The sequence below is a fragment of the Cyclospora cayetanensis genome, unplaced genomic scaffold (assembly GCF_002999335.1).
Source record: "Cyclospora cayetanensis isolate NF1_C8 unplaced genomic scaffold, CcayRef3 CcayRef3_contig_137, whole genome shotgun sequence".
NCBI lineage: Eukaryota > Apicomplexa > Conoidasida > Eucoccidiorida > Eimeriidae > Cyclospora > Cyclospora cayetanensis.
The window spans coordinates 1-109,142 of record NW_020312078.1 but is presented as its reverse complement, the minus strand read 5'-3'; the positions used below and the strand labels follow the sequence as shown (position 1 = coordinate 109,142).

At 53.2% G+C, this 109,142-nt stretch overlaps 11 protein-coding genes across 11 annotated transcripts; 5 read left to right on the top strand and 6 right to left on the bottom strand.

Moving 5' to 3' along the window:
• Positions 1-828: 828 nt before the first annotated feature.
• On the top strand, positions 829-7,062 carry LOC34622218 (116 kDa U5 small nuclear ribonucleoprotein component; the record flags this gene model as incomplete). The annotated part of the gene is made up of 12 exons (XM_026336596.1): positions 829-997; positions 1,705-1,832; positions 2,080-2,137; positions 2,697-2,818; positions 3,255-3,394; positions 3,925-4,010; positions 4,957-5,057; positions 5,643-5,776; positions 5,980-6,096; positions 6,278-6,385; positions 6,506-6,665; positions 6,976-7,062. Coding segments are annotated over 12 exons (1,410 nt in total), but the record flags the coding sequence as incomplete, so codon positions are not given.
• Positions 7,063-8,787: 1,725 nt separating this feature from the next.
• On the top strand, positions 8,788-17,755 carry LOC34622219 (UPF0746 protein DDB_G0281095). The gene is made up of 6 exons (XM_026336595.1): positions 8,788-8,828; positions 9,547-9,577; positions 10,015-10,143; positions 10,229-10,338; positions 11,720-11,762; positions 17,435-17,755. The coding sequence occupies exons 1-6, from the start codon at positions 8,788-8,790 to the stop codon at positions 17,753-17,755; spliced, it is 675 nt and encodes a 224-aa protein (XP_026192380.1).
• Positions 17,756-18,438: 683 nt separating this feature from the next.
• On the top strand, positions 18,439-24,605 carry LOC113147136 (AF4/FMR2 family member 4-like). Its single transcript, XM_026336593.1, has 6 exons — positions 18,439-18,494; positions 22,434-22,538; positions 23,278-23,601; positions 23,739-23,850; positions 24,030-24,411; positions 24,502-24,605. Exons 1-6 carry the CDS (start codon positions 18,439-18,441, stop codon positions 24,603-24,605), a joined length of 1,083 nt encoding a protein of 360 aa, XP_026192378.1.
• Positions 24,606-24,965: 360 nt separating this feature from the next.
• LOC34621552 (DNA topoisomerase 3-beta-1) lies at positions 24,966-40,585 on the bottom strand. The gene is made up of 27 exons (XM_026336592.1): positions 40,434-40,585; positions 39,745-39,849; positions 38,587-38,758; positions 38,378-38,539; positions 38,071-38,122; positions 37,708-37,736; positions 37,476-37,520; positions 36,807-37,019; positions 36,506-36,552; positions 36,113-36,230; positions 35,486-35,608; positions 34,862-34,968; positions 33,688-33,823; positions 33,188-33,334; positions 32,317-32,652; positions 31,068-31,202; positions 30,493-30,625; positions 29,802-29,878; positions 28,776-28,830; positions 28,106-28,230; positions 27,676-27,802; positions 27,093-27,176; positions 26,664-26,698; positions 26,241-26,304; positions 25,887-25,969; positions 25,565-25,632; positions 24,966-25,080 (listed from the first exon to the last, which is right to left on the bottom strand). The coding sequence occupies exons 1-27, from the start codon at positions 40,583-40,585 to the stop codon at positions 24,966-24,968; spliced, it is 3,045 nt and encodes a 1,014-aa protein (XP_026192377.1).
• A 25-nt stretch (positions 40,586-40,610) lies between these two features.
• Positions 40,611-43,962, bottom strand: LOC34621554 (oxygen-dependent coproporphyrinogen-III oxidase). Its single transcript, XM_026336591.1, has 4 exons — positions 43,780-43,962; positions 42,145-43,239; positions 41,112-41,234; positions 40,611-40,883 (listed from the first exon to the last, which is right to left on the bottom strand). Exons 1-4 carry the CDS (start codon positions 43,960-43,962, stop codon positions 40,611-40,613), a joined length of 1,674 nt encoding a protein of 557 aa, XP_026192376.1.
• Positions 43,963-45,325: 1,363 nt separating this feature from the next.
• LOC34621803 (mucin-19) lies at positions 45,326-58,139 on the bottom strand. Its single transcript, XM_026336590.1, has 20 exons — positions 57,851-58,139; positions 57,453-57,575; positions 57,252-57,348; positions 56,815-57,173; positions 55,525-56,147; positions 54,232-54,321; positions 53,566-53,677; positions 53,197-53,285; positions 52,823-52,895; positions 52,440-52,695; positions 50,988-51,661; positions 50,548-50,831; positions 50,045-50,511; positions 49,247-49,888; positions 49,041-49,165; positions 48,876-48,893; positions 48,420-48,673; positions 46,532-48,322; positions 45,823-46,272; positions 45,326-45,598 (listed from the first exon to the last, which is right to left on the bottom strand). Exons 1-20 carry the CDS (start codon positions 58,137-58,139, stop codon positions 45,326-45,328), a joined length of 7,089 nt encoding a protein of 2,362 aa, XP_026192375.1.
• Positions 58,140-58,951: 812 nt separating this feature from the next.
• Positions 58,952-61,763, top strand: LOC34621804 (GRB10-interacting GYF protein 2). The gene is made up of 6 exons (XM_026336589.1): positions 58,952-59,044; positions 59,098-59,168; positions 59,248-59,763; positions 59,827-60,977; positions 61,338-61,454; positions 61,687-61,763. Exons 1-6 carry the CDS (start codon positions 58,952-58,954, stop codon positions 61,761-61,763), a joined length of 2,025 nt encoding a protein of 674 aa, XP_026192374.1.
• A 3,791-nt stretch (positions 61,764-65,554) lies between these two features.
• Positions 65,555-75,444, top strand: LOC34620337. The gene is made up of 16 exons (XM_026336588.1): positions 65,555-66,298; positions 66,473-66,675; positions 66,967-67,282; positions 67,436-67,579; positions 67,688-68,148; positions 68,268-68,532; positions 69,145-69,334; positions 69,582-69,632; positions 70,236-70,377; positions 71,042-71,061; positions 72,018-72,246; positions 72,923-73,109; positions 73,365-73,417; positions 73,960-74,044; positions 74,277-74,352; positions 75,176-75,444. Exons 1-16 carry the CDS (start codon positions 65,555-65,557, stop codon positions 75,442-75,444), a joined length of 3,435 nt encoding a protein of 1,144 aa, XP_026192373.1.
• A 74-nt stretch (positions 75,445-75,518) lies between these two features.
• Positions 75,519-90,993, bottom strand: LOC34620335. Its single transcript, XM_026336587.1, has 15 exons — positions 90,979-90,993; positions 90,399-90,471; positions 89,519-89,758; positions 89,008-89,096; positions 88,638-88,735; positions 88,131-88,349; positions 87,102-87,216; positions 86,675-86,798; positions 85,870-86,304; positions 84,313-85,060; positions 83,152-83,555; positions 79,964-80,110; positions 76,175-76,306; positions 75,947-76,076; positions 75,519-75,876 (listed from the first exon to the last, which is right to left on the bottom strand). The coding sequence occupies exons 1-15, from the start codon at positions 90,991-90,993 to the stop codon at positions 75,519-75,521; spliced, it is 3,327 nt and encodes a 1,108-aa protein (XP_026192372.1).
• A 2,990-nt stretch (positions 90,994-93,983) lies between these two features.
• On the bottom strand, positions 93,984-103,611 carry LOC113147135. Its single transcript, XM_026336586.1, has 6 exons — positions 103,545-103,611; positions 103,420-103,490; positions 96,657-96,856; positions 94,916-95,480; positions 94,142-94,861; positions 93,984-94,061 (listed from the first exon to the last, which is right to left on the bottom strand). Exons 1-6 carry the CDS (start codon positions 103,609-103,611, stop codon positions 93,984-93,986), a joined length of 1,701 nt encoding a protein of 566 aa, XP_026192371.1.
• Positions 103,612-103,744: 133 nt separating this feature from the next.
• On the bottom strand, positions 103,745-108,599 carry LOC34620334. Its single transcript, XM_026336585.1, is given in 8 exon segments — positions 103,745-103,837; positions 103,881-104,078; positions 104,203-104,356; positions 104,807-105,174; positions 105,304-105,475; positions 105,621-106,037; positions 107,211-107,533; positions 108,513-108,599. Coding segments are annotated over 8 exon segments (1,812 nt in total).
• Positions 108,600-109,142: the final 543 nt, after the last annotated feature.

Below are 109,142 nucleotides of genomic sequence, written 5' to 3'. Positions count from 1 at the left end.
GCCTTCTCTGTGTCTGTTGTGAGTGCTCGTCTTTTCTTTGTCTCTCATGAGTGATCGCCTTCTCTGTATCTCTCATGAGTGATCGCGTTCTCTTTGTCTCTTATGAATGCATGCCTTCTCTGTATTTCTCATGAGTCCTTGTCTTCTCTGTATCTCTCATGAGTGATCGCCTTCTCTGTATTTCTCATGAGTCCTCGTCTTCTCTGTGTCTCTCATGAATGCATGCCTTCTCTGTGTCTGTTGTGAGTGCTCGTCTTTTCTTTGTCTCTCATGAGTGATCGCCTTCTCTGTATCTCTCATGAGTGATCGCGTTCTCTTTGTCTCTTATGAATGCATGCCTTCTCTGTATTTTTCATGAGTCCTTGTCTTCTCTGTATCTCTCATGAGTGATCGCCTTCTCTGTATTTCTCATGAGTCCTCGTCTTCTCTTTGTCTCTCATGAATGCATGCCTTCTCTGTATTTCTCATGAGTCCTCGTCTTCTCTGTATCTCTCATGAGTGATCGCGTTCTCTTTGTCTCCTATGAATGCATGCCTTCTCTGTATTTCTCATGAGTCCTTGTCTTCTCTGCATCTCTCATGAGTGATCGCCTTTTCTGTATTTCTCATGAGTGCTTGTCCTCTCTTTGTCTCTCATGAGTCCTTTCCCTGCTCGTCTTCCCCGACTGTCTGTTCATCTGGATCGCACGGGGAGCGGCCCTACCTTCTTTTGCGCTGCTTTTCTCCCCTGCCGACTTGGCGGTGACAGGGGCAAAACGCGTCGTACAACTCTGCGCTCCCCGTTTCTCCGCAATTCTCTCATTCTGACCCCCGTTTTCCCCCTCCTTAGTACAGTCGTTCTCAAGCGCCGTGCTTCCTCTTCTGCGACGTGTGGCTGCTTCAGGTTCTTGGAGAGGCCTTCTCGCTCGACGATGATGAGGATCAGCTCGTCAGAGAAGTTGTCCACTTGTGGATTCCCATGGGACGCTACAGGGTCGAGGTGGACTGTGTTCCGGCAGGTGCCTAATGCTACACGGATTGTAATCGATTGAGGCTTCTTAAAGCCATCTCCAGCCCACTCGAGCCACTCGTCCGATCTTGCGTTCTGCCTTTGTCGGCGATTAAAGTGATGGAACCTCTAAATAGATAGTCTACCACTTTGGCGTCCTCGAGAGGTTCTCGGGAGTTTCTATCTGCATGCTCTTCAGATAGCACGCGTACTCTGCATAGCGCAATTCGCTCGCCCTGGCCTCCGCCTGTGCATGTGGCTTCCCCTTTTCGTTCGCTGGCGTGTGTTTCCCCCGTTTCTCTGCCTCTGCATGCACCGCGTGGAGGAGCGCAGAACTGTATGCATACGCTGGTATTGTCACCCGCTGCTCCCGGGTGCATGTGTGTGTATATGGTGTGTGTACGTGTATGTTTGTGTGTGTAAATGTGTGTGTGTTTGTATGTGTATATGGTGTGTTTGTGTGTGTAAATGTGTGTGTGTTTGTATTTGTATAGGGTGTATATATGTGTGTTTGTCTATGTATATGGTGTATGTATGTGTGTTTGTATTTGTGTGTATGTGTGTTTGTGTATGTGTGTTTGTGTATGTGTGTGTGTATGTGTGTGTGTATGTGTGTGTGTGTGTGTATGCATAGGGTGTATGTATGTGTGTGTTTGTGTATGTGTGTTTGTATTTGTGTGTTTGTGTGTTTGTATTTGTGTGTGCGTCTGTGCCCAGGCAGCTGGGTGTTGTTGGGGGGATGCGATCTCTCCGTGAAGAAGACAGCCACCATCACCTCCTTAGAACATCAGGAAGAAGTCGAGATCTTTAGACCCCTTCTTTTCCAGGCCGCCCCAGTCCTCAAGGTAGCCTGTGAGCCGCTGCAACCGAGCGAGCTGCCGAAGATGATTGAGGTAAGACGCAACTTTTTGTGAAGGGGAAGGAAGCGCGGGAACGCCGATACACACCACGCACAGTCTCTTCTTGAAATCTAGCTATGCGCCATCAGTCAGCTCTCACAGGTTGCTGTAGGTGGCCTCCTCTGTGCGTTTCTAGGTATCTATCCAAACATTTTTCTGTGTGTCTCTGTGCGCATGCACCTGCACGCCTCAGGGGCTCAGGCGAATCGACAAGGCCTACCCAATTGCCCAAACGAAAGTGGAGGAGTCAGGTGCGATGCTGCTCTTTGTCGCTCATGCGGTGGATATACACCGCATGATTCTTGACACCGCCGGTAGCCTTTCAGTGCTGCATCGGCCAGTCGTGCCACGCGCTCCTGTTTGCGTCTTTCTATAGAGGTCTCTTTTGCATGCATTTTAGGAGCATTACTGGCAGAGTTGGTTGTGTGCATGCGGCGCGTTTGCCTCTCGAGATATCCATAGACCCCCTCCCCCTTCCGTCCTTCCCCCGAGGAGATGATGGGAGGGAGGGGGTCTATGGAGTCAGATACAGCGGAGTAACTGGTCTTTTTGTGCCTTCCGTTGCTTTTTGCCGAGTCGGGAGTGTGTGTCTTCTTGTGTGCTTGTATCAGCTTGCTTTTGTGCCGTGCGATCTGTCTTTCCTTTCATGGGTGTGGATGTGCATGCACTGGTGTCGTGGTTTATGCGGACTGACTAGCCGCCATGTGTCGTGTTACCGCGCGACTCTGTAGTGGAGTTTCGCGCGCCTTCTGTCCGCCTTTATGTCGCGGCGAATGCCACCGCATTGGTTCTGCTGGCGTGTGTGGACAGGGGAGCACGTCATTTGCGGGACTGGTGAACTGTACCTTGACTGTCTGCTGCACGATCTTCGCGTGTTGTACGGCAACATGGAGGTCAAAGTCAGCGATCCGGTGGTCAGATTCTGCGAAACGGTGCGCATAGGCGTGCGACGCTTGTTTTTTTTTTCGTTTTAAAAATGCCACACAGTGTATGGACGGTAGAACGTGCTGGGGGCAGGCAGGGCCTAGCGCTGCCTGTTCAGGATTTGGTGGGGGAAGGAAGGCAAAGCCGTTTGCATGTTCCGTGGTGGCTTCTCCGCGCTTGCCAAGTGGATCGAGATTTCTTGTCGAGTTGCGTCAGAAAGAACCGCTGTCACCGTGATGTGATGGCAGTTCGTGTCTCTGCTCTCTCTCGTGCGCGCTGAGGTTGTTGTGGGGGCACGCCTGTCGGCACAGTTTCACGTCTAGAAGCCGCGACTGCCTGCCTCTCTCTCTTGCGTCGATGGGGGTGTAAACACCAGGCTTTCCAACCGCCGCTGACGTGTTTCTGCGTTGTTGTGGGCTTCCTCTCATCGATCGCTGGTTGCAGGTCGTGGAAACGAGTGCGCTGAAGTGTTTTGCCGAGTCTCCCAATAAGCGCAACAAGCTCTTCATGATTGCAGAGCCGCTTGAGAAGAGAATCGCCGATGATTTGGAGAAGGGGCTCATCAGCGATAAATGGGATCAAAGGCAAGCCACATGCCCTCTCTTGCTTCTGCGAAGGGCTAGAACCTGTCTCTTTGCTTTTGCGGAGGACAGCTCTTGCGCTCCGAGGGTGTGGTCGTCGGAGGGAGCCGGGAGCCTCCAACACACGAGCCGCGTTGTTGGCAAGAGCTCGTGTTGGGCGGCATGCGCAAGTATTCGTGAAAGAGAGCTGGGGAGCAGGCTGCGGAGGCAATCGCGAGGGACTGCTGGTGGCTGTTGCGTAGCAGGCGTTCACTGACTGCTGAGCCCTTTCATACCACGAAATAGATGCATGCAGAACACATACACATGTTCGCGTGTTCCCCCACGTGGGAGGCCAAACGAGCTTTATACGCGTGGCGTTTGATCGCAGCTGCATCTTTTATAAGACCTCTCCGTGCCGCGCTTGAGTAACGGATGGTGGTGCAGGCTTGCACCAGCAAGCATGCAGACATCGCATTCACCCCCCAAACCCTCTGTGCGTGTGTGTTGATACTTGCGCGTATGTGTATGTGTATGTGTGTTCTTCTCCTAAGGACCCTCGGCGAGCACTTCTCTACGCAATACGGATGGGATTTGCTGGCTGCGCGTTCAATTTGGGCTTTCGGGCCTGCGGCAAGGGGTGAGGCTCAACAGCTAAGAGTCATTTCTCTAGAAATTTGCATCTCTTAAGTAGAAGAAATTTGCATTCCTTAAGTAGAAATTTGCATGCCTTAAGTAGAAGAAATTTGCATCCCTTGAGTAGAAGAAATTTGCATCCCTTAAGTAGAAGAAATTTGCATGCCTTAAGTAGAAATTTGCATCCCTTAAGTAGAAGAAATTTGCATGCCTTAAGTAGAAGAAATTTGCATGCCTTAAGTAGCAGAAATTTGCATCCCTTGAGTAGAAGAAATTTGCATCTCTTAAGTAGAAGAAATTTGCATCCCTTAAGTAGAAGAAATTTGCATGCCTTAAGTAGAATTTTTTGCATCCCTTGAGTAGAAGAAATTTACATTCCTTAAGTAGAAGAAATTTGCATACCTTAAGTAGAAGAAATTTGCATGCCTTAAGTAGAAGAAATTTGCATCCCTTGAGTAGAAGAAATTTGCATTCCTTAAGTAGAAGAAATTTGCATGCCTTAATTAGAAATTTGCATCCCTCAAGTAGAAGAAATTTGCATTCCTTAAGTAGAAGAAATTTGCATACCTTAAGTAGAAGAAATTTGCATGCCTTAAGTAGAAGAAATTTGCATGCCTTAAGTAGAAGAAATTTGCATTCCTTAAGTAGAAATTTGCATGCCTTAAGTAGAAGAAATTTGCATGCCTTAAGTAGAAGAAATTTGCATGCCTTGAAGCTGGCTTTAGATTGACCACTAGAGAAAAAGTCCTCCGGAACGCTCACGGGTATTTTGCTTAGATGTGCTCTGAGTTTTCCTACAAAAACGTAGAACTTCGACATGCAGGCACCCCTCCGGGCACGCTGTCTCCGGAGTCGTGTAGAATAGCCTTGCAGCTATGCTCTCTGAAATGAGGCTTTTTGTCCGGTTAAACGGCTCTTGAGTCATGGGGCCTTCGTTTTGTCTCATTCAGGCTCTTGCGTGTTGTTGGGCGAAGTTTTTAATCCGGAGTTTCAGCGCCTTGTCACTCAGCAAAAAGGGGCCTTACTGCCGTTCAAGGAGAGCGTCATTCAGGTGTGCATGCGCATGCGCTTTTCTCAAGTGCCGCACTCACAGAACTGAGAGACGCAGGGCCTGCAGCAGGGGAAAGGGAGGGAGGGAAGGAGGGAGGACCGGAAGAGGCATGCAAAAACAATGCTGTGCCAAGGAAATATGTCATGGCGAAAAGGCGATTTCGTAGGGGTTATTGCCAAGTGTGTGTTGTACCTGTTCCTTACTGTGTGTTAAAGGGGTGGGGATGGGGGGCAGGCCTGTCGGGGTTGCAAAGAAGGCAGGAGAAAGCTGAATTCACATCTATCGAGGTTACTTCGTGCTGCGTGGATGTGTGTGTCGGCGTCATCGGAATCTAATATCCGCATCTTATGTCTCTTTTTCTCTTTGCTAGTGTTCTTTGGCCCTGATCACGCGGTGCACCGTGTTTTTAGGTCGGTGGTGGTGGTGGCGTGGGTGCCGTTGTGTCGTGCCTGGGCTCTCCATGAGCGCAGGCAGCATCCATTATTCGACCATCTCCTGCCAAGCCGCTTCCTCGTCGTCTGTGCCGCCTCTGCATGCACATGCTCGGCGGCTTGGCTGTCTGTGCCTTGCTGCTTTTTCCTCTAGGGCTTCCAATGGGCAACAAGGGAAGGCCCACTCATAGAGGAAAATGTGAAGGGGGTTCGATTTAAGCTCGTAGATGCAGAAATCGCCAAGGATCCGGTTCATAGAGGAGGCGGGCAGATCATCCCCAGCGCGAGGTGCTCCTAGCTATCCCTCCTTTGCTCCCTGGTGTTATCGCTCCACTCTTGCGAGCTTCGGGCCTTTGCGCGCGAGTCTTTTTCTGCCTTTCTTGTTTGATTTGCTTCACCTCTCTTCCTGCCGCATGTGCATGCGGTCGTTCGGCGCGTAAGCTTCTGAGGATGGTCGGGATGCGTGTGCGAGGCGGCGTGCTGCTGCGTAGGAGGGTGGCATATTCCGCCTTGCTGCTGGCGACACCTCGGCTGCTGGAGCCCATCATGTTTTCCGAGATCCAATGCCCTGCGGATTGCGTATCCGCGATTTATACCGTGTTGGCTAGGTACGCTTGCAAGCGCTCTCTCGCCCCTTGCTGTGCGCGCAGACAGCAAGGCTGCTGCTGCTGCTGCTGCTGCTGCATCGTGCTTTTACTGGGATTCCTCTGTGGCGCCTCCTTGCACGTACTTCGTGCTGCTGCTGCGTGTTTTTGCGCATGGGGGCATCTGCTGCTGCTGCTGCTGCAGACGGCGTGGCAATGTTGCCAGAGACATGCCCAAACCTGGCACTCCACTGTACATTGTGCATGCGTATCTCCCTGCCATTGAGTCTTTCGGCTTCGAGACAGATCTGAGGTGAGTTCTGATGTCGGCAGCCTTGCAGGAGCAACATGCGCACCCACTGGAGCCCGTAAAAGGCATCAAATCACTATTCGCGTGAGCTTGTGCTGATTGATGGGTGGCATCTCGCTGCAGGACACATACGAGTGGGCAAGCCATGTGTCTGACAGTATTCGACAATTGGGCAATCGTTCCCGGCGATCCTCTTGACAAGCAGATTGTATTTAAGCCGCTTGAACCCGCGCCGGCTCCTCATCTCGCCCGAGAATTCCTCCTAAAGACCAGGAGGCGCAAGGTATCTGTACTGTGTCGCTGCTGCAAAAAGGCATGCCGTGTGTGTGGGTGCTGCGGCGTGCGCAGTTGTGCCTTGACAGTGCAACTGATGGCTATATATATGTATATGTATCTGCGAAATCTATGCGTATACAAGTGCTCCCTTGTGCCTCTGTCTCTGTAGCCCTTTACGGTAGTATGTGCTTGCATGACGGGTACGGTTGGGGATATGTTCTGTGTGAAGTTGTTGCTTGCATGCTTGCGACATTTGCATGGATGGTGTATGGACCAGGGTGAATGGCGTGCGTGGGATGTGGTTTGGCTTCTTTCAGGGTTTGAGCGAAGACGTGTCAATTCACAAGTTCTTCGACGACCCAATGCTCCTGAGCATCGCCAATAACCTTCAACAGTTCTTGTAAATCCTCTCTCTTGAAGATCCACCGTTCCCCTACCGTAGTAACAGCTGCAATCAGCGCTGATGCTCCGTCTATTACTGGTGCGGGAGGAACGTCACAGCAGCAGACCGTTTCTGCTTGTCGGGTTACATCTCTGTGTAGCTGGGTAGGAGAGAGGGGCAGTGCCAGGGAACGAGGCTCCCGAAGGAAGGGGTGTGTAATCTGCGTAAAATTTGGCTGTTCATGCGAACATGTGCTTCCCATTGCGTGACGTAGCATAGTTGTGTGGAGTGAATGATGCATTTGGGAGTAGTTTGCATATCTATGCATCGAGCAGCCGCACCGCATGAGCGGTGGAAGAGGCAAAAAACAGCCCACGGGAGCACACCGCAGGCCTGCTGAAGGGGGTGGGAGTGTTAATGTTGTCCAGGAGACGGATGGCGCTTCGAAACGTGGTACTTGGCAGCAAACTTGACTGTCAGTTCTTTGACGGGAAGGGCAAAAACTAACCCATCACCTCGTTCGGTGTGTACTTCTATGACTAGACACCTTACCACACATAGATCATCTAGAGAGGAATCTGAACACCAATCTCGTTTGCTCTCCCGACCAGTAGCCTTAAGAGAGCCTTATTCCCTATAGTATCCTCTAGAGAACGTCTTGCCTTGATACCATGCACATGGAGCACACCTACAATTCGGGGTGGCCGCTGGCTACTGCCTTCAACCGCCGGATATCTGGGGTGATCTAACTGCCAGAGGCAGCTGGGGAATCCGTGAAGAAAGAATTATAAATCAAGAAAGCATTAATTTTGCTTGGTTGTATATTAGAACAGCAGATTAGCTGCCCTCCAGGGGGGAGGTGGAATCTCCCCCACCGCCGATGGTGGCACTTCGGCTACACTGCTGTCGGGTGAAGGAGAGAGTCTTCCGCGGAATGAGCTGCTTTCTGCCTGCCTCTTTGTTACGCTTCGACAGAGGATAACGCTCACCACAGTGCTTCACCGTAACATTTGCGCCGACTCCTACGAGAAGCCGAGAAGTGGCAAGAAACACCCTACTTGTGGTGGGTGTTGCGGTCGGTGGGGCTGCAGCAGGGGGCCCAGCAGCAGCAGCTGCAGCAGCAGCAGACGAAGCAGCGGCAAACTCGTTTCTTTTGGCGTTTGTCTTATTGTCTAATTGCTTGCGTCTCATGTTTAGGGAGCACCTGCCCCTCCTTCCCCTGCGCCTCCCACTGCTAAGGCGCGGGGAAGACACCGCAGCTCACGCAGATCAGCAGACCAACCACCTGTGGCTGTTGTTACGGCGGGAATCTCTGAAGGGCTTGCCGCTCAGACTGCTTCGCAGTATAGAAACTGTGACTGCCGTCTCCACGTGCCCTTCCGCGCCGACAGCTGCAGCTGGCTGCTGCTCTTACTGCAGCCAGCTGCAATAAGGGCAACAGCCAGCTGCAGTAAGAGCAGCCGTCATCTGCATTACAATGTTCCCGATCACCGATGTCTCCTCCTGGCTTTGGCCTCTTGCTTGCTGACTCAGGCAGTGGCGGCGGCAGCAAGCACAGCAAGACAAGCAGCAGCAGCAGCAGCAGCAGCAAGACAAGCAGCAGCAGCAGCAGCAAGACAAGCAGCAGCAGCAGCAGCAGCAGCAGCAGCAAGACAAGCAGCATTACGGCCGTGCACAGACAGAGGAGCTCAAGCCCTGGCATCGACCCTTGGGCTGTCTCGCCACGACTCAAGAGGACAGGCACGCAATGCAGCAGCAGCAGCAGCAGCAGCAGCAGCAGCAGCAGCGGTCCTCGACGCAGTTCTTGCCATGCAGATAGGCAGATCAGCAGCAGCGGCAGTTGCTCCCAGAGCCGCTTCGTAAAAAACCCCAATGCACAGCGTCCGTACAGTGGCGCCAACTGCAGAAGCAGCTGGAGCGAGTGCCACAGCAGCGGCAGCAGCAGCAGCCGTGCGTGGGAAGTTGCATGCAGCAGTGGCTGGGATGCAGGATCGAGCTGGTTGGAGAGATGCAGCCGAGTTGCAGCAGTTTGCCGCTATCCAGCAGCGCCGCAGCAGCAACAGCAGGCCCAGCAAGGATGGAGGCAGCAGCAGCACTTGCATGCACCGCAGCATTCACAGCAGTACCAACATAAGCGCCACAGTTGGCAGCAGCAGCAGCAGTATGCTCCTCATCAGCAGTGGCAGCAGGGATGGTCACAACAACCTCCGACTCCGCACTGGCATTCCATTTGGCAGCAACAGACTCCGAGTTGTTGGAAACAGCAGCAGCGGCAACAACAGCAGCAACAGGCCTCTTTTACGGAGCAGCAGCTGCACGACGAGCAGCAGAGGCGGCAGCAGTCTTGGCTGTACAGACAGACGCACGCCGACTGGGAGCAGCAGCAGCCCCAGCAGCCTCAGCAGCCTCAGCTACCGTTGCAACAGGATGCTCAGCATACTACTCCTGCAGCCTTAGAGTCTTCACCGCCGATATCTAGATACACCTCTGTCAGCACGCAGCAGAGACAGCAGCAAGTCATGCAGCCATTCACTCCCGTTGTTGAATCGCCTTTTGCTGCAGGGCACTCAGAGCAGAGCAGCAGCAGTCGATCTTTTGGAGGAGAAGGCATTCGAGTCAGCAGTGGGCATGCTGTTGCTGCTGCTCCCGTCGCAAACCACACACAGGAGCAGCAAGCGATCGTGGATTGGCTGCTGCAGGGAAGATCCAGCGACTCCCCAGTGTCGCACCAGCAGCAACACACACAGCAGCTGTTGCAGCAAACGTATGCATCGTCACCCCTCACTGAAGCCTCGCAACACTTCAAAGCGATGACGCCTGCGCTGCAGCAGCAGCAGGAGCAAGAACAGATATGCTTGACTCCCTATGACTTTGTTTCATCCGTGAGCCTTGGCGAAGAGCCGCAGAGATCCTACCACCACTTCCAACAGGATCTCCACAGACAACAAGCAGCACACCAGCAGCAGCCGCAGCAGCAGCAACAACAAAGACACCAGCAGCAGCGACTGCAGCAGCAGCAACAACAAAGGCACCAGCAGCAGCCGCAGCAGCAGCAACAACAAAGACACCAGCAGCAGCCGCAGCAGCAGCAACAGGACCAAAGGCGCGTGAGTGCCTCTTTCCGTCATTCTTCTGGTGTACAGACAGCTCAGCGCGTACGTGTTGCAGCACAGTCGGTCATTCAGAAGGTGCAGCAGCAGCAGCAACAGCAGCAACAACGGCAACAAGAGCAGCAACAGCAACAGCAGCAACAAGAGCAGCAACAGCAACAGCAGCAACAAGAGCAGCAGCAACAACAGTACCACCACCAACAATACCACCACCAACAGCAACAACAACAATACCACCACCAGCAATACCACCACCAACAACACCAACAACAGCAACAGCAACAACAGCAACAGCAACCCCACCACCACCACCAACAACAGCAACAACAACCCCACCACCACCAACAACAACAGCAACAAGAGCATCAGGAGAAAGAACACGTGCCGCCGACAAAAGAAGAAGGACCAGTGCGACGTCTTGGTGTTGTGTGGCTGCAAGGGCTGCTGCAGCTGCACAATCCCCCGCTGAATAGACACTTGAAACCAGTGTCTGCAAAGGCTGCAGCCTGTGAAGCTGCTGCTGCTGCTGCGATCGCTACTGCACCGACAGTTGGAGGCTCCCCGACAGCTAACTGTGCATCTGTCAGCCATGCCACTGCTGCAGTCGCTCGCGCAACCGCAGCTGTATCGCAAGACACCGCTGTAGCCAAGAAGATATTGGCAAGGGCAAAGCCTCCCATAGCAGCAATGCATGCAGAAGCTGCAGCAGGAGTTCGTGCAGAAGCTGCAGCAGCAGTTCGTGCAGCAACTCCTGCCGTTGCAGCTGCAGCCGCCATCGCCTCTGCTGTACCCTCAGGGCAGCGCAGATCTTCGCCGCACTCAGCTCGTTGCATGTCTTCTGCAAAGAGCATAGCAAACACGGCTGTTGAGGCTGCTGATTGCACACCAACGTCGAAGACTGTCAGCGACACTGCTCTCGCAACACCTCGAAAGAGCCCTGCTGCCCGTGCATCTTGCAGCAACCTACACAGCAGCCACGAATGCAGCGAGAAAAGCGAAACAAGGCATAAAAGCAGCAGCACTGGTAGCAGCAGAAGGCATAAAAGCAGCAGCTCTAGTAGCAGCAGAAGGCATAAAAGCAGCAGCACTGGTAGCAGCAGAAGGCATAAAAGCAGCAGCACTGGTAGCAGCAGAAGGCATAAAAGCACTTCTCATGGCAGCAGAAGGCATAAAAGCGAATTTCATAGCATCAGGCATAAAAGCAGAAGCAGCAGCGACCGACATGGAGGCAGCAGCACCGGCAGCAGCAGCAGCAAGCGCCGCAACAAGTGCAGCAGCCGGAGCAGCAAGGATCGACATGGAGGCAGCAGCAGCAGGAGCAGGAAGGATCGACATGGCAGCAGCAGCAGATATGATGGCAAGTCTCTGTCTGCGTCATCTTCCTTAGAACGCAAGCAACGTATTGTGGAGGGCAAACAAGAGACTGCAGCCTCTCGGTGTCTTGACGATGGAGTAAAAGCGGCAGAACCCCCTGCTGCATTGTCTGCTGCTACTCCCAGTGCAACGGAGCATCATGGTGTGGGGAGAAGTCCACTTTTGGAAGTGCAGTCATCGCTGAGCGAGGGGCAGGTGCCAGAGCAGCAGGAGAAGCAGCAACGAAGCCTTGTCAAGCGTCTCGATGACACGCTTCGTGGCAGGGGGGCAAAGAGCCTAGAGCGATCAGAAGGAGTAGAGACAGACGAAGCGCAGGCAGCAGCATTGGAGTATCTTGTTTCCCAGCAGAGAAATGCCGAGGAAGGGCTGCTGCTGCAGCAACAGCAGCAGCAACAGCAGCAGCAACAGCAGCAGCAACACGTGCAGCAACAACGGCAGCAACACGTGCAGCAACAACGGCAGCAGCATCTGGAGCAGGCACCGAGGGATAAGGACGAAACAGCAGAGGCGTCAGAAAGGCATCAGGAGGATCCGCAAGAAGTTGCCAGTTCAGAAGAAAAGCCGCAGACGAAAATTTCTCAGGACGAGGTGCATGTACAGCAGCAGCACGCGCACTTGGCAGAGCTCCTCTGCTCGCAGGAGATGTTGCACAAGATGGAGCAGCAGGCAGTGCAATGCGAGCTACAGCCGTCTGCTAAGGGAGTCGTTGCAACGGCAGTCCAGACTATCCGGTGCCTCACTGTCGATAGCTCGAAGCTGACTTCTTGCAACGGCGAATCGAACATGAGCGAATCTGCGGCTGCTGCTGTTGCAGAGAATCCTCCAGAGTCAGAAGCAGGCTGCCCAGCAGGAGCTTCTGAGCCGCTTGCTGCTTCCTTAGAGGGCACTGCCGCGATGAGCGAGGAGATGGGAAAGGAGGCACTCTCTTCGGCAGTCGTCAGCAACAGCGCAGAAACGCTGCAGCAGCAGCTGCTGCTGCTGCATGCGGGCGACACGGAAGCGCCCAACAGCTGCAGCCACATCCACGAAGGACGATCGACTGCTGCAGACGAGGCAGAAAACGCAACATGCAGAGTGAACGAGGCTGAGCAGCAGCAGCAGCAGCCGCAGGAACTGGCGTGCCTTGCTGCGTCTGCTCCTCAGCACTCAGAGTGCGGGCAGCCGACACCAGACACCCTTCTGAGCAGCAGCAGTAGCAGAAGCAGCAGCAGCAGCAGCAGCAGCACAGTGGACTTCTTCCAGCCCCTTGAAACTCCGGCTGACAGCGGCGCTATTGTTGGTGTTGCTGGCGACAGCGAACGAGGGAGATGGAGGAAGAGCATCCGCGACAAGAGTGTGGATGCAGCAGCTGCAGAAGAGGAGCTCCCTCCTGGAGCTGAGCTGCCGCCTCGGAAGAGGATTCGCGGCAGTAATATGAAGGCAGCCTCTTCTGCAGAAGCGGCAGACATGCATGCTGTAGGTCCTATACGCATCTCCCGTGCTGCGTGCGCTGCTGCGTCTCTGAAGTCGAGCACGTCTTCTGCTTCCGTCGCTGCTGCGCCGCCTTCTGCAGAGAAGCGGGTAAAACTTCTGCGCAGCAGCGGGAGCAGTGCTGGACTGCGTGGAGATGATGCATGCGTCGGGAGCAGGCGGGCAGCTAGCAAGTTCTCGCGCTTTGTCGCGTCTCTTGACCAGCAGCAGTCTACGCAGCAGCAGCAGTCTACGCAGCAGCAGCAGTCTACGCAGCAGCAGCAGTCTACGCAGCAGCAGCAGTCTATGCAGCAGCCGCAGTCTATGCAGCAGTCTATGCAGTCTACGCAGCAGCAGCAGTCCATGCAGCAGCAGCTGCACGCTGCTCCCCCTCATGAGACACGGAAGCTGCGCTGTCACGCTGCGCGATCGCAGCAGAACGCGATTCTCCGAGGAGGCATAGCGTCATCAAGAGGGGGGGAGGCTGCTGCCTTCTCCCCCTGCTACTCCAGTGCAGCAGGGGGAGCAGCTGCAGCAACGCCTACGCACAGTGGCGGAGGCTTCCCCCCCCCCGCGGAGTCTCTGCTGGTGTTGCGGAGACGTCGTGACGCAGTTCCTCTTCCGCAGCTGCAGCCTCCCTGTGAGGCATTCCTGCGTGCAGCCTCTGGTCTACAGCAGCAGCAGAAAAAGCTCTTGCAGACACCTGGGAATCAGCAGCATCGTGGGCAGCAGCAGCAGTCTATGCAGCAGCAGCAGCAGTCTATGCAGCAGCAGCAGCTCCGCCTGGAGTGGTGGATGGGCTTGGGGTGGTTGAAGGCGACCAGCACAAGGCTTGGTCAAGGCACCTTCGGCAGCGTCTACGAAGCGGAGTGGAGTCGAGATACACAGCAGGAGCAGCAGCAGGAGCTACAGCAGCAGGAGCTGCAGCAGCAGCAGGAGCAGCTCCAGCAGCAGCAGCAGCAGGTGCAGCAGAAAACAGCGTCTCCTGCCGAACGGAGAGCTTCAAGGAACAAGCGAGCAGCAGCACCAGCAGTCGCTCCTTCAGCGCGTAAAACGAAGAGCAGCCACCTACCCAGCAGCAGCAGCCATTGTGCGACATGCAGCAGCAGCAGCAGCAGCCTTAAAGGCGACTGCTGCTGCACCTCGGTATCCTTGTTCCCCTTAGCCCTCAAGGAATACAAGACAATGTCGGCTGCTCCTTTCCAGTTTCTTCGGGAGGAGGCCTTTATGAAGCACTTTAATCCACACGTCATTAAACCCATTGCTACAAGAAGCTATAGAGAGCAGCAGCAGCATCAGCAGCAGTCCCCTGGCTTGCATTCGACGACTCGCGTATTCCAACTTCTGATGCCGAGAGCTCTAGGGGATCTCCAAGTGATGCTGAGGCGGCTCATCATAAGACGAGCAAAGGCAAAGGTTGTGCTTGCCTGGTATGACGCGCAGCAACAGCAGCAAAAGCAGCAACAGCAGCAAAAGCAGCAAAAGCAGCAAAAGCAGCCGGAGGGTGGGCAAGCGAGCAGCGGCTCGACTCTAGGTGGCATTTGCACATTGACGGGGAGACGTGCAGCTGCAGCAAGAGAACCGGCACAAGACGCTTCTTTTGCAGAGGACGACGCTTCTGGCACGACTAGCAGCACCAAGGGAAGCCTCCTCCCCCACACGAAAAGCTGCCAGAAACGTCTTCCAAGCTCCGAGTCGATATGGAAAGCTTACGGCGTAGTAGGACCCTGTGGACTGACGGAGTTCGAAGTCAAATTTATTGCCGCGCAGCTCTTGGCAGGCGGTGCCTTTCTCCATTTTTGCTGCTCGGTAGGTGGGGTTCCCTGGATGGCTAGCAGGATGGCTAGCAGGATGTGTGTGCTTTTAGCGGCAAAAGACGCAGCTGAGAGGAAGGTTTGCGGGTTCTTGCCGCGCCGGTGCCACGCGCAGTTTCTGACTGCTGCGGAGCCGCTCATTTTCGGGAAAATAATCTCGAGAAGAGGAGAGGAATGCGTGTGTGGTGGCTGGCGTGCACTTCGTTTGCAGGCAGAGGTGATACGAGTGGTCGACGTCAAACTCTCCAATATCCTCGTCTTTGCGGAGGAAGCCGATGCAGCACGGCCTTTAAAGTGGCTGATTTGCCTTGCAGACTTTGGTTCCGCAATTATTGGCAATCCTCAGGATCATCTGAAGTGAGAGTTTTGCGATTTGTTTTCAAGGTGTTCAGAGGGCTGGTGGGGAGCGAGATGAGGTGGTTCTGGTGTGTAAATGCGTTGCTTCGCGTCTGTCTGGGCTTACACCTCGCGACGGGGGCGATGGGTGCCTGCTGCGGCTCAGCTGCATGCGCGAGTGCCTCGGGGGGGTGGTTGTAATGGGGGATGGTGACGGTGCTGCTGCTGCTGCAGAGCGTCAACTCCGTGGAAGGGAGGCCAAGAAGAGAAGCGCGCTGTATGGGAGCAACAGGTACTTCTTGCAGGGGTTGGCGCAAATCGTTTTCTTAGCGACAAGTTATGGCACTGCATTGCGAGGAGACACCCTTCCTCCTTTGCTGCTACCTGCTGCTGCTGCTGCTACCTGCTGCTACCTGCTGTCTGTCTGCGCATCCCTCCGCGCTCTCAAGGCGTTCTCAGCCCTTTGTGCTCTGGCTGCCTTGGCTGCCTTGGCTTGCTGCTTCAGGTTCGTCAGCAACTGGTGTCTCTGAATCAGGGAACGCTATACTCGAATCCCCCTGAGGCGTTGCGCGTAGACGAGCGTGGTATCTTGCGGAAGCAGCAAGATCCCGATCGAGTTGGTGCTGCATGCGGCAAGAGGCTTCTGCTAAGGCCTGCCGCGGGATCAGCAGCAGCAGCAGCAGCTGCTGCTGCTGCTGCTGGGGAGCAGCAGCAGCAGCAGCAGCAGACAGCTGGCACGGGGAAAGCGCCGTCAGCTCGGAGGGCAGACGCAGCAACGGAGGTGGTGAGTCGTACGCATTCATCAGCCTCTTCCGTCCAAAAAGCCGCTCAAGCGCCTCCCGCTTCCGATGGATACTGCCACAAGAACAGAGCAAAGCCTCAAGGCAACAGTGGCTTCCATAGGCCAAGCTGCTGCAGCGGTACTGCTGCACGCGCGAAAGCTCCCTGCAGCAGCAACACCACGAGGAGCAGCAACAGCAGCAGCAGCAGCAGCAGCAGCAGCAGCAGACCGCGAATCTGCGGCAGCAAGACTGCCGATGCGACAGCTCGCCTGAGAGCCCAGCTCAGCGACGTATGGAGCTTCGGAGTTGCTCTTTGCGAACTTGTGAAAGGAGGAGGCTGCTGCTGCCCCTCCAGCGCAGGGAGCAGCAGCAAGCGCAGAGCTTGCTGCTGCCAAACACCTGAGGGGTCTCTTCGGTTTATTGAGGAAGAGACGCAGGCTCGTCGCATTCTCGCCGAGCTGCGTTCCCCTGCTGAGGCAGTGAGTACAGCTGCCTCAGCAGGCAATGCAGTTCGACCGGCAGCAGCGTCTCAAACTGTCGAGGCGGCTACCAACGAGACCTCTAAAGCTGCGATAAAGCCTTCAACGGCGAGGCAGGCGAAGACTTCCCGCGCTGAAGTAGCCTGTCGCAGCAGACATGCGTCTCGCAGAGGCGCGCCACGCCGCTCAGCAGCTTCTGCGTGTGGAGGAAAGCGGAAATTGCTTGCAGCAGCAGCAGAAGAAGAGGAGTCGGCAGCGGCGGTTCTACACACGTCGGAGCCACGCGATGCAGGAGGGGGCGAGGCAAGTCCTCTGGTGCAACAGAAAGAAAAAAGACAAACCTCTCCAATCGACGCAGTAGGAGGAGCAGAGGCAGCAGAGGCAGGAGCGGGGACGGGAAAGCGTGTAGGCGCAGACGGTGACGCTGCATGCAGCCGGCACCATAACAAGCTGACCCTTCCTCCCTGCATAATGAAGTGGCTAGCACAAGACGAAACGTATAGTCTCTTCTGGTGTGCAGTCCATGAGATCCTTGCACACATTGGGCTTGGTCTATTCCAGCTGCCGAAGCAGGAGTCGCAGGAGCAGCTGTCAAAGCAGGAGTCGCAAGAGCTGCTGTCGAAGCAGAAGTCGCAAGAGCAGCTGTCGAAGCAGGAGTCGCAAGAGCTGCTGTCGAAGCAGGAGTCGCAAGAGCTGCTGTCGAAGCAGGAGTCGCAAGAGCTGCTGTCAAAGCAGGAGTCGCAAGAGCTGCTGTCAAAGCAGGAGTCGCAAGAGCAGCAACAGCCGCAACAGCCATTGGAAGAAGAGAGCAGAGGGACGGAGAGTGCGGGAGAAAGAGCACTGCAAAGCTCAGGGAGCTGTTGGACTAAGTGGCCTCATCAGCAGCACGTGCAGGCTCAGCAGCAGCAACAAGAAGAGCAGCAGCAGCAACAAGAAGAGCAGCAGGAGCACCAACAACAAGAAGAGCACCAACGGCAAAAAGAGCAGCAGCAGCACCAACAACAGCAACAAGAAGAGCAGCAGCAGCACCAACAACAGCAACAGGAAGAGCAGCAGCAGCAACAACAACAGCAGCAAAAAGAGCAGCAGCAGCAACAACAGCAGCAACAAAAAGAGCAGCAGCAGGCGGACTTGGCGCAGCAGTCGGATATTGAAGAGGAGCCAGTGTGGCGGCATCTGCGAGCGGCGCATGCAGAGCAGCAAGAGCAGCACTTTTCTGCCCTTGAGGCTGTGTGGGGCCCCCGTTGGGGCTTTAAGGGGGGTGCAGGGGTTTCTGGGGCTTTGTTTCAAGGCGACACGAATTACCTTCGAAGACTTGTGCTAAGTTTGCTGCTCATCAAGCAGGTGCACAAGACTTGCTCCGGGGGGTGAGTTGTTTGCAGCTGCGAATCCTTTCTTGCGTCGAGCGCGTGCTGCTGCTAGAAGGGGAAGGGTTGTGCTCGGGCAGAAAGCAGGCTCAAGCAGGAGGCGGATCGTGCATGCATGCAGTGCATGCGTGCACTGCATGCATGCATGCGTGCATGCGTGTGGCGTGTCGACGGGTGGGATTCTGCTGTGGACTGGCGGGTGTCTTGTGCTACAGCGCGAAGGCGTGTGCAGCTGCCTTGGAGAGGCAGCAGCTGCAGCAGCAGTACAGCCGCTGCAGCGGCTATTTCTGGTGTCTGCTTTCCCACCTGCTAGCCTTCGAGCCGCATCAGCGTCTGCTGCTGCCAGAAGCCTTAGGTCACCCCTGGTTTGCTCCTGAGGCTGCGCAGCAGCAGCAGCAGCAGCAGCAGCAGGGAGCCGCTGCAGAGGGTGAGGGGGGGGGGAGATCTGGCCATGCGACTGCCGCAGCAGCAGCGGCAGTGGCGGCAGCTGCGGAAGAGCTGAAAGTCACAGAGACTCCTGTCGTCGAGGAAGGCGTGTTGCCTCGCAGGTGCAGCAGCAGCAGCAGCTCCAACATATTTGAGCTGATCGACGCTTTGCCGGGGTATCTCCGCTTCCACATGGCAGCGGAGCACGACGGCAGCAGACCTTTGCGTCTTCGCTACAATGCCCCTCCGCGAGGTCCACTAATGCAGCAGCAGCAGCAGCAGCAGCAGCAGCAGCAGCAGCGGCAGCAGCAGCAGCAGCTGGCGAAGCACCCGAACATGTCTCCTTTTGCGGCCCTTCGAGGATCGCCTCCGGCAGTCGCTGCACACTCGCCGTCACAAGGAGCAGCGGAAACTGCGGAGGAAGCCGTGTTTCCAGAAGAAAGTCGAAGCGCAGCAGAGGCTTCCCCAGCCTGCCTCTTGTCTCCCCCCCCCAACATGCTCTATGGCACTGTGCAGCGCAAGCCGCACGCCTGGTTCTGTGGGGCTCTTTTTGGCATGCAGCAGCAGCAGCAGAGGCTGTCGCTGCAGGTGTGCAGGGAGGAGAAGCGGCGGGAGAGTGGCGAGTCAGCTTATGAGGCAGGAAAGGAGAATTGCAGAGACTCGCAGCGGAGCGACGCTGCAGCAGCGACGACTGCGCAGCAGCAGGAGGAAGAGGGACTGCTGAGGAACGAGGCAGAGCCTAACCGCTGTGTTGGACATGGCAGCAGCAGTGACACCAGCAGTTGCAGCAGCAGCAGCAGCAGCAGCAGCAGCAGTGACAGCACCACTGATTGTAAAAGGATCTGCCACCACGAAGACGTTGCGCCTTGGGAAACAGTTGGCATCTCGCCTCAAGTCTTGGCTGTGGCTCAGCAGGAGGCTTTGGTGCTGCAACAGGTAGAGGAGACGATTTGCTGCTCCCCTGGCATAGTGCTGAGGCTGCTGCTGGCGATCAAGCAGCAGAGACACCTGACGTGGAGCGACTGCTGCTCGTCTGCTGCTGCCCACTATGTTGGGAGACTGCTGCTGCGCTGGAGAGCTGTCAAGCGCAAGCGCAGCAAGGAAGCCGCCGCTGCTGCGGAGAGGAGACAGCCCTCCTCTCCGCAGCAGCGGCGAGATCAAGGCAGTCTCGGCAGCAATCCTCGCAGTCTGCGCATCACCAGCAGCAACACAACGAAGCACCCCTTGTCTGCAGGTGAGGCTGGCGGTCCAGCTACCGCGCGCGAGAACAGACGCGGCAGCACTGCTCTGGAGGCTGATTCTGTTGCGCCACGAGCGGCAGGAAAGAGACAACGCGTTGACATCCCCCCCCCATGAGCCTCACAGCTACGAGAAAACGTCTCCCCGTGTTTCTTCGCGCCGTAAAAGCAGCTTTTTCTGAGGCTTTGCACCATCACCTACCCCACGGCACCGGTCTCTTTTCCGAGATACCCCTCAACAGCTACTACTACTGCTGCTACTACTACCTCTTGCCGCAAAAACCCTTTGTATTTGCCGCGGAGCTTCATTTGAAGAGCATGTGTGTCTTTTGCTGGGCTGCACTTCGGCTGCTTTGCGGCTTTCTTTGTCACCCCCTGTGTACCTGAAGGGGCCCCTCGGCTCGGCTCTATCTCTAGATATATATAGGCACATAGATAATTAGCTACTGCACTCTAAATATATGTACAGAGGGTCAAGATATCCCTCATTCAATGCCTGCTAGCGCTAGCTCGCCTTCAGACGGCGTGTGCCGTCTTGCAGACAGGCACTGCATTCCCCGGCGGCAGGAAGCCCAGTAAAATAGCCTCATTAGCACAAGCGTCCCCAGCGGCAGGAAGCGCAATTGCAGGAGCTGTCTCCGCTCAGCAACTATGAGCGTGCTGCTGCTGCTGCCTTAGCTGTAGATTTACTGCCGCATGGCAGCAAAAAAGTGGCGCATGCGCTGGTCGCTGAAGGCGAGCGCCGGTTGCTGCGACGTCCACCGCAACGGCGCAGCGAACGTCACAGCGGCACTGACTTTCATCTGCATGCAACGCGTTGCAGCAAGAGAATCGCAGCAGCAACGATGCCAACAATTAGGTACTTGCGTGTTGCCCGTAAGTATTCCTGGCGTCTAACGGCTGAAGTCGCCTCGCGGTGTCGCGCTGCTGTTGCGGTTGCTGAGGCAGCCGCTGCAGCGGCTGATGCTGTTGCTGCTGCCGTCTCCTGACACAAGGCCAAGTTCGCTGAAAGCAGCTCGCAAAGCGACTCTGCCTGGTGGCATGCGGATTCAATGGCGGCAAGCTCCTTGTCCGTTGTTGCACTTGTCGCTGGCGTGGCGCTAGCTGCGCAGGCAGAGGCGTCGCTGGGATCCTTCTGCCAGGGCTGTTGAGTACGCGGCAGTGTTTCCGCGCGCATGCAGCCCCAACTTCTGCTGCCCGTCGAGCTGTAGCTGACTGGGTGAGGTGCGGCTTCAGACGGCGTCGCAGGCGTTCCAGGCTGCTCCGGATGCCTCAAGGAGCCACCCGGTTGGACAGGAAGTCTGCTGTACGGACAGCTGTGATCGGCGCGCGCTTGAACCTGTGGCGATTCGCAAGCAGCGTGCTGGGAATTTCGCGAGGGTTGGGTGCAATGCGCCACTTCTTCGCTGTCGGGGATACACCAGGCAGCTTGCAGCAACGAGCTGCTTCCAGGAAGCGCCTTCTGCTGGGGTTGCTGTAGCGAAGAGAGCCTTAAGGGCGGCGGTGTCACAAGACGAGAAGGTCGTAGCAGCTTTTCTTGCACATGTTCTCTTAGCCGCACCGCAACTAACGGGCTGCTGCTGTGTCTGCTGTGTGTCTCTTGCTGCGCTTCACGGTGATATTGCTGCAACTGGTGCAGAAAAGATTCAGCGGCTCCAAGGGGTGCCGCTGCATGCGTCACTGCGGTGTACATCCACGTGGATGCCCAGGGGTCGAGGGTGTCTGCTGCTCCCCCTTCAGGCCCCTCTGGAATGCTGCTGCCTTTGCTGCTGTTGCATGCAGCAGCAGCAGCGGAGAGCACCGAGAGCCGCAAAGCATCCCCGTATGCCCAGTGCTCGACGCAGGCTTGGAGAAGAGGGGCAGTATGACCTTCCTTCTGCGATGGGAGTCACCAACCCATACAACCACATGGCAAGGGAGTTGCAGCAACGCAACTTACCTACGGGCAGGAGAAGCTGCAAGTGCTCAGAATCGTCCCCAATCGATAAAACGCATGCGTCTGCGGCTCTCTCCAGCAGCAGAATCACGTACTGTGCGCAGATGGCATTCCACCCAACCTTCGCTTTCCCCGCATGCAACACCCTCATGAACAGCGCTTTATCAACGGCATACGAATTCTCCGCAACCTAGCCTTGTCAGGAGGCCTACCCGTTTCAGCGTTCTTGCCGCAGCAAGAGCAGCGGTGTCTGCATCGGAAGCAGCGTCAGTAGACAGTTGAGGGGCACTTGCACGGAGCCACACATATGCGCCGCACGGCCCTCCAACGGAAATTACACAGGCATGCACTACAGCAGCACTCTCCATCCCCTCCCTGGAATCTTAGAATCATCACTCGGAGCCTAGCGTGCTCCCGTCATCCAAGAAAAAGCAGTTTCATCCCCTCCGGAAACGCCCAATCGCACACTACGGACAAAGGCTGCCCCTTCAGCAGTCCACGAGTTACCCTCATTCGCAAAACTTCTCCAGCCCTTCATTTCTATCCTTGTACATCCGCCCTTATGCAGCGTTAGACGTCGCACGAATGCTGCTGCTTCCTTCCTTCATCGGCGGGGAGGGGCCCCTCTGGGCAGGGGGGGCCCCTCTCCCTCTACGGGATTCCCTAGCCGGCAACAGCAGCTCTTGAGCAACTCAGGAGAGAAGCAGGCGCATATTTTCTTGCATCTTCCAATGCGGAGAGGGGAGCACGACATATATATATATATGCGCATTTGATGGTGACGCTGCTGGAAACCCTTTGCCCCCCGCTGCGCGGAAGCTCTCGCCGGCATCACCGTTCGCTGCAGCAGCTACTTTTCACTCGCTCCGACTGGCGTGGAAGTCAGTTTGCTTGTTTTTTCCGTTGATGCTGTCTTAGAAGCTGCAGCGGGCGGCATCGGAGGGCGACGGAAGGTGCTGTCAGCGGCATGAGGCCAGTCCTCGTCACCAGTGATGAGGCTACCCACAGAAATCCCCCCCCCGATCAGCGCAAACCAGCAGAATGGCGCACACGATGAAGCAGCAACTGCAGCAGGAGCGCAGGCAGCAGCTGCATCAGCAGGTCGAAACTATAGGCCGCAGCAGAGCTCAACAGAAGAAGCATCTCCAACTGAAGGCATCCCTATTCTCTCCCTTCACTGCACCATGGTATGCATCTTGCTACCTCTTGCTGCTGCTGGTGGCTATTTGTAGTTCTTCTGCTGCTCTAGTCCTGCTGTTTTTCCGCATTTGCCGCTGCGGCGAAGGCATCCGTTCCCTCACAGTCGGGATGGTGCTCTATAGGGGGTTGCTGTTTGCTGCTCGGAAGTTTGGAGCCGTGATAGCGTTCTGCTGCTGGCAGCAAGAACCGTTACGGCTAGGCGGACAGCGATGCGTGTGGTGTTGTTGCTGTTGCGTGTGGTGGTTGTGCTGTTTTCGTGGATGCACAGGGTGTACTGCTCTGGGGAAGCAGCTGAGGAAATCGTAGCGCTCCTTGAGACGTAAGGCTTTATTGCGTTCATTTTTTGCGTAATCGGGGTGCACACACACGCACACACATGTGAGGCAGCCTTCTACGCCTGTCCGTGTGGATGGCGTTCTACAGTGGCTTGTCACGCTCGCGTCCTTTGCTCGCAAAATTATGCCCTAATGTTGCTTTTAGAAGGTTTATGCCGTGTGTCTTGCTGTGCTGGTGTGAGGCTCTCTTCTTCCTCTCCAAGGCTGCATGCTCTCTCGTGTTAGACATCCGTCTGAATGTATATCCCTCATCGAATGCCTAAGGATTGCCAATCCACCATCTGCGGCGCTGCAGTTAGCGCGACGGCACCCCAGTCGCAAGTCCGTGACTCAGCTTCTCTCGTTGCGCATGCGCTTGTGATATGGTGTGAACTTCTTCCCGTGGCTGCAGCCTCTTCTCTGCTGCGAGGGCAGCCGGGTTGGGAGTGCACGATGTGGCTGCAATCGGTTTCAATTCGTGTGCCTCACGTCTGGAACGACACGCTGCCACTGGAATGCACGGTCGGCTGCGACTTGCAGAAGCGGCCTCTCCTGCTGCTGCTGAAAGCGCAAGCGCAAGCGCAAGCGACACGCCTGAGCGTGCAGCAGCCGACAACGTGTCGGTGTGCAGACGTGCTGCTGCAACGGGCAGAGCCGCAGAAAGGGAGTCAATACATGCGCTGATATGCTTCTGTTCTGCCCCTGCCGAGGGAGGAGGCTTAAGGGCTTTCGGCTTGCAGCAGTTGCTTGTGCTTGCGTCTCTCCTGCAGCTTCCGGCAGTCCTCATTCGCAACAAGACGTAAGTTGGCTCGCCTTGCCTTGCCTTGCTGCTGCCGTGGAAGCGCAGGGGGTGCGGCGATTGTGGCGTTACAGCGGTTGTTGCTGTTGCGATCGTGGCGCACGAGTTCGTTTACGTGTGGCTGCTGCAGCTGCCGCAGGATGGCAACTTCCCTGTCTACAAGGCTCTTGTGGTGTGTCTCTTTGTGCCTCTCTGCACGGAGTGTCTGCAGGTTGGAGGAGAAGGCGACTGCAGCTGTCGGCCTCCCGACGGTCATGGCCATCGGGGTGTACGTACAGCAGCAGTGCGGCAGCAGCAGCTGCTGCTGCAGGGCCCCGGCTGCTGCTGCTGCCGCCGTATCACTGGCTGCAACGGAGGCTGCGCAGCACGCAGCTGCTGACAGCAGCCCCCCCCAGCCCGCAGTGCAACAGGAAGCAGCGAGTGCTTCGGCGACTCAGCAACCTTCGACGGCACCGACAGATGCTACTGACACTGCTGCAAGCCGCCACAGCAACGAGACCCCCCCTCCGCATCTGCAGCAGCAGGAAGTTCGCCAGCAGCAGCAGCAACAAGAAGAGCAGCAGCAGCGTCAGGAAGTTCGCCAGCAGCAGCAAGCGCTGGTTAGCGCGGTGATGCATCATGGCCCCCCTCAACGACTGCCTTGTATGTGGCTGCCACGCGAAGAGCTGAACAAGCAGCTGCAACAGGCGCTGCAACTGCTGCCGCCTCGAGTTTTGGCGTTTGCAGTTGCCTGCAGGCCAAAGGAGAGCAAGGCTGGCACAAACAGACGGCAGCGCAGAGCCTCTCGGAAAAGCAGCCGCAGGCTGCAGAGACAGCGACAGTCGGCTGCAGCTGTAGAAGCTGCTGCGGCTGGAGTACACGAGGCCTCTGCCGAAGCTGGCTCGACAATGCCAGACGTTGCCGAAGTCATTGCGTCTCCTGGTGCCTCAGTTTCGGCTTGACGCAGAGCTGCGTGTCAGCGAGGTAGCGCTGCAAAAGGCCTCTGCGGCAGCCGCGTTTTGCACGCGGAGCACTCGGGCTGACGCACCGAGGTTGACTACTGACAGGCGACGCTTTGCACTCAAGTGTACATACACCGGGCTACGGTGCAGAGGAGGCCAAGCTGCACGTGCCCCCCGCTGGCTGCGCGCTGCAGTATGCTCTGCATTGCTTAATGTGCATTTGCGCCTACTAGGGGTGGCTTAAGCATGATCGTTGCGTTGCAGTTGCGGCGAGACGAGGGTGGTGCCCATGAGGGGTCAACTCGACTTTTACACTGCTAAGGAGGAGCAGGGGGCAGGGGAGAAACACGGCTAGCTGCACTAGAACCTGTCGAAGGAGAGTTTAGGATCTACTGGTGCCTTGCGGGCTCCTCGGAAGCCTCGCCGTCCTCGTCCTCTAAAGCCCCCCCTTCTCTGTCTCGCGAGATTCCCCAGCCTGTGCATGCGTTGCAAGACGCACACCCACCAACAGGAGAGTATGCGGCGTACAGCGCATGTATCACGATAGGCCAAAAAGGATCGCCAGTGAACCAGAGATGCTTCCCCTTCATGTGCGCTACACACACTGCGTGCCGCTGCAACTGCCAGATTAACCGCTGCATGGACGTGCAAGGAAGAACGCACTGGCAAAGAAACGTGGTCTGTCGACCACAACTCCCCTCCCCCCGTGCCCCCAACACAGTTGGCAGCACTCACTACATCACGGGGTAGGAAAATTACAAGGGAAACCTAGGAAACTTTCGGCTGCTCTAGACGGCCACCCCCTAGCCAGCCGGATGTACGTATATATGTATATGTATATAGATGTACAGCGGACTCTACGCGACTTGACTGTATTTATTTACATGTACGCAAGCCTATTTGTGCATGGAGAGCGCGAAAGAGAGTGAATTGCAGCGAGAGCGAGAACAGAGACTTGCCTGCTAGACACGAATTCGTTGAGCACGGGGTCGCATACCACGCAGCCTTTGCGTTCTGTAGATCCGTCCTGCAGAGGCAAGAGCAACAAACGCAGCGGCAGGAGGGAGCACTCCCACGTGCAGTGCGTCAAGTCAAACAGGCCCAATCGCAGTTCTGCAGCCGCGGGGGCGAAGACTTGCAAAGCAGCCGCAACATGGGCTCCACTGTACCGACAGCGGCTTAACGGTCAGCGACTCAGGAGCAGGCGCAGCCTCCCGCCTCTTTCTCAGCATTTGCGCTTTCAACAAAAGCAAGGGCACTGTTGGTGGTTGGAAGAAGCACCTTGAGAGGACTGGTCTTGGAAAAAACAACATCGAGCTTCATGCTCCCGCATTCTGCGCATTCGTCGTCTGTCACTGCCACCTCTGCATGCATGGCAACAAACACAGAGGCCGTTGCAGCTTGAATCCGAAGCCCTCCGCTACTCGTATGGAGAGGCTGAGCATTCGACATGCCCGCATGCAGTGCAAAATCAGAATGCCTTAGACTCCTTCCCCCCCTCTCCTTTTCATGCATGCATCCCTGCTCTCGAGCTCTCTCTCCGCCTCGCGAAGCAGCTCGTTTATCCCCCCTGCTGTTGCCTCCTCTCGTATTTGTTGCTGCTCCTGATAAAGCAGTCCCAAGGTTACTGCGTACTGAAGGCTCCTTCGAAGAGGAGAAGCTCATATCTGCAAATAGTGCAGTCCAGTCGCCATCTTGGCTGTGCAAACACACGACACCACGCAAGCGACGAAGTGCATGCTTTCCTCTCGCTCTGCCTGCTAGAGACTTGTGCGCCCTCGTCGCCTCCTTTAACGCCTCTTCGTCCAGCCGCGAAGATCGTAGGAGGCCGCTCTCCATTCCCGCCTTCCACCGCACCGGCAGACAGTCTCTGGTGGTGGCTAATTGGACGATGCACAGATGCATCCTTGGGGTCAGAGTGATGCTTCGCCGACGGCGTCAAGCACCAAGAGATGTCAATGCGCCAGTCTACACGGTGTGTGGCGCTCGCAGCAGCGCTTAGCAGGAACGCAATGACTATTTATGCCAAAAATTCTAATCTTTCGATCGCGCCCGTACCGCAGACACCGGATTGAGATAGAGCAAGCCATCACCTGCGGCATAAAGCACACGTCAGAGCGCGTGAAAAGGGGGCAGAGGATCATGATTCCTCCACCAGTCGATTGCCAGAACTGCAAAGCAAAGACTGCGGCGACAACTGCTGCACGGCAGAAAGCAGCCTCTTATAATGACCGACCCAATATATGCCAAAGGCATGATTTTACAAAGTTTAAACAGAGCAGACCAAACGACACATGCGAAAAAAGACGGTGCTAGACGGTATTCCTTCACCCCCTCTCCCGCATACAAAAGCTCTCATCCACTCGTTCACGCAGATGAAGGAAAGAGAGTGAAAGAGAGAGAGAGAAGGCAGAGAGCGAACGCCACGCTCGAGCCTACAGACGCACAACATCAGACATATAGGCATGCTGTTTCTCCGAAACGTACAATTTTCTTGAGGGCAGCGCATGACGCCAGCTCGGTTGATTGAATGGCGGCAGGAGGGATGACGACAGTCCATGCAGCTCATGACTTCTGAAGAAGGCGCCCTCCGCATTTGCACACACAACAAGCCGCTAGCAGGGTGGCTTCGAGGCGCCTTGCCTGCATCTCCGTGCTAAATCGCGAACGGAAAATCTCTGACGGGCACCTGACGGCGAGAGCACGTCTTGCAGGGAAGGAGGAAGAGGAAGGGGGGAGATTAGTGCAGCCTCGGGGAGAGCCTCAGGGAACAACAAGGAGCACGAGAGGAGGCTGGAGTGGCAATCAAGAAAGCCTTTGTATGGGAGGCAGCGTGTCGCGCCTTAACGACGGAGGAAGGGCAAGAAGATGCACGACAGACACGAGGAGGAAGGCAGCAGAGTCGGAGGCTATGAAGGCTAAGAAGCAACAGAATAAACCACGCGGGGGCATGACGCAAGAGCAGAAAGACCAACACACAGACAGGCTTATATTGCCTGGAATACTGCGGCGAGTGATTTTTCCCCCTTTTGCTGCAAACGCCATCTAGAGGGCACACTGCGAGCCGCACGGGTGCCAGGAGTGTCGAAGGGAGGATCGTTGTAGCAGAGGGGGCAGAAGGGGAAGGCTTTGCCTCCTGGATTGACTGAAAGCAGCAGCTCGTAGCCGTCCAGCGGGCACTTGAGCTCCTTGTAGAGCTGTGCATCACACGAACGCATCGAGAGGGTGGAGGCGGCGAAAAGGCACACAGCAAGCTTCATTTCTATGCAGCACGCATGCACCTGCCTGCGAGAATACGCGAGCACGTCACTCCCCTTGAAGCCGACCGACCTCTCTAGCCACCAGTAACGCAAGTCAACGCAAGTGCGTGGAAACTTCTCAATTTCTAGAGGCGAAAACATCCCACGTCATGCCCCCTTCTTCCCCGATTCGTGAGCAGCCGCACGCCAGCGTCTCGCCTCGTCGGAAGCTGCACGCGTGGCTGTTTCACGTCAACACACCTTAATGGCACCAGTCTGTGGGACGTCTAGAGTAACGTCGCAGGTTCTGCAATACAGCCGAAAGGGGCGTCTCGCAATGAAGTTCAAGTAGCGACCACAACGGCCGCATCGGGAGAGGGGGTTGCCTGCGAAGAGAGTGGGGGAGGCAGCAAAACAGCGAGATATGTGCATAAAAGGAACCGCAGCCTTGGGGAGCAAGAGGAGTGGACGGCAAGCGTCGCGTGTGAAGAACACAGACATACATGTCCACACGACGCGCCTCTCGAGAGACAGCGGTAAGGAACATAGCTAGCTAGCTAGCTAGCTAGCTAACTAAGGAGCACGATGCTTGGACAGGCTTCGAGAAAGAAGATTTGAACGTGCGGTGCGTTGTCGATACAGACGAGGGAAGGCAAGGGCATGACAGTATCGCAGCCTCCGCTGAACCTCCTCAGCCCCCTCTATCGGGAGTCGACAGGGAGGCGTTTTTGTCTCCGTAGAGTGTCAAGTAACGGGAATGTTAGAGGTAAGAGACTAGCGGTGCAGCAAAAAGTTTCATTCGAAAAAGTACACGCCAAACCTTACCATGCATAAACAGTAGTCGGGATCATTAGGAATTCTACGTGTTGGCATGAGGTTAAAACGTTGTGTTTCCCTTTAAACTCTTGAGATTATCCCCAACAGGCCTTACCTGTGGCTGAAAGTGCAGTAAATGTCACGCCAAAGAGCGCATCCATCCTTTCAATCTGGGAACAAATGGATACACTCCAAGCTTGAGACAAGAATTTAGGGTGCGTCGCAACGACAGAGGGAGACAAGGGGATTCAAAGATAGCAAATATATGTAGACCGTCGTCAGCAGTGATGACGCCGCAACTCCCGTAAAGCACCGAACAAACGGTTGCAAAAGATACAATTCACAACATCCGCAGAATGCTGGGAAGAGCGAGAGAGACAGAAAGAGAGAGACAGAGACAGAAAGAGACATAGAGAGAGAGAGAGAGACAGAGAGAGACAGAGACAGAGAAAGAAAGACAGAGACAGAGAAAGAAAGACAGAGACAGAGAGAGAGACAGAGGAAAAAACAGAGAAAGACGGAAAAATACAGACAGAAATACAGAGAGAAATACAGAGAGAAAGACAGAGAGAGAAAGACAGAGAGAGAAATACAGAGAGAAACACAGGCATACAGATAAAGCTGGAGAAGGACAGAGAAAGACAGAGAGATAGGGAGAGGAGGAGAGAGCAACAGACAGAGCGAGGTGGAGCAGTGCTGTGCGCAGCGGCTGTAGGTGGCATTTCACGGCTCGACATCCCGTGTCAGAAGAAGAATATGCGCAGGCAGTGAAAGAGAAAAGCGGGCAGCAAATGTGTCTTCCCCCTCCCCTCCTGGCAAGGTAGCTAGAGGGAAGATGCGGAACCATGTGAAGATAGCATCATGGATCAGAAGGGAAGCAGGCAGCCTGCAGGGGGGCGTCAGTCATGGAGGAATGTGAGACACAGTGGGGTATTCTCGCCGAAGGTGCAGGCACAGCGCGCGTCTATTATCCGAAAGGTCTAACGAGAGTAGAAGGTGTCTCGAAATTTCTAGAAAAAAGCGGGGAGAAGGGGGAAGATTGCAGAGAGTCACAGTGGCAGGGGAGGGAGGAGGGTGGGGGTACACTGCGGAAGTGCAAGTGTGTTGCCGCAGAGCGACGGAGTGCTCGATCGGTTGGCACCTTGTTTACAAAATAGGCGAACTTGGCTTTGAAGATGTTGAGTGAATGAAGGACCACTGCCTCGCGGGGAGCCTTCCCTGAGGTGGAAGGAGATGAGCACAGCACAGACTGGAGAAGGGGGTGGAAAGAGGTTGCAGCAGACAAAGAAGGGTAAAGAGAGAGAAAGAGGCTGCAGCAGGCAGAGAAGGGTAGAGAGAGAGAGAGAGGCTGCAGCAGGCAGAGAAGGGTAAAGAATGAGAGAGAGAGGCTGCAGCAGGCAGAGAAGGGTAGAGAATGAGAGAGAGAGGCTGCAGCAGGCAGAGAAGGGTAAAGAATGAGAGAGAGAGGCTGCAGCAGGCAGAGAAGGGTAAAGAATGAGAGAAAGAGGCTGCAGCAGGCAGAGAAGGGTAAAGAATGAGAGAGAGAGGCTGCAGCAGGCAGAGAAGGGTAAAGAGTGAGGGAGAGAGAGAGAGGCTGCAGCAGGATCTGAAGGTGAAAGCGATCGGGGAGCAGAAGTATTCCCCCCGATCGCTTTCAGCGCGTGGAAAAGGAGGAAAAATGAAGGCAGTGGCAAAACGCGCCGCTTTCGGGGTACGGTATGAAAGTGGGAAATAATAGGGTTTATACGCGAGCACGCATCCTTGTTTGTTCCGTGATGTGACTAATACAGGGAGGAGCTGTCTCGGAAGTTGATACATATATATATATATACCCTTCGCAATGACATCTACGAGCTGCTCGATGGAAGCTCTCACGAAAGGCAGCACAAGTTCAGCGTCGATCGCCATGAGTCCGTGGATGAGGCAAATGCCAAGTTTGGTAGGCTCAAGTCGTCTGCCCGAAGTCTGCACACGTGCCAGTCGCAAGAATGTGGAGGAAAAACGAAAGGCAACGATTCTCAGAGGACCGTGAAGCGGAAGCGTCAAGGCTTCAAAAAGAGCAGTTAGGAAGCACAGATGCAACGGCGAGAGCGGCAGCTCGCTTGTAGGGAGGAAGAAGGAGATGCACATGCACGTTGACGTTCACGGGGATGCAGCGAGCGAAGAGGCCAGATAAAAAGACATTAAGGGGTGCAACACAGAGTAAAGGCAGGAGCGGGAGGTGTCTGAACAGCCGAGAAAGGGTCGTGGCTGTGCGCGAGGTGCACAGAGAGGAGCCAGGGAATGAGAATGCTCGCGAGACGTGGTGACGATATAGTGGCGAGAAGTTGGAGTATTAAGGAAGGGTGGAATAATAGCGCTGGTAGGCAGCAGGAAGAGAGCCAATCTTTGTGTGCTTCATACGCACGAGAGACACATAATTCCGTTCACAAATGTTGTTGATATGCGTTGCCATGGAGGCGTCTGTGCCAATGCGATGCTTCTCGAGGAGACTCAAGAGGTCAGACTCGGAGAGGTAAGACGGCGGGGATGTCATGCGATCCTGAGAGGCAGCCAAAGCACGTGATATGCAGCAGCCGTCATATGTGAGGTGTGAGTGTTTGTATGTGTTTATATGTGTGTCTGTGTTTATGTGTGTGTGTATTTGTGTATGCCATTGTGTGTGTATCTGTGTGTGAGTATTTGTGTATGCAATTATGTGTGTGTGTTTATGTGTGTGAGTATTTGTGTGTGAGTATTTGTGTGTGTGTATTTGTGCATGCAATTGTTTGTGTGTGTATATGTGTATGCAATTATGTGTGTATGTGTGTGTGGATTTGTGCATGCAGTTGTGTGTGTATATGTGTGTGTGCAGGGTGTAAGTACAGCCCCTTCCCAGAAGGCGCCAGGCACACAGCATGCCAGCGCTAGCCATACAGCGAGAGGCTAGGACTGGAAGGGAGGGAAGGCAAGCCGAACAGCACATATATCTACATATATCTACATCTACATGTATACATTATATATGGCGAGAAGCACCGCATGCGACAGCCACAGCAGCCGCCATGGGAGGGGGTGGAATTACGCGGGAAAACGCAGGAACCCCTACGCAGCAAAGGCTGACAAAGAAAAGAGGAAACCAGGCGGATGTTCGCATGCATGGAAAAAAAGCCCCAATTTCCCCATGCATGCGGACATCTCGCAGGTCTCCGCACGAGGTTCCTGTGGGGTGGTAACACAGAAGGCACGCGCGCGGGGGATCGTGCAATTTGGTGGGAAGAGAAGCCTTCCGCATTTGAGGAAAACAGGATAGGGGGAGGCGACAAGAAACTAAGAAGCGCTTTCGGTTAGGCACGCTGTATGTACGCGGATGGCAGAGTGTCTGTGTATGTGTGTGTCTGTATGTGTGTGTGTGTCTGTGTATGTGTGTGTCTGTGTGTGTCTGTGTCTGTGTGCGTCTGTGTGTGTGTCTGTGTATGTGTGCGTCTGCGTGTGTGTCTGTATGTATCTGTGTGTGTCTGCGTGTGTGTGTGTCTGTCTGTATGTCTGTGTGTCGCAACGTTGGCGACTGTTGCCAGGAAGGGCACGGCTGCTTTGCGTTGAGGGGTGGGCTTGGAAAGCGGCGTGGCTCTCGTGAAGCCTCCCTCGTGCAGGATCAGAACAAAGCCTCAACGTACAACGATGGAGACTCCTTGAACCAGCAATTCATCGCCAGGCTTGAGGTTTGGAAGGGTCGTGTCTCTCAGCTCGCTCTCTCGAAGGACAGCAGTGAAGCCTGGATCGATGCAGACGCGCGCCGAGGTGGTGAAACTTTCGCCATTGATGGCGAGAGTAAGCGTTTGCTTCTTGAATTTGCAGTTTCCGGAGACTGTCGCCAAGAAGGTCCTCGCGACGAGCTCGTACATGCGCCATGCATCACCCCCCCCGATTTCGTTCTCAGTGACACTGCGGACGGGGGTGATCGGGGGATGGTCACCAGCGTCCATGCCAGAGCGTGGCTTGGCAATTCCGCGCTGCGAAGAGGAGGCAGAAGGGAGCAGACAGAGAAGGAGAGAGGGAGGGATATGGAGGAGAAAGGAGACGACGCTATAGGAGAGTGTGCCTCGAGGAAAGCATTTTTCCTCCTCCGGAGACACCAACGAGAAGACGCACGACAGCGCGGGAGTACAGGGGGAAAAAAAACGAGAGCGAATTGTGAGTGGTGAGGACAGACCATGTGAGCACACGCGGAAACAGATGCCGGCGGGAGAGAGAGAGAAAAAAAAAATTCAAGGAGCCTCAGCCGCAGGCACACAGGCGCGATTGTTGCAGGCACAAGCATCACGAGAGATTAGAGTGTGGAAGGCTGCCGGCAGAAGGCAGATGGCAAAAGCAGAAGCAGCTGCCCGCAATTTCGGCTGCGTCTCCTCGACTACAGCGCCAGCAAGCAGAACGCTGCGGAGACAACCCCACGAGAGTACTTTTTCACGACAGCGCGCGTGCGAACCAGCACGGCAAATCACAGCGGCTTGATCAGAAGGAGTCACGGGAAACGCGGCTTTGTCTTACGGCAAGGATCTGCTGCGCATGCATGCCCCAATATGCATTCGTCGTCTGCGCTTGCACGGCACCTTGAAGGTCGAAGGAGGGTGGGTAACAACAAGTCTCAGTTCGCGGGTATGTAATATACCCCCCAAGATAGAGGCGCTCTGCGATCTGTCGGAAACGGCACAGCGAGCCGCAGGCTTTGTGTGGCAGTCAGCGCAGACACTGGTCGGCGAAGGGCAGATCCGAGCTGGCAAACAAAGGAACACGCGAGGGAGGAGACGAGGAAAGCCGCGAGGCGGCGGTAGCCTCAAGCCAAAGGCGCCATACAGGCGTTCACGCCACACGGCTTGTGCTGCGCGGTACAGGTTGCTACGCGAAAACAGCGGCAGCAGCATGTGCTGCTGTTGCTGCTTCGTGTTGCAGCGAAAGGAAGCAGACACACAGCCGGGCAGACTCCGACAGCTGCAGGAGCTGAACGTGCAGCTGAAGACACACGTCAAGGCAGCCTCACAAAGGCATACCTGCATCGCGTGGTGTGGACCAATGCCAAGACGCTGACTCGCTGCCTTCAGGAGAGAGACGGTGTTCAGAGCTTGCGGCATTGCGAGAACCTCCTCCGATTGCTTGGCTGCTGTCACGACTGCCACACGTCCACAGCTCACCTGCATGACACAGGAGATGAAAGGAACTGCACAAGTGCAGAGAGGCGGCAAACGAGCAAAAGGGAAACGAGGATAATACGCAGAGCCACACACTCGGTACCAGCTACTGCGCAGCAGCGCAAGCCTCTGATTGATCGACAGACACACAACAGGGGCACGCACCGAAAACTTGGCATTCATGGAGGCGTCAAATTCCTCTTGTGCAAATAACATGCACATCCGACGCGGAAACACATGTGCAGCGCGAAGGACGACAGACACCGACGGACAGACAGACAGCGCGGCAGATATACATACACATTCACATACATGGCATGCAGATACAAATAGATGACATGCAGATACAAATACGTACATACGTACATGCGCACAGACATGCAGAGATACAAAACATACATACATACAGATACACAACACATACAGAGATACAACTGCACATACATGCAGATACACAACACATACAGAGATACAAATACACATGCCTGCACATATACAGATACAAAAATACACACATACAGGTACACAACACATACAGACATGCACACAAACATAGGGATACAAATACAAATACATGCACATATACCGATACAAATACAAATACATGCACATACACCGATACAAATGCACATACATGCACATATACAGATACAAAAAAACACATACCCGCACATATACAGATACAAAAATGCACATACATGCCCATATACAGATACGATAGTAGTACACATACAGATACACAAACACGCAAATACATACATACAGATGCACAAACTACACACATTTATACATACAGCTGAGCAGAGGTGGATTGTGGCAAGAAAATCACAGCAGGTGTACTGTGTAGGCAGCCAGGCAATGAGGGTGTCTGTAGCGGCAGTAGAAAGGCTCAGGCATGCAGGGATCTATGGAGAGAAGAATGAGTGGGAGATACGTCTGGAGAGGGCAGTGAAAGGTCAAGCAAACGGTAGCTGTGAGGCATAAGCGATGGCAATCCCTGCATGTGGCCTCTTCCCAGGGGGACGTTTTTGAGGACTACCGTACAATTGCGTGAAACGTTTGAGCAACAACCCGATCAAACACTTGACCTCTTGCCCATTCCAAGGAGAGCTCTTGTTCACCAACGCGCACCAGCGGCTTGATCTGCATGCGCACCAAGGCGGGCAGGCAGTCATGCACGCATGGAGGTGAGTTCGTTCAGGAGAGCGTGCGGAAGGGCAGCGTTGGGAAGAGGCAGTAAGAACAGCATGAGAAGTCGAAAAAAAGCACGTGCACGCAAATCGGGCGTGTGGCCGCCGTCTGTTGAACACTGTAGCGCCGCTGCTGGTGCTGCATGCGCAGAAATTGAGGCATTTTTGTGGAAGAAGCGGCGCTAAAAAAGGGACGCAAAGCGTTCTTCAGGGGCAGGAAGCAGCTCCAGTTCGCACGGGGGGAGGGGTGGTTGTTGTTGTGGTTGTGGTTGTGGTTGTGGTTGTGGTTGTGGTTGTGGTTGTGGTTGTGGTTGTGGTTGTGGTTGGGGTTGTGGTTGTGGTTGTGGTTGTGGTTGTGGTTGTGGTTGTGGTTGTGGTTGTGGTTGTGGTTGTGGTTGTGGTTGTGGTGTTTGTGGTGGTGGTGTTTGTGGTGGTGGTGGTGTGGCAGGCAGTAACAGCGGCTGACACACCTGATAGTACTCTTCAGGTTTGAATGCTTGAATGGCATCGCTTCTCTGGACACACAATTGGAGTGTCGGTGTCTGACAGGGTCCATACGAAATGAGAGAGGAATCGAGGTCTCCGTATTTTCCCTGCGGAAAAGCAGCATGCGAAGAGAACACGAAAAAGCACTTGGGTGCAATAATTCATGCGGCGGAGAGGGCTGGTGGAGAGGGAAGGAGGATCAAGAGCTATATATACATCCAAGAGCCACAGAGAGACACGCAGAGACTCGGAGGCTGTGTGCCGAGGCAAGAGGCGAAAAGCGGTGCGGCAAAGCTGTCTCAAGCTCCAGACAGGCAAGAAGCGCAGCGCGCATCCGCGAAAAACGTCAAAATCACCGACGTGGCCGCATAGACAGCGCCTCAGTTCATCAAAAAAACACCCCCCCCCGCATCCGTGCGTGCGTTTTTCACACAGAAACGCCAGAGCAACGGGCTGTAGGACACTGGTCGGCTACTACATACACTGCAAAGGCGAGCTGCCTCGGCCGTAGAGGGTGCGTCTGAGAGAAACGCGGCTATATAGATTTATGCAAGGAGGCAGCAACGAAACACAATCGCGACATGCGCTCAGGAATAGGCGGAAAAAGACACCTGAAAGTGTTTCGTCTGAAAGCGCGTGAAGGCCACGCCGATCTTGAGATCTAATTCTTGTCGAGCGTCCACCGCGTCGCTCTCGTCTTTGTTCGGAGTGCCTAGTGACTTAAGGGCTCTAAGGCACAGAAAAGAGGGAGGGAGAAGGGGAAGGCGGGGTAGGGGAAGGGCGGAGGCAGATTAGGAGGAGCATGATCATGCAGAGTGAACACGCAAAGCTTTCTTATCAAGGTGCCTGCAGACTGGCAGTGCAGGAGGGAGGCCACACACCACACCACCCATGCGCGAGAAAAACAGGGGGAACAACACATTGAGAGGGGGCGAAGAAGGATGCCAGGAGTTGTCTAGACTAGTCCGTAGCAAACACCGCAAAGAATTCAGACCAATACACACCTTTGAACATCTGCAGGCGCTAGAGCGGAGAAGTGCGCCCTCCATATCTGCAGCAATAGCAGCAATAGCAACAGCAACAATAGCAACAGCAACAATAGCAGCAAAAAGAGCCTCGAAATTCGCAGCAGAGCACGCGGCAAAGAAAAAGACGCACGTCAACACCGCCACAAGCAACAAACTCCCTCTCTCCACAATACAGACAGATCCAGCAGAATCACAACACCCCTCCCGAGCAAATCGTTAGAGCGCGTGCCCCCACCAGCCGCATCCAGCGCAACGCCAGCATCTCAAAGCTACCGACCTGTTGCTTGCCAATGTTCTTGACGAGGCACGACTTCACAATATTGATGACTTCAAAGCATATATTCTCTCCCTCTCTGTCACAATCCAGCCACAATACGAGGTGCGCGCAGCCTTTCGCCTCCTCCTGCAGGTGCCGCGGCAAGCGATGCTTTGGCTGCGCTTCCGTCTTCACCACGGGGGCGTCAAACAGCTCCAAAGGATCAACGCGTTGCTGCGCGAAAAAGCCACAAAGTGCAGCATAAGCACACATAGGCTCGCTGGCTCCAAGGCCTACACTGCGCTGATGCATTCTTCTCCCCCTCCCCCCCCCTCCCCCATTCCTTCTGCCCAGAAACACACAGCTCTCCGGCAAAGACAGCCTGCTCAGAGAAGAGAGAAAGAGGTGAGAGCACTCAGAAAACGAGGTGAGAAACCTCCTAGCCATCTACGCGGATACGCCTTGCCCGCATACGTTTCGCAGCCTTGTAGCGTGTTGAACAAGGCTAGCTAAAGCTGTTATGGGCAGGCCCTTTTCCCCGAATAAACGCCTTGTCTACCACGCCTCTACTAAGGGGTGGAAGCGGAGGTTGCATGCGGCATTTTTCTCGCGGTTACACGTCAACTGGGGATGCGCGGGTGTCTGGCTATCGGAGAGCACCGCTAGAGGCGCAAAAGCCTCCAAACTTACCCAGTCATTGAACGCTGGAGGAAATTCTGTTTGGTAAATGTGGCCCTGCGGCAAAGAGAAAGCGGAAAAAGCGGCAGCGAAAACACAAACATGCAGATAAACAGGCAGGGAGGGAGGACGTCGTGGCACTCAGTCGTCTGCAGCTTCGGCTGCTGCTCTCTGGCAGCGGAAAGCGTGTCGCTGGTAAGAAGCGGGGAGCTGCTTTTCAGGGGCAAATGCGCAGAATACGCACTGCAGTGGACGTAACCTTGAAGAGAACCGCTGCAGCCGCGAAAGGCGCGCATACACATACAAACGCATGCACATACACGAAAAGTAGGCGGCTGTACGGGGAGAGAAGCGCTTCCGCATCAAGCGCAGCAAAGCAGCACTCCCTTAGCGAGGGGACGATTGCAGCATCATTAAGACGCAGCCAGTATCAGGCGTAGAAGCACGCAGCAGAACAACACCATGAGCAGCGGCCATAAGATCGGTGGGAAAGCGCCACATTCGGATGCACCAGCACAGGCTCAGGAGAAAATACGCATACGAACAACGGCCTGCCTGCATCTACCATGAGTGCAACAGTAGCAGCTGCAATTCTACAGCCCCCCACGTTCGCCCGCGAAGTTTCCCCGAAATTCCCAAACACTCGTTACGGGCGATATCTGCAACAAACACCACCAAAAAGGCGCTCCTGAGGATGTAAAATGTTCGAGGAGGATATGCGTCCTTGCTGCAAGAGGAGAGCATCCGTTCAGAACTGTCGGCAACATCATTCGATGCAGCGGAGACAGCACAAAACGCTGCTACTGGAGCTGCAGGGGGGTCGCAACAGCAGCTTTTAAGGCATCCATGGCAGCGATAAGCACAGCAGCAGCAACACGAGCAGTGCCAGCCGCAAAGATGTGTCGAGGACACACTCCTTTCCTTTTCGTGTAGTTGTTGTTGGACAAGATGCTCGCCAGCGTCTCCGCAATGGAAGGCTTCTCTGCCACCATTAAAACGGCAAGTTCGCCGCCTTTAGGTGCCATCTCTGTGCTGCTGCTGCTGTGACTGCTGCTCTTCAGAGTGTTGCTACTGCCCTTCACAGGGAGGGTTGCTGCCTCTCTCGCCAACCCAGCCCACGCGCATGGTCAGTCTGCACTCCTGGAAGTGCAGCGGCAGTGGTGGATGCAGCAGGAAGAGGAGTTGCGCTCGGATAATGTTGAGGAGGAAGACTGCCTTCTGGGGTTCTTCCTGCTATTGCGGCCAGGCCTTGCCTGGAATCACAAAGACTACACGCTTCCGCGTTTTCACCAAGACTTTTCATGAAAACACAGCACACTGAGACAGTACAATCATGAAATCAGTGTTGGGCAGTCCGGCACGCGCACATTCCTCATGAGGGACCCCCCGCTTCGGCGGCTTCTACTGGGGGTTCAAGAGGCACAGCTGACGGGCAGAACCGGTAGAAATTCAGCGTTTTAATGGAGTCTTCGCGGGCGTTTTACTAATTTGTGGCGCGTTCTTTGTTCCTTTTTCGTTCATTAGTTGTTCGCCGAAAAACTAAGGGCCCCTCAACTAGCTGCACCCCGTGTTGTGCCGCCGATACTCGTACAGGCGCACTGTTTGCACAACACAAATACGTGAGGCAGCAGTGTCATGGCTTCCTACTCCTAGAGCCCGTCCAGCATGCAGGAATGCTGCAAGCGGGGGTGTTCTTGCCCCTCTCACCCCGTGGATTCTTCTTTGTAGAGGCTGCTTAGGCACCCCATGTACGGCGCTTAGGCTCCTTGACCCTGGCATTTCAGAAACTCATAGAAAGCGCTTCCCTTCAAAACATGAACCACCAAAGGACAAACTTGGCAAAGGCCTAGCCAGTGATTTTCCTGTCTGTGCACTGCCACGTAGGTGTCTTGGCGCGTGCGTGCGCCATGCATTCCTTGTTAGCTCGAGTACACGTGCATTTGCATGGCGAGTAGCCCGCAGCTGGAGCTGTCGATAGCTAGAGCTAGTCAGCGAGCTGACAGAATGGCAGACAGGGGTCACTTCCATTTCTCCGTTCCCAAGTCAATGGCTTAGCAACTCTGCCCCTCAGCCCTCACCGGACTCGATCGGCTCCGCATGATTACACAGGGGTACCAAAAGCTCTCACCCTTGCTTGCATGGCAGGCCACAAAAACACCGACCCTCCACGTGACCCCTGAACGCGTAACCAGCTTCCAACAGGTTGCAGCAGCGCTGCAGAGTCACAAGCTGTTGCCTCTGTTGGCACTAAAAGATCCGTTTGCTTTGAAAGAGCGCATACTTGCTGGCACTTGAAACCGTTCTTGCTTTATCGCGCTCTTCCTCTATAGACGCAGCAGAGGTCGCCGGTAGCAGGCTGAGCCACTCTTCGGCATCTCCCACTACACTGGTTATGTTGAAATAACAATTATGCACGGAACTGACAAATTGATTTGTCTGTTGGTATAGCTGGTGATTTTGAAATGAGTGTTAGTTCCATTCAAGAAGACGCGATCTTCAGCGCGTGGGGGCTAAATACCGTATTCAAGTAGCACACAAGCACATGCTTGGAGTGCATAGAGGGTGCACTAATGTGGGTGACAGGAAAACGGAAGGCGAGCGTTCTAGGATGACGCCTTCCTCAACCTTCGATTAAATTCGTCTCGAGTCCGGGATTAAGAGGCATCAGAGAAGATGCAAATTCTTTTGCAAATACGACACTCAATAACTGCCTGTCAAGGTTTTACTAAGCTTGGAGAAATATGTATATATATATCTACATATATATATATATATCCATCTGAAAATATTTAGAGGAGTAGAACGCCTCCTGTTGCTCTCCTCTCACGCATCCTCCTACAATTCAGTATTCCTGACCTGTAGTTGCCCTGCGCTCGTTTGGATTCCTTATTGAGTCGTTTCACTGACTTCGCGCGATCTCTATATCCATCACCTCTTTCTGGTTTCCCATGCCTCCGTTTCTTGGTTTGCTATGCAACCGAGCGACGGACCGCGTTTTTCTGTTCCCCCACCGCGCCGACGTTGGGCTCCCACCCCTGGCGCCCTCCTCTCTCCACTTTATCGTAATTCCACGTCCTTCTGTCTCCATCCGACTTTCCACCAACCCCATAAACACCGTGCATGCGTTGACATGACAGAAAAACTGCTTTAAACGTTGATAGGGCTGCCAACGCTTCCGAGTGCGGAGTGCGTCGTGTTGAACGGTTGAACAACTCCTACATGAGAAGTACACACAGAAAACTCTCGGCAAGCAAAGCCTATGCAGTGAGGACAGCACAGAACACTGCTCGCTGAGAACGCAACAGCAGGAGCAACAAGATGAGCATCAGCTTCTGCACCTCCTAGGCTTGCTGCTGCTCTGGCTCCAGTTCCTGTTTCCGTGCCACGCAGCGGGCGACACCACGTCTGAGAGTCGGTGGCCTCTCAGATTGGCGCGTTGAGAGCTGACACGTCGACGCCACTGTGATTATAAGTATACATATATATATATATATATATATATTTATGAGGCCTTCGTAGAAAAGATACCCTACTCGTCTTCATAAAATTGCAAAGCGTTTCTCAGAAGAAGTTTACCCTTCCCCTGCCCGCGCGCTCCTCAGAGTTCCCGAGAAGAGAGGCCCAGCGTTACAGCTAGCATCTGTGTACCTGCGCACACCCTCTATGCATGCACAGCCGCTTGCGCATAGTATAGCAGAGCATGCACGCACTTAACGTTCCGCCTTCGAGTATCGCGTATTTGCAGCACTCGGCAGTAACTGTGGTGTCCTCCTAGACAAAAGGCTTTGCGAATGCTTCGCGTATTCCTTGCTAAATATGCTTGGTCTAGGAGGATGGTATCTAGGTTTTTGCCATCCCGCTACAGCCACAACAACCGTGATGGCAAGGTCTATGAGATCTACAGATTTCGGCTACGCGCTAACCAGTGCCCTGCAAAACTAAGGCCTACTTGTCAATTTCGTTAAACGCCATGCACTGTTGCACAACACCAAACTGTGTTTCTGCTTCTGCGCTTTAGGATGTACGGCTCGAAAACAGCCCTTGCATGGGGGATGCCGATACATACAGACACCTTTGAGCACACCGTCAAAAGGATAAAAAAGCAAGAGGAAAGACACCCACATGCGAAGGAAGCTCTGGTTGCCCATCTGTGCTTCGACGTCCAGCTGTTTGTAGAGGCACCACTTGAAGATCTTCGAAAGACCTGAGAGATTTCCTAAAGAGAGCTTGCTCTCGACCGCGAAAAGCGGCGTACAAATTAATTGAGCACCGAGGACGGAGAAAACGGGAGACACGCGTAGACCCCTTTTGCAGGAACGAAATTCCCCGATGCAAAACATATCCGCAACGTGTGCAAGAATGGGAATGAGAAGAGCACTTCAGCAGCAACACGCGCCTCCGCTGGTGCATAGAGCCAAGGGTAGAGCGCTCCGCAAGGCGGCTACGTAAGCCCGCATGCATGCGCGTGCACGCCTTCACGCGTCGCGCTGGTCGTAGGATATGCCGCGAACCAGTCCCAAGCCAAACGCCACGGAACGCGCTCAGTCAGACAAAGAATGCATTCGCACAGCTGCGCAGGCGCAATAACAATGCGCAATGCGAGCATGCACGTACTGCAACCTGTACTTCGAGAAATACGTGGGGCAAAAGAAAGTCGGTTTGGTATTTAGTTCTCAGGCGCTCTATCGGGCTCCAGCGGCACTTCGAAACCATCTAAATGCATGCGGTCAAAGGCCACCCAGTCTTTGGCTTTCCTAAAAAGCTCCAAGCTCTCCGCCTCTCGGCTGCCTGGCTCCGGCTCTGCGCCATACTCCCAGCGCGCGAGGAGAGGCAGCGACACGAGAATACTGTCTGATCTGCTGCCCGGAAGGGAAAAGCCGAATTTCGTGCCCCTATCGTACACCAGATTGAATTCCACATACCGCCCCCTGCGCAGGAGCTGCCAGCGGCGTTCAGCCTCCGTGAAGGGAGACTGGCACCGCTTTTCGACGATAGGGAGGTACAGCGGGGCGAACGCGTTTAGAGCCTCACAGCAGAACGCCTTGATGTCGTGCATGCGCGTCATCCCCTCGTTCAAATCGTCGAAAAAGATGCCCCCCACGCCGCGCGCCTCCCGCCTGTGCGCAAGGCGGAAGTAATAGTCACACCACACCTTGAATCGGGGATAGTAGGCCACGTCGAACCGATCGCACACCGCTTTGAGCGCCGCATGAAAAGCCACACAGTCCTCCTCGATCACGTAGGCGGGCGACAAATCGACCCCCCCCCCGAACCACCACAGGATGCTCTTCCCGCTCCTGAACAACTGAAACATGCGGAAATTCGCGTGCGACGTAGGCGCCATGGGATTATCCGGATGTATCACCAACGACAGTCCTGCTGCAAAAAAGGTGAAGGGAGACTCCGCAGTCTCCTCCCCCGCAGCTGCAGGGTGCTCCGCCAAATCCTCGTCCTCCAGAACCCCCTCCAGGAGGTTCCTTCGCCCCCTCACACACATGTTCTTGACTGCCGAGAGAGGCAGACGGCCTTGCACGGAGCTTACGTTCACGCCAGCCTTCCCAAACACGACTCCATCTTGCAGCACGCGACTCACCCCCCCCCCCTGGTTAGGACCACGTTCCCACCGCGTGCTTTGAAACGTTTTTGCTCGTGCAGAACCAGAGCCAATCTTCGCCTCCAGAGCCTCGACACCCCTGCAGATTGCGTCCTGAGCTTCGAACAAGGACGCAACCCACGCCTCGCGGAAAGGCGCGTCAGGATGCGTTTTCGTATCGGCCTGAAGGCAACAGAGCGCAGAAGGGAGAAGGGGAAGGGGAGGCGTAGGTAGGCACGCGGCACACGCGTTCTACTGATCGCTTCCCCTTACTACAAAACACTGGCGAAAAGGCTGAACGGCCGGAAACCCGCCTCGAAACGCCAGCGCTGTACGTGACGTGCAAGCGGAAGTAGCAAAAGGAAAGAACTGCGCACGCAGAAGCGGATACTTTTCCGCACAAGGAGCAGATGCATATGGCTATGTATACAGAGGCGCGCGTCGCACAGCGTGCACTGCACGCATGGAGCGCAGTCTTGGCGCAAAAGAAGGGAGTGCATGGCTTCCCCACTCCCCTCCCCGCCTTGAGAGAGGCCCTCATGCGGCTTTGCACCCCAGTACAAACACACTCAGCTCTACTAGCAGGAAGCAGAAGGCAGCAAGAGGCTCCTGTGCAGTTCTTCCCGCTGCCTTGTCGGGGTGGAGCATGGAAGGTCACACAACGGGCACTGGGCAGGACCGCAGAGAAGAGAGCAACATGGAGCGCTGCCTCGATGTCGGCGCGTGGGAAGGCGCACAAAATGGAGAGCTAGATCGAATGGTAATGCCCGTACCGCGTCCGTCATTTGAATTTAATGGCCTTCGAGCTGCTTGAAGAGTCAACGAATCCTGCAAAACTGAGTGAACGGGTTCGTGCAATCCTTGGAGAGCACGACGACGTTTGCGCTCAACACCCTGGAATAGCATATCGCACGAAGACACCAAGTATTGACGCAAGGAACGCTTTGACAAGCGTTAACCTGGCCGTTCAGGTCTAGCGTCTGACCTCGAAAACAAGGAAATCCTCACGAACACACCTCGACCCCACGGCACGGGCTTTTAGCTGAGACACTCGAGACGGCTTGATGAGCTACAGTCTCCCCAAACTATCTGGATCCGGGGTAAAAGGGGCCTATTGAAGCAAGAAAGGGGATAAAGGACGACCCACGCACGTTCGAAACGCTTCATACCATTGACCATGTGGAGTTCGAATCGGGCTGGACAGACACCTAAAAGCCTAGGCCCACACGGAAGCAGCGGATTACGCGCAGTTTTTTTCAGTGTTTTGTTCACACACATACACAACAATGTCGCAGCTGCATTTAAAAATACTTTTGCCTGAATTCCCGGCTCTACGAACAATTTTACAAGAGATCGCACGGACTAGTGGATGCTGTCGCACCTCCGCCCACATCATGCGCGCATCAGGGAGAAGAGAACGGAAAGGGAGCTGGTGGCAGCTCCGCAGAGAACCCGTCTTTGCAAGTCTTGTCGCATTTCTGTCAATAAAGCTAGGAACAACTTTGGGCGGGGGAGAGGGAACGAGTTTTTACGCCGTTTTTTGCGGGGGATCTAGACTTCCTCCAGATTTGAATCAGATACATGTTCCGAAGGGAGGGATGCTTGCTCTATTGGGGCAGAGCAAGCCTCTCGAATGGGGTAATTGAACACGCACAAATAGCTAGTTCGACCACTCCCAATGGTTCAAGGGTTTGCCTTTGAGGGTTGGGATAGCGCAGTAGACGCGTATACTCGCAAAAGTGATCTTCCCTCGGGGGGCTGTTAACGCTGGGCGACCTAGGGAGGCGCATAGCGCTTAGATCTCGTTTCTTGACGCTCCCTTGCGCATTCAGCTAGCTAGCTCCTAATAGCAAAACCACGACTGGCTGTGCGTATGTGCACCCGTAGTGGCCATTAGCTGGACGGTGCAGTTGGCACATGCGATTTTTTGGTTGCAAATAGACGCTTACATGGTTTCGAGAACCCGAGACGCGAAACTTTCGGCACCCCATGACTGGGTGTACTCCGAACGCAGCACAAACAACCAGCAACATAGGGTGGCTCTTAAGATGCCCCATTAGCCTACGTGTGCCAGCTCGTTACACGTGATCGCGAGATCCCAGAAAATTTCCTATGCTGGAAGGCTCGCACGAGAAACTGCGCTGGTCAGAGTGCAGCGGCATAGGACCAGCCATCTGCTACAGCGTTCGTCATGCGTCTTTTTTGTATCCCCGTGTTCTCGAGGGCTAGGCTGGCAATACGGCGTGCGGCCGTGTGCTGGGAAGCGAACTCAGAAAATATCCATCAGAGCGCCTGCTGCATCTCCCTCCCCATTGAAATCTACATTATCTGCCTCGCCCCCTAAGTCAGCTCCAAGCGCAGCCTCAGCCTCGCCCTCTAAAGTCAGACTCCTCAGCAGTGCGTCCCTGTAGCGGCAGTGCAGCATATGTGCATGCTCCTCCTCCAGCCGCTCGACGGAGGCAGCGACTTGCCTGATTTGCTCCCGAAGAGCAGCGAGAAGAGATTCAGCTTTTCGCACCTTGCGCGCTTCCTCCTGCGCCGCCTTAGAGAACGACATACGCATGCACTCGCCCCATGCAGTTACGAGAGAAGTCGGAGCCCAACTCCTGACCAACCCGTATGGAGAAACTCTTTTGAAAAATCGCATGCATGCGCCCCCTCCAAGTGGCGCTGTGCAGGAGGCAGGGGCTTTGAATCGGAGAGATGGTCTCCCCATACACCGCGTTCCTAGGAAGGCACCGAAAGCTACAAGTGCGTTCCCCCTACCTCGAGTAGACTCTTAGCCTCTTCTTCGTTCCCGCCCGAGACTTTGCTGATTTCCGCAGTAGCCGCCAAGGCGTCAGACACCGCTGCCGCGATCGCTGCAGCGTCAGCGCCTGCTGCTGTCCATACACGCCAATCCACAGCAGGAAGAGCAGTGCCGCGTATTTCCCCTAAGGCTGCTGCTTGTAGTCTCTCAGCTCCAGAAACAACACGTCGGAGTTCATCCGCGGCAGACACGTCCAGCAGCGAAGATGCGCAAGCCTGCAGCAACTGCTGCTCGCGCTGCCGCAGGAGGCACAGCCACGGAGAGAGCAGCTGAACCTCCGTGGCAACAAACATTTCCACGAGGGCAGACAGCTGAGCAACCTGCTGCAGCTCCGACAGCCGCAACAACAACTGCTGCATCCATCTTTCGAAATCTCTGCAGGAGCCGAGATGCAACGCACACAATATCTGCGGAAACAAAACAGACACACCCGCTGTCTCCTTGGCATCTGCAACCAGCCACTACACACTTGGCCTTCCGTCAGCCTTCCACTTCTGAAACGAAGAGACAAAGTCTCTGCCAACTTAGTGATACACCCGCCTGTTGGGCAGCCGTCTGCATGCCTCACAGCCTTCCTCACGTTTGCGCGGGAAAGGGCGGTATTAGAGCGCAGCAACAGCAAATAGCCAATGGCGGCACTCGACTTCCTAGGATTTCGGTGCTTACCTGGTGGTGCAGGTGCTGTACGGATTGCCGTGTCGAAGAGCAACTCTGTGCCCTCTGCAGCGACAGAATCGGCTCCTGCGGCTGTTGTTGTTGGAGGAGAGGGTGCTGCTGCTGCCGTGACTGCTGCTGCTGCCGTGGGCTGTTTGCAGCCGCAGTCTCTGTCAGAAAGCCTTGTTCTGATGGCTTCAGAAAACTTCCCTTCGCGTAATAGCGGCGAATGAGGCTCAAACCCCTGGCGCGACGGAGGGCAGAAACGCTATTGGGTGTCAAGCCCAAAGAGGCGAGCAGGAAGCGATGCGCAAGCTTAATCAGGAAGCTCTTGCTGCTGCTGCTGCTGCTGCTGCTGCTGTTGCTCCAAAAGCTGTTGCAGCAGGCATCTTGCAGAGCTGGAATCCGACGTTGAATCCTCTCTAAGAGGCTTTCTTCCGCTTCGTCACTGCGCACCGTGGTTCGTTCGTCAACCCTGCATCCAGTGCTGCCGCTGCTGCTGCCACTGTTCGCTTCTTCCGCAGATGTGCGCGTGTCGGAGGGTGTCGCCGCAGCAGCCACGCCGTCTTCTCCCCCAGGCGCCGCCAGCTGCTGTCTGTGCTGCTGCTCTAAATTTTCCCAGGAAATGAGGGAAAAGAAATCCGACGTCGCGAAGTCTAGGTCGTCAATCCGCCTAAAGGGTTCAGCCGCATACGGGAGAGTGTCTGTACACTGGGTGCTGCTGCAGCAGGGGCGAAGGCGACATGCGAAGATTCTTCCGGATTGCATGGCTATCAGCAGGATCAAGAAGGCTGGTGCAGCAGCCGAGGGAGTCAGACGATGCAGCAGCGCTGAAAGCCTCCCTTGATCCCCTTCCCCAACGGCAGCTGCTGCGCTGTCTGCCGAGGCGTCGACTTCTGCTGCAGCAGCCTCAGCCGCCGTCTGGCCGCATGCATGCGCTGCTGCTCGCGAGCCAGTTGCTCCTGGGGAAGCAAAGAGCTGCTGCAGCGATCCTCTGCCGCGAAGCAGCTCTACCCAGATCACCGCGTCTGTGGTGTCTTGCCTCGCGTTCTGAGGCTTCCCCCGCATGCAGCCGCCGCACAAACTTCGCAGGGGTACCACAAATTGAGGCATCCACGACGCATCCCACGCTGCAGCAGCGGTGACATCAAGGAGCTGCTGCTGCTGCCCTTGCTGCTGCCCTTGCTGCCGCCCTTGCTGCTGCACTTGCTGCTGCACTTGCTGCTGCACTTGCTGCATTTCTCCCTGAGGATGCGGAGGCAGGAGAGAGCCTAAGGAGAGGCCAAAGAGCTCCGCGTGAGTTGTCAGCAGCAGCAGCAGCAGCGGCGCTCGCGAGGTCGACTGTCTCGACAGCCCAGTGTGCTCCTCCTTTTGCCGCTGGGAAGCATTATCGCGGAGGAGCGTAAATGCCATTGCTGAGATTCTGCAGTTGCGCAATCCTCCTCCAAGCGTCGGGAGGGAAAGAGGCAACCCAGAGGACAAACACACGAGATGCAGCAGCTGCTCCCCTTGCATGCAACCGCTGTCATTCTCACCGCGTCTGCTGCGATCTCTGCGCGACACAGCGACTGCTACTACCCCTGCATCTGCATTCACAGACATGAGCGACACATCAGTCCCAGCGCCAAGGCTGTACGTCCACAGCACCTGCAGCGCACATGCAGACGCCACCCACGGCAGAGCGCACACTCCCCCCACAGGTGTCGCGCAGATCAGACATTTCGCAGCAGCAGCTGCTGCGAAAAATGCAGCCTCGAAATCGAACGGCAAGCAAGCGACGCAGACGTCTGCACGCTGTGCTCCCTACAGTTTCTTCCTCTGCAGTTTCCAAAACGTCGATGCGTGATTCGAAGTTCGCCCTGGCTTCGTCGAGGCTGCTGCTGCTGCTGCTGCTGCTACTGCTGCTGCTGCTGCTGCTACTGCTGCTACTGCTGCTGCTGCTGCTGCTGCTGCTGCTGCTACTGCTGCTGCTGCTGCTGCTGCTGCTTCTGTCCTTGCTCCTGCCTTTACCCAAGCAACACACAACGCAGGGTGCCTCATTGCCGGAGCACCAGCCCTTGTCTGCGACGCCTTCCGAAGTTTCAGCATCCCCAATACGACGTCTCTTCGCATCACACGCCTTCCTGTTAAGCGCGCAAATCCGCCTCTCCTCTCCTTAAAAACACAAAAAAATACACACATACACTTATACACTTGCAGCCGCAGCAGTGAAGAAACGCTGTCGAGAGAAGACGCACCAGAGAAGCTGCGGCATATCACCACCATTTGCAGCAGCGTGTGTGTGCATAACCTGCGTTTTTTGCGCAGACTATCATGCAGCTCGTGCTGCAGTTCTGCCCGCAGCAGCCACACGCACCATTGACTGTAAATGCGACTGTGAGACGATCCAGCAGGGGAGGAAAAGGCAGGAGCTCCGTGAGAGGACGCCTTGCTGGAGACGCTTCCTCCTGCTGCTGCTGCTGCTGCTGCTGCTGCTGCTGCTGCTTTCCTGGCGTTGAGGCATGTGGAAAGCACAGTGCACCCTCCTCTTGCACAGCAGCTGGAGATTTCGCTGGAGCGCCTTGTTTACTACCACCTGCCCTTCGAGGACTGAAGGCAGCAGCACCAGCCGAGATAGCTGCTGCTGCTGCTGTCTTAGAAGGCTTCCTCACGCAACGAGCACCGCAAGACGACGAGACGGCGTCATCTTCCGTCTCTCCGCCCCCCATTGAAGAACGCTGCGACTGCGGCTGCTTTCCAGCGGCAGCGCTGTTTTCCCCCCGCTTCAGCCCTTCTTGCTGCTTGTTTTGCTCAGGCTGCAGCTGCTGCTGCTGCTGCCTCCCCTTCTGAGTCTTAGCCTCTGCAGTCACAGTTCCTGCCTTCGTCACTCTGCTGCTCTGCTGTTGCTGCTGGATGCGCGGGGAAGCTGCTTCCTTGTCTGCGTCCGTTTCCTCCGCTGTGCTGCTGCTGCCGCTAGAATCCGCTGCTGCTGCAGCAATTGCAGCCTGCTCTGCGACTTCTGCGGCTTCGTCCTCCTCAGCTTCCTCTCGCTCGAGCCGCTGCAAAAGCAGCAACAGCCGCTCGTGCCTCGAAGCGAAAGGGTTCCACTCCTCCCAAGGCACCTTCGGATCGTCGAACGCGGCTGCAGCACCAGTGCCAGAAGCAGCCGTCTGCAGCTCCTCCTCTTCTGCTTCGCTGTCATCTGCCTCCGAACCCTCGAAAGATGCCGCAGAACCACCCCGTCCTCTCTCTCCCTCTCTTCCACTGCCGTCATCTCCGCCGCTGCCGCTGCTTGCTTTGCTGCTGCCGCTAGCAGTCCCTCCGTTGTTTGTGCGCGAACTGCTGCTAGCAGACTCCCCGCTGCTACTCCCGCCGCTTCCAACGGGCTTGCTGCCTTCCCCGCTGCTTGAAGGGGCAGCAGCAACAGCAGCAACAGCAGCAGCAGCAGTGGCACCCGCAGGGGAGAAGCGGTGCTCCCTAGGCGGGTGCGTGGTGACTTGCCGTCGCTGCTGCTGCTGCTGCTCAGAGGGCTCGAGAGGCTGTCGCTGCGCTGCTGCCGCCGCAGCGGAAGGAGCGTCGTTGCGCAGTCTGCTGCAGTCCCCTGCCTTCCACGCAGCGACAGATGCAGCAACCCTCCGCAACACCTGCTGCTGCTGCTCGAAGAGATTCGCTGCTCCATGGATCCCTTTGCCATCGCGGGAGAAGGTCCGCAAGGCAGCACAGGAAGCAGACGAAAAAGCAGCAGGAGCAGCAGCACAAGAAGCAGCACAAGAAGAAGAGGCAGCCACTACCTTTCGCGGATCTCGCAACGCCATGCGAGCAGTCAGACGCGAAGGATGCCAAGCAGCGGCTGCAGCGGCAGCAGCTGCCAGCGAAGCAGGCGAAAAAAAGATGATTGCATTCGCATCTGACAAGGCACTGCGTTGTCTGTAGACGGCAGTCACGTCAGGGGCAGTCATTGCAAAGGCGAGTGTGGTAGTAGTGGTGGTACTGGGAGTGGCAGTGTTGTGGCTGCTGCTGTCAGAAGGGGGGCTGCTGCTGCTGTTTGCAGGGCTGCCGTTGCTGCTAGGTTCGAGGCTATTCTGCTGTTCACTCTGACGTCGTCGTTCTACGGCAGGAGCAGCGTCCTCCTTCGAGGTAGGCGCTGGTGTCTCCGCAGCGGCAGCAGCAGCAGTGGGAGGTGTGGCTTCCGTGCGACTGCTGCACAGAGCTGTCATTCTCGAAAACACTTCGATGAGGCTCCGTGTTTTTCCTGTTTGCATCGCTTGACGCTGTGCTGCAGCAAAGGCGGTAGCAGCAGGAGCGCCAGGGGAGTCAAAGAGACCTCCTGGCACTGGAGAAACGTTCTCTGCAGACGATGATGATGCTGATGCTGATGATGATGATGATGAAAATGATGATGATGATGATGATGATGATGAAAATGATGATGATAATGATGATGATGATGATGATAATGATGATGATGCTGCCTCGCTGACACGTGTACCCTCTGCGACTGCTGTTCCCCCTGCACTTGCGTTTTTGATTGCCGCAGAGCTGGCTGCTGCTGCTGCTGCTGCTGCTGCTGCTGCTGCTGCAGCTGCAGCTGGTGCTGCTGCTGAGTCATTGACTGCTGCTGCAAGCCGTGGCTCCCGCAGTGGAGAACCGTCTAAGCGAGAGAGCAAAACGGGCTTAATCCGACGGACGCCACTCTGCGTCACCGTTTCTTGCTGCAGCAGCCTGAGCGGTACAGACGTCGCAGCGGCAGTTGGAATCTGCACACTAGCGAGCGTTGCCTCTTTCCCCTGACTTTCTCCCCCCGAAGCCGCTGACAAACTCTTGAGGGGAACGCTTGGCTGTGGCGAGAGCTTCCGCAGCTGCAGCGCAGAGTGCAAGAAGCAGCAGCAACAGCTGCAGCGACACGACGATCGACTTCCAACAGATACTGCTGTTGCTGCAGCGATTTCTGTTCCTGGCTCAGCTGGTATGAAGATTTGCGATCGAGCAGAGCTGCTGGAAGCGCCAGCAGCCTCACGGGCAGCAGCGGCTGCTGCTGCTGCATGGTAATCGAAGCTGCTGTTGCACACGCAATCGCTGCTCCCTATCTCCTCCATGCTGAAGCGCAACAACGCTACAGAACCTCCACTGCAAGCGACAGCCAACCATAACCCGCCGCGGCTCCTGCAGCGTAAAAAACAAATTAATGTTCTCTCAAATCAAAATTCTTGCGCCAGCCTCGAAGCAGCAGCAGCAGCAGCAGCAGCAGCAGGAAAACATTCCACAAGGCAACAGGGATACATGCACTCATACACACATACTACGTTCACGCATACACATGCACACATATGCATATCTATACACATACATATATATATATGTATATGTACACGTATATATACACCTATGCATATACATATATATATATATATATACACATACACATGCATACAAATACACACAAGTACACATACCTATACACCCTCACGTGCATACAGATACACACAAGTACACATACCTATACACATACACATGCATCCCTATAGACATACACGTGCATCCCTATACACATACACATGCATGCCTATACACATACACATGCATGCCTATACACATAAACGTGCATTCCTATACACATACACATGCATGCCTATACACATACACATGCATCCCTATACACATACACGTGTATTCCTATACACATACACATGCATCCCTATACACATACATGTGTACCCCTATACACATACACATGCATCCCTATACACATACACGTGTGCCCCTATACATATACATGTGCATCCCTATACACATACACAAACCTATTCACACATCCACACACACGCATCCCTATACACATACCTATCCACACATACACACGCGAGCAGCATCAACAGCATCAAAAGCAACACCTCCAGCAGGCTTGGAGGCTTCTGTAGGGGAATTACAGCCGTAGCTTTACCACGAGAAGCTCTGAACAGTTGTGCCTTCGTCAAGAAGGTTCGTCACCACAGCAATGCACTGCGCCTGTTGTTGCTCTCCCTGCTGCAGTTGTTGCTGCTGCTGCTGGTGCTGCTGTTGATGCTGTTGCGAAGAGGAAGCCGAAGAAGATTTGGCTTTAATAGGGCTGCCAGTGTTGCTGCTAGCCGCAGTGCATGCAGCGCGACTGCTGTCTGCAAGAGGCACTCGCCAAATGGAAATCGTTCCGTCCTCGCTTGCTGCACAAGAAAAACAGACACACGTCTCCGCCCTGCACACACCCCCTCCCTCTCCTCCTGCACGAAGATTCGCAAAGTAACGACCCTCCCAGCTGCTGCTGCTGCAGAATGCTGCTGCTGCACCTACCTTGACAGTACATGACGTGGCGTTCAGTGCGTTTCCCCTTCTTTGATGAAATAAACATGCCATCGCCGAAGCTCTGCACAGAGGGGGGCGCACACATACACCACCAAACGCGGTGTACGCCAAAACGATGCAGCAAGATAGCACCCTCCCTACGTATCCTGGCAGCAATGCATGCACGGAGCAACATGCAGATGTTTCGAAGAGGTGTGTAACACGCATCCTTCGGAAGAGAAAGAGAGAGACAGAAAGAGAGAGAAAAAGAGAGAGAAAAAGAGAGGGAAACAGACAGGCTACGCTGCTGCCACCATGCATCGAGCTCCCTATACAGCTTGCATGCAGCACTGCTGTATTTGTCAAGAAAGAAATGCGCATACCACACATTTAACAGGTGCCTGATGCCCGTAGAAAAGAAGGGGTGCCTTTGGCTCTTTGAAGCCCTTTTCATCGACGGCGAAGGCGCAGCCTGAAGAAAAAGGCATTATGCGAAGCCAGCGGAGGAGGAGGAGCCATGTCGAATGCGCCTTGATTCTTGAGTTTACGAGCAGCAGACACAGGTGAGAAGCGAAGAGAAGCCTCGCGAGGGAGTGGTGACTTTTGCTTGCGTGAGTCTTCTTTCCTCGTGCTCGACTCTCCCCCCTTCCCTCCCATCTACTTGCGGCAGAGCCACCGCGTTTACGCAGGGAGTCTTTTTGCACCACCATCATCACCACACCCCCCTTCTTCCCCCGAAAAAAGCCACCTACCCACAGCCTCGTCATTCCTTTGTGCGTGAGAAACTGCCAGTAAGCAGTCAGAAACGCAAAACGAAGGAATGCGCAAGACTGGAGAGTCTGTGGGACCTTCACGCAGGATAGCCTAACGCAGCAGCAGCAGCACAGAAGAGTGCATGCACGAAGTTTGCATGCACAAAGCAGCACGCAGATCCTCTAAAGACTAAAAACGCAGTATGACAGGGCAAGACGCAAGGCACTCCGCATCAAAAAAGCGCTCACAAAACAAACGCATGGTTGATGCAACGCACAAGGCACGCAGACACACACGCACATCTACACACATATATATACACATTTTTACTCCTACATGTACACGCATACATACACACACACAGAGACACACATGTACATCTATAGACATCTACACATAGCATTTACACGTAAAAGCACATGTATACATGCATCTATATACATATATGTATGCTTTAGGTGCACAGCTACACATGTCAATATATATATATATGTATATGTACATGTAGATGTAGATATACATCCACAATACATCCATGCATGCATCGACACCACGAGCACGATAAGGCAAGAAGCCCTCTCCCATCGGAAGCGCGTGTTATCCCCGTGCCTAAAGCAGCCGGCATGCAACGCAGCAAAAACGTTGCATTCCATGCGCGCTTTTACCTCGTGATGCATCGCCTCTTCGACAATCCACGAGGTTTCCCCAGCAGCAGGCGGCTCACATCGCCACATGTAGAGCTTCTTGCTGCTTGTCTGACGCAGCACTCTCGCATCACGCACAAAACGGCAATACTCGCTTGGGGGAAGCCACGCAGCGCAAGCAGCGCCTCTGCCAGCGCATGCATGCAGCTTAAATGCTCGCCTTATTTCGACACGAGAAGAAATTATCAGCCCCAAAGCAGAGGTGCACGGGTGTGTCCATACACCCCACTAGCTACCGATGGGCGCATGCAAACACGTGTGTGCATGTGCATGCAGCCACGTGCATACATATACATACATATATATTCACATATATATATATATGCATGACGATCCTAAAGAATATACAGCAACGGCAACAGAAGCAGCAGCAGCAGCACGCCACCTGTGCAACGAGCAACACATCATCTGCTCTCCACGAAAGCCCCTTAATGAGCCCTCCATCAGTTGCTGGCAGCCCAAAGGATAAGCATGCCGCGCCGTCTGCCACATGCAGCATAGTAAGCCTGCAACAGCAGCAAAGAGAAGCGAAAGCAACAGCAGCGGCAGCAACAATAATTTGGGCTGCTTCGCGGGAGAGGAAGAGCAGCGCAAATCAATGGTTCGCAAGGCAGAAAGGAGGCAGGCAGGAAGCCGCCTCCACGCAGAATCTCCTCTGGTCGAAATTCAACGACCTTTCCATGAAAATCGAATGCGCAGTACACGCGGTTAGTTCAAAGTCGAAAAAATGCAGTTTTGAACAAAGCACAAAAACAGCAGCAGCAGCAGCAACGCACCGGCCTCTTGCACCTCCCGCCACAATGAAGCGCTTGTCTGAGCTCCACGCGAAATCAAACACCTAAACAGCACACACTCACTTCACGGAAAGACGAATATCCACAGCAAAATGTCGTCTCCCCTGTTGCCGAGGCTGCCGTTCTACAGAATGCTGTGCCTGCTTGGGGGGTGCCCAGACACCACCACAACCCCCTGATAAACAGCAGCAAACAAAAACAACAACAAACACAAGCAACAGCAGCAACAGCAGCAACAATAGCAACAACAGTAACAACAACAGCAACAACAGCAACAACAAACACAAGCAACAGCAGCAACAACAGTAACAGAAACAACACCAGCAACAACAGTAACAACACCAGCAACAGTAACAACAACAGCAACAACAACAGCAACAATAATAGCAACAGTAACAGCAACAGTAACAACAACTACGACAGCACCAACAATTCCAACACCTTTAGCAGCAGCACCTACCTGAGGGAGTGAGGATTGGGGAGTCTTGAGCGTCTTCACGAGCTTCCACCTCTCCATATAAACGGTAGCCTCTAGCGCTGCATCGCAATCGAGTTGCTGCTGCTCTATCTCATGCCCAAGGAGGAGTCTGTCTGGCGGGGGGAGATGCGACAGACGCAGAAAAGGGCAGAGACAGCTGAAATTCTTGGCTGCTCCTGCCGGCACGTCCTTCGACTTCTTTTTTGCAGCAGCAGCAGCACTTTTTGCAGTTGGAGCACCGGCGAGTGTTTCTGAGGACGAAACGCCATCCACTGCTGCAGCTTTCGCTGTCGACTTTCTGCCCCTCGTTTTGCTGAGCTGCGACGCAGATTGAGAGGAAGCAAGCGGCGTTGACACAGAAGAAACAGCACTCGCTGCTGGCAGAGGCGAAACTCCTGCAGTAGCACTCTTCCCCGCAAGGCTTCCAGCTTGCTGCTGCTGCTGCTGCTGCTGCTGCTGGGGAGGGGGGGGAGATGCTCCACGGCGTGTGCGTCTTGCTGCTGCTGCCTTTGGCTTGCTGCTGCCTCCGCTGCCTCTTCCCCCGCTGTGAGCAAGTGAGTAGATGTGGATTTCTCCGCTGCTATCGCAAGAACCAAGCAATTCACCTGAGCAACGACGACACCCCACAGGAGCAGCAGCACTGACTTCAAAGGCAGAGGGCACGGGCGCAAAACGATCCACCACTGCTGCGGCATTGTTTATCCGCATCACCAACCACAGCCACACAAGCAGCAGAAAAGATTGCAGCAGACATGGCAGCAGTCAATACAATGCAGACATGGCAGCAGTCAATACAATGCAGACATTGCAGCAGTCAATACACTGCAGACATTGCAGCAGTCAATACAATGCAGACATTGCAGCATCCCATGTAGATATTGCAGCATCCAATGCATACATTGCAGCAGTCAATACACTGCAGACATTGCAGCATCCCATGTAGACATTGCAGTATCCAATGCAGACACTGCAGCATCCAATGCATACACTGCAGCAGTCAATCCAATGCAGACATTGCAGCATCCAATGCAGACACTGCAGCATCCAGTGCATACACTGCGGAAATTGCAGCATCCAATGCATACATTGCAGCAGTCAATGCACTGCAGACACTGCAGCATCCAACGCAGACACTGCAGCATCCAATGCATACACTGCAGAAATTGCAGCATCCAATGCATACACTGCAGCAGTCAATACACTGCAGACATTGCAGCATCCAATGCAGACACTGCAGCATCCAGTGTATACACTGCGGAAATTGCAGCCTACCATCCCACGTCCATCGGATTGCGGTGACGTTTGCCTTGTGATTAGAGGCTGCCCACACGCATGTCGCACGCGTTAGAGGATTTCTTATAGGCCTAACACCCTCCACAGCACCGTAGTTTTCCAACGCTGCTGCTGCTCTTGCGGCTCTTGCTGCTGCATCCGCCTTTGCCGATGCTGCCGAAGGTGTCTTGCCGCCGCTGCAAGTTGCACTCTGTACAGCACCATCGCCAGAAAGCGCTGAGCAAGGGCCCTGCATGCTATTCCTGTTGTTGCTGTTGCTGCTGCTGCTGCTGCTGTTGTTGTTGTTGTTGCTCGTCGTGGTGATGGCACATAAGGGAGTCGTGGAGGGGGGAGGTACACTCCCCTCCACCTCACCACAGCGCTGTTCTCCCTGTTGCTGCTGCTGCTGCTGCTCTTGCTCTTGCTGCTGCTCTTGCTCTTGCCGCTCTTGTTGCAGTTGTTGCGGCTCAGTCTTTGCCTTCTTTGCTGGCGAATTTCCTGAGGCAGCTGCTGCTACAGCTGCTGCCCGGCTTGCTGCAGCATCAGCACGTGACAGCAAAACATCCTGCGAAATTTACTGCTGCGATTCGCCTGACGCAGCCTTCGAGGAGGAACAGCATTCGAAGCAACAGGCGTACCTTGCCGCTTGGCGTTTTTGGTTGCTGCAGCAACTTCATGCGGCAGATGCGCATGCACAACCCATATCTTGACAGACGTCGCTGCTGCCGTGGCTAAGCGCTCATACTCCCAAAATCGACGGCCTGAAGGCACGCATACGCGCAGCAAGCTGACTGGAATCTCCTCACAGCATCTCCTCCCCCTCATGTATGCATAACATGCATGTATATGAATACACATGTACATACACAAACCGCGAAAGGACCTGTGATGGCTGCTCAACAGCGTCATCAAAGGAGGCGCTTTCAAGCACAAGCCTCGGACTCGTGAAAAGGCGAAGAACAGACACCCGAGAGGAAGGCAGCTGCAAGGCAGCTGCAAGACGAGCTGCAAGACGAGCTGAAAGGTGCTTCGTTACCAGCCGTTTGCTTGGAGGCAGCGCATGCGTTTTTCGGCGGTTTTTGCTGCACTCCACCACTTGCCGAGGATGCCGTCGTGCGACGCTGCTTCGTCGGGATGGCTCCCGCTATGCCACTGCTGCTGCTGCTGCTCTTGTTGCTGCCTTTGTTGCTGCCTTTGTTGCTGTTGCTCCGCCTGCCGCTGCCTGGTGTGGTCGCCGCATGAACGTAAAGGGGGTGCGGCTGGAAAGCCAAAGATGATATTGGAAGCCCTCCATGATGCACGTTGAAAAGTCGCTCCACAATCATTCTCTGCTGCTGCTGTTGTGTCGCTAATGCTCTGTGATCCAGTCAGAAGTCTTGAGGCAGAAAAGCAGAACCCACGATTGCGGCGCGTTTTTCGGTTCTTTTCTGAGGTTTTTCGTGTTTCTGCTATTTTTTCGCGCTGCGGCGCATCAGCAGCTGCAGCAGCAGGAGCCACTGCAGGCTGTGCAAGAAGCACACCTGCGACGAACGCAGTGTACAGACACCCTCGATGACCAGCGGTCGTACCGCCGCGCGTCTTGCCGCTGATCTTCTGCGTGCCCTACTGTTTCTGCTGCTGGAAGGGGATTCCTGCTCTTCGAAGTGCTGCAGAAGCCTCGGATCGCTTTCCTTGCTGCCGCTGGAAAAACACTGTCAACACTGCCATCGCTGGAGGCGCTGTTGCTGCAGCAGCCGCAGAGGCAGCAACAGGTCCAGTGGGCTCTTTCCCGTGAGAATTTATCGTTTTTCCGCGCTTGTCAAGGGTGTGGGATGGGTTGCTGCTCCCGCAACGCCTCCGCATGCAACCGAGCCGGAGGCGCTCCTGTCGGCTGCAGCCCCTTTGAACAGCGGTTGCACAACAGCTGTTCGTCTATGGACACTTGCGTTATTTTGCGTGATTCCCGCTGTCGAAGTGAGCAGCTGCTGCTTCTGCAGCTGCCGGAAGAGCTGCTGCAGAAGCAGCGGCTGCCTCCTTCTTGACTCCCCCCGACACAAGCTGTCGTCACCCTTCAGCAGCTTGACGCAGCAGCAGCACCTGCTGCTGCAGCACCTGCTGCTGCAGCACCTGCTGCTGCTGCGTCGTGTTGGGAGGGATGATGTGCAGCAGGAAACGTAAGCCTCGTTTCCCTCCCGCCGTGCTGCTTCTTGCAGCAGCAGCTGCTGCTGCTGCCTCTTGCGGTGTCTGCTGCTTCAGCGAGTGCTCCCCCCGCGATGCATCTGCTGAGCGAGGATATTTATGCAGTGGGGGTCCTTTGCTCCAAGGATGTTTCTCATTCCTCCCAAGCAACGGGGGAATGCCGCAACAGTACAGCAGCAGCTCTAGCATTAGCAACAGAAGCACCAGCAGGTGGGTGATATCCGGTGCTTTTCTGTTGCCACTGAGCCTTTATAGCGGCAGCGGGATAAGCCACAGCAGGCTGGCTGCCCTTTCAGCCCAGCAAAAGCAGCAGCAGCAGCAGAAGAAGGAGAAGGAAATAGTGCAGCGTCGCAGAGCGAACCAAGAGAAGCAAAGGCAGCGTCTGTTACAGCAAAAGGAGGAGCGGCGGCAGGCTAAAAAGTCACGACAGCAGCAGCAACACGAGCAGCTCGAGGATAAGGATCGTCTAGGGGATCGCAGCAAGGAGGAGCTCGCCGCTAAGAAGGCCAAGTTGCGACTGCAGCAGCAGCAAAATAGGAAGGAGCAATTGAGGAAGCACCGTCTGTTGCTGCGGCAGAGGCAGCAGCAAGCGAATATGCAGCGCCTGCAGCAGCGGCTACGCCTGCCGCAGCTGCGTACAGCAGCGCGAGAGGCTGAGGAGCAACAGCAACAGCAGAACAAATTAGGCAGTTCGACAACAAGGGAGGGTAAAGCTCTGAAGCTGCGCGAAACGAAGCACTTGCTGCAAACGTCGCTAACTTTGGTGCGACTGTGGACTCAAACCTCCAGCAGCAGCAGCAGCAGCAGCAGCAGCAGCAGCAGCAGCAGCAGCAGCAGCAGCAGCAGCACTTCATCGGATGGCGGCAAGGAGGTGTCTGTGGGGTTAACGAACAGTCAGAAGCAGCGCATGTTTGATGCCTTAGTGCAACGTGGTCTTCACAAGTTTGTGTTGCTAAAGAGGATCAAGAATTCGCTAATGCGCACGGCTATTCTGCAGCTGCAACAGGAGCAGCAGCAGCAGCAGGAACGGAAGGCTCAGCGAGATGTCGTGTTAGAAGACGAAGAAATGCATGCGCGGCTGTGGGGTCGTTGGGATGATCCTCCGCTGAGTGAGGACGAGTTTCTTGAGGCGTTCGGAGTCGATGCTTCGAGTCTAGAGGATAAGGAGGAGGCTGCAGAAGGAGCTCCTGCGCCTTCTGGCAGCAGCAAGAGTGGGGCGGTGGGCAGCAGCAGCAAGAGTGGGGCGGTGGGCAGCAGCAGCAAGAGTGGAGCGAAGAAGAAGAAAGGAGGGGGGAAGGGCAGTGGCGTCGCTAGCTCTGGCAGCGCATGCGACGGCGATGCTCAGCAGCTACCGCAGGATTTGAGCAGCATGGATCTTCCTGAGCCGGCAAACTACGCGGAAGCAGTGGAAGCAGCGGCAGAAGCGGAGCAGAGGGCGATGGCAGCGATTCGCGTGGCTGGAGCGTCGAGAAGTGTAGCCGAGTCGGCTGCGCTGTTACTGCCTCACCTCGAGGGGGAATGCTTGTATGCCTTCGTGCATGCATCCGCTGCGGCGGAAAACCGGCTTGGAGAGGCGCTGCAGCTGCTGCTCCAGCATGCTGCGGAGGCTGCTGCAGACAACAGAGAGCGAGCAACAGAAGCTTCACAGGATATCGGCAGGAGGAAACCAGGAGACAAGTACACGCTGGTTCCAGTGGAAGGGATGCCTCCTCTTGAGGCTCTTCCGATATTCAGACAGCCGCGCTCCCGTGCGGCTGGAAAGGCTGCAAAGGGAGTCGAGGCTGTCGCAGCCGCTTCGACGGCTGCAGCTGCTGCAAAAGCTGCAGCAGCCGAAGCGGCTCTAGGAGCTCCCCCCCCAGCCGCGTGCACGCCATTCCCGTTAGTAAAGGTTCTTGTTCTTACCCCCGACAGGATCATCCCTCCTGCAAGCGTCTCGCTGCTGGCGAAACTGCCTGACCGCAAGTCTCTTACGGCACGCCTCCTGGGTATGCGATCTTGCCAAAAAAATGCTCTTTTAGAAAGGGGAAGAGGCAGCTAGAAAGAAGGCCCCTCATAGATTGATATATAGATGTACATATATAGATACATGCGCGTGTTTAGCTTTGCATGCATGCACACGCAGCAGACAGACACGACGACAGAGAGGTGACTGATAGAAGAGTGCTTATAGATTCATGTGTGTGTGTCTATCTTCCTGTATAGTCGCGTCTCTCTATGCGCTGGCTAAGAGTGGCCCCCTCCGGCGCTGGATCCGTGCGACACAAATAGCAGAAGCAGTGCCCAGTGGCGTTGCAAGATCGACCCCTGCTAGTATTCCGCTGTGTTTGTGTTTGCTGCTGCCGCAGAAACCTTCCTTACGCCGACGTTCCGTCTTCTCTCGGCCGTCCAGTATGCGCCAAGGCTTCTTTCGGCTTCCCTCAGGGCGAAGCAGCAGCAATTACTCGGGATCTTGAGACTGTGCTGCGCCGAGGGGAGGCACCAGCAGCTGCTGAGGGGTTTGCTTCAGCAGCACGTGAAACAGAAGGGGAACGAGGGGGAGACCTCCTGAGTCAGGATGCCGCCTAACGCGCATTGATTCCCTAGAAGGAGGTGCAGAGAGCTCACGCAGTCAGAATAGCTCGGGTGTCTGTCCACTTGCCTGCAGCTTACATGTGTCGTTTGACGCTTCATGACTTACGGGCCTAAACGGGGGAGACGCTGCTACCTCAGTCGTCAAGGAGACGGGCAGAACATCTGTAGACGGGCTCGCCGCTGTTTCTCTCGTAGCTTAAGGGGGGAGGCTGCCGGGAGCGACTTATGAACGCCGCAACGGGCTGGTGAGTCAACCTGAACAGCTCCAGGGGTTGGCATAGCTCTAGGGTCGCCTTTCCGTTAGGGTGCAGGAGCAGAGGCTAGCACGATTTCAGCTTCTTCTGGTACCCCATTCCCACCCGTTTCTACCCGTCGAAAGTGTAGATCCGGGGAGCCCTCTCGACACAAGGCACTGACATGTGCAGTAACCTTGTCTCCATTCTCATCTCGCCACGTGATACTTAGGGCTGGAGGGCCTGCGCGATCTCGTGAAGCTGCTCGAAATAAAGCTTCTACAGCCCAGAGATTGATGGAGTCTTTGCACCGCTCCCGGGAGGAGAGGTCTAAAGAGGACTATGTTGTTCGGTGACAAACAGGGAGGTAGTCTATGCATACACTTAAAGCAGTTGTACCACCGCTACACGAAGGCATGGGCCTCTGAAAACGTCACCGAAAGTCGAATGCAAATTGTCGAGGTGTCGAACGATCATAAAATTCTAACCGGGTTCACCTCGTGAACTGCTCGGAGGAGGCACACGTACAAGTCTCTACCTATACGTTTCCAATGTACCACGAAGGGTAAAACTGCGCAGACTGAACAACTGCGCAGTTTTACAGGGGCCCGTTATCTTCCCGAATTGCACATGCGTTCACCGAAATCTAATCAGTCCACTTGTGCCCTGGTGACATTTGCGACCCCCTCATGTACGAGGTCGATTTATACGGCTGTTTGGAACAGGAATCGTTGTGGCGTTCAGCCTGCAAGCACATGGCGTGAAAAAATCTGCCATTCAGAATTATAAGTAATCCAAACACTCTCCAGTATTGGGGGAAGCCTTGGTCAATGCGGAGGAAACGTACGTGGCCTGCTAGTGCTCGCTCAGGCAGCAAATATCGTGGCGCAGATTAGCTGAGCAATTTATTAAAATGAATACCAGCTAGGAGGCTTCTACGAAAGGAATAAAAGGGCGATACGAAACCCTACGAGCGCACCTCCTGGTGGCCGAGTGACGGCATCGTACGGTGCGAAAAGCAAGCCTACTGAAACTTTTAGAGAACGATAAATCAGGTATGCTGACCAGTCCATATACGAGTGTGCTTGAACGCATACGCCTGCGAGCTGGGCAAGCTGTGAAATGTGCATGATGATCCGCTGCAAGTATTTCTGAGCTCCGAGAGTCTTGCACTCATCGACCAACTGCCTTTCTGCGTTCTGTTCAAAAAAAATCGCGAAACCTTTCTCCCCATTCTATTTCTTGACTGCCCCTGTAAATACGTTCATCAGACATTCTGCTTTTTCCTTGCCATTGGAGTCTTGTTGGCGCCGAATGCAGCCTACCAGGAATGCATCCTGAGGAACAGCACAATATTCGGATACACATGCAACAGCCGTGGGGGCTTGAGATTGACTCTCGCGCGACCTGGCGGCTGAACGGCTAGACTTGTGTGGACGCTGATAAGCCTCTTGCGGCGGGTGCATGCGTATCGCCTCTATTTCCAGTTGAATACGGCAGCGTAGATGCCGAATCATAGAGGCCCCTGCCAGACCCCTCGAAAGCCCTTTCCTCTTCGACTTCTAGCCAGCATGTAGCTCTCCCCAAGCTTACATTGCCACGCGAGGCTTGAAGCTCTGCTTGCCTAACTTTTTCTTCCCTTGATTTTGCGACTGACAAAGGCCAGTCGGTTGGCTTTTGTATCTCAGCTTTGGCAGCTCGTTGCACGTAGCCCTCCCAAATGCTCACAGGCACCGTGCTTTTCTAATGATCTTTGTTGAGCCCCGATGCTGCATTCCCGTCGCTTATTGCTCAATGCCTGTGCGGTCTTCTGAGCTGTACTCTACACTAATCCTGAATTGTAAACCCCCTTAAATTTTTAGAGTCAAGAGGATTCCTTTATACATTCCCCAGCATAATCATAGGCCTGCATTGACGGGGTCTCGCTCCGGCGCTCTACTAATCTTCTCCCTTATCAAGACTAAACTGAAGAATTCTTTTTCAAAGAGGGTTCGTTTATTCTTGCGATTCCTCGCTACCGCTATACAAGCCTCTCTGTGGCAGGCTAAGTCGGACTTCACTTGTACTACACTGGTATTTTCCAAATCGGAATTAGACAAGAATACAACAAAGTGTTTAGTCTCCTTGTATGTCATATTGATTGCAGAGTACTATTAGCCCGCTATGAAAAGACGCAATGAAGTGTTCCTGTGCACTAGATGCTCTGTGCTGCCAGCTGTAAATACTTGATATGCTTATGAGGTTCAGCTGCTTATACCCTTTAAGCTTTCACATCTTAAATTCGCAACTCTCTTAAACGCGAGCAGGGTAAGCAGTTAGCTCTATTCGAAACCCGTCAAAAACCTTCCTAGTACCTTTGCGTTGAGTCTGCAGGGAACATGTTTCCTTACGAAGACAAAGGAAGCGCAACGCCCTCCTTACATAGGAGGGACTTTCGTGCATCAAACGAGTAGATATGAATGAAGCATGAGCATGAAGGTGTCGCCATAGTCCTTCCCGAGTTCGCACGGATACCATGTGAAAATGATGCACAAGTGACCATTCTACTCGAGCTCTGTACCATAAGAAAGACGTTCAACGCAGCCCGGTAGGCCAGGCGTTGAAACGGACGAAACTCGACTCCAGCAAGTTTTCTACAGTGGAATTCGCAGCTAGTAGGACTCAGAACCTGGAATTTCGGTAATTCGACTCGCAGCACCGAATACATTGGCGTTTATCTTATCCGCAAATTAGAACGAGCAGGCAAACGGGCCACTCGTACTATTGCAGGAACGAAGGCAGTGATGCGAAATAGCATATCCATGCAAGGTTGGAAGGTATTACAACACTGAAGGTTAAAAGGGGGAAAGGCAGAACAAGGCACATTCTCTTTGGTCTTGTTGGATGCCTGGCAGTCGAGCACGCGAAACTTCGGCGTGGGACGTGGATTCTCACGGGAATTTAAAACCAAACAGAAGGAGGAGATGCTATACTAAAGATTGCGGGGGAGGCTTCTACAGAAACCGACGCGCTGGCACATCAGAACAAGGCACATTCTCTTTGGGCCCTTTCGATGCCTGGCAGTCGACCACGCGGAACCCACGCAAGGGACGTGAACCCATACAGGAATTTAAAAGCAAACAGTAGAAGGAGAGGCTATATAAAAGAGTGGAGGAGGGGATTCTCCATAAAATCGACGTGCTTCGGGCTGCTTCGTACGGCGGCTGTACAGTCGGAAGTCGGTCCACCAACGTCGGCATGAACGGGTGATCAGGGTTATTGGAAAATCAGCTCTGCCTAGCGAGCCTACCAACTGGACAATTAAAGTGAGTACTTTATACAGAATTAACATTGCCGAACGAATGTGGCTCTGGACGAGCGACCGGCCCGATACGCACCCAGGGCTCTACTACTTCGAAGAAGCCACGGCGGAGTGCGGTTAGCGGCTACGGAAATCCGGCCCACAAGTGTGTTTGCGTCCATTTTCGCTTCCTACATCTCTAGATGGCGCAAATATACTGGCATTTAAATTAACTTGCCCAGTACCTCTTGGGTACTGACTGATTGTGGGGCTGCTGCACGCGTGTGGACAGAGGCGGTGTAGTTCTGTTGGGGGCGTCATAGAGTTCCCTACTTCCTTCCTTCTCGTCTTCCCTGAGAGTTTCGTGGTCAAAGGAGTTGATTATCCCTTGTTTGCTCAGGGAGATACGCTTTCCCGCTTTGCATTGCTGCAAGCTTCCTCGCCCTTTTCCCGCAATCAGGCATTACCCACCGACAAGATGGTTGGGTTTGCCCGGCTAGCCCGCGCCTGCCGTGTGGTAGCTTCAGGGGCTGAAGCGCGCTCTGTTGTGAAGGAAGCAGCTGCCGTCAGCCTTCACCAGCAAGAGCATGGGCTCGATCAGGAGGCGCCTTCTTCGGCTCCGCGATTTCGGTCGAGTGGCGTCGGATCGAATTTTTGTACCAGGGATGCGGGGATGCCTTTTGGTGCAGCAAACTCCCATGGGTGGTTTTCTTGGCTGCCTTCCTCTTCTCAGTTCGCTTCAGCTGTGGCGCTAGCAGCAGCGGGTTCTGCATTGTTCATGGCGGCATTAGATCCGCGCGCGGAGTCTCCCGTTCGGTGTGAAAGCCAAGAGGACGGGAAAACCCAAGAGAATCCTCTATGGAGATCGCGGGAGAGTCAGCCGTTTGCTCGGAAACTGGGGGATGCTCTTCTCTTTACCGGAACGGCAAATGAACACCTGGGTGCTGCCGTTGCTAAGAGGCTCTCTACCCATCTTGGCCGTGTTTCGGTGGGGCGCTTTGCCGATGGGGAAGTGAACATTCAATTCCTGGATTCACTGAGGGGTAAGGATATTTACATCATTCAGCCTACCAGTACCCCCGTCAATGATCATCTCATGGAGCTCCTCCTCATGATCTCCACTTGCCGCCGTGCCTCTGCAAAGAAAATTACAGCTGTCATTCCGTATTTTGGATATGCCCGACAAGACAGAAAGATGAATAGCAGGGTTCCAATATCTGCAGTAAGTCTAGGCGTATTTCGAATCGTAGACAGTATCAGTGTTACTTGCCACAATTGTTACGCATCTGTTTTCGGCTGTGTATGCACATTCGGGATCTTCTAGGGGGGCGATTATTGGGTCAATAATTTTTCGCAATCCCTCATGTACACTTTGTCGCATATGTTTCTGTTTCAGGCCGACGTTGCGCGGATGATGGAGGCGATGGGGGTGGATAGAGTGGTGGCTGTGGATCTGCACTGCGGGCAGATCCAGGGATTCTTTGGCCCCCGCGTGCCCGTTGATAATGTGGAGGCTCAAATCGTAGGCTTGGATTATTTTGAGTCCAAAGGCCTGATCAAGCCTGTGGTAGTTTCTCCTGACGCCGGTGGCGTTTACAGGTATGTTTCTTTGTTACTTGGGGGTGTTCGCTGCATATCGAGTAGCAGAACAGACCAAGCGAATAATGCCTTTAAAAAGATTTTACGATGGAAGGTGCTCATGCTCAAGGATCAGTCATTGGAGTCTGATGCTGTTCGTTGTTCGAGGTTATTGCAAATGCCATAAGGGGACGTATTTTGATACAGCCGTGAAGTGTGCCAGGGGGGCGAAGGTTATCTTCTCCGTGTGTGAAAACGAAGTGTTTTTTCGTTGTATAGTATTTCATTAATGTGCGGTTGCGTGCATAACAGGGCTCGAAAGTTCCAGGAGGGAATGGTGCGTCGCGGGTACAAAGACTGCTCTATAGCGATGCTGATCAAAAGGCGAATCAGGGCAAATGAGGTGGAGAGCATGGATCTTGTGGGCTCAGTGGAGGGGCGTGATGTTATCATAGTGGACGACATGATCGACACAGCTGGCACATTGGTGGAAGCTGCCAGGGAACTCAAAAGCAAAGGTGCAAAGAGGGTGTACGCCTTTGCCACACACGGCCTTTTCAGCGGCCCTGCAATAGACCGAATTCAGAAGAGCGCACTTGAGGAGGTTGTCATCACTGACACAATCAAGGTAGGCGAGATTCCACACTTATAGCTGTAGAATATAACGGACCATTCAGGTGATGAGCCTGGGAATGTTGATGCATAATTAGAGGGGTGTATGTACACCCGTTGTGCTGGGGGCTACGATTTGGCAGTTTCTATCAATACATGCTGCGTTCAGGCTCGTCCGATGGTTGAGAGCTGCAAAAAGATTAAAATTCTTTCCATTTCTATTCTTCTGGCTGACGCCATTCGCCGAATCCATCAGAAGGAAAGTTTGAACGATCTGTTCAACTTTGGATCTGGGCCTGGAACAATACCAATCGCTCGAAGCGAACTGAAATGTGGCCCCCCTTCTCCACCGCGCTCTTAATCAGGTTTATTCCCTAACAGGCGATATTCCAATAGAGGGAAGAGTACGGTTTTTCTGCAGCTTCGCGCTATGGCGCTCTTCCTGCTTACGTCTACTGTCTTGTTGATCCCCCACGAAGAAAGGGCCTGCGCGACCGTTGAGGGGCGGGGAAACCTTCTCTTGCTTGCTGGGCTATCCCCTGATGGGCAAGCGAAGCAACTTGTGGCAAGGCTACTGAAATATCTATCTGTAGTGAGTAGCTGGCGACATAGGTTACGACTGGATGGCTTTCCAGTGTCCGATCTTTTCATCGGTCTTTTGATATTGTATTTAGAGGGCGACTTTATCTTGTCTGCTTCTAGAGATCGTGGAACTTGTGCAGTGCGCGTTTTCGTGGAAATCAGTCGCGACCTTCCTGAAAGCAAAAGCAGGGAACAGAGCGCTGTTACCATGTGCTCGAATTTCGTTGAACCTTATATGTTTGGCTTAAGGGAGTCTCCTTATTCTTGTCGTCGCCATTGTTGTCATTGGCAGAAACACCTGTAATGAGCGCGCAAATGAAACAGACTGCTAAGGTGTACGTAAACAGCATTTTCATCCGTAGTTGCAGCTATAACTTGTGTTTGGTGCTCCTTTAGCATCGGTCAAAGACCCGCTGTAGGGTCAGTGCAAATTTGACAGGCAAGGCGGGTCCAACTGTGTATGAGATGAGACTCCAGAAGTGGAAGGATGCAACTTGCATAGCAAAGGTTATCAAGGATTCAGCAATGTTAAAAGCAAGAGGCGGCATTCAAGATGCAGTGGGTTCTCCCCCGTGTGTGTTGGCTATTACAGTGTTTGAGTCGACTGCAGAAAGGCTCTGGTGTAGCGGGTCCTTAATGGGAGAGGCGCTACGGAACTTGAACGGTCATGCGCTTTGTCGAAAGGTTCCACCCCGATTTGTTTCTCACACTGTCAGTCATGGGGTCGCATCGATCTGCGAAGACTGCATGTTCATATACACAAGTTTCCCGGACCGCTTGCTGTTGTTCTCGCGGACGAGAGGCATCAATGCGTCGTAATGCATTGCGGCTCAATAAAATAAAGGCCTCCACGTGGAGCCTGCAACGTTCAATAGCGAAGGCATTGAATGTTCCCTCTGTTTGCCCTTTGAGAATGCAGCCCCACGGCTTCCATGGGAATTTTCAGGTGTCCTGAAATATGATCCCTTTTTGTTCATCTTGTAAACTTGCAAGTGCTCTTTCTTTCATGAAATATCCCTTCAGTGGCTTCCACGGAGGGGTTTGGGTAGCCTTCTGTGAGTGCGCGTCCGTCGCGCGATCCTCTGCCCCGTCGGCTGCGATGCTCTAAGGGGTCTCTGCCTTCTTGAATTCCCACCCCCTGCGAGCCTTGTGCGCCTCATTAAAGAAAGCTACCCAAAAGCAATGCTCGGAGCTCATAGCTGCTGCTCCATGCGGGGAAGGTGACACGAATAGAAGGTGACCAAGATCTGGCCTAGCCCTATTTTCTGAACTCCCCGAGGCAAACCCTCGCGAAAGGCGCACCAGGAAGGCACCTATTTGAGAGCGGCCATGGATCCGGAAACAAAGGCTGCCAGTGCAGCCCTCCAAGTGGCAACTGGTGGCTCCTCAGGATCTCCCCCCCTTCCCTCTTTCGTGCAGCGGCTGGTCCCCGATTTTCTCAGCAACAATCCTTATTTTTGTGCTGGCTTTGGCCTCGCTGGCTTGGGTACGTCCAGACGGGCATGCATGCAGCGGCGCATCCATAGCCTTGTCTGGCGCTGTTTGGGCACAACTACGGCTGCACAAGAACTGCCTCGTTCTGCCTTGGCCGTTGCTCCCCGTGTGTATATATGTATATATAGCCGCGGTTCGCGCTTCTCCTGCTCTTTCCCCTCGTTCTTGCCCCTCAAGCAAATCATCTGGCAGATCGAAACACACAGTCTAAATCCTGTATTCCCATGCCGTGATCGCAGGTGCTGCGGCTTCTTTGGCCAGAGGGGCAGTACGCGGGCTCAAGGTGATGGGTAGACGACGGCTGCTCACTTCGCTCGAGGTTCCCATCAGAGATCCTGCATATCCGTGGGTAATGCAGTGGCTTATTGCGAGGTCAGTGCTCTGTTAACGACTGCGCAGACGGTGCTGCGCTCGCGTGCGATACTTTTCACCAAGCCATGCTGAAATCCAGAACGCCATCGCCTGAAACAGCGATTGCTGCTGCAGCCTCTGCCACACCAATGGACTGCCCTGTCGCTTGTGCTTGCGATCAGAGGCAACTGCTCGCTGCACCTAGGCGTAGAAACGACCTATGCCAAAGACGCAGCAGGGAATGTGGAAGCCGTCTTCAACTTCGTGCCTAGTCCAGGTGCTATAATCCCCACACGACCACTTGCTGCTGCCGCTTCTCTCTGTGTCTTGCTGCTCTCGTCTCACGCTTGTATCACCTTTCCGCATGCAAGGCTGGCACGCAGCAAATGCGCCCGCCTCAAAGTCGCTGTCTAGCCAGCAAGCAAGAATGCTGAACTTGCCTACTCCTCTGCACACACACACACACACACACACACACACACACACACACACACACACATCCTCCTCGTGCTGCGAGTCATGCATGCACACTCTGCGCACAGGGCAGCATGTTCTGCGGTATAAGGACGCCTTTCTTTGGATTGATCGACAGCGTTCTGGGGAAGTCGTTGATTTCAGCTCAGGATCTCCCTGGGAAACGCTTACCCTCACTACGCTCTCTCTTCACAAGCACCGCATCACTGAGCTCGTAAGCATGCAAAACGCACGAAATTTTTTGCCTGAAACTGCAGCCCTCGACTGAGGAGGCTGCGCAAAACACATTCGCGGTGCGTGGGGGGAGGAGGGAGGGAGGGGTGTTCAGCAAGCCCCTGCCATCTTCAGTAGCCGTGTGAACGCCTGCCTGGCATATTATACATTGGCAGCAGAAGGCAGGATCGTAGGGAACTTGAGAAGCTCGCTGCACAGGCAAAACCGTTTCGCATGCTTGAGGTGCTGCTGCTACAGCATAAGCGCCCTTTCACTCGCCAGCGTCCCTTTGTCTCCACTCCCTCTACCCCTCGCCTCCTCCTGCCGTCAGCTGTGTTTGCTCGGATTCCCCTCTTCTTTCTGCGGCGTGTTGCGCGTCTGTCTGCAGCTCAACGAGGCGCGTGAAGCGGCACTGCAACGCGAAGAGGGAAGGACAGTAATTTACAGGAGGTACAGTTAGACTTGCCTGAGGTGTCTCTTTGCCTCTCGTGGCGTGCTCCCCCTGCCCATCCTTCGGAAACGGCCTTCTGTGCATCGTGGTAAAGAAGCTTCATTGGCTTCCCGCTGGGTAGACGGTGCGTTGTCTGCCCATGGACGCATGCGCAGCACTGGGCAAGAATGGAGAAAATACGGTGAACCGAAAAGGCTTCGACCGTTCGAGTCTGTCGTCCTTGCAGGCAAGTCATGCGAAGGCAGCCTACGTGCCCTCTTCCTCTATGCAGATTTATGTGCGCCCACATATAGTTGCTTTCTTTGGTTTTCCATATGGTGGGTGTGTCTCTGTACATATATATATATATATATATATATATATATATATATGGGTGTGTCTCTGTGCATATGTGTATATATCTATATGGATGTGTCTCTGTACATGTACATATATATATATATATATATATATATATATGGGTGTGTCTCTGTACATATGTGTATATATCTATATGGATGTGTCTCTGTACATGTGTTAACATACATATGGGTGTGTCTCTGTACATGTGTTAATATACATATGGGTGTGTCTCTGTACATGTATATATATATTATATATGGGTGTGTCTCTGTACATATGTTTATATATCTATATGGGTGTCTCTCTGTACATATGTTTATATATCTATATGGGTGTGTCTCTGTACATATGTTTATATATCTATATGGGTGTGTCTCTGTACATGTGTATATACATATGGGTGTGTCTCTGCACATGCGCATATATATATATATATATATATATATATATATATATATATATATATATTTATGCGCACATCAGCTGCGCTCTTTGTACGTTTGTTGTTTGTGCGCGGCAATTCCCCGTCTTTCCTTGCGGCATTAGCTTGTTCTCTTGGTCTCTGTGTCTCCTTCGTGTGCGCATTTGCGTCACTTTTCGCTCTGCAAGCCTCGTTGGAGGGGGGTCGGGAGGTCGGCCGCTCGGTGTGTGTTTATGGCAGGGGGCATTGGGAGAAAGGGGTGTCTGAGGGGAGGTGTATCTGCTCTCTCTCCCCTCCTTCTGCTGCGTTTTTTGTGCTCTTCGTTGTCTTACGAGGCTGCTTTCCGTAAGGAGGCTGTTCAGTGGGTGCTGACTGCTGCAGAGTCTCGTGTTTTTCCATGGTTTCCTCGTGTCTGTTCTGCAGAGGGCGTAGCTGAGAGCATTCTTGCAGATGTTCGCCGCTTCTTAGCATCCGCCTCATGGTACTTGAAACGTGGCATTCCTTACCGTCGAGGCTATCTGCTGCATGGTCCTCCTGGATGCGGGAAAAGCAGCTTTGTCATGGCTCTCGCGGGGGAGCTTAAATACAACATTTGCGTGCTCAATGTTGCGGATCCTCACATGACCGATGACAGGTTGCAATATCTCCTCGCGTGAGCCTTCCTCCCGCTTCTTTCCTTCCCTCGCGTGTGTGTGTGTGTGTGCGCGCGCGTGGTTTCTAGTGCCTCCTGCCGCTTGTTTGCTCGCGTCTTCCTCTCACACAACCTCGTCTTTCGTGCTAGCTGAGTGCGCTTGAATCGCGGCTTTGTAAGCACCGCAGCAGCTGCCACGCGGAGATATTCCACGTACGTGTCATCATCAGTGTGCATGTCATCATCAGTGTACATGTCGTCATCAGTGTTCATGTCATCATCAGTGTACATGTCATCATCAGTGTACATGTCATCATCAGTGTACATGTCATAATCAGTGTGCATGTCATCATCAGTGTGCATGTCATCATCAGTGTGCATGTCATCATCAAGTACACGTCATCATCAGTGTGCATGTCATCATCAGTGTACATGTCATCATCAGTGTGCATGTCATCATCAGTGTGCATGTCATCATCAGTGTATGGCCGTGCATCTGACTGCGTGAGAATTAGCGTTTTTGCTTCTTTGCAGCGTGGGATTCAAAAGTAAGCTCATGCGTATCCTGTACGGAGAAAGCGAGTTGGCAGATATTCAAGTTGGGTGCTGGCTGCCTGCTGCTGCTCCGTGTGTGCTGCTGCTGCTCTTGCTGCGATTTCTCCCCGAATCCCCCCTCTCCTCCCTCTGCTCCCTGCAGCACGGTGCCTCCTCGCTCGCTCTTGCTGCTGGAAGACATCGACAGCGCGATTCGCCAGTCGGAGTCTGCAGAAGGCAACAAGGAACTCTCCAGTGTGGGGGAGGGGCCTCTTCTGACACAACTCACTGTCAACCCTTACGGCGCAAGGAGCATCACGTACAGCGGACTGTTGAACGCACTCGATGGGGTGAATGCTTGTAGAGGCGGCAGCACGTGTTGAGGCTGGCTGCGGCTGTACCTCCTTAGATGCCGTTCCTTTCCCCTTGAGAGCTAGCACAGCGTTCTTGTGCCTACCTACCTACCTACCTACCTGCCTGCTTGCCTGCTTGCTTGCCGCTAGTCCCCCCGTAGTCAGTGCGCTCCCAGATCGTGCAGCTGAGAAAAGACATCCTGACGTCTCATGAGTTTCCGTTGCACGATGCGCGCCTGCTGCACTGTTTAGGTGGTAGCAACAGAAGAGAGGATCATCTTCCTCACGACAAACCAGCCAGAGCGGTGCGGTTGAACACAATTTACACTATGCACAAAGCAGTACCGTCAATCAAGCGGCTTGCCACTCTTGGGCATGACAAGAGGTGCCCTTCTCTTCCAGGCTGCCTTCTGCATTCGCCATGGCGTGCTAAGAGCAATGTGCTGGATGTGCGTGCGTGTGTGTGTTTTTCTTGGAGTTGCTCGATCAACGTTTCTAATGATACTTGTGTTGTCTCCTGCTCTCTGTGTCTCGCCGGTGATACTTGCCAAAAAGCAGGGCCCATAGGAATGTGTACAGAAGCTTCCTACTTGCTTGCGGCTGTCTGTTTGTAAAGTGCTTCTTTCTCTTGAGAGCAGCTTTCCCCAGATTTTCCTGCTGTAGCGGCTGTCAGTTGCACTGCTAGTAGCGGGCACCGCATGCGTTCAAGTTTCAGCCTGCCAGAGAGCGTTGCCGTAGCGTTGCCGTGGCGTTGCCGTACAGCTCTTGCCTTCAACGTGACGCAACCTCTGTGTCTTAGCCGTCTTATTGTGCCCGATTCTCTTTGCTTTCTTCCCCCTCCCTCCAGGCTTCCCACTTCGCTAATTCGTCCTGGTCGTGTAGACTTGAAAGTGCGCATTGGCTACGCCACCCCTGCACAGCTGAGGCAGCAAGTAAGCGCTTATTGGGAGCTTTCGAGTGCGTTGCACCTCTCCATCGCAGCGCCTCTGTCTGCACTGCTACGGGTAATGCGTCTTTATTGTGAAATCTAGAGTCGAGGGTAATGCTTCTTGAGCTGGTTCTTGGCGCTTCGCGGCTGTGTACCGAAATACTCGAAAGGGATTCAGGATCGTCCGTCCGCGGGAGTGCAGTGTGATAGTTCTTCCTGTCTTTGCTTGTCTGCAGTTTCTTCGATTTTTACCGGATGCAAGCGCTGAGGCTGCCGATGAATTTATTAATATTCTTTCGCCACTCCAAATCAGTGAGCTCCTCCTCCTCGCTGCGCTCAAGGCTTCTCCCACGAGTCTTCGTGGCAGAAGCCTCGCATACGGGGCAGGGTGTATGCACATACGTCATTGCAGATTCTTAGCTGGCACGTGCGCTTCTATGGAGCGTGGAGATATAATGTGTCAGTATGTCCATCTTTTCCTAGGCAAAATAGTCGAAAGGGGCCGAGTCGATTCGTGTACACACATATTGATGTATACGCATTCAAGACTTAACTGCGTTGATTTTTACCATTACCCATCATGACATCTGCATGATGGATATATATATATATATGCATGTATGTACATGTACGTGTATATATGTTCATATGTGTCTATATATATATATATATATATATATATATATATATATATATGTATTGCATGCCCATTTATATGTGCGCGTAAATTCACTGTGCCCACTCCCCACGATAACGCACCTTTGAATATACATGTATACATATTTATTTCTTTATTTATTCTCAAACGAAGACCGCGATCCTAACAAGTGTTTGGATATAGAGGCATCCCGTTTTGACGGATTAGCAGATTTATGCATGTGTGTTCGTCCGATTAAGCACGTGGCAATGCCGTTATGATTGGCTGTCCATATATATATACATATATATGTACACATATATAGCTTATATGCGCATCTATGCACGCCGCTTTTTGATGCGTGGGAAAACAGATGGTCACGTGCTTCGCCTCGCGTAGGCCTCCTTCGCAGTCAGTGCCTGCTGGTGTTTTGCCGCTCTAATGCGTCTTTTCCGCCTTTTCTGTGGTGTGCTGCTTCTGTTGCACGTGCTTCACCAGGCATGGCAGAGTTGCAGGGTTTCTTTTTGTTTTGCCGAGATGACAGCAAGCAGGCTTTGGAGATGGCGAGAGCTTGGCGCGAGGCAGACGAGCAGGTGGTACAGGAACTGCAGCTGAAGCAGCAAAAGGAGCTGCAGCAAAAGCAGGAGCAGCAGCACCAATCGCAGCAGAAGCCACAACAGACAGGGGGGGGCGATAGCGGGAATAGGAGTGGCAGTGAGTCCCTTGCAGGCGCAGCAAAAACAGCAGCGAGGCACAACCCGCCTTAAGCCACCCCACAATGCTGCATGCGCATGCACCTCGAGGGAAACGACGAACACAGGCATGTAGAAGGCTCCTTGCTTTAGCGCCAGCTACCCACTCCCAACACATCTTTGCCACTGTCGCTAACATCATGGCTGTAGGACTTGCCCGTTAGTCTCGCGATCCCACGAGATGTTGCAAGAACGGCCCTTTGTGCTGCAGCCTTGCGCGGCGAGGCTGGTGTTGGTGCCCGCAATACCCTCTCTGGCATGAGGGATTTTTGCACGAATGTGTATATATCCCCTCTTTTTTGGCAGTTTAAATCCCCAGTGAAACTGGCGTGTGTGTCTGTCGGCTCGCAATGCAGAGAGCGAGCTACCGGCTCGCAAAAAGCTGCTCGGAGTCGCTTGCGTGATCTTCTACGCTTAGAAGCTGCAGCGGCAGCACTTTCCCTCCCCCTTACCCCTCTCGTGGTTCTTGAGCATCTCGTAGCGTACACCCTATCCTATCTTTGAAGAAGCCTCGTGCGGCAGCCAGGGGGAGCTCGCGCAGGCTGCGTGTGGAGTAGGCGTTTTAGGTCGGTGTCTAGACACCTCATTTAGGGCAGTAAAAGGAGCCATGTTTCTTCTGAATGCTCTTTCACAACATTGTGTTGCATCTAGGACACATGCCGTAGAGGGCTGGGGGTTTTTAAGTGTTGCCGCAGAATTTCGCTCGAAGTTTTGACGAACGGCGTATCTCTACATGCGATCTTACGCCCTCCCCGGCAACCCACAGCTGCCGCAGCAGCCAGTATTTCCTTTCCTGTCGCATGCGTCTGCACGTTCTCTGGGGGGTCAGCGTCTCTATCTGCAGTTGCAGCAGGCACCACGCCATCTCGCAGGTTGACTGACTTTCCCAGTCCACCCTTGTATATCCCTATAGGACGCGATTCCTTCGATACAATCCTCAGAAGCAGCGCCCAATGAACAGTTGGAAGACAAACAAAAGCGACACACAACGAGCAAGCAGAGAGGGCAGGGATACGCCTAGGCGGGGGAGTCTGCGCGCTAAGTATCGGGGCTTTGTTCAAGAAATGCTCCGAATCCAGAAATAGAACAGGCGCATTTTCCGTTAAAAAAAGCCAGGTGGAATGCACGATCGATTCCCCTAGACTGACTGCGAAGAAACGAATGAGTAGTCAGACACCTCAAAAAAAAGACAAGCGTTCACTGGTGTATTATGCCTGCGTTCCGCATTGAATCGGCTGCCATTCTCGCCGTAGAAAGGAAGAAATGGCGATTTTTCCACTGAGTCTGCACACTGCCAAAAGGGGGACCATCCTCCGTATCATCAGCCCTTCTCAGCGTCTATATATACCTTCGCGGTGTGCCGCTCATCCGTTTGCAGAGAATATGCATTCCTTAGCAGCGCGATGCAGCCACTGCATCAGCAAATATTATCACGCATCAGACAAAACTCACTCAGTTACTCACTAGCTAACTAGCGCGTAAATAGCGGTGTAGGAAGCAGGCAAGCCTTGCTTTGTAAGCCTCTATCTCTATATGTATATTCTTTTTCTTAAGCCTTCTTCAGAAACCTACCCACCCTCCCTTGGCCTGTACTGACGCCCCTTCCCCTCAAGCTACGCAGCTAAATAAATATTTATAAATAATATATATATATATGTATATTTCAGTGCAAATATATAATAAATATATATATTATGTGCAGCCCAACGTCTCTATCGCTTCAATCCCCCCTCCCCTCTTGAGACCCTCTAAGAGAGCCTCAAGAGGGAACCACCCACATCTAATTGAATTTTTCTAACCACCATCTAATTGAATTTTTCTAACCACCCACATCTAATTGAATTTTTTAAACCACCCACATCTAATTGAATTTTTTAAACCACCCACATCTAATTGAATTTTTTAAACCACCCACATCTAATTGAATTTTTCTAACCACCCACATCTAATTGAATTTTTCTAACCACCCACATCTAATTGAATTTTTCTAACCACCCACATCTAATTGAATTTTTCTAACCACCCACATCTAATTGAATTTTTTAAACCACCCACATCTAATTGAATTTTTCTAACCACCCACATCTAATTGGATTTGCGCGTGCAGACGTCTCCGTCATTTGTCGTGGCAGCAAAAAAAAGGTAATCGCGCAGAAGCAACGCATAAACTCTACAGAGGAAAAGGCGTCCGATTGTGACCACAAGGAAGATTTGCAAAGGCCCTTAAGGGAGAAAGGGGGGAGGCGGCGGTAGGGGCCTAGAGCTGTTGCTGCAATCCTTGCAGCTCTAGCTAGCTGCTAGCTAGCTGCTCCCTAGCAGTCGAGCGCACTGCTGCAGCCTGCATTACATCTCCGCAGCCGCTTCGGGGAGGAGTGGCAACGCAAAATCATCACACGACAATATATGTTCAACGTGGCGTTGCTGTCTGTCTCTAGGGGAGAACTTCCCCGAGCCTCCTCTCCAGCGACGCACGGCCTAATGTATGGTAGATAGAGCACGTTCAGTAGTGGGAGAAGGAGAAGAGTCTTGCAGCACTTCGATTTACCCCCTGCTGCTGCCACTGTACGCTCCAAATACACTGTGGGGAGCTTCCCCATTCCCTCCGTGGCTTGGCGAGCCGGCCAGGTGCTGTTGCAGCAAGGCAGCAGACGATCCTCTGAACGCGGCTGCCTGCACATGAGACGGTTGTGCTCCTCCCGCACCCATGCTCAAATGCAGCTGCTGGAGCTGCTGAAGAGACACGCCTCCAGCAACAGCATTTAGCGCAAGATGCTGCTGCTGCCGCGGCAGGCCGGAGGTTTCCAGGTAGGACTGCTGCAAGCCTGTTGCTTGCTGCAGCGCATACGGGTTGAAGGCATACGCATGCTGCTGCTGCAGCTGCTGCGGCTGCTGGCGGTACTGTACAAGGTGATAGTGCGCCGCCTGCTGCTGCTGCTGCAAAAGCGCAGGGGTAGCAGCCACCGCGTTAACTCCTGCAGCGGCATATCGCTGCTGCACTGAAAGCTGCTGCTGATGACTGTACGCCGGCAAGCTTGCACTTTGCCCAATGCTCATTCTCGGATTTTGCATGTGCTCCAATCGTCTGCACACGTGCACACACAGATACAGACATACAGATACACAGACATAGACAGACACAGACAGACAGGTTTATTCCAAAGCACCATCTCAAGAAACGTCCCTCAAAGACGACCGAACCCAGCCTCCCTTCCACACACGCACACACACACCCCCTTCCCCCCAGAAACACACACACACACACACTATCCCCCCCCTTCTTCAATCCCCCAATAATGGCACTACTTGCCTATGCAAGGCAGCGCCTACTACGCATCACTGCACCCCCTTGCACTCAAATTCGCTTCCCCCGTAAAGCTGCTACGGTGGTAGCCAGAGAGAGAGAGAGAAAGCCTTGCTTGCCCTTTTCGCTGCTCCTCGCAAGGAGCGCACACTCAATACAGATAAATACCCTCTCTAACAGCGGCATGTAAACAAGCATAGCAGCAGCAACAAACAGCAACAAACAGCAACCGAAGAGCAAGCGCGCACAAAGAGAGACAGACAGAGAGAGAGAGCGAGACAGACAGACAGACAGAGAGAGACAGAGAGAGAGCGAGACAGACAGACAGACAGACAGACAGAGACAAAGAGAAACTCGTGCAGCAGACAGCACAGAACAGAGTACAGTGCGCTTCTTTAAAAACAACACTGGACTTACACAAGACGCTGCGGTGAAGCCACAGACTGAATGCCACCCCCGAAATTCCAAGAGCGATCGCTGTCGCTCAGAGCTGCACGCATGCCGTCGGTACATTGCACATACGAGCGCAGAAAGATATTTTGTAGACACTGCACAACCCCTCCTAGAACAGAAGCTCAAACGCTTTCGAGCAGCAACAGCTCCTGCTGTTGCCCTCTGTGTGTTTAGGTGTGTGTATGTGTATAGGTATTATCAATTTATCTGTAAGTGTATAGGTATTATGTAAGTGTATAGGTATTATGAATGTGTATAAGTATTATGTATGTGTATTTGTGTAGGTATTATCAATTTATCTGTAAGTGTATAAGTATTATGTATGTGTATTTGTGTCGGTATTATCAATTTATCTGTAAGTGTATAAGTATTATGTATGTGTATAAGTATTATGTATGTGTATTTGTGTAGGTATTATCAATTTATCTGTAAGTGTATAGGTATTATGAATGTATCCCTCTATACGTGTGTCTCTCTGTAAGTGTGTCTCTCCGTAAGTGTGTGCACGTCGCTCTTGCTGCAGCGCCTCCAAGGCACAAGCCAATGAAGCAGGAGGCGTGTGTGTGCCTTGCCTGCGTCTAGCGAGGCTACGTGAGCAGACGTCTTACATAAGCTGCCGCAAGCTGACTTACGCTGAGAAATCACAGAGACTCCCCGCTGATTTTTTCCAGCAGGCTGTCCACTTTGTGCAACATCGCCAGCGCATCCTACACCTCCCATCCCCACACCTCCAAAGGCAGCTGCATGCATGCCATCGAGGGGTGGGTGCGCGCCGCGTACTTGCAAGCCGTGCTGATAATGTTGCTCGCTCTGTTGGTGGGGAGGACCAAGGGGAATATGATGCTGCTGCTGCTGCTGCTGCTGCTGTTGCTGCTGCTGCTGCTGCTGTTGCTGCTGCTGCTGCTGCTGTTGCTGCACCCTTCCCCCCCCCGCAGACTGTGTCTGTGCAGTGGCTTCTTTGCCCCGCCGTCTAGTTGCGTTCCGCTGCTGCTTCTGCTGCTGCTGCTGCTGCTGCTGCTGCTGCTGCTGACAGAGAACCTCCGACGAGTGCTGCTTTGGCGCATTGATCTGCGAGCTTCGCTTCGAACTCTTCACATTCGCGTTGTGCCCCTTCTGCCTGCTCTGCTGCTTTGTGCCTCGCCGCGACGTCTGTTGTTGCTGCTGCTGCTTCTTCCGCGGCTCACTCGCTCGTCGGTGATGCTCCTGAAGACGTAAAACATACACAATGCAAAAACAACAGAAAAAGTGGGCAGCCACTGCAAGAGAAAGGTTCTACGGCTCCTGGGCTAAGGCAGAAGGAAAAAGGTCGTAGAGTGGAGCACGCGCAGCAGCCGTTCTACCAGACGCGCGAAAACACACAAAGACAGATGCACAGATACACATAAATCCCATACGCATTTATCACATGGACATAAATCCCATACACACACAAGGGCACACAGACACATACATACACACGTACACATACAAACACACATACACAAACCCCCTCTGATGCACACCCACCTCCACCACAAACACACATCGGCACCTCAAACACACACCGAACCAGCTACATCTACAGCTAGCTAGCTAGCGGAGCGCGCTGGGCAAGCCGCGTGGTGCCAGTGGCGAGAAATCTCGCGATAAATGATGTAGCCTATGAAAACAGCGGACTGTCACCGAGCAGCGCACGCTGTTGCTACGCCAGGATCCAGCCTACGCACTTGCAGGAGACGATCGTAGTGTTGAGCGATGGATATTATGTTGTATGGGGGTAAGCAAGCAGGTTCATTCTGGTGCGGTTGTTCGAATGCAGGCACGGTGCATGTCAGAGAGCTGTCTGATCCCTTTTTGCCCCCGCTGCGCTGTCGAGAGTTTTCTCGGAAAAGCGGCAAACCCCGGTAGAAAAGCAGCTGAATGCGTTGGTCAGGAGCAGCTCCTGAGATCCACACACAGAGAGAGACAGATGGAGATAGAGGAGATAAAGATAGAGGAGATAGAGATAGAGAGAGGCGATAGAGAGATGAGATAGAGACAGATAGAGATAGAGGAGATAGAGATAGAGGAGATAGAGAGATGAGATAGAGAGAGGCGATAGAGAGATGAGATAGGGAGAGGCGATAGAGAGAGGCGATAGAGAGATGAGATAGAGAGAGGCGATAGAGAGATGAGAAAGGGAGAGACAGATAGAGATAGAGGAGATAGAGATAGATAGAGGAAATAGAGGAAATGGAGGAGAGAGAGACAGATAGAGGAGATAGAGGAAATGGAGGAGACAGATAGAGAGGAGAGCACTTAGACGAGGGATGCATTTAGAGAGAGGGCTGTGTCTGGGTGGCATGCGCGAAGCGTCTTGTCGCAGGCTTGTCATGAGACAGACGCGTCCATACATGACGAGCTGAGCGGCGTGTGATTCAAGGGGTGTGAGATGTCGTGGGGAGAATTAGTTCTAGAAAGGCTAAACGGATGCACACTGGCGTGAAAAAAAGTGCTGCTCACCACCTCTGACCAAATGATCCAACACTTGCGCAGGAGTCACAGGTTCGTTGCAACATGTGATAACCTGTTGCAATGCCGCTTGCAGCTCGCCATGCCCATCTCCTTCTAGCAGAGCATCTACAGGATGCTTTCTTGAACCTGAACGGTGGCACTGCTGCAAAGCAGCTGCTGCAGCAGCTGTCTGAGGATCTCCCTGTAAGGCTTTTGACAGCAAGTGGCGTAGGATGTTGATGCGCAGCAAGTCTGAGAGAGTCAGGATGGGGGAGTGTGCTGCCTGTGACAGCCGCATGCCTTCCAGCATCTCCACGCTGCAGCACACCACACGCCTCGTAGCTGCGAGCTGAGATGTGCAGACCGATCCTATGGACCGCTCACTCATGCTCCGCTCAAGAATCATCGTTTCTTTAAAGCCTTCGGAGGGAGGGTGAAAGAGAGAAGCAGGAAGACGCGGCGAAGACGAGGAAAGGGAATTTTAAGACAAGTAGAGGGAGCTGGTTGGTCACAAAACGAATGCGGCTTTAAGGCGTCGTCAGGTTCTACACGCGCTGCAGTCTCTCTATCTGCACTGGAAAAAGTTTTAGAAAAATTATCTTGCTCGATGTTCAGGGGTACCTCGTTATAGCGACGGGAGCGTCCACGGAAGCCTTGACTGTGAGCTCAACTTGCGAGCTTCCTGGCAAAAACGCAAGCATCAACAAGGCAGCTTCTCTCTGCGGGAGAAGTGTGGCACCTTCTGCCCATGCCTGCGAAATGCTTTCTTTGTTCTGCTGCGCTACAGCCACCGCGTATATCTCCCCAGGCTGCAAGGCATAGTCACACGAAAGACACACACACACACACTCGCAAAAGGAAAATATTAAAAAAACAGACTTGCATGCAGACTGACATGCATGCAAATATACTGACATACATACATGCATACACATATACCGACATACATACATACATACATACATACAAATATACTGACATACATACAAATATACTGACATACATACATACATACATACATGCATGCAAATATACAGACAAATATACAGACGTATCGAGACAACCGTAGCTAGACGCATTACATACACGCTACATACATGTGTATACGTACATTCACGAAACCACATGTACAAACAGACGTACGTACAAACACCCACACATCATACATGCACATACAAAGACACAAACATATACCTTTGTGAACAAAAGATTCTCCCATAAAGACAGGCAACAGACAACAAGGGTTCCCTAGCCGTCTCCCCCATTCAACTCTACAGAGAAGGCCGTAAAAAAGCGGGGATTCGCTGCATAGCGCGTCAAAATTCCTGCACTTTTCCTTTTTTTTCTGAAAAAAAGACGCCATTGCGTATGAAATTCAAATCGCTCATGAAAGAAGACAAGAGACACCCTTCTCAAGAACCGCCGTCCGGATGCTCGTCGAGGCAAGACAGCGCCGTACTCCAGAGCTTCCCCCACAAACGCCGATGAAATTGAAATGCCTACTTGCTTGAACACTCTCGATCTTCCTGCACTTGTTTTGACTGCCTCTGGACATACACTGAGAACTCCCATAGGGCTTCTGTAGCTGAGGATTCCCTGAACTTTGACTGCCTTCCCTGACTTTCCCGCCGCAGCGCCGCTGTTGCCAGATACCGACTCTTGCGGACCGACAAAATACCAAGTGACTCCAAAGGGCGACATAGGCCGCATGACTTCGAACATTGTAGGAACGGAGGAGCCGCTGCGGCAGCATTCAGCGAAAAATCGCATCGTGTCAATCATCACAAGGCGCAAAACAGTAAAAAAGAACGCGAAAGACGCGAGGGCGCCACCCGAAGACGGAGCAATCCAAGAGGCACCCGTAGCGTACAAATCCGTCATGGAAGCAGCAACTAACACCCTCGTCGAAAAGAATTCTCAGGTAGATGTATCGGGGAACGAGATAGCAGCAGTAGCAGTAAGAGGTGCAGTAGTATTAGCAGTAAGAGGTGCAGTAGTAGTAGCAGTAAGAGCAGCAGTAGTATTAGCAGTAAGAGGTGCAGTAGTGTTAGCAGTAAGAGTAGCAGTAGTAGTAGCAGTAAGAGGTGCAGTAGTGTTAGCAGTAAGAGTAGCAGTAGTAGTAGCAGTAAGAGTAGCAGCAGTAGTAGCAGTAAGAGTAGCAGCAGTAGCAGTAATGGTAGCAGCAGTATTGGTAGCACATGCACACGTGAACACGCGAAAAAAATGAAATCTGCAGAAGCAGCTCGAGGACAGAGATCCCCCATCGAAAGAAATTGCTAAACACGTGAGGCATGCGTGCAGCACACATGTGTGCCCTTGAAAAGCAAGAAAGCGATTCCACAGCAGCACGCGTAAGTACATCACCACTCCACAAATCCAATTTTCATTCGATATTTTTGGGAGATGTTTGTTTCTGCGATGCTTTGTTTTGCGACACCCTTAAAGGACTTGTTTTTTCAAAGACCGTTTACAAAACTTTTACTTAAAACTTTCTAGAGACGCTGTACGTCGCCCCTTGATTTCCCTCTATCATCCCCCTCTCTCGCTGCGCATATCCGCGACTCCAGCGTGTTCTTATAACGAGAAGTGTGCTTTCCCCCATTTCCTCCCTCTTTCCGCCTCCTCCAACGTGCGCAACAAGGAGGTGCCTATCATACCTTCTGAAGAGATCGACAGCATCCACATCTGTTTGCGTTTGCGGTTTGGGAAGTGGCAACGTGAACTTCCAGCGTCCGCATGCGAATTGATTGATCAGCTGCGCGCATGCGGGGAGGGAAGAGAAGAGTCTGCACGGCTGGATATGCCTTCCTCGAATTTGTTCAGCTTGTGCGACACGTTCGTTGATTTGTTTAAGGTCCGAGACGTCGTGAAGAGAAGGCACGCCGATGTCGATACACCCGCAGCCCCCTGCATCGTCAAGGCGTTCATCAGCCGCATTTCTTCTGTCATCATCTCCGCTTTCGCCTCCACGTCGCTGGAAGCGCGCACTGCGCAGCTGCTCGATCCGTTTCTGCCGCTGCTGCTGCTGCTTCACCACTGCAGCTGCTGTCGGGGGTGTTCGCAGCTGCTGCTTGTACTCCACGGCAGCGACTGCAGCTGCGCGATGGTCGAAGTGAAAACATTCGTTCCGAGGTGTTGGAGGCAAATACAAAATGAGGCTGGAGTACAGACACTCCGGGGGTCGGTGCGACGCGAGCGCAGCCACTGCAGGATCCTCTGCCGCTGCAGCTGAAGAAGCCTTTATGCAAAGATACGGAGAACTAGGATCTCCGGTAAAAAGCAACACAAAGTCAACTCCTGGCAACACAGCCGCAAGGGCGGCATGAATCTGAGACACCTTCTCAAGGCTGGACGTCTTGTTGAAAAAGAGACAACGCGAGAGATCAACGCCGCGATCCACCAGCCCTAAGGCACGTACAAATATACATACACATGCACACGTACATACACACGAACATGCATATACGAACACACATACACATACACACGAACATACATATACGAACACACATACACATACACACGAACATACATATACGAACACACATACACATACACACGAACATACATATACGAACACACAGAGAGAGCAGAGCAGAGAGGCATGTCACACAGAGGAGAGAGAGCAGATTCTTACAGAGACAGGGAGACAGACAGAGAGAGAGAGTGAGACACAATGAGAGACAGAGAGAGTGAGACACAAAGACAGACAGAGAGACAAAGAAAGAGAAAGAGAGAGACTGTAGCCACTGAAAATGACGATCCGAGGCTGACAACACGAGACACGCGCATACCCCAGGAATAAGAATCCATCACAGTCATACACATACATGCATACACTTACATGTGCATACATATACATACATACATATATATATACATACATATACACATTTATACACGCATACAACAGACATACTACATACAAACCTACATACATACACGCGTACTCATGAACGCTTACATCCATAGACACCTATCTGATGATAATGGAGCATGGCATGTGCGCAGACGCAGCAGAACCGTGTAACCCCTCAGAGAAACAAAAAGAAAGCGAACAACCGTGAGGATTCTCCCACGCAAATGGCACTGTAGAGACAGCGCAAAAACGACACTGGAGCACCGGGGTGTACACTTGCTCAGCCGCTGAAAGCGTACATGAATAGCTCCACCAGCAGCAACGAAAGGAAGGCAGGAAAGGAGTTTGAACGTACAGCTAAAGACAGCCGTTGAACCTTCGGGAGCTTCAGAATCCGCCTTTGTCGGCATCTCGGAGAGCTGCTGGCCGTCAATGCAATTTTTTACCTTGCCAAGCATGAATGAGGGAGAGAATGACGCTGCCAGGAGAGTTTTGAGCAGCAGTGCGTCAGAGGAGAAGCGCGCTTCAACTGCCGCTGCTGCTGCTGCTGGGTCATAAGACACACCACTCGTGAAGTCTGTTGTTTCTGTTTGTTGCAGCTGAGTCTGTAGTGTGTGTTGCAGTGCATATTCCTGCTGCTGCGGTTGCTGCTGCTGCTGGTGTGGTTGTTTCTGCAGTTGCGTGTCTCCAGCAGCTCTTCCTTGGGACTGTTGCTGCAGATGCGGTGTAAAAATACTACCGTCTTGCAACAATTTAAGCAGAAATTGCAGGTTCTTGTAGGCTGCCGAAGCTGCGCGCCGCAGCAGCATCCACAGAGTAGTGTGGCGGTGTAAATACATAGGAATATATATATATCTATATATATATATATATATATATATATATATATAAGTATATGTTTAGATACATATGTATATATGTATCTGTAGATAACCTATATGTATACATACATGTATATATGCCCCATGTGTATAAATGTGTATATGCACATACATGTACATATATAATTATATATATATATTTATTTCTCTCTCTTCTCTCTTGTATCTCTCTATCACGTTTTCTCTCTCTCTCTCTGTGTTTGTTTAGGGTGCTACAAAACGTTGGAAACGCGCTACAAATGTTGGGGACTAGGGAAGGAGGAACCTCTTTAGACGCACATGCATCGAGCAGCTTTATAACCCGCTGACAGAGATCGCAACAAAGCAGCGTAGTTTGCACCAGCCGCTTTGGCAAGACCGCATGAATGCGTCCAAACTCGCGGGCTGCTCTGTTGTATTCTACCTGAAGAAACAAGCGCATGCATGGGGTGTATCGACAGCACAGCGAAAAATCACTGGGTTCCGCCTCTCTCGGCACACGGGGCAGGCAATGGCAAACCTTGCGAGTGCGCTGCCTTGACACTGCGGCGGAAAGAGACGACAGCGCAAAGGCTAGAGAAGCAGCTAGCTAGCCGGCTAGCTGTCTGTCTGTCTGTCTGTCTGTCTCTGTCTCTCTGTCTGTCCGTTCTTCCGTCCCTTCATCCCCCTTCTCCCTCCCGCCTGCTATGCTCCTCGCGGAGAAAAAGAAAAACACCATCCTTCTCACCTTCATATTGAGTTCTAAGCGACGCGAGCGACTTGGAGCCGCTTGCCTGGCGAGCCGCCCACGCAACTCTGCGGTCGAAGCCGCAAAATGAAGCAAAAATTCCACAAAACAGTTCCTAACAAGCACCCACAGGCAGGCAAACAATGCAAGCAATGCATGCATGCATACGGGTAATGCAGCTAATGTATGCATGCAGGATGCGCCGTCTTGAAAGGGGCTGCTGCAATATAAGGCCAGGCTTTCTTCTGTTTTCCTTTCACCCCCCGTTGAAGTAGAGGCGTCTCTTTGAAAGGGGAAGCGCAACGGGGGAAGGATAAAATAAATGTCACATGCAGACAAGATACGGCGTGCCAGAAGCCCTTGAAACCAAGCACTTGAGGCGACATCAGACACACAAAAAGAGGCCTCGCAAAACTGGCAAAAACATGTGCAAGGTGAAGTGGCGAGAATTCAGGAGGAGCAAGAAGGAAGGAAAGAGGGGGGAGAAGAAGGGCTGCACCAAGAGAAAAGCAGCACTCCAGCAAGCGCAAAATGAGAACTCAGCAAAAGGTTGCAGACAAAGTATTCGCGTGCAGACAAAAAAAACGTAAGATATCTGCATCCAGAGGAAAGGCCGCCTCTCCCTCTCTCCCTTCAGCTGTCTTACTCTCTTTCCCTCTCCCTCTCTCTATCTCTGTATCTCTCTCTTTCTATCTCTTTCTCTGCATATCTATTTCTCTTTCTCTCTCTATCCCCATCTCTCTCTCTATCTCCCTCTCTCAATCTCTTTCTCTGTATCTCCATCTCTCTCTATCTCTGTATCTCTCTCTCTCTCCCTCTCTCAATCTCTTTCTCTGTATCTCCATCTCCATCTCTCTGTATCTCTCTCTCTATCTCTTTCTCTCTCCCTCTCTCTCTATCTCTTTCTCTGTATGTATGTATATATATATATCTATCTCTTTCTCTGTAAGTATATATATATCTCTATCTCTCTCCATCTATCTCTTTCTCCACTTTACCACTGAACCAGGGCGTGTACAAACGTCTTACCTGAGCATTAATGGCTCTGAAAACTGTCCCCCATCGAAAAGTGCTCGTGTCTTGAGTTGCTGCTGCAGCTGCAGCGCAGCTTCGAGCCCTGCTGAGGCTTTGGAGTGTCTCTGCAGCAGCATCAATGCGGGGAAGGCAAAGAGATCTGTGCTCGACAGGCAGCTAGCCATCACGACGGCGTCCAGAGGGCAGCCAAAGACGATTCCCAAGAATACCAGCCTACGCAAACAGTTACAAAACACATCATACGCAAAACACGGGGAAAGGCACTTGCATGTAGATGTATGCACGTATATACACATATTTATTCTAGGCCTAGTATGCGAAAAATATGGACGACATAAGGGCGAAAGCGTGATGCGAGGTGATGCGTGGCTTCTGTGTGTGAGGAGTGGAAGGGCAAATAGAGGGCGCAGTCTCGAAACTCCATTGAAGACAGCAAGAAAGATGCAAGCAAGGGATACCTTCCTCCCCCGATGGTGCAGAGAAGTACGTCTATACACGCACTTGCATAGGCGCACGTCGATAGGCAGCTGCATCATCAGATAACCCAGTCGTGTGATCTCGCCATTCGAATCGAGAGCTCCTTGCTCGCGCAAGCCATCCTGCACAAGCGAGAGGCACACTACATAAAAGATACATTTCACATATACGCACACACAAAGGCAAAAAGGCCTTGTGGATTGTACGTAGTTGGTGAACACAAAGACACCAGCGGGCAGGTGAGCATGTAATGCGCAGCACGTGGCGATTGCTGCTGCAGCGGATATTGCTGTGGATGTTGCAGATGTTGCAGCAAAAACACCTCCCCCCTTTCCCAGGACTAAAGCCTCCACACAATGGCTCTGTACAGACGCGAAACGCACACCCATATTACCTGCGCTGCAGCAAGGGCAGACATGGGAGGTGGCTGTACAGTCAAAAGTAGCAGCTGCGATGGGGTTAGAGATCCCGTTCGCATGCATTCTGCGGCACATGAACGGCAATAAACAATTACTATTTCGTAATATACATATATATGTATATATACATATGTATTACATATACATACATGTATAGATACTCCAGCACCTACACATACATGTATAGATACTCCAGCACCTATATACATACATGTATAGATACTCCAGCACCTATATACATACATGTATAGATACTCCAGCACCTATACATACATGTATAGATACTCCAGCACCTACACATACATGTATAGATACTCCAGCACCTACACATACATGTATAGATACTCCAGCACCTATATACATACATGTATAGATACTCCAGCATCCCTGCTACAGCATCTACACTGCAGCATTCAGGCGGAGAGACGCAAAAGAGGGGCAGCAAGACACGAAACGTCTTTGAGGAAAGTGTGTCTGCTGCTGCACCTTGTATCGTATTGTGCCTGTCTGTCCGTTGTGGTATGGCTGTATTTCGCTGGCTTCCCGTGGGAGACATAGGATTGGCTGCCTGTGCAATGGCATTTAGCCTCTTTGTCAGATGAGCAACGGTGATGTAGAGTTTATCGAGAGGGGCCGTCTGCATCTCGGGGAGGTCAAAGACTCGCAAGCAGTTCTGATAAAAAGACGATGTCACGAGGCGAATACAGACACCTGGAAACACGCGACCTGCAAGCACAGCAGCAGCAGCAGCAGAAGAAGAAACAAACTGGAAAGATTCGAATTGAAAGTGGTCAAAAAGCCTCAGACGGCGACGCAAAGATTCATTCGTGTCGGCCGAGACGGCATCGTATGTGTGTATGTGCACACCTAGATATGCAGATATACACTTAGAGAGGCAGCCAGAGAGAAGGCAGAGAGTAGATAGATAGATACGTAGATAGATAGATAGATAGATAGATAGATAGATAGATAGATAAGTAGAGAGAAAGAGAAGACAGAGAGTAGATAGATAGATAGGTAGAGAGAGAGAGAGAAAATAGATAGATAGATAGAGAGAGAGAAGATAGAGAGTAGATGGAGAGATAGAAGCCAGCAGATAGACAAAAGACAGTAGATAGAAGCCAGAAGTCAGTAAGTAGATAAAAGACAGAAGACAGCAGCCAGAAGTTACGGAGAAGATAGACACACACGGCAGAGAGAAGCTAGAGAGAAGGCAGCAAACGCGCAAGACAGACAACGATAGATACACAGAACAGATACACAAATGTGCATGTACATGGGCATAGGTATGTGTATGTTTGGAAAGACTAGCAGCTGCGGCAGGCAGTCTCAGCGACATAGAAGATGCGTGCAGAGGAAGACTTGCCAGTTCGACCACTTCGTTGTTGAGACGAGGCGTGAGACGTCCATGCCTTGACAAGGGCAGATGCATGGCGTCGCTGCGAAAAAAAAAATCTTCACGACAGACAATCATTCATTCCTCCTAAGTCCGCTTCTGCCTTCTCCCCCCCTTCCCCCCAACTCTCCGTTTCTTCCCCTGCCCTACCCACAGAACGTTTCGACACGCGCACTCACCAAACCCGCAAAAAGTCACTCCATGCAGTGCTACTTGAACCCAGATCTATCAGACTGCGCTCATGTCTGCCAGCAGCATGCCATGAACGCGCACACACCTATACCTACGTTTACATATACACATACACATATATATATACATGTACATACATCTGCACATATGCATATATACATATACATACATAAGTATCTATACATATACCCATACATATACCCATACATATACCCATACATATACCCATACATATACATGCATCTGCACACATGCATATATACATATACATAAGTATCTATACATATATTCATACATCCACCCATACACATGCATAAGTATATATATATATACATATATATGTGCCAAATTCGCTTACTGGATCGCAAATCATTTGTCGGCGAAGACAGAAATCCAAGACAACGCGGCAGTTTGGCAAAGTAAGAGAGCTCTCGGCAATGTTGCTGGCTAGCACCACATGGCAGGTGTGGGGAGGGGGTGGACTGAAGACTTCCGTCTGTTCTTCCCTGCCGATTGTGGAGTGCAGCACAAAGAGCTTGAAGGCAGGATTAGTTGGGCACAGAGACACGTGCGCAGCTCCTCCCTTTTCTTCTGCCGAGACAGTGTTTCCAAGAGAAACTCCCTCCGCGGCAGGATGGTTCTGCAAAGCTGCTGCAGATGGCCTCTCAAGGCTTGCCAGTGCCTCGTACAAGACTGAGATTTCAGCAATGCCAGGAAGAAAAACAAGCACCGTTTCTCCCCCATGCGCGAGAGATGATACGAGATCGACGCATACTCGTTCAAGGCCTGAAGCTCAAAAGAGACAGCGGCGGAGAGACGATAAATGCAGTATTTCTTTCCTATTACTTCGCCTCATGCCAGTTGCATGCGCAAAAAAAAAGCTTAGAAAAAGCGTTCACCTCGCACTCGCACACGGCCAAAACCGTGGAGCTCATAACCAAGAGAGAGACAGCTACGGAGAGGAAGAGAAAGACAGAGAGAGAGGGGCAGTTGCTACAGAGAGAGAGGAAGAGAAAGACAAAAGAGACAGAGAGAGAGAGGCAGTTGTTACAGAGAGAGAGAGGAAGAGAAAGACAAAAGAGACAGAGAGAGAGAGAGGCAGTTGTTACAGAGAGAGAGAGGCAGTTGTTACAGAGAGAGAGAGGCAGTTGTTACAGAGAGAGAGGAAGAGAAAGACAAAAGAGACAGAGAGAGAGAGGCAGTTGTAACAGAGAGAGAGAGGAAGAGAAAGACAAAAGAGAGAGAGAGAGAGAGAGGCAGTTGTTACAGAGAGAGAGAGGAAGAGAAAGACAAAAAAGAGAGAGACAGTTACAGGCAGAAAAGAAATAGACTGTAAAAAAGCCTCCCGCTTTTCTATCTGTTCGTGTGTTTATTGTGCCCGATGAAATGCGTATGTAGCCGATCGCTGGCTTTGACAGAGCTGCAAATGTATACCTTGGCGTTAAACATGCAGCAGCAGCAGCAGCAGCCGCTTTTCGCCTACGACTGTACAGCAGACGGAGAAAACTCACCTTTTTGTATATCTGGCTGCAAGCCAGTCTCTGAGTCTGCATTAGCGGCTTTTTGCCTGTTGGTGCTGCTGCCTGCTGTCTGAAAGACTCGTACAGCCTGAAAAGGCACATATGCATGCACGCACACGCAGAGCAGACAAACGTATACACACAGAGAGATAGACACATGGACAGGCAGACAGACAGACAGCACATACATACATACTCAAAGAAGGACAAACATACATAGACACCGACAGATAGGTGGGCATGAGACAGGGAAACAAAGACTCATGGATGGTTGCTGCAAAAACAAGCTCCCCCCCTCCCCCCTGGTTCACTGCAGAGATGATCCGCAAAATTAGCACAACAAAGACACACAGAAACTGCAAAAAGATCACAGCGATGCGCAGCAAGGATAAGCCTTCCTCAACTTTCGCCCGCACAGACACACATAGAGAGACACACCGAGACACACATACAGAGAGAGACGAACATAGAGAGAGACACAGACACACATAGACATACACACGCATTGAGACACACGATGAGACACATAGACACGCATAGAGAGACACATAGAGACAGAGACACACAGACACAGACACACAGAGAGACACATAGACACACATAGAGACATACGGACACACATCGAGACACACATAGACACATCGAGACACACATAGACACATAGAGACACACATCGAGACAGAGACACTCATGGAGACACACATAGAGACACACACAGAGACACAGACACACATAGAGACACATAGACACACATGTAGACACACATAGAGACACAGACACCGACCGAGACACACATCGAGACACATAGACACACATGGAGAAGCACATCGAGACACACGTAGAGACTCACAAAGACACCCCTGTGGAGCAAACATGAATAGGCAACACATGCACTGCTCTCCTTGATTCTTATGATTCAAATACTCTCTCGCGTTCTGCAAAATAGTCTAGTGCGCTCTTCTAATCCACGCTTTCTCCCTCTGATACCCGACACAAAATCCACATAAAATGTCGATGTAAATATATGTGTAAGACTAGACATCACGTTCTCTGCACTGCTCTATACTGCACACAGCAAAATTCTCTTTACATGTGTATCGACCGCTTTACAATCACAGCTCTATACAAAGGCACAGCTACCCCTTCCTTCCCCTTCCCCCGATGACTCTCCTCTACTGAATATGCGGACACCTCTGCCTCCTGTTAAGCAGTGTATCTTTCTCTCGAATCTTTTTAATCATTCCTTCTTCACTGCCGTATTGCCTAAGCCACATGCCCGCGTGTGTGTATGTGTGTGCGTACCTACTTCCACGTGTGGGTGTATATGTATGCATGTATATATGTAAATGTATATTTATATTTGTGTGTGTATAGGTGTGTATTTGTGTGTGTATATTTGTGTTGCATATTGGTGTGTGTACTTGTGTGTGTATGTATGTAAATGTATATTTGTATTCGTGTGCTTGTGTGTGTGTGTGTATTTGTGTGTGTATGTATATGTAAATGTATGTTTATATTTGTGTATGCATATTTGTGTGTATCCGTCCGTCTGTGTATCGATGCTTCTTTTTTTCTGCCTTTTCCTTCGTGCATTTTCTTCAGGGGTATAGCGAGAAATAGGCAACCCTCTCGTGCATGTTTGCCCCTCGCCTTCCCCTGATCGATTTGTGTCGGCTCCGGATGGCTGTTTTGCCCGTGCACGCGCACATAAAATTCCACGTCATCGATTTCCTTATTCTTCTGAAACTAACACTCAACTAACACTATTTTTTCCCCTTTTTTTCTGCCGTCTTTTTTCGTAGGATCCAAGCCGTCTATTTCCTTATTCTTCTGAAAGTAACACTCAACTAACACTATTTTTTCCCTTTTTCTCTGCCCTCTTTTTTCGTCCCCAGGCTTCATCGTTTACACACGAAGACCGCTACGCTGAATGAGGAATGCAATCCCGCAGAGAGAGAGAAAGCGAAAATATTCCTGGCATCAAAGGAGCATCTTTCTTACCTCGTAGAGTGCTGTGCGCGTGAAGGAATTGAAGATTTTTTGCAGCGATAAGGATCTACGCTTGAGGAGAGCGCCAAGGATATCCATCTCCAACTTAGCCTGTGTCGGGCCGTTGTTTTTGAGATCGACCTCTGTGCAGACTCCTGGCGATGAAGTACTTTCCATCCGTCCTAGCGGTTCCGCAGATCCATTCGTCGCTGACGTGCAGATGGCGCTGCCTTCATCCTCCTCCTTGCCTTCGATCAGCAACGCCTCTCCAGAAAGCTGCTCGGAGGAAACGGCGCGCAAGCCAGTCACCTCGTTCTCCCCCCTCAGGAGATCCTCCAGATACACGATATGCACGGGGAAGCGTCTTGCGCCTACAAAAATCTTGTCGGGGTACACTGCGTCTGTATCTTTGAGGCGACCTTGTTCGCGACTTCGCTTTTCCTCAGCGTGCTCGTCTGCAGCCGGCAAAAGCGATGGCTTGTCTTCTCCTGGCACGTTCCTCAGATGGATGTCGGAGAAGTAGTTGAAAAAAAGATTGCCCTCCATTGTGGCGCTCATGACCACAATCTTCAGCTTCCCAATGCGACTGCGCAGCTGCAATTTGAGCACCAGTGAAAGGAGATCCGCATCCACATCTCGCTCGTGAACTTCGTCGAGAACTACATGAGTAACCTCGTTCAAATATCCCTCCGATTCGAGCTGCTGCTGTTGCTGCTGCTGCTGCTGTTGTTGCTGCGGGAGTTCTCTGCCGCCGTCTGCTGCTGCTGTCGCGTCTGCAGAGACGACACGCTGCTGAAGCTGCTGCAGCGCGGCGAGTTTGCCTGCAGCCTCCAAGCTAAGCTCCTCTTCGGTTAGCATGTGCGCCAAGGCAGGCTGTGCATTGATGAGGATTTGCAGGAGATAGCCTGTTGTCATGAAGAAGATCTTCGTCCTGCGGCTTGTTTTGCTCTCTCCAGATATCCTGTAGCCTACCACACCACCCGTCTCTTCCCCCAGTTCTCTTGCCACGCGCTGTGCAAGGGAAATGCACGCGAGCCGTCGTGGCTGAGTGACGATACAGCGCAACGGGCGATAGTTCTCGAGAGGCGGCAAAGGAAGAGGAGCTCCTGAAGGGCAGCACTGCTTCTTCCCCGCTTTCAGCGCTTGCAGTGTCTTCTGAGCTAGCGCATCCTGATCTAGAAGAAACTTGGGAACTTGCGTGCTCTTCCCACAGCCAGTCTCGCCTTGAATGCACGTAATGAAGTTGTTGTTGATGTGCTCCAGTATCCTGTCTCTGTGCTTGTGGATCGGCAGCGAACCAACGGAGACTGCGCCTGAGCAAGCTCCGCTCCCCGTCCCCCCTCCTCCTACGCTGCCACGTCGAGCAGAGCAGCGCGCCTGGGGAGAGTTTGTTTTGCCGCTTCCATGGGCAGCGGGGGGAAGGCTGCTGCTGCTGCCTTCTGCTGCTGCTGCCTCTCCATCCGCGCAAGAGGCAGTCGCTGTCGTCGCTGGAAAGGCGAAGGCACAAGATGCCGAGGATGAAACTACTGCACGATCAGCGGCAGGCAGTCGCCCCCCTCCAGTGGCGGAGGATGCGGCTTCTCTGTTCGCCATCTTGGGAATACAGCCTTGAGCAGAAGAACAGCGGAAGCGCTGTCTGTCGAAGCGCAAAAGTGCAAATATGACACAATGTATGGGCCGAAGTCTTCGGGTTCACACTCACAAGCCGCTTCTCCAGGGGGTTCTTTCAGAGAGTACTGTTGCGAGCAGGATGCCTGGCTGCTGCACCCAGGAGACGAAAAATATGGAAGCGACTACAACTGCGTTGAGCTGACAGGCAAAGAGAGAAGCATCTTAAGGGCAGCAGAAGCTAGCAAAGGACAAGTGTTGAAGTGTACGTACCCCACACAAAGGCGTGGTGGGGTGCGCCAGAAGAGGCTGCTTTCTCCCGGAGAATGCAAAACCAAATAAGGAATCAGAGGAGCTTGACTAGAAAAAGGACAAAAAGAGCGCAAAAGAAGGGAGGCAAACGCAGAAATACCGACGACACCCCAGCAGCACATAAAACAGCTGCTGCCCAGCAGCACTGCTGAGCTTCTTCCTTCCACTAGAAATTCCGCCTTCTTGCCCCCTTTTCCCGCAGAAGAGAACTCCAAATAGACTGTTCTATTAGAATATAATGAGAAAAGTGCAGGATTATCGCCAGCGAGGAGGCACCAGCAAACTCGCGACTTACCACCCCAGCCCAAAGGTCTCGGTTTGCTCGACGCTTCTTCTCCCTCTGGCATCCTTTCCCCGATAATCTCTCGTTCTTCCGTGTGACGAAATCTGTGGCTTTCGCTGTTATTTCCCTCCCACCCACTAGCCCGCAGCCTCCCTCAGGCTGCCACACCTACCCCTCCGAAGAGGCTGTGCGCGCTGTGTACAGACAGAGTGACCCTGCGAAAAACTTTCCCACCGCGCTGCAACCGCAACGCCTCTTAGCGCTTCAATCCACTGGTGACAGGTCGTAGGCACTCGAACAGCCCAAAAAACTCTCCACCCAGACTATCCAGGAGTACTGCAAACCTCCTGCCCCCCTCCGCACAAGACACCCGAAGTACTACATGGGCAGCGGGCGTTTTGGCTGTTTCTCGCCTGCCCAAGAGGGCTGCACAGGTCCTTCTGCGCTGCAATACGCGTATATTCAATCCCTTCAAAGGGGGGTAGGTACACAAGCGAATTCCGCCCGCCGCCTTTTCCCCCCCCCTCCCCCGTTTTTTCCTTGTCGCGCTCATGCATCTACGACGCAGGCCTCTAAATGCGCTGTTCTCCGAAAAGACTCTGTGTGACACCTGCACAAAAAATTATTCGAGTGCCTTCCACAGCCTAGGCAAAACGAATCGCTGAACGCCTCTCAGATCCACACACGCCAGTGTTCGCTCCTAGGGGCACACGCGAGCTGCCTGCATTGTCGTCGAAGCAGATATTCGAACTGCAAAAGCCGCATGCGGAGCCTTCACGATGCATTATGGCCCTCTGTAATAGCGGCGATTAGCACCTATTTCGCACACCGGAAAAACGGCGCGATAGCCGGCTAGCGGTACCAGTGGAACGGTGGGATGCAGCGCTCTGGAATCCGCTCTATGTTCTGCGCCTAGAAATTTAAAAAACGCCATCTTTCGATCCTCTCAAGAAGCCCTTTGGTCTTTAGAACCCTGCATTCAAGAGAGCAGCCCATGGGCTATCCCCGTAAGGGAACAAGGCCAGAAAAAACTAAACAGCCACCACCTCCTGAGTCGCTGATCATCGCCTGTGCGACTCCGCGTGCGCTAATACACCTCGCTTGCCGCCTCGCTTCCCCCGCTTCACGCAAGCCTAAAAGCAGCACTCTGACGGGGAGGGCTTTACGCTTTAGGCACACCTCTTTCAACAAGAACAAGCAACCGAGAACTTTGGCAGGAGCACGCGCTGGCAGATACACAAAAAACACCAGCACAGAGGAGCACGTTTTTGGACGCGGGTGCAGGGACAGATCGAGGTTAAGCTCAAGGCGAGAATCACGCACGGGAAGGTTACATCAGAAAGCTCTGTCTGAAATTCACGCCTACATGTGCGCAGACATCGCCACAGAAAATGGAGAGGAAATAACCGAAAGCCGGTGTAGCAACAGCCAGGCCCGTAGATAAGCAGCTTAAGGCCTTTTAAACAGAGAAACCGACTCATCAACATCCAGGTGCGCAACTAGTATTTTATGCGAGGGAACCAGCACAGAAACAGCAGAAGGAAACGCATGAGATGCTGGCGTAGGAACGAGAGACGGCTCAGGCCAAAAAGCGGAGGCGAAGCAGCCAGAAGAAAAACAATGAAAAGAGAGCGACGGATCGATAGAGGCACACTAAATTGCACGGGCTGCATAAAACCACACCCAACAAATTGTGGATAGTATAGGTGGGGAGATATCAAGCTAACATCCGCAGACATTGCAGAGACCATGCAACTGACAGGGTGCCAAGTAGATAAACGAACGGCTTACTTATGAGCGACGACAAAGCATAAGCATACATGTGAGTGTAAACGCATGTGTGCAGGCCGATAAGCACAACTGCACATAAACTGAACACAGCGCGGGGGGGAGGGGGGGGAGGAGGGTGCTTTGCCATGCAGGCTGCAGATAAATATTTGAAAGTCGATTGCCAAAGCATACCCATGGAAACGGTTTTTACTCACCTTTCGTTTGGTATTTGATGGCTGTTCGCTAGAGAGAACACAAAGATTTTCAGACGTACAAAGGCTAGGTGCTGAAAGGATATGGCTGCCATGGCATTCGCATCGACGCTGCTTGTGCTGGTGGGAAAGCCTTAGAGCCGTCAATATCCCCTGTAGCAGTGCTGCTTCACTATACCTGCCAAACCATAAAGGATTGGCTCTCTTTCTTTGACGTGAACCAGCGTTTATGCAGGCGAGCTGAGGCTAGTAAGAGCAGGGAGCACTGCCGCTTCGGGAAACTGTCTAATGCATTTTTGACAAATCCACTGCTCGGTGCGATGCCACCACAGAAGGCCAGAGAGAGGCGCTCACTGCCTGTGCACGTGAGCATCTCCCCATCGTTGCAATTGGCTGATGCCGATCTTTTCTTCAATCAGATGCTTGCATTTTAGCGGACTCACGCCATGGGCAACTGTGTTGCGGCCAGAAGGAGTTTCCATAGTGGCAATGAATCCGCAATTGAGAAATGCCTCTAGCCGTAAGCCTGCTACGTCTTTGTCACAATCAGGAAATCTCATGAACCTCCCCGACTGGCGAAGTTCATAAGGGCCTTTTTGCACCTTCTGACTGCCTACCTTGACGTGCGTGAACGGTGTGTGTGTGTGTTGGCAGAGAAAACACAAATTCCGCTAGGCAGCGGCTTCCTCTCCGCCCCTGACAAAACCTTTTAGAGCTTATTCTGCAGCAAGCAGAAATACGGGGGAGCAGCAAAACAAGGCAAATGCAGCCCCTTTGTAGTGCATCCAAGGCTAAAGGTCCTACATACAGAAAGCGCGAGTAGCATGCCAGACAAGGTGACAGTCAAGCGATTTTCAGGCAGCCTCATAAGAAGGTTCACGAACTGCTGCTCGTTTTTTTCACTCGCTTCCAGCTAGCGCGTGCACCCATGAATGCGGCATGTATTTCTAATCACACACTGTTGGAACGCTTTGCAATCCTTGTCGGGGGAAGCTTCGCTTTGCCGCCAAGGGAAGCACTTCTCCAGGATGTCACCATACGGCCTACGCGCTGCCTGCTCCCCAGTAAGCCCGCATTCATCCGAGCCACCGCGTTGCGTGGCTGGTCTTGAGCGATTTAAAGAACCCTGCTCTCTGAGTGAGACTTTGCGCGCATTAAGAGGTTCCTGATGCGGCACACATTGTGACTGATTATAAGAGCGAAAGGCACAATCGCATCATCGTGCACCTATGGATAGCACGCTGCTTTTGCCCGTGCATTCTTTGTGTGTGACTTCAGAAGTCAGGCCCAAGCGGATGTCTGTGCACGCTGATCTCACTCCACTCACACAGGCAGCGCTTTGCACACGCACACGGTCTGCTCTAAGCCGCGACAGAAATGAGTTCATCCTATTTATCAGAGCATAGAACCGCAGGATAGTCGTCTTAAAAAAGACACCATTAGGTTCTCAGAGGCCGCTTTCCAAACGCGTTAACTAGGTCTTGTGCCTGCCTCTTCGGTTTGGAACACACGGCGACTTGCTTCGCTTGCAGATGCGCTTTGTGCTGACTAGCATGCACACATTGTAAGGCACCTGAGCGGCCCTAAGCTGGCTAGCTAAGGGACTCGCCATTCCCCCGTCAAGCCTATTGGGCAACTATATGCGCGGTGTCGCTCCCGGCAGCATGGAGGAAACTTATGGGCTTTTGGCAAGCTGTGCAATGCCCTATTTTGCCTCTAGTGTTTCTTGCTACTTCGGATAGGCGCTTGATTTACACGCAGCCCCCTAACTCTCCGCTTCGCAGTCACCAGCCACCATTGCGGGAGATTTCTCTGCACCTCCTTGGAAGGAGTAAAAAGCTCGCAGACTCCCAGATGGGCAAGGGTGACCTCAGCGGAGAGACGACTGATTCTGTGGGGTGTCGTGTGACATGGGGGTAAATAGCGTTAGGGAGGCAAAGGCAACCAGACAAGCACTTCTTTGGAGTGATCTCCAGAAAAGGCAAGGGACAAGACTTCGCGGAAAGTGTGTGGTCAGCAGAGAAATGGCAGAATTCAGATAGAAATTTGGCGGCAACCTGTTTGTGTACAGTGGCAAGAACGATGGTGTCTTCCCCTGGAGGCTCTCAGGGCCCCCCAAAAGAATTGTTCACGATTCCTAAAGACAAGAGATCGTTTCGCTCGACTTCTAGATGGCGAGTTGGAAAGACAGTTCGCTCAACACTCACTTGAGTCGATCAGTTTTCCTGGCCCTTCACCGGGGGAGAGCAGGGGATGTGAAGTGCCTCTGGAGAATCCAGCTGTAAACAAAGGCTTTCCAGGAAAAAATAGCATCAGGTCCCGAAATAGCCAGAACTTAATGCTATTTCAAGCAGATAAAAGCTCAGAGGCGCGCGTTTCTTGCGGCAACTAGACACAGGACCAGCCGTCGATACACCGTGGCGCAGTTGGGTAACCGACACGCAAACTGCGCTATCTGAGAAGATCGCCCGTCGTTTGTTGCCGCTTTCTGTCTGTAAAACGCCTGGTTAATTTATTTCATGGAGTGAAGTATACGCACCCTGTTTGCTGCTGGTTTCGTGGCAAATCTAGAGGACCTCGAGCTTCCTGCCAGCTTGAAAGTGAGGCGCTAAGCGCCACGCGTGAAGAGACTGGAGAAGGGCCGACAGCGAGCCAAGCCAGAAAGGCTATGGGGATATTTGTGTCCGCATAAAACGTCCCCAGAGCTCGTGAGTACCCCACGCAGGAAAGCGCCTTCAGAGAAGAACCGGAAGCAAAACAAGACTGCCCCTCAATACACCCGACGCACGCTTGGCCAGTGGCGCATAAAGTGGACCAGCGTAGAGTCTTCCGCCCTGTTGATCCTTGAAAGCTCCTTATGCCCAAATAATCCTCGGAGAAAACATTCCACGCAGACGCAAGGCGCCTCTCCCCAGCAGCGTGCTGCGGCGAAAGATGACAAGACACCCGAGCAGTCAGTTCGGTGGCTGCCGTGCCTGAATGGACGAGCCCTAAACCTATTCGCGAGGATCTGCCCTTGATCGCCCTCTTTGAATTAGCCCGTCGCATGGGGATCCGTGTTTGAACCACCCCCTCAGGCTGTCGCTTCCGGTTAGGTGCGACATTCTGCTGGGGGTGAAGAAGAACGGCCCTCTCTACAGATCTAGCGATCGCCTGCTATGCGCTCCCTGTTGCAGCACGTTCAAGGGGGCCTCTCTGTCGCTCCGAGGCTCCCTTGAACGTGGGAGGGGGCTTGCTAAGGCGCTTAATTCCTTGGTACCAACGAACTCGCGCTTCACCCGCAGCAAAAAGCACATGCGAATGAAGCCGCTGGCTCGCTGCAGCACTGACGTTTTTTGATTGACCGTCGTGAGCAAGAACGATCGACGCTGCAGCCGCGCGAGAGCAGTCTTTAATCCCAGCCAACAAAAGCAGCAACGGCAGCAGCCCACGTGCGACAGCAGAAGCAAAACCACAAGTATCGCAACACCCTGAAGCACACTGTATGGACACAGCGGCTTCCAACCAGCAACAGTGTGAGTGTCTCAAAGACAGCAAAAAAACGACATGCTCCGTCTGCCTCTGGCCTTCCCTTGTCAAGCTCCAATGTGCAGGAGGCTCCCCCGGAATCGCGTCACTCAGGCGCTCTCAAGTCACCCCAAAATTCGGAATTCAACGACGGAAAAATATGACCAAAAGTCTCTGAATTAAATATCCCACCAAGGGTAATCTAGTCAATGTAACGCTGCAGCAACGAGAGTAAGTCCATATCGCGAGGGGTAGCTGCAATCCAGTGCTTCGCCTTCCCTCGAAGTGGGCGTTGCACCTGCTGCCTTTGCAGGTGCTCTTCTTGCTGCTGCTTTTGTTGCTGTGATTCCGGCTGCTGTAGTTCTTGCTGCCTTTGCAGGTGCTCTTCTTGCTGCTGCTTTTGTTGCTGTGCTTCTTCTTCTTCTTGCTGCGTTTGCAGGCGTTCTTCTCGCTGCTGCTCTTGGTGCTGCGGATGCTGATGGTGACAACTTTGCTGCCCACTGGAACTGACTCTGAGGCGCAGCCGGTATGCATGAAACGTCGATTGAGGATCAGGAAGCTTCAGCAGGAGGTGCTCCTGGGGGACGGTGTAGAGACTGCTCTCGGGTGTCTGTACCCCCGCAGCGGGGGCAGTCACATGCTTGGCAGCTGCTGCAGAAGCGTGCATCCTCTGCAAGAGGAAGGCGGCAGCAGCGTCTGTTACTGCAGCGCCTTCTCCCCGCGCAGAGGAGCAGCTGCTCTCCCCGAGAGCTGCAGCGACGGCAGCAAAGGTCGGCGGCAGCTTCAAAGCGCGCGATTTCTCACGATCAGCCGTCCTATAGCTGCGAAAGGCTGCATCCAAGCACACCCAAGCTGCAAGGGGGAGCGGCGCAGCAGCAGCAGCGGGAGAGCTTCGCGCGTTGCAGCCGCTGGCACTGGCTGTGTTGCTCGAGCCGAAGGCAGTCGGAGTGTATCTGGCTCGCTGCAGCAGAGAATTCCAAGCTCCTTCGAACACATGCAACACGGCTGCATGCGCTGCCTCGTCGCAAGACACCCCCCTCGCTTCGGCAGGTGCCGCATGCAGCAGTCGCCACTCAGCGGCTCGCAGAAGCGCAGCCAGATGGCGCAATTTGAACCAACGCCACATTTGAAGTCGCGACGCAGGATGCGTAGGTCTCTCGAGCTGCGATCCGCACGGCTGGTGCAGTGCGAACTGCTGCGAAGCAAGCACTGCAAACGTGCTGTCGATACACCGGAGGAGCTGGAGGGATTCGGAGGCTTTTGCGCGCACCGTGCCATTGCTGCCGCATGCTGCTGCTCCACGCTGCTCCTTTCCACAGGAGTGCTCGCCTTGCAGCTGTTGCCGCAGCACAGACACAAGCAGAGACGCCTCCTCTGCTACGGCAGCTGCTGCTGCACTGCTGTTCGAGTCGTTTCTGACCGCTTCTTCTCGCCAGCGAATCGACAGCCGCTGCAGCACTGCGCATGCAAGAAGTGGGAATACAGGCACTTTTGAGGCGTAAATAGCTCGCAGCAACGTGCACACCGCTTTCTCGCAGCTCAAGGCACAGACGCGCGATGGACTGGCTGCTGCAGCAACAGCAGCACCTTGCTGCTGCGGCGGCACGAGCAGCAGCAGCTGCTGCTGCTGCTTCTCGAACTCTTTGGAAGAGGCGTGCACCGCTTCCAGCTGGGAGCTCGCTGCATGCAGCCCGTGCTGCAGCAAGCTGTCTGCTGCATGCACCTGCAAGTTGTGCAGCTGGGACTGAAGCAGCTGCTGGTGCAGCTCGAATGTTGCCATGCTGCGGCATTCGCTCTGCTTTCCGAGGCTTTTCAGCCTGGAAGCAGAAAGAAGGAGCCGCGAAACAGAATCCAGAGACGCGACGGCAGCCGGCTGCTTTCTCGTGAGTGCGCCTTCTGCCGGGAAGTCTGCTGCTGTGGCTCCTAAAGTTCGCCTCTCAAGAGAGCTCGCCAGCCTCTGCAGGCAGCATCCCCATAAGCAGCGCACATTGCAGAAACATGCACACCGTCGAGAGGCTGCAAGAGAGTCTCCACGCGTCACGCTTTCCGCAAAACCAGCCTTTGAGTACTGCTGCTGACATACCTCGAACATCTGCATGCAGCTCCCATAAAGCCGCTGCTGCTGCTTCTCAGAAATCTGCTTCAACAGCCAGATCGCTCTTGCGATCTCCGTACAGCGCAGCAGCAGAAACTCCAGCGAGCTCGGTTGCAGTTGCAGCTGCTGAGAACGCCGAGCGCCTTCAGCCGCTACAGCCACCTGCAGTACATACACCGCAACTGTTTGTAAAGGGCTGCAGATGGATGCTTCTGCTGCGAAGCTCCAAGCTGGAGGGGAGCAGCGAAGCTGCGGCAGCCTGCAAGTCGAGATTAAACTATCTCACCAACAGTTCCTCGAAGCCACTAAATACAGCGGGAGCGGCTACAATCGCTTGCTCCAGCGACTGGCGCTTCTCACGCTGCTGCTTCTCTTCCTTGACTAGCAGCTGGAAACGCAAACTCTCCGCGGCTGAGAGCAGCAAAGCCTCAGGAATATGACTGCGGCAGCAGCGTTCACACAGATACATAGACACGTACATATACACGCAGATACACACAGATACATACATCTACACATACACATATGCACACAGATACACACATCTACACATACACATATGCACACAGATACATACACACATGCACACAGATACATACACACAGATACATACATCTGCACATACACATATGCACACAGATACATACATCTACACATACACATATGCATACAGATACATACATCTACACATACACATACACACAGATACATACATCTACACATACACATACATCCAGATACATACATAAGCATACATAAACATACATCTACACATGCAGAATGCAATGCCATAGCCACGTGCTCCCCTTCGCGTGCGCTTTCCTTCTACTGATGAGGCTAATGTTGAGACTGTGACATTGTAGCCTTGCTGCCGCCTCGGCATGCCTCACCTTAAGGTAGGGAGCACATGATGAGACAGCAAGTCAAAAGTGCGAGACGCCTCGTGCAGTACTGCTGCCGCTGCCGTGTCTGCTGCTTTTGCGGAGATTGCAGGAAGGCTCTGCTCCGTTGATGCTGCTGCTGCTGCTGCTGCTGCTGCTGCATTTGCTGCTGCATTTGCTGCAAGGGCAGCCCGTGGCAAGTGCAGCAGCAGCAAATGCAGCACTTCTGGAGGAGCTGCTGTTGTTGGAGTTGCGAATGCCGTTGCAGTGGCTGTTGCTGCTGATGCTGCAGTCTCCGCTTTGTGACGCTGCAGCAGCAAACAGCGTGGCATTGCCTTACAGAGGCTTACTACTGCTCTTGCCGGCAAAATTGCTGCCTCTGAAGGTGCTCCAGCGACGTCTTTAGCTGCTGCTACAGCGCCGTCTTTAGCTGCTGCTGCAGCGCCGTCTTCAGCTGCTGCTGCAGCGACGTCTTCAGCTGCTGCTGCAGCGCCGTCTTTAGCTGCTGCTGCAGCGCCGTCTTCAGCTGTTGCTGCAGCGCTGTCTTTAGCTGCTGCTGCAGCGACGGTAGTAGCGTCTCTGAGAGACAGAGTCTCAGCAATGGAAGCGAGTATCAGCTGCTGCTGATGCAAGGAGAGCTCCTCAGCGCCTTCTGCGGAAATGGAGTCTAGGACGCATCTGAAGAAACAAGCAGCAATGCGAAAGTTCAGCTGGAAATGTGCATGCGCTGCATCTCACGAAGCGCTCTAGACAGACAGAAGCGCCAAGAGAAGGCAGACGCCGTCCTACTTTTACGCGTTGGCAAACACTGTCTGCAGCTTACTCGAGAGGGAGCTGCAGAGGCATGCCTGCTGCTGCTGCTGTGTGCAACAGAGCAAGCCGCTGCTGCTGCTGCAAATGAGGCAAAGACTCGAAGAGCAGCGCCAACAGCCTCCTCCACGCGGCTACCCACACTGCCAGCTGGATAGCAGCTCCGTCTTTTTTCTCCACTGAGGCTGCATGCGACGCCTTTAGAAGCCTTCGCTGCTGCTGCTTTTGCTGCTGCTGAGCTGCTGCATGCAAAGGCGCCATCCACTTGAGGACTGACAGCAGCTGCTGCGCGGAAAGGGGGATTAACGGAAGGTGCGTGTGCTGCCGCTGCTTCTGCCTTTGCTGCTGCTGCTGCATGCACGGCGCGAAGGCGCGTGCGAACGGATCCTCTGAAGCCAACAGAGTCTCTGAGAGAAAGGGGCAGAGCCATCTGCAAGCGCAACTCACGAAGACAAGGAGACACCAATGCTCGCTGGTACATACAACCCGAGGAGGAGAGCAACAAGTGCAGCCAGCGAGGCAGCTGCAGAGGTTCACCACTCGAGACAGCCTCAGTCGAGGCTTTCCCGAAAGAAAAGGCGGCTTAAAGAGATATTTTTTGTCTCCGTGATTTGCAGCTAAAACACACTGCATGCACCCACTGCTGCTGCAAAGACATGCAGCGTCCTCATCAAGGCACTAAACGAGGAGAAGCAGGCAGACATACAGCAGCAAGTATCGCTCCAGTTGTTCATTCCTCAGCTGCGCGGCAGCCAGTCCCTCGCTGCATAGACAGCGCACACCACAGCACGCGGTAAAAAGGCAGCCGAGCTGCTGTGCAGCAGTAGGAGCAGCAGTAGTAGGAGTAACAGCAGCAGTAGTAGGAGTAGCAGCAGTAGGAGTAGCAGTAGTAGGAGTAGGAGTAGCAGCAGTAGGAGTAGCAGTAGTAGGAGTAGGAGCAGCAGCAGTAGGAGGAGCAGCAGTAGGAGTAGCAGCAGTAGGAGTAGCAGCAGTAGGAGTAGCAGCAGTAGGAGCAGCAGCAGTAGGAGTAACAGCAGCAGTAGTAGGAGTAGCAGCAGTAGGAGTAGGAGTAGCAGCAGTAAGAGTAGCAGCAGTAGGAGTAGGAGTAGCAGCAGTAGGAGTAGCAGCAGTAGGAGTAGGAGTAGCAGCAGTAGGAGTAGCAGCAGTAGGAGTAGCAGCAGTAGGAGTAGGAGTAGCAGCAGTAGGAGTAGTAGGAGTAGGAGTAGCAGCAGTAGGAGTAGGAGTAACAGCAGCAGTAGTAGGAGTAGGAGTAGGAGTAGTAGGAGTAGCAGCAGTAGGAGTAGCAGCAGTAGGAGTAGGAGCAGCAGTAGGAGTAGCAGCAGTAGGAGCAGCAGTAGTAGGAGTAGCAGCAGTAGGAGTAGGAGTAGTAGGAGTAGCAGCAGTAGGAGTAGGAGTAGTAGGAGTAGCAGCAGTAGGAGTAGGAGTAGTAGGAGCAGTAGGAGTAGGAGTAGCAGCAGTAGCAGTAGGAGTAGCAGCAGTAGGAGTAGCAGTATTAGGAGAGCATTATGAGTGACAGATAAAGCAGCAACCCCACACTGGCAAGGCACGCCAAGGCTTTTTGTGCAAGCTGTAAAGCACTCACCAAATTAAACCAATTTCCTGTCCTCTAGCTCTGCCTTCGAGCAGCGCCAGTGGCAAGGCTGTAGCAGTCTGCTGCAGCAGCAGCACAGCCTCCTGGTGAAGCTGTCTGTACAGGTGTGCAGCTGCTGCTGCCGCAGTGCAGCTCTTACGGGCAGCAAAGCTGCAGATGGTTCCAGCCGCAAAGGCAGAAATGCACAGCTGCTGCGGGAGCTGCTGCAGGAGCTGCCACTCAGCAGCCTCAGAAGGCTTCCCCACAGCAGCAGCAGCAGCAGCAGACACCTCAGGAAGAGCCGCACTCTCCATCGGTGCTGAGGAAGCACACCTCTCCGCGTTGTTATTGTTGCTGTTGTTATTGTTGTTATTGTTATTGTTGTTGTTGGTGCTGTTGTTGTTGGTGCTGTTGGTGCTGTTGTTGCTGTTATTGTTGGTGCTGTTGTTGTTGCTGTTGTTGTTGCTGTTGCTGCTGCTGCTGCTGCTGCCGTTGTTAGCCGCAATTGTCAACTGCCCGCTGCTTGCTGGTGCCACCCCAGCGGCGGCTTGAGCTGTCGAGACACCTTGCGGAGGGGTTAGCAAGTGCATGCGAGAGAGACAGCCGACTATTCCTGCAAGTGCGCGCACTGCTCCTGTGACATCGGTATCTGCGGATCTGGCACGTTGCAGTAGAAGCAGCAGCAAAGCGGCGTCCGTCTCTGTGTAAGAAGCACACAAACACACGCATATACACGGGGTGTGATCAGCAGCAGCACATGCAGCAGCGCCTTGTTCCCATAGCCGCTGCAACCTGCAGGAAAACTGCTAGAGAGAGAGAGAGAGAGAGAGAGAGAGAGAGAGAGAGAGAGAGAGAGAGACAGACAGACAGACAGACAGAGCGAGAGAGAGAAAGAGAGAAATACAAAGAGAGAAAGACAGGGAGAGAAAGACAGATAGAGCGAGAGAGAGAAAGAGAGAAATACAAAGAGAGAAAGACAGGGAGAGGAAGACAGATAGAGCGAGAGAGAGAAAGAGAGAAATACAAAGAGAGAAAGACAGACAGAGACAAAGACAGAGAGAGAGAGAGACATACAGAGATCGCGCAGCTACAAGATAGAGGGGGGAGTATCATCATGGATGAAACTACCGCATCAGCAGCAGTACAGACAGCCGACCGCGAAAGCGCTCGCAGCAACGCAGGAGTCTGTACACTGCAGTGAGATCAATGTCTTGGTGAGCTGCCAAGTGCTGCAGCAGCACTCTCCACGCCAGCTGTACTACGGCTTTTTGACGTTCACGTTGCTGCTGCTGCTGCTGCAGCGGATGCTTTTGCTGCTGCTGCTTTTGCTGGGGTACGAGCAACAGTGCCTGAAGGGTTGGTGTGAAGGCGCAAGTCTGCAAGTCTTTCTGCTTTTCGCATGCCTGCCACTTCGCAGAGTTTCTGCCAAAGCTGTCTCCTATCTGGAAGTGCTCTGACGATCCTTCAGAGGGAGGTAGCAGGCGAGACTCGAGAGAGAGCACCGACTCCTCCTGCTGCTGCAGCTGCTGCTGCTGCTGCAGCAGAGCGGGCAAACAGGGGGCATGGCGCTGCTGCTGCTGCAGCTGCTGCTGCTGCTGCAGCAGCGGCACGACGTTTTTGAGCAGAAACTGAAGGGGCAGTCGTCGACGCCTTGCAGGAAGCAGCAGGCAGCACTTCACAAAGTTTTTGGCTGCAAAGAAACAGCGTAGCATAGAGATATGCAACACCAAGCCCACCATATGAACGCCTACATGACAAGATGCATGCATGCATGGAGATACATGCAGCCTATAGATATGTAGCATATAAATATGCAACACTGACCCCACCATATGAACGCCTACATGACAAGATGCATGCATGCATGGAGATACATGCAGCCTATAGATATGTAGCATATAAATATGCAGCACTGACCCCACCATATGAACGCCTACATGACAA

Excerpts from the sequence above, each read along its gene's own strand:
- LOC34622219 (XM_026336595.1), top strand. The coding sequence starts at position 8,788 with ATGCAGCAGCAGCAGCAGCAGCAGCAGCAGCAGCAGCAGCG. Across the intron at positions 9,578-10,014 it reads TCATGCAGCCATTCACTCCC|GCAGCAACAACAAAGACACC; the intron begins GTTGTTGAATCG and ends GCAGCCGCAGCA. Across the intron at positions 10,339-11,719 it reads CAAGAGCAGCAGCAACAACA|GTGCCAGAGCAGCAGGAGAA; the intron begins GTACCACCACCA and ends AGCGAGGGGCAG.
- LOC113147136 (XM_026336593.1), top strand. The coding sequence starts at position 18,439 with ATGCAGCAGCAGCAGCAGCAGCAGCAGCAGCAGCAGCAGCGGCAGCAG. Across the intron at positions 18,495-22,433 it reads CAGCGGCAGCAGCAGCAGCA|GCAGCAGCTGCATCAGCAGG; the intron begins GCTGGCGAAGCA and ends GCAGGAGCGCAG. Across the intron at positions 23,602-23,738 it reads GGCTTAAGGGCTTTCGGCTT|CGGTTGTTGCTGTTGCGATC; the intron begins GCAGCAGTTGCT and ends GTGGCGTTACAG.
- LOC34621552 (XM_026336592.1), bottom strand. The coding sequence starts at position 40,585 with ATGCACGGTGTTTATGGGGTTGGTGGAAAGTCGGATGGAGACAGAAGG. Across the intron at positions 38,759-39,744 it reads ACGGTTTCAAGTGCCAGCAA|TCTTGGTGAAAACGCGGAAG; the intron begins GTATGCGCTCTT and ends TTTCATGAAAAG. Across the intron at positions 30,626-31,067 it reads AACGGAATTATGTGTCTCTC|ACTTCGGGCAGACGACTTGA; the intron begins GTGCGTATGAAG and ends GCACGTGTGCAG.
- LOC34621554 (XM_026336591.1), bottom strand. The coding sequence starts at position 43,962 with ATGCTATTCCAGGGTGTTGAGCGCAAACGTCGTCGTGCTCTCCAAGGA. Across the intron at positions 43,240-43,779 it reads CATTTTGTGCGCCTTCCCAC|GCCGATACGAAAACGCATCC; the intron begins GCGCCGACATCG and ends TGTTGCCTTCAG. Across the intron at positions 40,884-41,111 it reads TGCATAGAGGGTGTGCGCAG|GCCACCGACTCTCAGACGTG; the intron begins GTACACAGATGC and ends CCAATCTGAGAG.
- LOC34621803 (XM_026336590.1), bottom strand. The coding sequence starts at position 58,139 with ATGATTGTGGAGCGACTTTTCAACGTGCATCATGGAGGGCTTCCAATA. Across the intron at positions 57,576-57,850 it reads TGCCTCCAAGCAAACGGCTG|GCCGTCGATTTTGGGAGTAT; the intron begins GTAACGAAGCAC and ends GCGTGCCTTCAG. Across the intron at positions 57,174-57,251 it reads CTGCAACAAGAGCGGCAAGA|TGTACCTCCCCCCTCCACGA; the intron begins GCAAGAGCAGCA and ends GGTGGAGGGGAG.
- LOC34621804 (XM_026336589.1), top strand. The coding sequence starts at position 58,952 with ATGTGCAGCAGGAAACGTAAGCCTCGTTTCCCTCCCGCCGTGCTGCTT. Across the intron at positions 59,045-59,097 it reads CCTCTTGCGGTGTCTGCTGC|TGGGGGTCCTTTGCTCCAAG; the intron begins TTCAGCGAGTGC and ends ATATTTATGCAG. Across the intron at positions 60,978-61,337 it reads TCTTACGGCACGCCTCCTGG|AAACCTTCCTTACGCCGACG; the intron begins GTATGCGATCTT and ends CTGCTGCCGCAG.
- LOC34620337 (XM_026336588.1), top strand. The coding sequence starts at position 65,555 with ATGGTTGGGTTTGCCCGGCTAGCCCGCGCCTGCCGTGTGGTAGCTTCA. Across the intron at positions 67,580-67,687 it reads GGCCTGGAACAATACCAATC|CTTCGCGCTATGGCGCTCTT; the intron begins GCTCGAAGCGAA and ends GTTTTTCTGCAG. Across the intron at positions 68,149-68,267 it reads TGTCATTGGCAGAAACACCT|GGTCAGTGCAAATTTGACAG; the intron begins GTAATGAGCGCG and ends GACCCGCTGTAG.
- LOC34620335 (XM_026336587.1), bottom strand. Across the intron at positions 83,556-84,312 it reads GCTGTCGATCTCTTCAGAAG|GGTGTTAGTTGCTGCTTCCA; the intron begins GTATGATAGGCA and ends CTTTTCGACGAG. Across the intron at positions 75,877-75,946 it reads GCGAGCTCCCCCTGGCTGCC|GGGGAGGGAAAGTGCTGCCG; the intron begins GCACGAGGCTTC and ends GAGAGGGGTAAG.
- LOC113147135 (XM_026336586.1), bottom strand. The coding sequence starts at position 103,611 with ATGCCGCAGCATGGCAACATTCGAGCTGCACCAGCAGCTGCTTCAGTC. Across the intron at positions 95,481-96,656 it reads GTTTGCAGTACTCCTGGATA|CGTAGGAGGAGGGGGGACGG; the intron begins GTCTGGGTGGAG and ends TCGACGTGGCAG. Across the intron at positions 94,862-94,915 it reads TGCAGCAGCTTCAGCAGCGT|CAACAACAGCAGCAGCAGCA; the intron begins GTCGTCTCTGCA and ends GAACTCCCGCAG.